Source organism: Diuraphis noxia, unplaced genomic scaffold, assembly GCF_037042655.1.
Source record: "Diuraphis noxia isolate RWA-SAM2 unplaced genomic scaffold, SU_Dnox_SAM2 contig0002, whole genome shotgun sequence".
NCBI lineage: Eukaryota > Metazoa > Arthropoda > Insecta > Hemiptera > Aphididae > Diuraphis > Diuraphis noxia.
The window spans coordinates 79,792,876-79,905,370 of record NW_028301712.1 but is presented as its reverse complement, the minus strand read 5'-3'; the positions used below and the strand labels follow the sequence as shown (position 1 = coordinate 79,905,370).

At 28.5% G+C, this 112,495-nt stretch overlaps 5 protein-coding genes, 1 long non-coding RNA gene and 1 other non-coding gene across 14 annotated transcripts; 3 read left to right on the top strand and 4 right to left on the bottom strand.

Annotated features, from left to right (window-relative positions):
- Positions 1–10,082: 10,082 nt before the first annotated feature.
- On the bottom strand, positions 10,083–15,404 carry LOC107167350 (DNA replication factor Cdt1-like). The gene is made up of 9 exons (XM_089220582.1): positions 14,764–15,404; positions 12,991–13,170; positions 12,135–12,682; positions 11,923–12,044; positions 11,758–11,858; positions 11,528–11,690; positions 11,270–11,433; positions 11,015–11,216; positions 10,083–10,931 (listed from the first exon to the last, which is right to left on the bottom strand). Exons 1-9 carry the CDS (start codon positions 14,929–14,931, stop codon positions 10,789–10,791), a joined length of 1,791 nt encoding a protein of 596 aa, XP_089076708.1. The 5' UTR covers positions 14,932–15,404; the 3' UTR covers positions 10,083–10,788.
- A 10,230-nt stretch (positions 15,405–25,634) lies between these two features.
- On the bottom strand, positions 25,635–31,743 carry Nup75 (nuclear pore complex protein Nup75). The gene is made up of 11 exons (XM_089218952.1): positions 31,569–31,743; positions 31,064–31,359; positions 30,565–30,710; positions 30,122–30,393; positions 29,096–29,218; positions 28,807–29,025; positions 27,297–27,409; positions 27,015–27,232; positions 26,703–26,921; positions 26,112–26,211; positions 25,635–26,033 (listed from the first exon to the last, which is right to left on the bottom strand). The coding sequence occupies exons 1-11, from the start codon at positions 31,596–31,598 to the stop codon at positions 25,799–25,801; spliced, it is 1,971 nt and encodes a 656-aa protein (XP_089075078.1). The 5' UTR covers positions 31,599–31,743; the 3' UTR covers positions 25,635–25,798.
- A 3,066-nt stretch (positions 31,744–34,809) lies between these two features.
- On the bottom strand, positions 34,810–41,006 carry Tsen54 (tRNA splicing endonuclease subunit 54). 3 transcript variants are annotated; one of them, XM_089218950.1, is made up of 6 exons: positions 40,988–41,006; positions 39,948–40,070; positions 39,111–39,258; positions 36,029–37,028; positions 35,309–35,474; positions 34,810–35,226 (listed from the first exon to the last, which is right to left on the bottom strand). In XM_089218950.1, coding segments are annotated over exons 1-6 (1,605 nt in total). In that variant the 5' UTR covers positions 40,990–41,006; the 3' UTR covers positions 34,810–35,060. The 3 variants fall into 3 exon arrangements, with proteins under 3 accessions (XP_089075076.1, XP_015371857.2, XP_015371856.2); XM_015516371.2 differs by lacking the exon at positions 40,988–41,006 and adding an exon at positions 40,801–40,931; XM_015516370.2 differs by lacking the exon at positions 40,988–41,006 and adding an exon at positions 40,331–40,792.
- A 394-nt stretch (positions 41,007–41,400) lies between these two features.
- Positions 41,401–45,178, top strand: STUB1 (STIP1 homology and U-box containing protein 1). The gene is made up of 8 exons (XM_015516361.2): positions 41,401–41,611; positions 41,788–41,944; positions 42,026–42,224; positions 42,303–42,430; positions 42,494–42,619; positions 42,678–42,734; positions 42,807–42,923; positions 43,526–45,178. The coding sequence occupies exons 2-8, from the start codon at positions 41,813–41,815 to the stop codon at positions 43,658–43,660; spliced, it is 894 nt and encodes a 297-aa protein (XP_015371847.1). The 5' UTR covers positions 41,401–41,611; positions 41,788–41,812; the 3' UTR covers positions 43,661–45,178.
- A 1,807-nt stretch (positions 45,179–46,985) lies between these two features.
- LOC149058973 (U6 spliceosomal RNA) lies at positions 46,986–47,092 on the top strand. Its single transcript, XR_016190643.1, has one exon. It is a non-coding gene; the product is annotated as a U6 spliceosomal RNA (small nuclear RNA).
- Positions 47,093–48,200: 1,108 nt separating this feature from the next.
- LOC107167351 (uncharacterized) lies at positions 48,201–111,140 on the bottom strand. 6 transcript variants are annotated; one of them, XM_089221569.1, is made up of 6 exons: positions 110,687–111,140; positions 102,079–102,246; positions 82,107–82,517; positions 66,543–66,677; positions 55,286–55,768; positions 48,201–49,995 (listed from the first exon to the last, which is right to left on the bottom strand). In XM_089221569.1, exons 3-6 carry the CDS (start codon positions 82,347–82,349, stop codon positions 49,708–49,710), a joined length of 1,149 nt encoding a protein of 382 aa, XP_089077695.1. In that variant the 5' UTR covers positions 82,350–82,517; positions 102,079–102,246; positions 110,687–111,140; the 3' UTR covers positions 48,201–49,707. The 6 variants fall into 6 exon arrangements, with proteins under 6 accessions (XP_089077695.1, XP_015371850.1, XP_015371853.1 ...); XM_015516364.2 differs by lacking the exon at positions 102,079–102,246; XM_015516367.2 differs by lacking the exons at positions 82,107–82,517; positions 102,079–102,246; positions 110,687–111,140 and adding exons at positions 74,488–74,910; positions 89,631–89,782.
- Positions 111,141–111,294: 154 nt separating this feature from the next.
- On the top strand, positions 111,295–111,810 carry LOC149058972 (uncharacterized). The gene is made up of 2 exons (XR_016190577.1): positions 111,295–111,405; positions 111,498–111,810. It is a non-coding gene; the product is annotated as an uncharacterized LOC149058972 (long non-coding RNA).
- The last annotated feature ends 685 nt before the right edge of the window (positions 111,811–112,495 follow it).

Here is a 112,495-nt window from a genome sequence, read left to right as displayed (position 1 = left end):
CTTAGTTATAACTGCAGCTTTCTCGGTTCTTTCCCGCGCGAAACAGTTTTTGCTATGTTACGCACTTGTAATACGGAGACAACACAAGTGGCGTCCTCTTAATCGTACCTTTATAAATTGTTTTGATGGAAACGTGGAATCTGTTAATATTTTAATTGGTGAGGACGAAACATATATTGGAATTTCAAAAAACAAAAACAAAATACTTTCAATATTTTTGGAATAAAATCATGATTGGCGATTTATTTCGTTAACTAACTGTTTATTAAATAAATAGTAAACATCCTGTATTGTTGTACAATGTAATTTAATTTTAGGAATCATGTGCCTAAATATTTTTTTTTATAACAGATAGCGTTATTGTTTTGTGTGTGCGCAGTCACACAGGTATGAACTGCTGCAGTCCGGCTTGTGACGTTACAAAAAGGGACGGACTTAACAGCCTCAAGTACCAGTTATTGCACTGAAGAAATTTCAAATATTTACGTGCTTACTGGTAGACTTATCTTAAAATCCCAGTTGAAGAATGATGAAGTTGTGACGCTAGTCAGCGAGCCTCTTTAAAAAAACTGTCTCTCTCTCTTCTCCCTATTCACATCCTCTCGTCTAGTCAGAATCTAGGTTCTAATTCGATGTCCCTTTTTTTCTATACATCGCTTTCTCTCCGAGATGATGATAGACACATAACGTAGTTTTATTTTTTTAATTGTTTAGGTACCTATTTACAATTTAAAAGTATACGCATATATGTTAACCGTATCATATTACCCATTATATACATTTTTTTTTATACAATTTACTTGCATCCAATTAATTATATCAAAGAATGATGATAAGTAATGCATTAATACTGCAAAATGATGTAGGACATTTTAAACGGTCAATGCGCAAACGATGTATAACCCAAAAACCGAACAATGTGCAAATGTCTTACAAAAAAGGTTAAAATTAACAATAGTGATGCGCAAATGATAACCAGCGACCTAACCTAACAGGTGCCCCGATTTGATAAACTATCCGAAAAAGTAGGTAAGTAGGTATTCGGTATTCATAGAGGGTGGTATAAACGGATTGGGCCGGTCGTTTATTGTTGTAGAATATATTGAGCCGTTTACCACCCAGTCCGTCCCTGCAGCGAAGAGTGATTAACATAAATCAGACGTCCTAGTTGTTAACGCCTATCCCTCGATTCGTGAGTAATCGATCGACGATTACAGATATGGTACTATAATATAATTATGACATAATGTAATAGTATATAGGTCGTATAACTGCTGCAGTGGCGTAGGCAGAATTTTGGAATAGTGAGGAAGGGCGGGAGTAAACTCAGTAAGGGCAGTCAAAAAATTCAAATTTTAAATTGGTATTTATTTTGACTAGTCTAATAAAAGAAGACGTCTGTGATATTTTGTACTAAAAATTTGAGTAACTTATTTAATTCAGTCACTTTTTAATATTTGATCTTTGATTTTTTCTTATACTAGTAATAAAAAACTTCACTGCATACGGATACGGTAGATACCTACCTGCTATAATATTATTTAATTATCATGTATTTTCATATTGGATATATTAATATATTATAAATGTATGATAAATATAACGAATGAATGTTGTAATGTGAAAAAAATACTGTTCCACCAAACAAACACAAACAGATGTACAGATGTTTGAATAAGTTCTACTTTTTTTTTTTTTGGTAAAAAAGTTTTTTTATTCAATCTGTTTCAAAAAAAAAGAACAATAAAAACAATTTATGGTAAAGCTAAAATAAATAAAAAAGATAGATTAGACAGACTGCAGAAGCCTCCCAGCGGAGGTACTATGACATAATAAAGAATTTTGTTAGGCTAGCAAGTCACGACACCACTGTCTTTTAAGTCTTTTAATCGAGTTGCCTGGGATAGAAGCAGATGGAAGTTTGGATAGTAGGGGATTAAGTTCTACTTAAGTTGTAAAATTTGTCATTACTAGTTATTTTACATTTTGCACACTGTAGTATTAGATACATATTTTACCATATTACACAGTATACCAGAATGCAATTAATATGGTATCTATGTGTATTTTTTTTACGCCATTTATTGAAATAGTTTACTTTTAATATTTTATTTTATTTATTTATTTTTTAAAATGTTTTATTCGATCTGTTACAAAAATATGAACAATAAGAACTATTGAGGAAGTAAATAGATAATAATAACAATTAAAAAATAATAATGATAATAAACAAATAGATAAAGTTGACCGATTTAACAGATAGTAGGAGCCTCCCCGTGGAGGTACTACGATAAAAAAAAACATGAGTATTCAAATTCAATATTAGTATGTCTGTAGGTTTCTACACCATTTGCGCTAGAGCCCTTTGGGACGATTTCCAGAGATAGTCAAGGAAGATATATTGCGCATGAGTGGGTTACTGTGATTTAAAAGGCTGTTATGAAATCTTCTGTAGTATGTATTAGCCATGTTTGCAACAAAGGGTATATGGAGAGGCCTTGATGGAGTGTGTGATTGGAAACGTAATATGGTGCTTTAGTGATTTGTCTTACATCCATTATAACTTAATTTGTTGCTGAAACAATAATTTTTTACAGCTAGTAAGTATTAAACTATCATTTCTATTAATGTATTTCAACTATACATTAATACAGATAGTATTGATGTAATAAAATACACAATACACTTGTTATAGTAGTTTAAATTATTTATGCAAAACGGCTGAAAAAAAAATTAAGTAATTAAGAATTGAATAATTAACAATAGTTTTAAATTTTGAATGCTAAAATTATAACTTAGAAATAAATAATCATTTATATAAGACTTTGATTAAAATGATTTCTATATCTAATTATTATATTTTGTTATGAATAATTAGTAATAAACTAATAACTATTGATATACAAATAATAGTATACTTTATGCAAAATATTTTAAAATTTTTAATATGAATAATATTATGATTTAAAAACTTCAAAAATGACTTGACTTCAAAATTAATGAACTATATAGATTAATTTATTATAATGATTACTGCGTATTAGCGTATTATTTTAGATTCTGAGCGGAGCGATGAATGTATCGATTTTACCATGTGTGTTTTTATTTTTTTATTTTTTTTGTGTCTGTCATCACGTTTTGGGGCAGTAAAAGTGCTTCGATTTTCGATTTCAGTACCTCGTTAGATCAGAAAGAGAATGCAGTTGGTACTTTGGGAGGGGGGGGGGTCAAAAGTAAAAAATTTCCAAAAATGTTTCTTAATAATTGGCATAAACAAACTAAAAATTAAAGAAAAATAATTGGGTAATATTTTTTTTACCTATTAGTATACTAAATTTCCATCAACATGAAGTAAATACGGACTGGGGATAATCCTCACCGATGTCCACAAAGGTACAGAACGTGACGCGAAGCGCACACCGACCTTGGTCATAACATGGGGAAAGGGTGTTTGGTAACGATGTTTGATATCGATATTGCGTTTACGTGCAACATTATTATTTATTGTTAATATGACACAATTTACGAGATTATAACTCCACTAAATTGTTCTGTAATAATAAAATATATTTTATAACTATAGTTTTTAAATTATCTTTTGTATTTCACTAATTTTTAATATATTATGTAGGGTTAGACGTTAGAATGTGAATATCTTTGAAAACTCTAAGAACTGTGTGCAAAGATGTCGGTATAACAACTTATATTTTACATTATTAAATGGTATACGAATGTTATAAGTTTTTCATTATTCATTAAAAATATACTCGATACACATTTTTAATAGATTATTGATGTAAAAGCTATACTCGTTTTATATTATTACTTTCGTGAGTTTTGTGACCCCAACAATAATATTTAATACTTCTAAATATTGCCTAAGGGCGTATGTCTTTAAAAGCATGTACGAGTATGGCACGCTTAAATGGATGATACCTATGTGGTAAATCTAATAATAAAAAATATTATTATAAATATTCTTTGAAATCTAGAATTTAAGATAAAAAAAGCGGGTAAGTAGGTATCGCTCTGCTGTACATTAGGGGGGGGGGGAGTGGACCTTCTGACTAGGATAGGTTAAATTTGAATGCAATGATAGGTATCACTGTATACATAGGCGTGCGCAGGCCTCTTTTTCAGGATATGCAGAAGGCTGACAACAGCGCGCCCTGAAAGTTATTTTAAGCTCATAAAATTCTGATAATATGTATACACAATTCACAAATATTGAAAAAACCTACTGTTTAATTAAAAAAATATTGTAATAAATACCATTACATAATACAAGAAGTATGTATTTCGCAAATACTTGGTAGTTGATAACTGATAACTGGATGTTTCAATTTTCCAGAGTCGATGTCCGCCCCTCACAGAACTTCAGTGTATGCAGCTGCATACCCTGCATACCCCCTGCGCACGCCTATGACTGTATACGAAAAACGATTCTGAACGGAGACGGTTTATCTGTCTAGGATATATTATAGATTATTAAAAAATTTCAAATCTTAGATTTAAAAATAAAATTTTTTATGAATTTCTAGCTTAAAATAATTTGCGAATTTTCGTGATTTTTACGTATGTTGTCAACATTTAAATTTAAATGCTTGTAAAAAAAACATGTGAATATGCATTTCTTTTATTTTTCAACTGCTATTGTAAAAATATTTTAGGAGCCTTGTATTAAATTTTCAAATCTTAGATATAAAATAACAATTTTTTATGAATTTCTAGGATAAAATAATTTACGAATTTTCGTGATTTTCGTGATTTTTTAAACTTTAATGAAGCTAGAAAACATTTCGACATCCCCGACAGCCTGTACGAAGCAATTGGTCCAAATTCCAACTGCCATAATTTAATCTTATATTTAAAAAATATTGATTTGTATAACAAAATGCAAATTGTAAATATGTGAAATTTTTGTAGAAAGCTAATAACCTTTGTAGCTGTTGCTTAACTAATAAAGAAAAAAAAAATTCTTAACAGGTTGAGCTAGTTTTGGAATTAATTAAGGTGTATATTTGACGTACGTCAAGGGCTCTGATTAGGTCGACATTTTTTTTTTAAATAGTCGTTGTATCGTCAGCGAAGGTAGCAATAACAGTGGTGTTCAGAATGTAGAATGCCGTATGTGAATATGTTGAAATGTTGAAGTTAATAAACTACGCTGAAGAATGCCTGCTTTAAGGTAGCGTACTACCAAAATTACAATATCATACTTAAGGTTTATTTTTGTTTGCCCGGTTATAATTTTCAAACTATTTTCGCTCTTTTTATGCTAAATAGCATCGCCCAGTAGTTCGAAATTCAATTAAGGTTCTACTAAGTTCAAATAAATAAAAGAAAATTAATTTCATCACCGAGTAAAAAAAAAAACATTTGTTCCTTTTCGTGCATTTTTTCACTTTACAAATTATTACATGGTACATTGATGATTTGAAAATTGAAATTATAGGTATAATAATATAAAATAAGATAAATTGAATGAAATCCCAGTTATAAAAACTATTCAAATATTCAATACCTAGAATAATATATTATGGAATTATGAATTATTAGTCGATTTTTGATCTTGTGTTTACGAACGAATCGACTTAACAGTGATAATATGTAACACAGCAGTTTAAACTATCAAACATCTAACCTCTATTCTAAAAATCAGTTCACGTATTTTTGAGAAAAATAAATTGTAAAAATAAATTTTAGCCATTTATATGTATATAGATAATTGTTTATTAAATTGTTGTTCTTTGTTAAATTATACAATTTCGTCAAAATTTAAGCTAAATATATACAGGGTGATTATTTTAAGTGGGTACACTAATTATCTCGAAAAGTATTTACTTTTTTCAAAATATTTTTTTACATGGTTTCAAGTTGTTAAAAACCTAACGTTTTTATTAAAAAATTATATTTTTAAATATTTTTTATCCTTATTATTTTTTAAGTTTTTTATTTTTTTTGAGTAGTTTATATGAGTTATATGTATTTAAAGTTTAGACAAGCGGAGTAGTGGACAAACATTTTGCTGGGTAACCCCGTACCACTCCACTCTGTCAATCTAAACTTTAATTACTTATAACTCAAAAACTACTAGCCCTAAATTCGATTTTTATGACTCAAAATACTTAGAAAAATATTCTGCTTTGAAATATGAAATTAAAACTCTATGTTGTCATTCAAAAAAGTAAAAAACTTAAAAAATGATAAGGATTAAAAATATTTTTAAAAAAAAGTTGGTTTTTTAACAACTTAAAACCATGTAAAAAAATATTTTGAAAAAAGTAAATACTTTTCGAGGTAATTAGTGTACCGGGTACACTGTACCCACAAGAATCACTCTATATATATATAAAAACTTTCTTTTTATTAAGAGTTCCGTTCAGAATCTAAAAATTCGTAATAAATTTCAAAAGGGTTGGGAGAAATTGAACAAAAAAATTTAGAAAATTTTATACAAATCCATCCAATTTTTGACAAAATCATTTCAGTTTTTTTGTGTAACTCAAAATCTAATAAATAATAAGCGTTGAAATTATATTGAAATATACAATATTTAAAATAGTTCTGTTTAATTAATTTTTATCAATATAGAAAAACTAAATTATTATAAAAGATACCGTCAATACTTAAAATATGTAAATTATTATATGAACCGGATATGATTTAGTTACTATTTGTACATTGTACTACGAAAATATAACTACCTATTGTATATTTAATTTTTTAATCATAACAAACATTTATTAAATTGAAAATTTGTTTTATAATTCATGTCACTTTATTCAATTTTGATATTTTGTAGACGTGACGGTAACAATAGTTGACACACATTTTAAAATTAAAATACATATAAACAAATTATAATATAGACGAATATTCAGAGAACTGTGCACACAATATTTACAAATTTTAACTTTTTGTTTTACTGACTATAATTAATATTCAATATACAAATATCATTTACTAATGTAGCAATGTGTATATAGTATTATACTATTATGTATTATATAGTTATATATTATGTAGTCATAAAGGTAATAATGTACCTATAATACTACAACGGCCATATAACAAATACCTATAATAATATGTAATATATACCTGATAAAATATTATAAATATTATCAACATTTTGAATTATAGGATCGTGTAATAGGATAAAAGTGTGAAATTTTGTTACAATTCTTACGACCACTTGTAACAAGTGGTATTATAGTACCTACAATAAGACATAAAATGAAACCTCCAGAATTAATGCAAAATATAATATATGGATATAATATTTATCTCTCTCATTGCATTGTAACATTTCACAAATACTTTAGGTGTGTAAAATTGTAAATACAATTGATTAAAATGATTAAATCATAAAATACAAAAAATGTTCTCATCATTGACCATCAATACACAAGAAAAAGTTTCTATCAACGGAATTACCTTGTCAACTTTTATATTAAGTTATAATATTTACAATTTATATATTAAAATATCAATATTATTTTGCGCCCATTTCATAAAATTTTTATTTATCTTGCATCAATATAAACTTGAATACATTTATTTAAACAAATTACAGACAAATATTTACAAAATGTAATGTTGATGAAAATTGCAGTTTTTGTTGGTAAGAAATCTTAATCTAACCTAACCTCATAAAGTCATAAGTAGTTCTTACAGAAATTAAAAAATATCATAAATATATACGTACCTACTCTACTTTATCTTAAAGTCATTTGAAGTTTAAATTTTACAGCAATTGGATATATTTAAAAAAAAATTACTAACACTATAAACTCGTGGTCAGGTGTCAGGCCCGTAGTCAGACCAAATTTTAAGGGGGCATTATGTAGGTATAAAAATATTATAACTTCTAATTTTTAATATTTTTAGAAAGGCCAACGTTTAGGTTTAGTGAGGGAAACGACTCCTAACCTCCCCCCCCCAAACATAGCTACGGGCCTGCTCGTGGTATAACGAAGTTCGATATAACGAATAAAACTGTTATTCGTTTGAAAATCTCATGATGTAAAGAAATATTAAATGTAAATTTATTCATTTATTCCCTCTAAATAACGAAGTTTTTTGGTCAAAGCTCTTGCTCTTGCGAATTTTTACAGTTTTGGAGATTAATATTACGAATTTTACGAGTTAGTTTTGGCTATTTTTATGCGATAAGATAATATTTATGTTGTTGTTTATGAGATACACGTCTGTTAAATATAGATAATCATCTCAACAATGACATGCAAAACCAACAAAGATATCGTTCGTTGATTATTGCACTGTCATAACTACAATAACATGTTATTGTCCATAACTTCCAAACTTCAACCTCTAAACCAAGGGATAATAATTTAAAAATATAAAGTTTTATATTCAAGGGAAATTGTTTCTGAATCTTTAGCTTACTTAGATAATAGACGACCGTGTGTTTTGTAATATTTTTAATTTGGACAAGACTATTTACCACGAAAGCGCAAATTGCTTGACACAAATAAAAAAACCACTGATTTAAAAAAAAATGAATATAGATATTATGTACGTAATAAACAAAAAACACTTTTTAATAAATAATAACTTATGTATGCATGCAATACCTATGTATGTATTTAATAAAATTGTAATAATACTTGGTATCTACGTATGTATGTATTTATAATAATCTAATGAAATCTAAATTTTGAATTTTATTTTAAGTCTCGTTTAAACGAATTTTGTTGATTTATGCTTTCGATGTAACGAACTTCCGAAGTATCGAACTTTTTGCTTGGTCCCTTGAAATTGTTTATATCGCGAGTCAACTGCAATAAATAAAATCTTAAATCGATGTAAAAAACATGCATCATATTTTTTTATGCTTCTATATGCTTTACTTACAACGTTTCCCAAATAGTGGGTCACGCATAGGCGCAAATAGGAGGGGATTAGGGAGTATAAACACCCCCAATTTTAAAATTAGCACCCTCAAATAAGGATCGTGCTTGTGTATCAAAAACGACAAAAACTTCTTCTTTCAAAAAAAAAAAAATGACAAAATGCATAGCATAAGCACCCTTAGTTTTTTTTATTGAAATTACGTCTGTGGGGCCACGAAAATATATTACTTAGTCGCAGAATTTAATAAAATTCTTATATTACATTTTGTCATTTATCATTTCATTTGATAATTTGAACTTTTTAATAAAAATAGAATTTTATTTATTTATTTATTTTAATTAATAAATCTCACTCATTAAAATGCTGTCTATTTTTTTTTTTTTTTTTTGGAGGGGAGAGGACTCGGACCCAATATTTCAACCAATAGAAAGATCTAGTTTGGTGTATACGCTAATGATTGATTACAGATTTAAGCAATTGCTAATAGTTCATGCTTGAGAGTTGAATCAGAATCATAAACTAAATACATAATGATTTTAATCATTATATTTTCTTAAACAATCTGATATATATATGTATATATTTAAAAACTTTCTTTTTATTAAGAGTTTCGTTCAGAATCTAAAAATTCGTAATAAATTTCAAAAAGGTTGGGAGAAATTGAACAAAAAGTTTAGAAAATTGCAATTTTTATACAAATCCATCCAATTTTCGACAAAATCATTTCAGTTTTTATGTGTAACTCAAAATCTAATAAATAATAAGCGTAAATAGGTATTTTCAATTTTTCTAAATGTTTATTGTTTATAAGACAATTTCCATACATGATGAAAATGTACAAACATTTTATTCTTTTTATGGTGTATGTAAAGATAAAAAATTCGATAGAAAATTTTAGACTAGGTCAGAATAGTTGAAAATTGAATACAAGATTCCTAATAAATTGTTATTAGAGTTAATAAGAAATAAGTTAGTTGTAAATCCAAAATATTATTTATAAGCATCTAAATTTGGAATAAAAGTATTCGAAATAACAAACATTTTCAAATTATTTTGATTTTAAATTTATATATTTATAATCTATTAATCTAATTTCTTATATGTATTAAATTTCATATAAAAACTAATTCAGTTTTGAATACATTTGGGAACTAGTTAAATGAGAATAATCATTATAGGTATATTAAACAAAACTCAGTATGTGTAATTGTAAAAGGTTATTTTATTACTTAGAATATTTGTATTATGATAGCTGAAACTTTAGTCATACAATTTTTAATATGTGATCATAATAATTAAAAATTTTCATATAACATTCTTAAAGTAAATTAACATAATAATAATATTTTATATAGTATGGAACATAGGTAAAATATGATATATTAAGTTAAAATATAAATAATGTTATTTATTAATTGAACAGTAAAGAAATTTAGATATTTTCTGCATAAATTAAATTATTATTTTTTAACCATATTCTTACTGTCTACTTTGTTGCAATTAATTAAAAATCTTCAAGAACTGTTATGTTTATTTATTTTAAAATATGTAGATTATTAAATACATAACCTATACAAATATTTATGTATTAACTTCAAAAAGACATGTCATGTTATTTTGATAAGCAGAGTGGTATTTATGTTATACATACAATATAAGTATAAATATATAAATACAAATTAAAACTGTTACTAAAAACAAGTATCAAATGGATTATTTCAAAAGTACAATACATTACTTTTCTATTACTTATGTTATTTGAACAAATAATTTTGAAAAGGCATTTAAAAATTTGGCAAACAGGTGGTTACATGATTTTAAAAAATATTTTAAGATTAATAACTGTAAATAAAAGCATAAATTATAAATCAATAAAATTAAAGAAATGTTAAGTTTGTTATATCAAAATCATTTTTGTAATGTTTTAATCACAGTTTCTTCAAATTTAACTTTTTTATCAATTCGAATGTGTTCAATTCCATCTAAACTTTTTAATACAATCCAATGAGGTACTTTTTCTTGGAGAAGATGTATATGAGCTTTCCATTCGTCTAAAATAATGATAAAAAAATTTAAAAAAAAAAAAAAAATTATAAATCAATAAATTAAATGAGGAACGCAGATATTTAATTACGGTCTGTCATAGCTTCAGGATAACTCTGCTTCAATTGACCAATGACTTTTTCAAATGGCATAACATTTCTTTGAAGTTGTACAAAATAGGTACGCATCCTTCTAGCAATATCTGGTAATCTGTTCATCATTCTATCTTCATCTAATTGATCTAGCGATTGGGTCATCAATTCTTTTGCTTTTTCCGCCTGCTTTTCCTGAATCTTTTAATAAATATTTAAGTATACATGTTAAACTATAAATATTTAAAAAAAACCTTTAGTAAAAATGATTTAGGAATCCCTTTAAGTGCTCCTTCTAAAGCATTTTTTGCGTCTGTTGTTGGAAATTTTTTTTCAGTTGAATTTTTATTTTCATTGTTCATTGTTGTGAGAGTCCGATTTAAACGATTATTGTAAACAAACAATGTATGAGATTTGTCTAGAAAAAAATTAAACAGTCATTAATGTATAACCATTTTCAAACAGTTAATTGACATAATTTAAATATTTTTATTGAGCTAATTATTAAATACCCAATAAATCTTTTGCCGTTACTATTTTTGGTTTGTTTATTTCAATTTTGGGCAATGTTGAAGGAATGATATCTTCCACAGTTTCAACATCAAACTCAGGATGCCATCTGGTTATTTTATCTTTGTCAATCACTATAGGTGGAATTAGATTTCTCAAATATTTCTAGAAAAAAATAAAAAATAATTATTTTAATAAAATAAAATTAGCTACAATTATTTTTTAACTATACTTCATGATGCTCCTTCAAAATGTCAAGTAGTGCATTAGAAAATGACTTTTTCCTCTGAGTTGTTAGTTCAATCAAGTTTATGTTATCTTCGTTCACTGAGCCTAATTATCATATCAAAATTCAATTTCCGTAAATATACAATGAATTACTATATCAAATATTTACCATAATTAGGAGTTATCACTAATTCAAAACTAGATTTCTCTTTTGTTGATTTTACTAATGCAAACTTAAAGAAATCTGGTACAACAGTTTTAATTTGTGCCAAATGCAATTCAGTAAAATTTCTAAAAAAGAAAATTAGTAAAATGTTGAAAAGTCAAACGTAATTTGCTCATAACATTATTAATTAAAATATAATTTAATATTTAATTTACTTTCTAGTCATTTGCTGAACACCACGTTTGAGTTTATTAAAAGTTATCTTTTCTTTTCTACCAAACATCATAGATGAAACAGTTTCCAAAGCTTTGAATAATTCATCCAAAATACGGTATTTCAAAGGCATAGGTAATGCTTTAGAATCAGCCAACGCAGCATATCGTTTTGATGGTGACATAGCCAAAAGAGATCCTACTTCATCTAATAACTTTCTAGGCGAAACATATTCTTTGGCCTGTGTCATCTGAGAGGTCATCATTCCTTTCCTTGGACTAACCATAGATTGGGCTGGAGTGAGAAATAAGGCTGTAGGTTTAAGTTGAGATCGTTTTATTGGACTTGATCCAACTTTTACTGGGCTGGTATCAACCATGAGATCAACTGATTTAAACGAAGATAAATAATGGCTTTTGGCAGCATCTACTTTAGATTTTGCAAAGTTAAGATCAATTTGTGATTGTTCAACTGAGTTGATCTTTTCTTGTAATTTCTTAAGGTTGTGTTTACGACGAACAATTTTACGAAATTCACCCAAATCCAATTCCTAAATTTATTCAATAAATGTGAGCTTATAATAATTGATTGGATAAAAAACAAATTTAATTATTTTTATTGTTTTATTAGATTTGTTTTTATCAGGCATGAAGAATAGTCAAAGTTAATAATAAGATTATCTTTGTATCTTCATTACACTTATATGTATCATAAAGATGAAAGAAACCCTTTTAACTTATTAGCAGTTATAGAAATAAATAATAATTGTTAGTTTTAAAACAAATACAATTAATGGGAATTTAATTGTTTATTTAGTTATTTTTCACACTCAGTTAACACAACTATTGATAAACATACTTTACGTAATTTGGCCTTAGTTGATGGTGATTGATCCGGGGTTGTTGCTCTCTCTGAACGGACATCATTTTTATCTTCAGTCTCTTTTCTCTCCAAAATGTTTTCAGCAACTTTAGTGTTTTTAACAATAGAAGAATTTAAATTATTTTGGCCAATTAGTTGTATTGTACCAGAATCAACCTAAAAATAATTTAAATAATAAATAATAATGTTAATTGATAGGTTGACAAATTATAAATGCTATGAGATACAAGTATATAGACAATTATTTTGGTAGGCCCAATGTCTTTTAAAATTTAAGCGTAGAAAATGTATTGGTTTTATCTTAGAATGGATAAAAGCTTGAACTTTGATGGCTAAGGTAGCTTAAACTACATAGGTTTTTACCATAATATTATAATACTTAATATATCACATGACAAAGGTACGTTTTGCTATGTGTACGTAATCTTGTATTATATAGAAGATAATTTATTTTTAGTGTATGATTCTAAGTCTCTAGAATTACAATAATTTCTATCAATTATTATTTCATGGCTAATGATTTGTTAGTAAGAAATAAAATCTTACTATCAAATAAGTAGTAAAAATATATTGCATTTTTGCACAATTTTATCATACATTATATTATTACAATGCCACATGCCTGTAACAGACAATCACAGGACCATAAAAAGTGTCCATTATAGAAAGAATTTAGTATTTTTACAGCCAAATTTATTTGTATATTAGTAATAAAAGTTTTGTAAATAAGTTATGAGTACCTATTTAAATTTATTTTTAACATAGGGAAATACTTGTAGTTTATCATATAAATTTTGATTAAATCAATTTTGAGATATAGGTGTATTGTTTGATAATTCATTTAAATAGAATATTCTTTCATCTATATTAAACATTATCGTTTGCAGGCGATATTAAAACAATTGGGTGGACATGTACAATATAATGGAGTAAAATATAGTTTTTTCAGTTTTACTGTGTAATTATAGTTCATTATTATGCCCCTAGTGTGAAACATTACTGTCTATGTCTGTTATAAGACAAATTAAAATATTTATTGTTTTGCCAGGACTTTATTATTTTGTCCATTATAACAGCTATTCGTTAAGTTAGGGATTACTAAAATTAAACCAGATTATAGTGTATAAGTAAATTATTCTATAATAGAAGAAATATTTTCTTAAATAAAAATAATTTATTTCAGTGTATTCAAATTCAATCAAACATAAATAAATGATACATTTACTATATAATACTTTGATTTTCAAAACATCACTATTCGTTTAATCACTGGTGCACCCTGGTTCGTTTCGAACGAGACCCTAAACTCTGACCTCAAATTACCTTCCATCGACAATACAGCTGCTATCTACTACAAATGCTTCCACGCCAAACTTCAAAATATTCCCAACCAACTAATCAAAGAGTTAGCTTCACTAACACTTTCAGGTAACCTAACCAGACGCCTCAAGAGGAAATGATGCCGTGATTTGAAAACTTAAGTGAAAACTTATAAATGTATAAGAGGTGTCACAAATGTGGGATTTCCTCCTCATGCGACTATTCATTGTCAACTGTTGTAAATTATTAATATTACTTATTGTACATACTGTATAGATTGTAATTCTTCAAATAAAGCCAATTATTTTCAAAAAAAATACTTTGATTAATTGCATGTCATATGTAAATAATACGATCTCCATTAAAATAAAGGAATATAATAATATAGGTATCAATATTACCATACTTATACTAATATAGTTGACTAACCTTTTGCTTTTTAGCAGTTTGCTGTAAGGTAGAATCAAATGACAATTTTCTAGTTGGTTTGTTTAATCCAAAAGTATTGTTCAATAGTTCCTTTTTATGCAAACCATCTTCGTTGGTTGGCCTTTTTCTACTTTTGATGAAACTATCCAATGTTTTCTGAGTATCCATATTTACTTCAACGTAGAGTTGCGATGGTCGCGAGTTCGCGACTGAATGAATCAAAATGAACGAATATAGTATATTATTAGTATCTATGAAAGTATGAAGCTGTCGAGTGACCGGATCGCGACCGAAATACCGAATGATGTACTAAAAATGTAAAAATACCTATTCCGTATTCGCCATTAGGTCAAATCAAATATCGATCTTTAGGTCTTTTGGCGGTTTTTATTTTTTTAATGAAACTTCTTTCGGTCCTGATACGACTAGTGATGGGTAATATCGAATTATTCGATAGTCCGGACCATTTGAACTATTCGATGGTTTTGATTTAATCGATAGTATTCGAATTATTGGAATTTGGAAATTTGGAATGGACACCAGAATATTGTCACCAGCTCGCCGTGCCGCCCGAAAACAGAATAGATTCGGACACGTGACACGGACTGGATAAACAGGACTGGAAACCACACAGATGTCTATATTATTATACTGTTCTATGATACTATAGGCATCTGTGATTATTGCAATAGATCTTGATATCGTATATCACCTTATCAGTAGTCGATGTGCAACCTGTATAATATCATAGAACAGTATAATATCTTCAATCGTGATGTAACGCATCTGGTTCAAGTGCGATTTTAACGCCATCTATGATCCATTCTAAGAAATATTAATACATCAGTCATCAGTGTCCACTACAACCACAGAACCTACAACTGACTGTCCAGTGATCATCGTTATTCGTTAGGTACTTTACTACTGTTTAAAAAATAAATATATCCTTGTAACTTGTAAGTTTTTATTAATTCTTTAATGATCTTTGCTTATCTAACTATGGCATAAGTCTAGTTTAGCGGCCACTCGAATTCTTCGATTTTTTTTTTTCGGAAACCTATGTATCTTAACGAGTATTAAACGATGGTGTAAAAATAAATTTGCGGAAACCATTAGTTTTGAAGTTATAGACTTACGAAGTTCACGATTTTCGGTTTTTTACTCAGGCGCGTGACGGGATATTTTCGATTTGCGGAGTTCACTTGTTAGGTTATTCGTCTGCCCGAAGGGCAGGGATGCTCTCCTTCCAGCGACCCAGAAGGGGTCTCCTTCCCCCCCTCCCCCAAGGTTGGCTATTTCCATTCCCGGGGGTTTGGGGCCCGAGCCTCCGGACCTCGAGTTTGGTTAGATTAACCTAACCTAACCAAACTTTGGTGACAGGAGCCGGCAGGCGTAGGGAGTGACTCTAATTGTAACTTGTCAGACTCAAACTTGCTGCCTATACTTTAAGTATAGCGTTATGGGTATGCGTAAAAATACAAAATTTCAAAAATTGACTATTTCGAAACTAAGTCCGACCAATGAATTCTGAAACCACCATCGTTCTTAACTCATTAATATACGCAAGTTTCATGAAAAAAAATTAAAAGAAGTGATAAACGCAGCGTTGCGCTCATGCGTAAAAAATGCAAATTGCCAACTTTTAATTCATCTTAATTAATTTTTATTCTTTTAAATTTTAATATTATATAATAAACATAACTTATTTCCACGTGCGACGTAGCGACCACTAACACAAGTTATAAATGTCTATCGTCTATGATACAGTAAATATTATTATATATAATATAATAAAGAATAATATTAATATAGAATATTAATATGTTGATATTATTAATAACTGTAAGGAAACCATTATGATTGTAGTGTTGGACTGGGATTTCGCATATTTTAGTATTTGCATATTTAATCGCTTACATGAACATTTTTTAGAGCATATTATTAAGCTTATAATAACTTTTTTTAGAGCTATAAGTTATTAGTCCTGATAATAATTATTAAACTATGAATTTACACATGATAAATAACTCGAAACTTACCTATATTCCATATGCTTTCCTCGTTAGAAACTTCAATAATGAAAGCTTCGTTATCGAACATTGTATATGAATTATGAATACGTGAATCATCAATGAAATGTAAAACACAAATGATGAATGAAATCGTAAAATATAAAATAAACGCGACGTTTCGGCGGGTAAAACGCCCAACGTGAATAATAACATTGGAAATACATGGTTTAATTTTAGAGCGTTCGTGCGATCAGACGCCCAAAATTAAACCGGCGCGTTTCAACGCGATCGAACGCGGCAGAACGCGCGCGTATTTTATCAGTGTGAATATAACCATACTAAAACGGCTGTTTTATTTTAAGCAATCAAATCGCGTCGTTCGAAACGCGCGGACGCGCGCGTTCGAATCGCCTAGTGTGTAATGCACTTAAGTCTGACCGACAAATTCTGATTGCACCATCATTCTTAAATAGTTAATATAAGTATGTTCGATGTTCCAAAAAAAAAAAATTGAAAATTTTGAGGGGGATAGTAAAGTGTATTTGTTCCCGTTGATTTACATTAGGTTTCAAAAAAAAAGTAAAAATTTCGTGTGGCCACTAAACTAGATTAAACTAGTGTATAATTTCAAAACTAATGATTTGCGCAAATTTATTTTTACACCATCGTTTAATACTCGTTAAAATATATAGGTTTCCGAAAAAAAAATCGAAAAATTCGAGTGGCCGCTAAACTAGACTTGTTCCCTAACTAAAATTAATTCTTTTTTTAAAAGTACTTAATATACAGTATACACTGTATTGATTAAATTTAAAAAAATTGTTGAAAATAATTGTAAATTAAAAGCTATTAAGACTTAAGTAATAACTAATTTAGCATACTTATTTTTCTTTGAAATTATTTTTTGTTGGTTTTTATTTTCCATATTGGAATATTGTCGCATTCTTGTTGTGATATAATACTTGAGGATAAACATTAAAATTTCATTAAAGTAGTATGCATCAAATGCTAAAATGCTAATACCTAAGAGCAAAAAGGCACGTATAAATGTATTAAACTATTGTAATTATAAATAGAAATAATATGCAAATAAATATATGTGTAACAAAATGCTAAATATTATCAATCGATATAGCCACATGCAATGCAAGCGTTAGTGCGTTACACTATGGTTCCGGGCGTTCTGGCTAACCGCACTCGGCGCACTCTGACTAATCGCAGAATCACTTCGCCATCTTCTACCCAGTCACGACAACGGCAGACGACGACGTATATATACAGCCACGAACAACGACAATGTCCTCACGGACCGAATCGGACATCAGTAGACTGATTCGATTCAAATGATTCGGGTCGTTCAAATGACCGGAAATTCCCACCTCTACTTCAATGACAATTCAGTGATCCACAATACAAATTGAAATATGTCGATCAGTGATCACTACAGTTAAGGTTTTAAGTTGAACAGTGATTGAGTACGCTACACTTCCATTTTAAATGTAACAAAAAACACGTTTACACTTGTTATTATATAAATAATAACATAAACGTATTATATAGACATTTATTGTTGACAGTATAAATCGTAATGACGTACAATATATTTCTACTCGCTAATAACCGATGGACAGTCCCCACCGATCGTAATATGATACTTATGATTATTGTTAGTATAAACAGTATAGGTGTAATATCATATAATATAAATGCTGAATATGCAACATCTTTTTCCTTAAAAAAAAAAAAAATATATATATATATAAGTAGTATTTTGTGTATTGCTTAATCGCTATGTTAGTGTGTTAGTAAGTTTAATTACATTAATTATAATCACTTGGAGAATATCGCTGAGGTGGTTTTCTAGATCTAATTGGTCTGGGTGTTTTATTTATTATTATAGTATCAGGATTTTGTTTTGCACCTACGGTTTCGATATTTTCAGTATTTTCATTTATTTGTCTAGAGGGTGTAAGTGAAATTGAATTATTCGCTGGTGTCAGCGATTTATCAATGAGTAATTGATCATTGTGTCTCTTCCAAATAGTTCCGTCATCGAGCTCTACATCGTGTGTATTACAACTAATGGATTTGATAATTTTACCCTTTTGCCATTTATTGTTATTATTCCTATAATCTCTAGCTAAAACATTATCACCTGTATTGAATGATACTATCCTATTACCACCATTGTTTATTTGTGATATTTGTCGTTCAATAACCACTTCACTTGTATTCGGCATTAACGCGTCAAATTGTAAACGTGTTGATCGACCTAACATTAGTTTAGCTGGCGTTTCTCGTGTTGTTGAATGAGGTGTATTACGATACATCAAAAGAAATTTATTTAATTGGGATTGTGCAGTCGAGCATTTTTTAAAAAAATTTTTTATTGTTTTGACTGCTGATTCCGCACAGCCGTTTGATTCTGGGTGAAATGGAGCACCTGTCATATGCCTTATACCTAGGTTTTTGCAATATGCTTGAAATTCGAAACCAGTGAAACATTTTGCACCATCTGATGTAATTGTTTTTGGAATTCCAAATCGTGCTATCGTTTCTGAAAATTTTTGAATAACAATTTCTGCTGTCATAGAATTTATTTGAAATACTTCTAACCATTTTGTGGTTGCGTCAACAATGACAAAAAAATATTTATTTTGAAATGGACCAAGAAAATCGCAATGCACTCTAGTCCACGGTTTTTCTGGCCATTTCCAAGGTGATGTTACAGATTTTGGCGGATTTTGCCTGACATTAATACAATTGTCGCAACTTTGTGTGATATTTTCGATTTCTTTGTCCATTCCTGGCCACCAAAAGTATGATCTCGCTAAACTTTTCATACTGGAAGAACCCATATGACACGAATGAAGTTCCTTGAGTATATTATTTCGAAATTTAGCTGGTATAATAACACGGTAACCCCATAATAGACATCCCTGTTCCACTGCAATTTGAGTTTTTCGTAAATTATATGAATTAAGTTCTAAATTTTTAGAAAAATCACTATTCCATTCTCCTGTTTTGACTGCGTTTAATACTTTGGCGAGAATTGTGTCTCTACTTGTTTCAATTTTTATTTTAGACCAGTCTAATGTGAAAGGTGATTGTTCGTGAATAAAATTAAGACTAATACATTCTTCATTATGATTTTCAATTTTTAATTTTGAACTTTTTATTCGTGATAAAAAATCGGCTGTATTATCTTCGGATTTTACATATTTTATGTCGAAATCGAATGATGATAAAACATAGGCCCATCGTTGTAATCTATTAGCCGCGTAAATTGGGATACCTTTCTTATCACCGAAAATATATATTAACGGTTTATGGTCGGTTTCTAATAGAAAATGCCTACCATATAAATAGTCATAAAATTTCGTAACCCCGTAAATAATTGCTAAAGCTTCTTTTTCAATTTGTGGAAATTTACATTCTGACTCAGATAGAACTCTTGATGCATATGCTATAGGTTTTTCAGTACGATCTAGGTACACACGGGAAAGAACTGCGCCTAGTGCATAAGATGATGAGTCTACAACGAGTTTAATCGGAATATTATGATCATAATGTGCCAATACGGGTTTCGAAATTAAAATTTGTTTGACTTTATTGAATGCTTGGTCACATTTTGGTGTCCAATTCCATTCACTGCCGTTACGTAAAAGAGTGTACAATGGTTTTAAAATATTTGCAGCGTTTGGAATAAATTTTATATAATACGTAACTAAACCTAAAAATGATTTTAGCAATGTTTTATTTTCTGGGACAATGGCATCGTTTATAACATCTGTGTGTTTTGTTAGTGTGTGTAAACCATTTTCATCTAACCTGTGACCCAAATATTCAATTGACTTTTGCATAAATTTGCATTTATTCAACTTAACTCTTAAACCTGCATTTGACAATACATTTAGTAATTTGTCTAAACGAGCATTGTGCTCTGTGATAGTGGAACCTGCAACAATAATGTCGTCTTGGAATATACCTATGCCCTCAAGACCTGCTGTTGAAGTTTCCATAGCTTTTTGAAACTCCCCTGCTGACGACTTTATTCCAAAAGGGTTGCGTGTATAGCTAAATAAACCTTTATGTGTGTTAATAGTGGTATATTTGCGATCAGATTCTTTAATAACCATTTGTTGGTATGCGTCTTTTAAATCTATTTTCGAAAAATATTTTGAACCACTAATATTTGCATATAAATGTTCTATTTTTGGAAGAGGGTATTCAGTCCCTTCTAATACCGGATTTATTGTTATTTTAAAATCACCGCAAATTCTAACCGTGCCGTCTGGTTTTAATATTGGTACTATTGGAGTTGCCCATTCGCTGTGGTCGACGGAAACTAAAATGTTGCTTTTGATTAAACGCTCAATTTCGGTTTCAACTTTTCCCTTTAATGCTAATGGAATAGACCTATGTTTGTAAAATTTAGGTACTGCCCCCGCTTTGATATTTAATGAAATTTCGTATTTGTTAAAAGTGCCTATTTCATCTTTAAAAACATTGTTATATTTTTTTATAATACTATCGACACTTACGTCATTTTCAATACTAAACAAGGTAAAACATTTTATGTTTTTTATATCATTTCGACCTATTAATGGAGGACCACCATTGTCGATAACATAAAGGCACATTGTAAATTTTTTATTTTGGTACACCGAATCGACAAATATTTTTCCTATCGGTTTAATGTCGTTGCCGACGTAATCAGATAGCGAAATGTCATTTTTTTTTAATTTGATATGACTAAACAGTTGATGATATAATCTTTTTGAAATTACGCTATGTTGTGAACCGGTATCAATTTCGAAGCTTACATTATTGTTTTGTACAATTAAATTAACTGTAAACGGTTTTACCGCTTTATTTTGAAAATTTTGATCAATTATGGAAAAAAAAGTATTCGAAAGATCATAATTAACTGTTTCGTCATCATCATTATTATCATACAAAAATTTATTTTGTGTTTTTATATTTTTCTTTTCTTTCGTACCCTTTTTACATACGGTGGACAAATGACCTTTTTCACCACAATTGTTGCACTCGAAGTCCTTGTATCTGCAGTCTTTTTGAAAATGATTGGAACGGCCACAAATCCCGCATTTGATTTTTGACTCCTTGTATGTGTTGAACCCCTTCTTGGCAGTATGTCCATTATTTTTTTGTTGGTACTTCAAGTCTGCGTATTCTTCTTTTTTTCCAGCCACTCTTGTCATTTATTGCAGCTTCTTTGGCTGTCGCGATTTCCATTAGATTTGAATATGTAACTCCAATTTTTGAGGCATCCTCTTCTAACAGACGATCTTGGATTGGTCCTGAACCCATTCCGACAACAAATATGTCTCTAATGACTGTTGTTAGTTCCGACGAAAACCCGCATTTTGAAGCAAGATTTTTGACACGTGCACCCCATTGGCACACCGATTCATCTTGTCTTTGTTTAGCTTGATAAAATGTATACCTAGCCGCGAAGTACGATTTTATTGGTTTGAAATATTTGTTCAAACTTTTCATTAGAGTTTCATACTCAACCTCGTTTGGCGTGCTAGGAACACATAAACTAAAAAGTACTTTGTGAATTTCCTCACTGACTGATGATAATAGAATGGCTCTTTTTTGAATATTATTTTCGATGGCATTTGCCAAAAAAAAATTTGTCAATTTTGACTCAAAAATTGTGATATCCATACCTGTTTCAAAGTTTCCAGGTGACCCAATAACTTGATTGAAGTTCGTTATGGATTCTGTCTTAGGAGTTGCCATTTTGTATTAGTATGAATACAATACTTGAAACTTCTAATGCACTAGTGATTACGATTAAATTATTATTTTCTTCGTCGCCAATTTGTTATGTATTATAAATATAAATAATAACATAAACGTATTATATAGACATTTATTGTTGACAGTATAAATCGTAATGACGTACAATATATTTCTACTCGCTAATAACCGATGGACAGTCCCCACCGATCGTAATATGATACTTATGATTATTGTTAGTATAAACAGTATAGGTGTAATATCATATAATATAAATGCTGAATATGCAACAACACTCTATGCTTACAGATTCCTTTGTATTAATAGTAGAAACAAAATTTTTGTGGATTACGAAAGAAGAAAATATTTGAAAGGTCCGAACGTTGAGATTTTGTTTTTAAAATTTTTAAAAATTTTTTTTTTATACCAAGATTTTGAAAATGTAGTTTTTAACCCCATATTTTTAAATAGTTATAATATAGGTATCAAAAAAAACTCCGCGCTCGGCTAAAGATAAAATTCTCATACTTCAGATGGTAGAATACAATTTTATTTATATTATGTATTTATTACTCAAATTGTGGCTATAGAGCGGAAAGTAGTTTGAAATTTTGAATGAATAAAATGTGCAAAACTTGCAAAACTTGCTAGGCCCTACGCCTCTCGTGGTATGTACTGCTACAGAACGGCGGATAGTACCTATATTATTATTATTATACACGATGACTGACGACGACGACCTGAACAGTGAACGTCACTATTCTGTGAATTCGGCAATGCGGGCGTACGCCCAGTCTTGGTGTTATCTAAGTATCTAATATTTTAAATAATAATAATAATTATGGTCTGCGTCTGGCAAAATAATAATAATATTATTTTCTGGGTATAATAAAATAAGACCTGACGTTATTACTTATTATACGTTTATACGCATCGTTTTCAGTATCAAAAATAATTTAGTCCCTATTTTGGAATGATCTAATTTAGACGTCGAAAGTCAACAAGAATATAATATTTTGAATCTAGAAAAAAAAAGCCCCATACCAACTTATAAATACATAACACATTTTTTATTATAGTGTACATTTTATAATTTGAAATTTTTAAACTATATGTTAAAATACCTATATTTAAACATTATACTACTTTAATAGGTATTAAACTACCTATATTTCAACATTATTATGTAAAAATTTTTAAAAATTTTTTTAACTTTTTGAATTTATACATACTTTTATATAATAATAATAATATTTATCTATATGTGACTATGGAACACTTCTCTAACATATACTTGTATCTATAACGACTATAACCACAAACCACGATTAATATTATATTATAAAATACTAGTTTAATATTTTTATATACTTTTAGGTCATAAAAATATTTAATAAACTGTTAAAATATTAATATTAACAATTATTTTTTATTAATTATTATTCTAAGTATTTATTAAACTATATATATAAATATACATTTGAAATATAAGAAATTAAAGTATATAAGTAGGTAATAAAAGTAATTGACATTTCAACATTTGACTTGATCTTAAAAATTTTGAAGGAATTACGAGTATATTTTATTGTAGACTCTACCTATCTGAAAACTGGTCTTGGTATCTTAGTCTCTACAATATTTTATTATTACAAATGTGGTTGGTTTTTCGTTCATATAATATAAAATATAATATTCATATTTAAAAAAGCGGGTAGGTAAGTGGGTATCGCTCTGCTGTACATTAAGGGGTGGGGTGGACCTCTGACTAGGGTAGGTTAAATTTGAATACAATGATAGGTATCATTATTGTATACAAAAAACGATTCTGAACGGAGACGGTTTATGTGTCTAGGATATATTTCTAGCATAAAATAATTTATGAATTTTCAAGATTTTTACGTATGTTGTCAAAATTCAAACTTTGAATGCTTATTAAAAAAAAATCAGGCCTATGTATTTTTAATATTTTTCAACTGCTATTGTAACAATGAGTTAGAAGCCTTGTATTTAATTTTCAAGCTTTTCTACCCAACAAATACATTTTTATCGATATTTATAGAAAAAAAAACTAAAATAGTTGAAAAATTAAAATGTCAATAAACAGTTCAAAACAAATCTAAATATTTTGAAATTGTATCAAATATATAAAATGCCTATATAAACATTCAGTGAAAATTTCAAGTATCTGCGGTCTTTTTTTTTAGAGTTACACCAAAATAAGAAAATTTCTCGTTTTTCCCTTAAATTTTCTTTGTTTTTCTCGATTATTTAGAAAAGTATTAAGAATTTTTTTACTTTTGACCCCCCAAAGTACCAACTAGATTCACTTTCTGATCGAACGAGGTACTGAAGTCAAAAATCGAAGCATTTTTACTTCCCCAAAACGTGATGACAGACACAAAAAAAAAAAACACACATCATGGTAAAATCAATAAATTCATCGCTCCGCTCAGAATCTAAAACGTTCAACCTCCGTGAGCAAGCTTATATCCAATTAACATTGAATTAAGCTGTCTTTATAAGCATCAAACCGCTTCCATTATTTTCAATAACTTCTTTAAAAGCATACTAGATAACTAAAAAGTCTTCCAGGAAGTGTACACTGATGGATCAAAATCTGAGGAAGGTGTCAGATTCTTTATAATTTTCTCAAGTAAAAATATACTACGTAAATTACACAATATTTGCTCCATATTCACAGCCAAAGCATTAGCTATCCTCATGGCAATCGAGATTATAATCCATGAAGCTCATACTAATTTCATAATCCTGAGTGATTATCTAAGTATGGTAAAAATTCTACTAAATCATTTCTATCCCGGCGACATTGCTCTTAAAATTCAGAACGTGCTCAACAAAACTTTTCTTTTGGGTATACATATCATGTAAGTGCTGACTGTTAGAGAAGTTCTGTTTCTCTGTATTTACTGCTGCTAAAATGATTAAACTTGTGACACAATATTAAATATTCTATTCCAAGCATACATAATAATAATGTTAATAATGTTTGATTGTATACAATTATTATACAAGTCATTAATGTCAATTTTTCTTTCATTATGAGTGAATACAATAAATGTGTTAAAATTAAAAACAATACATTTCATATATTTTGAAAATTGAATAAACAAAACTTTTATTTTTACATTTCTTACATATTTTTATTAAAAATGTAATCATCATTTTCATTATTGTTGTAATTAAAAACATAGTAAATACTTAAATAAAAATCTTAATACAAAAGTATATTGTTAAGCAATCATTTTTTTTCTTATTAAACTTATAGATACAAGTTTAACAATACCTTGACGAATATTAGACACTTGGTTCAATAAAAACTGATCAGTAGATTCATTATCTTCATTACTTTCCGTAATGGTATCATCCAAGCGCATTTTTATTAGAGATATGTCACCAATATTAAAGTAACATTTATTACTGTCGTCAATGAACATCAGAACATCCATTAATAATGTTAGTCTAAAACTAAAAAACATACACAGTAATTAAAAAAACTGCATATTAATTTAAAGTAAATAATGCGTAATAGAAAAAAAATCTTACTATTTTGGACAAATATTAGATCTTAAAAGTTCTATGTATAATGATGCGGCCTCGCTGAGTTTATTACCAATAGCAAGCTTAAGAAATTGTATATACTTTCCTAAAAAAATATAAATATTGTTAGGTAAGACATACAAAAAATACATTTAATTCAATATAAGTTTTATTTCGTTCAAATGTTTAAAGACCCTCCTATACCTAAGGGGTTTTAAATTGTTTTGATTATTGAAGAAAATATTAGCAGCCTGGTGAATCACCCCAAATACTATAATTATTTATTATTATTTCCATTGTAATTTTACCATCAATTTTTTTTTCTAAACATTTTGAAGCGGTTTCATTTTAAATAGTTAAAATTGAACTTTTACATTTGTTTATATAATTGCATTAATGTTATTTTTTTTTCACAACATAGTCAATTTTTAATGATGAATCAATATCAATTATTTCTGATTTGTTAATCCATATTTTGTAAATTGGAGTTTACTTCATATAAGATCAAATAAAAATATCAAGATAAGACAGAAAAGAAATAATAAGAATAAAATAATGTATTAAAAGATCTAAATAATAATAAAATTTAGTAATTACCAATAAACATAAAACGATCACAAGTGACAACAATTGATCCTAAATTGTCCAGTATATCTGGACAAGCAAAGGATCCACTCTTAACATATTCTTTCAAGTAGAGATCACCTAAATATGTGGCAAAACCACTGTCTTGGCCTCTTATTGCCCAACACAGAGCTTCACCAATTCTTAATTTTTGTAAGCTTAACATTCCTTTCACTTTACAAACACTAGAAACTAATAATAACAATAATTTTAGTTGAAAATATATTTTATTAATTAGCAATGTACATTTTAATTAAGTAAAATAGTTTTCATATATTTACTCACCAACATTATGTAAACGCTTGGCCGTAGCATAATGTAAAATTTTTGACACTCTCAAATCTGATGTTATTCCCAACTTTGACAACAACATTGATAGATGTTCTTTACCAACAGTTGAACAGTAATCTAAGTAAGTGACACCAGCTTGCCATAATGAGTGATGAGTCATGAGAAATGTTCCATAATCAAGGAGGTATTGTTCATTTGGATTTGTATTTTCTCTGAAAATATATAACTTGTATAATTAATATATACATATTAATATTGAGTTATTTTTTATCTTACACAATTTCAGATATGCCAAGTTCTGGTTCAATTTTGTCACACAGATGTAACAAATTAGTCAAATGAGTTGAAGACCATCCAGAATCAGGATAGGTTTTTAATTTTTTAACAAACTGAAATAAAAAATAAAAATAAATTAATGATTAAAATGAGATTATGCCATTCTAGAAATTTATTATATTGTATACATAAAGAGTTTTTTTTTTATATATAAAATGTTTTAATATTGTAGCTATATTCAACATTTTTGGCTGTTAATTAAGATTACAATGTAGAAAAATGTTGAATATGAGTATGCATTGGGTAAAACTAAATTGTTATTGATAGTTTTAGGCTTGTGCCCTATAAATTTCAAAAGAAGCACTTGAAAATTTGAAGTATAGCAACACTTAGTGCCTAATGAACACCAAATATCAAAAATATATTTAAATTAAATCATTAAAAGTATTTTTAATTGCTTCTAATTCTAATTTTTAAGAACAATATTGGAAGTATAGTACTGGAAACTATTCATTAATAAAGTAAATTTTCTGCTCTTAAACATGAAACAACATACATCATTGCTATACGTGTACCAATACCTTCATTACTCCGCTCTGAATCTAACAAATTACAGAAATATTTTATAATTTGATTGTGATGGTATTAAGTTTTAACTTAAAAATTAAGAAATAAAATAAATATTGACCTTTCACATAATTCAAATATACCTTAATTTAGAACTTAAGAACATATATTGTAAAAAAGTAATTTTAAACCTAAACAGCAAGGTAAAATGTTATGTATTTACTATTTTCTTTACATAGTAATAACAAATAATTATCAGAAATTACTTTATATTTGACAGACAGCAAAAAAACAAATTCCCACAGAATTTGAATACTATTCATTAATTTAACATTTTTTCTTTATACTAGAGCAGCGTTTCCCAAACCATGGGTCGCTACTCGCGGTTACGATTACAGTTATTTTAGTCGTAAATTGATAAATAGTATAAATAACTAGTATTGTAGATTAAATAACGTAAAGTTATTATGATTATGGAATTTTTTTTATCTTATCGGTAAATGTGCTAATGACTAGTGACTAGTCGATATTCACACTAAATTTTCTATTATACTAATTTTTTGTATTTTTTATAATTTATTTTATTTATTTATTAATTAAGTTATTATTATTTAGTTATTCAGTATATTGTATTCGTATTGTATTTTATAAAAAAACTCAATGATAAAATGGATTATAGTAAAAATCTTATTTATTTAAGGCATACTTTTTTTAAGGGGGGGGGCGGGCGCGTGCCTAATAAAGATTAAATGTATTGGTCGCCATTGCAAAAAGGTTGGGAAACGCTGTACTAGAGTATTATAGATGTGCTCCTCATACTCACTCTAGCACAACTTTAACAAGTATCAAAATTACGAACAATTTTAGATATCCAATAGATTTGATTGTTAATATCTAAAATTATTAATGCTTTTTTAATAAATGTAGTAGTTTAAATTCATACCCCTTCTAGATCTCCGTCAAACAAATCTAAAGCAAGTGTATCCAAATGGTTATACTCTGATTCTTTGTAATATTTAGCAACGCTACGATGAGCATATAAACTTAAACTATGTTTTTTTACAGTTGGATCTGTATATATAAGTTGAGCAACTAGAAATTGAAACCATGTTGAACAGTGACTGCGGATCAAACTTATAGAATCTGGGTCTCCGCAGATAATCTGAAAATTAATTTTAACAGATGTACTATTAAAATAAACATATTTACATGTATAACATTGAACTAAATACCTTCATAACATCGTTGAGATTTGAATCGGATAAGAATATACCACATTCTAATTTGGATTTTGCACTTGATTGCCAGCCCTTGAATCTTGATGTATATTCTGCTATTGGCAGACCACCGTATACCTAAAAATTAATGTTTGATTATTAATATAGTTCTGATAGACTAAATTGTTGACTTACAACTTAAAGGCTGGATTATAAGAGGACACCATACTCTTATGTATTGTCTTCATCAAAATATATGTCCAGCAATTTAATTTTTTGCTATAAGCTGAAATATCAGAGTGAAATGACTAATTAAATAATCTTACCTTTAAAATTTGTAATAGATCTATTCACTCTAATATATAAAGCTAACAACACAAAATTGGAACTTCTGAACATATTTTTTGATAAATTATGTGTTAGTATGATGGAGACAACACATACGTGTATGACGTAATCTTAAGAGTAAAAAATAAATATTATTTAGTCTAACCAGTGAGCAGTAAAATCCTGCAATCCCAACTTCTAAATCTATTAAGAGTACGTAACAGTGGTATTTGTTGTCTCCGTCTTACCAGTGCGTAATATAGCAAATTTATGCTCAGCCAAAGAATCATGTATAAAAATATTATACAGTACACTATTATCTGAGTAACCCTGTTAAACCATTGAAGATCACAGGAATAGCAGAATACAAGTTGAAACAATTGATTTATTATGATTTATGTATGAGGTAGGTTATTATACCAATAGTAAATCCAAATATTAATGTTATTTAAAAATGTAGAGATGACTGTTGTACAATACTCTCTACATCACAATTTAGACTTAACTGACTGGCTATTACAACAATATTTATATATATATGCTCATACTTTACATTCCTGTGCTCTGTTAACAAATTCACTGAGTGTGATATAAATGACGAATCAGTAATCTGTAAATCTTACACCGTCCAAATTAATTACCCAAATACTCAACTAATAAAAATGCTTACTTTAGAATAGAATAAGGTTGTAACGTAAACAATGTAAAACTTACACTATAGGTAGGCATAGATTTAAATATTTTTATTGCATGAATAAATGGTTCAGTGTCACTTTGAGAGTGGTTGGACAATAACTTTCTGGCCAAGTCAATGTTTCCTTGTAAAACTACTCCAATAACAGTATCCCAATAAAAAGTAAACTTTTCTTCTACGCGTTCATCAGTTAAGTAAGTAATTGTATTTTCTATAATCACTGATGCTTGGTTTTCAGCATTTTCATAATGAATCTTAATCCAATCTAAGAGATTGTTCAAAATAGTATCCCCTAAAAACAAAATAATAACATATTAAAGATTTTTATATAATATACACAAACACAATACAAAATATTACAATACTAATAGTTAATTAGAAGTATATAATGCAATAAAGATATAAAACTATTTGATAAAGGAATTAAATGTTAAAAATTAAAAATTAAATGCAAATATAATACCAGGAACAATCACAAGGTAAAGCACTTCACACAGATGCCAAATGAGTTGAAGATTGTGCAGCAACATTTTGTATTGATTGTATGTCTCATTTGATTTGTCCAAGTTGTTTCGATCAATTGCTAAGATACAAGTTGACAAGATTGCCCTATTATAAGTATTTAAAAGAATTACAAATTATTTAATACAAGTATTAATAAACTAACTCTCAATTAAATGTTCTATAAATCCAAATAGTTTAATAGTTAGTAACCAGTGACAATATGAAGATGATTGAATTACCAATTAACTAGCAACATTCATAGTTGTATCATGAAGGATTAAAATTAATAGTATAACATGATTATTCATTTGATTTAAAAAATGTATGCATTATTTAATTTTGATGTTCATTTGGTAACGATAACATTACATACATTATTGTTGACAATAAATAATTAGTAAAGATTAAACTAAGTTGATAGCAATATTTAACGAATAAGTAGGACTTGATTAAATCACCTGTATTTTCTACTATAGTACAAAGCATCAGTTGGCTTGGTTGGGTCATTCACGTTGATTTGTAAATCTTGGAACACTCCACTTGACTCATTTACCAGCTGTCTTACTTTAGGATCAAATAGCATTGTTTTATGTTTCAGGTGTATAATGTTCCTTTCAGTTTTATCATCGCCAGATGAATTTTGATTGCCGGATGGTCCAGACATTTTGGTTGGAAATATACAAATATTACTCATTCCAAACCATGAACCAAACATCCTAACTTCATCATCAATAAATGATGGATCAGGAATGGACTGTAAAAATACAAACATTTAAATTGTTCAGAATAAAGAATAAGAACCTATAAAGTAGACTTTCTAGTTCAAAACTAGAAAACCAAGTTCAAAAAAAAATAATTGTATTAATTTTCTATCAGTTGAGATATGTTTGAAACATAACTAAGATCTCCATTATAATGCATGAGTTTTGAGTACATACTAAAATAAGTCCTATAGGTAATTACCAAAGTGTCATAAACTATAGTTTTGCTCATTTTTAGTTTTCTGAATGTACACGGGAAAGAATTTAATATATATTCTATGATAGGTATAACCGTAAAAGACTTCAAGACTTAATAATAATAATAATAATGAGTAGAAATAAAATACAATAAAAAAAAAACGATATATTATATTATAATTTAATTTAATTTAAAAATATGAAATCCGTTATCAATTTATCATATACAATTCTTCGGCAGTTCGGCGGTACTGCGGTCTCTGTATCGGGTATCCCGGTATCCGGCATCCGCCGTCCAGACGTCCGGCAGGTTAGGTTATTTATGTTCATGGACTAAGCAATAAATGATTCCACTGAATATTCCATGGACATTTATTTTCCCGGTAACGGTTTTTATTTGAATAATAAATTCCTAACGTTTTTACCAGGATATCTGATTATTAGTTATTACCTATGTGGAGTGTGGACTATAGTACTATATCTAAATTTATATTTTATTTTGAAAAAAAAATCTATTTATTTTAACATAATTTAAATTTTAAAAGGACGATACACACGCATTTTCGTCTCCGTCTTACAATGCATATCATACCAAATTCATGCTCAGCAAATCACGTTTAATTTAATTTAATAAATATGTCAGATTTATCTCCATGGATGTAGAAATGAGTATTTCAGTGACTGAGAGACTTGTCATTATAATATTTAAAGTATCTGGACATGAGTTCTTCTGTAGTAGGTAAATATGATCTGGGGTCTTTAAAAGGACTTAGTGATTTTCTTGAATAACGTAATTTGCAGAAGGTGTTCGAATTACAATTTCTAATTATTAACCTTACAAGTTTTTTGAAAAACCAAAATCAAAAAGTATTATCCATATAGTTGGTAACTGTTAATGTTATCGTAAATCTGCTTAAAGTCGATAAATAATAAAAATACATTAATACATTTAAAACTGCAGTCTGTAATCTCCAGGCTCATAAGTTCTAAACATTTTTCACAATTAATAATTATTAGAAATTTATTAACGATCAAAGGTTTCCTGAAAGATCTTGTCACCAACTGCTGTGCTAGTCAACTGCAAGTATAAATTAGTGACAAAGTTTATGTTCTTATATGAGTTTAATTTATATACTAAAAATCATTTTCTATTTTTTACAATTTAAGTAAAGGAAGTTTTGACTACTTGAAGAAAAACTTATTGAAAACTTAGTGTTGTATTTCTAATCCTTAGTTATGAACACAAATTTTTTTATGATTTTCAACTTCAAAATAATTTGCAAATATTCATGGTTTTGATAAATTTTTGTCAATATTTGAACTTCAAATGCTAATAAAAAATTGCGCCTATGTATGCTTATAAATTTTTAATCACTATAAGAATAACTTATGAGAAACTTTGTATTAAATTTTCAAGTATTTTGATTGGGTCAAACAAATTTTATCGACACTTCAAAAAAAAAATATCCAAAAAATAGAAAATTTCAGTTGTCTATAAATATCTCGAAAAAAGTCAAAATATTTTGAAAATTAAATCATGTAAAGAAAATGCCAATCTAAATAACTGGTAAAATTTTCAAGTATCTAGGACTCATACTTTTTGAATAATAACAAATATTTAAAATCGTTTCAGGATAAATCGTTATCGTTACGCTATTTCGTAAAAATTTAAAATTCAAACGCAATTAAAATCTTTCCTATAATGACGCTTCGAGTTTTCTCTATAGCTACTTGAAGTAAAACTTATGGAAAACTTAGTGATGTATTCTTAATCTTTAGTTATAAACACAAAAATTTTTATGATTTTTCAGCTTCAAAATTACTTGCAAATTTTCACATTTTCGACAGATTTCGTAAAAATTTGAACTATAAACGCTTATAAAAAAAAATTGTGCCTATGTATTCTTATAATTTTTTAATCACTTTAAGAATAACTTATGAGGAACTTTGTATTAAATTTTCAAGTATTTTGATAGGGCCAAAAAAATTTTATCGACACTTCAAAAAAAAATTTTCAGACAAATTGAAAATTTCAGTCGTCTATAAATATCTCAAAAAAAGTCAAAATATTTTGAAAATTTAATCATGTAAAGAAAATACCAATCCTAATAACTGCTAAAATTTTCAAGTATCTAGGACTTATACTTTTTGAATAATAACAAATATTTAAAATCGTTTCAGGATAAATCGTTATCGTTACGCTATTTCGTAAAAATTTAAAATTCAAACGCACTTAAAATTTTTTTTATAATGATACTTCGAGTTTTCTCTATAGCTACTTGAAGGAAAACTTATGGAGAACTTAGTGTTGTATTTTAAATCCTTAGTTATAAACGCAAAAAATTTTATGATTTTTCAACTTCAAAATTACTTGCAAATTTTCGCGTTTTCGACAGATTTCGTAAAATTTTGAACTATAAAAGCTTATTAAAAAAAATTGTGACTTACGATTTTTAATTTTTTTTAGCTACAATAAGACAAACTCATAAGGAACCTTGTATTAAATTTTCAAGTTTTTTTGGTCGTCCAACATTTTTTTACCGACACTTCAAATAAAAAATTCTCAAAAAAAGTGTAAATTACAGTGGTCTATAAATAATTCAAAAAAAGTCAAAAATTTTTGAAAATTAAACTGTATATAGAGAACACTAACATAAACATTTGGTGAAAATTTCAAGTATTTCAAGTGATTATTTTTTGAATTACAACCATATAAAAAAATCGATTTGGTCGAAAACTGATTTTGCGTAAAAATTCCCGTTTTTCTGTCATTTTTTTTTTGTTTTTCTCGATTTTTTTGAAAACTGTTGGAAAATGTTTACTTTTGACCTCTATAATGCACCAAGGATCTTCAATTTTACATCGGAAACCACCCCCAAAGTTTGAAATCGAAGCATTATTTCGACTAGTTATGCTGTACACAAACACAAAAAAAAAAAACAAAAAAAAAAAAAAAACACATCATTGTAAAATCAATACATTCATCACTTCGTTCAGAATCTAAAAGGCCATACCCTACCACACACAACCAAATCTACATTCATAATCATATGGCTGTATGAGAAAATTAACCTAACCTACCATATTCTCATTTTTCTCGATAAAATTATTAAATATGGATTAATGATGTAAAATTTCAGAAATTTAATAGCTTAAATGGAACTTCTTAAAAACTATTTGCTATAGATCTCCTTTTTATATATAAAACATAATGAATGTTAAACTAGAAAATAATAAATAAAAAATAATTTTGTACCATATATTATTATATTATACATAAAAAATATTTCTTAGTTTTAAGTACAATGACAAAATAAGAAATAAGTAATATTAAATATCAAAACACAGCCTTAGAACTTAAATTACCAACTCATTTATATATAAAAAAAATGGTACAGTTACATAATTTATGGGTACGAAATAATATTTCATATGATAAACATTAAACATATGTTAGTAACATAATAAAACAAATCAGAAAACAATGGAATTCAAATCAATCACCTTTTTTATCCCAGTCTGTAGTTTTTGGCAGAATTATACTATCTACACTGAAAAATGAAACAGAACTAGAATTTACAATGGCCCATAATGTAGGAATATTGTCATTAGGATTTGAAATATTGATGTCGTATATATTTGGAAAGCGTTCCAAATCATCTCTAAAATAAAATATAAATATGAACATGTTTTAAATAATATTATAAGCATAAAATGTTGTTAAGAAAAAATTTACTATCATACTCGAAAACAATGACTCTAAAGTCTGGTGGAGGTCTTAATGTTTTTGGAACATCATTATCTGGATAGTAAACATCATAATGTATGGAGTGTTTACTATTGGTATATTTTGTTGACTTGTTATGAAGAGTTGATGGTTTTATTGCCAATAGTTTATGCCTAATGTTACCTAAATTGAAACACAAGACATATTTTTAAAACAATATATATTATATAATACTTAAACAGTAGTTAAGGTACCTTATTATAAATGTTGTGCATGCATTGTATCTGTTTTATAAACATACAATATAGCTAATTCCAATTTAGCAAAATTCATTTTATGTTGTTAATTTAAATATTAGAGTAAAAATTTACATGCAATCTAATTTAAAGGTTAGGTAAATCTAAGAATATCATCTGTGAACTCTCATTGGTATTTTATTTTTATTTTAAGTTAAGGCCATTTTTAAATTTATAATAATTGACATACTTATAAATCACTTAAAAAATAAACATAAAAAAACTGACAAGAGATAACAGATAACATTCTTATTTTTAAATTTAATTTTAAGTCAATTTACAGTAATATTAAATTTAAGCACACAAAATGGACTTTGTTTAATTGCAATTTGTTATATAGTAGGTTCAATAGAGAAACATGTAGGCATTTTGCTCTATTAACATTTCAACACTTTCTAAATATATCAGAATTTTATTAATTTAATAATTAAATAGTATTACTTGGTAGATTTAAATGCATATTTAGCAGTTTTTCTTCAGGAATAGTATCAGATAGTGTAGATTCTGGTACTTTGCTGTCAGATTCATTTTTTTCTGTTTTACTAAAATTTGAATTTTGTATTTCAAATTCATCATTAATATTTTGATTTTTTTCATTGTTTTCAACATCAAGAAATTTATTAGTAAAACTAATTTCGTTATTAGATGTAGAAAAGTTATTTCCAGTACTCAAGCTGAATGAAGAATTAATTCCCATAATTTTGTTATTTTTGGAATCTTCACATTTATTCTCTTGAATTTTGGTCAAATTAGTAGTACCACTTAACACGCTCATGTTTTTATCATAAATTGAAGTGGAAGCTGTCATATTCAACGTATCAAGTGAGTGAATATTTTTAATTTCTGTAAATTTCAATTTTTTAACTCTAGGCTCATAAATATTTTTTTCAACAGACTTTATAGTTGGAGGAATATTTTTCTCATAGACAGGATATATTCTAATAGGTTGTAATTTGGGCACTAAGCTTTCTTTTTTCAGATTTTCTAAGCTGGTTTGTTTTTCAAAACTTTTTAAATCAATTAATTTAACACTCCCAGAAATCACAGCAAGATTGTATGAGTAAACATCATAAAAAGGTTGTACATTTTGTGGCACATATTGCGATTGTGGAGCATATATAATCTCACAATGAGTTTTGAGTTTAGGAGAGAGTATTTTATTGAAAACTTTAGAAGATTCTTCAGTCTGCATAGACCTATAATTTGCATTCCTTTTTTTTTTTTTTTTAATTGATAGATCTGGATGTTTTAATACATCTTTAGAATCATACGCATTATTTTTTAGCTTGTCGTCATGTTTAAATACTCGAAATCCTAATTTAACCAAATAACCATAGGTTCTACATAATTCAAACGTACAACCACTTCCTGCAGCCAACAATAAGGAAAACGCATTTTTAATTGACAGTTTTCTTCCATTCCATTTTAATAACAAACATTTCTGAAAAGAAAATTTTAATTGAAAAATGTAATACACAGCAACATTGTGTGATATTGTTAACCATTGAGATATTTACTAATTTTAATTTAAATTAAAATAACAAATTACTACAGTACCTATACTTTATTCATGTTAAGAAGGAACCTTGATGGCTGACTTATGCACAATACATGGTTTTGTTAAATGACAAGTATATAAATAGTTGACAAAAATTGGTGGCCTATATGAGGTTCCATCTTAAACTGGATAGAGTGTATTTAGAAAATGTTTCAGAATTATCAAATCAAATTAATTGTTTATTTCCAAGTATAGATCAAGGTGTTAAAATCTGATAAAAAATATGCCAAATTTTAAAAGATTTTTTTAATAAAAATATAATTATGGTAATAAATAAGTGAATTTAATTTATATCTTGAAAATATTAATACAAATAACAGAATAGTTCACCCAGTCAAGTAAAATATTTTTGGTAAATTATTTAAACATGAATTAAATTTTGATGCTTCTAAATTCGTATAGTGTACCTCAGTGGCGTGGCAAACTTCATTAAGTTATGAGGCACAGTTATATTATTTTTTAGGTAAATTATAGTAATTTATAGTTTATACATCACATATTATTAAAAGGTACTTTCCTGTTATACCAGACTATGGCTATAATCGCAACTACCACCCAAGACTACCTCCGTTATCGCAACTACCGCTGTTTTTTTACGAAACATCACAATCCTGTTATCTAAGACTACCTTATTTTTATTTTTATTAAGAGAATGTCCTACATGCGGGGGCGATCTTAATTAATTTTTTTGTATGTAGGTATTGCGGAGATGGCCACATTCGAATTGTATTTATTATATATAAAGAAAAAGAAAATATCGAAATCATTTGTTATATATTTTTCACAGCGCACACCAGAGGTGCTATAGCCAGACTAGTCAGACTTGGCGTAAATGTAAAAATTATAAATACAAAAATTATGGCCATACACACAAATTATGTAATATAAATAAAAAAAAAAAGAAATAATTTTAATGTTGTCACCAAACACTATCAAAAATGGTAAAATGATATTATATAATATTAAATATTAAATGAAAAAATAATAAATCCACAAATAAAATAGTGAAGAATGATGGACACACATACAAATTAATAAATCAAATTATTAAATTAATAAATTTCAATAAAAAATCTCATTATTTCATATTTATATAGTGTATTTGTGACGCTAAAACGCAGCCTACGGATATCATTCAGCTAATTGTGATAGTCGCATTAACAGAGGTAGTCTTGGGTGGTAGTTGCGAAAATAGCCATAGTCTTGTATAACAGGAAAGTACCATTTTGGTAATCTTAGATAACAGGATTGTGATGTTGTCAAAAAATAAGGTAGTCTCACATAACAGGAAAGTACCTATTAAAATAAATACTATAAAAAAAATAGTTAGATTTTAACATGCACTTATTTAAAAATGTTCTTATAAAATATTTTTAAAAAACTTTATTATTATTTGAAATTAAAATGTTTCTAACATAAACTAGATCATAATTTACTTCACGAAAATATTGATATTTAAAAAAATTGTAAAAAATTAGCCATTTGACTTAAATAAGTGTTTTTACCATATAAATTTTTCTAAAAATCAGATTTACAAATTGGCTATATTGAGTATTTCGAAAAAAATTTTTATCAATTTTTAAGTTTTTTATTTTCAGTATTAAAAAATAAAAAATGTATTCTAAAAATGTAGCGCAAGTGTCTATGATTAAAAGAAATTTTTTTTAAATATTGATTAGAACAAGTTATTTCATTTGTCGGAATGTCAGATCTCTGTGGGACACCCTGTATGATAAATTGAATAAAATGTTGATTTGTATTTATTTTTATTTGTTGCTATTTTTGATTTTTTAGGGCATATTTTACGGTTTTTTTTGGTCATATTATAGCATATATTTTAGGGTTTTTGATGCTATAAAATCCGAACCCTGCATATAATATATAAAAATAGATGTAGCAATAAAACATTATTTAATTAAAATAATTAAAATCTAATTATTAAATAAACATAAAATAAACAATTACCATTTCTAACAAGCATAAGCATTCTTCTGGGTATAAATACAATGACTTATTCAATGAATGTGAAAAATTTTTGGTAAGATTTTTTGTAATTTTTGTTAGTTTTGCTAATTTTAAATCGTCATTCCATTCAGCTTCAGCTAAAGATGCACTATAAATAGTATAAAATATTAACACAAAAATAGGGATAGATAATTTTTCACATCAATACAATTTGGCATAAAATAATGTACAAAGTTCATTAGTGTTCTGGTATGAATCTAGTGGAATATGATAATTTTACCTGACACCTCTTTTGTATATTGTATGTATCATCGATGTATTATGTAGGTATATCATAAATACATGATAATTATAAATTTAAAATATAATTATTATAAATATTTAGATATAAAATTTTTCAATATAGTGAAAAATTAAATATTAAGATGTCAGCATATATTTGTACTCTCTGACTTACAATACATACTTGATTTTATGGTTCACAATAATGATTATTAACATAATTATCACTAAAATTCTGCTGTAACCTGTAGGCTAGAGAGATAAAAAATGCTATCATTCTCTTAAAGCAACAATGAAATTATAAAAAAAATTTTAACTAAATTTTACTAAGAGAAAAAATGTTATCATGTAATTCTATAGAACTGTAGTGAAATTTAAAGAATTGTTTTTGATCATGATACAACTAGAATGAAAAAAAATTATAATATAAGATCAATATTAACTGAAGAATAATATTATAATTTTTTTAAATAATTCTTTGATTATTCTCGTCTCCTTATTCCCAAGAAATTGGGATAATTAACACTAATGTATTTAAATTTTGTTCAAAGGTACCATTTTTCAATACGTGGCTGTTCTAATAAATGTTTTTTGATGGACAGTAGTTGATTGACATCTTCTACGTTACACTTTAAGCTGCTCTCACTGATCAGTTTGTGTGGTGAACCTATAAATATCCTATTGAAATAAAAAAGCAATAAGGAATTAATTATAAATTAATATAGATCATCAATAAAGTGTTTTATTTATTAAAAATAAATAAGTAAGAACATTTTACAATCAGTAAAATAAAAAATAATAAGTAAATTTGTTGCGAGATACTGGGATTACCATGGTAAAAAACTGAATGATGTTATGGGGTGTACAGGGACATAAAATGTTTGGAATTTTAAATGATTTCGGTAAACTACATTTAGGTACTTTGGGTTTTGATTTACTTGTCAGCATCCATTGTAATGTAAATAGTAGTTTGTAACCAACATGTACTGGTACTGCATACCACAATTTGATAGTTAAATATAATTTATTTTTTAGTGGTTTTTAATATAATAAAGATTGAGCAAAATTTGAATTTAAAGCGTTAAATTGTTTGTGACTTAGCGAGCTTAACATCTTAAATCATAAATACTGAACTATTAAATGTTTAAGTAGCTATAATATACTAATATTACTCATTACTACTATCACAGAATAATATAACTATATTATGATCCAAGCCAGTAGCCACATGGCACAGACCACAAATTGAGATAGTATGCCGTATGGCGTATGAATGTATGATGGTTTCAGGTTTATGCCGAAATTAGCCGAATTGCTGACTACGGAAATGAGGAATGAGGAATCAAGGTTCAAGGATATCAAACGAGTCATTTTAACGTGAAAGTCGTGAAGCATAATCCTACTCTACCTTATCATATCAGGACAGAAGTGTGCTAGCCATAGAAAAATAAGATATAATATTGTATCTATAATCGTCAGTGGCGTTAAGAGCGGAATTTTTTTAGTAATGACGGGATTTATATTATAAATATTGAAGTCTCCGTTATTAATGTTATTATGGACAAAACAATTTTGTGAAATTAATTAGTAATTACATAATAAATCAGGGGCCAGGGGAGGCTCAGTAGTTGCTGTCAGCATCCCATCAAGTTTTTTTGTAGTAATTATTCCACATATCTGTGGACTGTGGTACCAACTTTCAGGCCACAATTGTCCGATTGGGCCAATCACGAAATTTCGTAGGCCTGATATTATTCTGTGATATTACCTTGTGTTCTTCTGTCATCCCACATTACATTGTACGTGTGACGTCACATTAAGTTCATTGTTGGTTGCGTATTACCACAGAACCTATTAGGTCAAAGGTATTACCGTATTACCTATATAAATTATTGTACATTTGCCTCTTGAAATAACAACCGCGGGCTTATCAATTAGCATACTTCTTATTCCTTTTTCATATAATCCGTGCTTTTATTATGGGTGCAAGTGGATAATAGATAAGAATATTATTATACAATTCTATTTCATGGATTATGGAACCTATGAGTAGTATGAGTTATAAATTACATTGTAATTAATGTCTAGCAATCATTTTTACTTGGTTTAATGAAATTATAATTTTTGTTTGCACAATGATTTTAGTCTTATGACGTTATATAACCAAATTATACCATCTATAAATCATCACTGAAGCCTACTTATTGTTTAAACATCACGTAAGTAACCCATGATTCTGTACATTTTTAATTCCAGTTGGTTAGTTTGTGATATTAGGTCGATACTTATTGTTTCTATGTCCACATATTATGATAAAAATTATTATGATTTATTAGCTACTTTATGCTTAAACTTAAATTATGTAATAATAAGGAATAACTAAAATTATTTTCAGATGTTATTGTAGTTTCATTTCTAAAATGTTTAAATTTAGTATGTCTAATAAACATACTACTAACATCCAAACTGATAAGGATCTTAAAGAAGAAGGTAATCGCTTATTCAGTTACAAACAATATGAAAAGGCTATTGAATGCTACAATAAAGCAATTGTAAGTAAAATCAATACTTTGAAATTGTTGTTGTATTGATTAATATTGATTGTATACTAATTACATATTTTCCCCTTACAGATAAAAAACCCTGTTATTCCTATATACTTTACCAATAGAGCTTTATGTTTCTTGAAATTAAAACAATGGGACAAGGCATGTACAGATTGTCGACGTGCTTTGGAAATGGACTTCAGTTTTATAAAAGGTTGTTTTTTTTTGGGTATTGCACTTATTGAGTTAGGAAGCTATGATGAAGCCATAAAACAATTACAAAGAGGTAAAAAAGTTATATGTTAATTTCTTCAAATTATAATATTAGGTATTAATTTTAATAACTTGTACACTATTTTTTTAGCACATAATTTAACAAAAGAAAAAAAAGTTAACTATGGTGATGACATTACAAGCCAACTTAGAAGAGCTCGTAGACTAAAATGGGAGAAACAAGAAGAAGTGAGACAGAATCAAGAAATAGAACTTCTGGTAAATAAAATCGTCTTTTAAATGTATTATTTAACATAAATTAATTGTATTTAATTAAATTAGTCATACCTGACAAGACTTATGAATGAAGATATGGCTCGTAAAGTCAGTGAAATTAAAAAACCATCTGATAATGAAAATGAAATTGAAGATTACGATAATGATGTTATGGAAATTAAAAACCAAAGTGTAAGTTGGTCTTATAAATAAATTGCTTATATGTATTATACTGCATTTTTATTTTTAGGAGAAATATGCTGCTGAACTACATACCATATTTTCTAAGAATGACGACAGACGGAAGGTAATATAGTAGTTTATATAAATTAAACATAATATAATATAATTTCTTTGAATTAAATATTTTTTTTATTAGAAACGTGAAGTACCAGACTATTTGTGTGGGAACATAAGTTATGATATTTTACGAGATCCTGTTATTACTCCAAGTGGCATAACTTATGATCGCAAGGATCTAGAAGAACACTTAATGGTAAATTAAAATATTTTAATAACTTAATTCATAATAATGATATAGAACATTTTATAGAAAACTTTTTTATAAATGCCTACTCTCATTTTGATAGTGCGTGATTAATTATTTAGTTTATGGATCTGATAAGGTAACGAAATATTATCTTTTCAATTTTGCTACTTTATGATTTAAGATATTATTTAAAAAATATGACCTGTTAAATATGTATACATTTCACATCCACTTTACGGATTTTTTTTCACGAATAATTTATTTTTACACAATATGGATTATAATTTTTACCCATTTCCCTAAACAGAATATTCATTTTGTACATTTTAGAGAACATAACACTGGTATTCTTTGTCTCCATCTTATAAGTGTGTAACAATATACCAAGTTTATGCTCAGTTGGTCACTTTTAGCTTCATTAGTTGTAAAACAATGTGGATTTCCATTTTTTTGTAAAGTGTAGAAAATTTCTATTGATTTTGTGAAATTGATCCAAATTATCATCCACTTATATTATGAAAATGTGTATTTTTTACAACTATGGATAATTTTATTTTTTTATTTAATCAACTAATAAGTAACAATATTTTCAATTTTATTATCACCAGAAAGTTGGTCATTTCGATCCCGTTTCACGTCAGCATTTAACTGTTGATCAACTCATTCCAAACTTAGCTTTAAAAGAAGCCGTTGAAGCATTTGTAATGGAAAATGAATGGGTAAATTATTATTGCACTTTGTAAGCTTAGTTTTTTAAAGATTTTACTAAATAAATATATATACTTAATCTTAATATCTTTTTAATCTTTCAAATAGTTGTCAATATTAACTTCCTATATTATAATATGTGTACCATTTGTGTTATTATTAATCTAGTTACATTTCAAACTATATAAAAAAAAAAATTAAAAATGATTATTCAATCTATTTTTAGCTATTTAATAATTCAGAATGTGGTGTTATATCTTAAACTATTTAATGCACATTAATTAAAATAATTTAACTCTATACTACAATTTATTTATATAAAGAAATCATTTGTTAAGTTTTAAATAAAATTGTATAATATGGACATGAATTATATGAGGTCATAATTGGTACTACATATTTGAATTTGACTTTTTTCTTACAATATAAGTTAAAAGTTATGATGGAAATTAAAAGTTATAAATCTGAATGTGGTTTGTATCATGATACAAAAAGTTATAGATAATAAGATATATTATTTAAATGTTTAAATTATTATTTTTAAATACCTGCAAATTGTATAGCATTGATAGGTATAAGAATTTAGAAATGTTTAATATTTTTACACTAATCAGATTTATTATATTTTTACCCATTTTTTTTTTTTTTTTTTTTTTTGTAAGTCAGTATTTTAATATTAAAATATTAACTAATATTAAATTTTTTATTCGACTGTATAATATTCATTTTATGTATTTATATTATTATTTTGTTTTTTAATACTTAAACTGTAAGTTAAACTTGTATGTGTTTATAATAAAGTAAACTATTTAGATCTTAATAAAAGTTATGCTTAAAATATCTACCTATGTATCTACTTATATTATAATGAGCATGAACAAACAGTATGTTTAATATTTCAAAGGTCTAACTTCTTACATTTTTTATTATACTCTAGTTAAAAATGTTATTTTTATTATTATTATATTGAACTATATAGATAATAGTATTGCTTATATATTATTTCTTTCGCGCCTTGTTTATAGATTTAATTAAGAGCATGGATTAAAAGTTATTGTGATAATATGAAATGTGTAAGAAACATTTGTTTACTTTTATTTTTTAATATATTATTTACAGTTCACTTTATCTGTATAGTTATTTAAAAATATTTATTATGTTACAAATACAAACAACTTAAAACATGTTAAATGCTCAAAATGTATATTATGTAGTATGATATTATATATTTATATCTATTTTGTGATTAAATTATAGCAAAATTAATTTTTAATAGTAGTGGGCAACATACAAACATCTTCAGGTTTTGTGAACAAATTAGTTCATAGTTGGAGCTTTGTGATAAGTTAGATGAAAGTATGAGACACAACGTTTGAATATAAAGTTGTGAATGTTTGTTGGCACAGGTATTACATTTAGGTGCCTGGTTAATAAGAAATACATTTCATAAGAACAGTTTTCTATTATTATCTAAGAAATGCACTGAATGTAATATGAACACTGATTTGTAATTATTTTACTATTTGAAAAAATTATAGTTTATACCAATTTTAGATTTATTCTTAGTTTCAACATATTGAGATATAACTGAGTAATTTAGATGATGAGTAAGTAGAGTGATAAGTGTATCGATAAACATTATTAATAGGAAAAAGTGACTGAAGATTCATTTTTGTAGACCGCTCATGATAGTAAATTGTATCTGTTTGGTTCTTTTGAATGTTCAAAATACAAAATTCCCAATACTGCTAAAAATTATCAGGATAAATTGTTAAATTAAGAAAAACAGGAATATATATATTGACAAAATTAACTTTGTATTTTTGTTGTTATTCAAAATTAAATAACTATATGGACTTGAAATATGTCAAATGTTCATATTTTTCTGGGCTTGATATAATTTTCTATTTTTATACTTTTTTTTATGCTATTTAAAGGTATTTTAAAATATCTTCTTTATTTAAGTACCTATGATAATCTGTTATTTATGAATATTATCTTACGGAGACTTGGAACTTGTATGTATATTCTTATATTTTACTAGGTGTACCTACATTATCGCATAAAAATATTTAGATTAATTTTAGAATATTGCATAATATTTATTATTTATCTAGGTATTACAAACCTTTTCATTATTGATGACCATACTCAATTACGACTTATAAGCAATACTCAACACTTATAGGTACAGTAGGGTGATGCTGATTAACCTGTCCATTTTTTTTTTAAATTATTTTTTTTATTAGAAAGTTCTTTGCTTCAAATATTATCAACTATATTAAAGGATTATCACTGTAGGATAATGTTAATGTTAATGATAAATGGCTATGTTTTAAAAAATATTTTATCATCTTATAAGTAGGCATTTAAAAACTTCAACAGTTTGTGCTCACCATGTAACAGGAAGAGATAAATTAGATAAATCTAACATCCCAAAATTGATCTCTACTAACTAGTGACAATTCTATCTTAACCTTTTTTTTTGTTAAATGTATACTACTGTTAAGATTTTTTTTTTAATTTAAGAAACCATTTACTCCTTACTACTTTTCCCAATCATTAAAAAAGTACTGAGAAATTGAAAACCTACAATACAATATATATCATTCATCTACATAAAAAATATAAATTAATAAACACCTTCACAATAGATTAAAATAGTAGTCAAGTATTGAATAATATTTAATTTTAAGATTACATAATAATTGTTTAAATTAAAAACAAATTGTGTAGATAGGGGTTACCAATATTTTAATTGATATAGCTGCTGCAGAGGTTTATATATTATTTTGTTGGGAAATAATTGGTCAGGATATTTATTCCCAACTACATAATATATTGAACTAATTTAGTGGTATATGTAATACCGTTACCCAAATACTCGATGACAATAATATACAATATACATTTTCAACGAAATATTTTCCATTAAAAAATGCTGATCAAAAGAAGATTCCAATGAGGCAACAAAATATTGTTCAATTTATTATTATTTTAGTATACCATAATAGGTATTATTGGTAGCATAAACATTTTTTTCCAATTAACATTTTGAATTTTCCATAAAATTACGTTACTGACCAGTGGCCACATTTATTTTAGACTTGCCTAATAAATTATTTAAAAGGAATCAAAAATAACAAAAGATTCGATTAAAAAATAAATAAAACTGGAAAATAATTATTTCCAACTTGATATTGTTTGTTATTGTTATTCCAGATGTAGCTCACCCCATCTGTTGGTGATCGCTGCAACTATGTTCTAGCGTTATAATCAGACCAAAAATTACCTGCTCTCACGTATTACGCACATATGACATTGTGCTATATAAATACAGTATTTGACAAGCTATCAAATGTACTTGCTTCGGCAGTACATATACTAAAATTGGAACGATACAGAGAAGATTAGCATGGCCCCTGCGCAAGGATGACACGCAAAATCGTGAAGCGTTCCACATTTTTTTGTCCGACAGTTCTTTGGTTCCCCTGTTATTTTAATATTATTTCATATTTGATTACTTTTGAAAGTATAATATTATGTAATGATATTAATATTGTTATTGTATGACTAAAATAATTTTATTTTCACGCGTATTAATACTAAAATTTGATTTTATATAAAATATTGAATAAATATTCCAGTTTTTTAGTTTTTCTCAATAATAAAAAATATACTATTTATTATTTCTGATCAAACTGTCATCCAAGTACTTAATAGATAAATTTAGTCCCAAAAACCACTCTCCCCCCCCCCAAAAAAAAACCATAATTTTTAAAGTTCATTTTTTTTTTATTCGAGACGTGATTAAAAATTAACAAAATCGTTGGGATAAAAATTTGAAAATCGAATCATATCATGTCTTTTGAGTTTACAATGTACAATGTAGTACAATGTCTCAAATATTTTTTTAAGTAATAGCTGTACAGTCAGTGGCGGGTATAAGGTGGGGAAATAAGTGTATAACCCCCCCCCCCCCCCCCCGGGATCTTCCGTGATCATATTTTACGTATTAACCACAGACAGTACCTATGTTAGTCTGTGTCTCCGTGATTTTTTCTGTCGTCTATGAACTGTGATTAGAATATGCGATAAACACACAAATTAACTTAGTACAGAAATCAGTGGGTACACCATAGACATAATATATAATGTAAAACAATAAAACATTATATTATACGCCTATGGGCTATGATATACGTGTTGGTTTGGTGGAGCGATCAGAGCTATCTTCAACAATAAGTATGTATAGGTATATTCTTTAAGTAAAATTTTTACATGGGAATTGGAGGATGTTATCTATCGTTGTTAAAGGATCATGTAAAATGAGTAAGTATGGATGCTTTGTTTCTATAATGTGTTTTTCCCTAGTTCAACGTTCATAATATATATAACTTGCACGAAACATTTCGCAATGAGCAACATTATATTATTATTGTTGAACATACATATTACACATGCAAATTATATAAGTTATATATTTGTACGAAACATATAAAATTAGGTTATCGAAGTATTGCTGCGTATTATATGTCCACGGGTAAAAGCTTTAAAAAAATATATGATACTACATTGCGCAACAGATTTTTATTAAGTCTAAAATAAAACAAAATTATGTATTCTTACGTACTTACATTTCTTCAAAAATATTTGTATATTTTAGAAATTGTCAATAAGACAATAACACATTATACACACTTATGCACACTTGTATAATTTATACATAAACAGTTTTCAAATTGTTTTCATCCGATAATATAAACGAAAATGTATATAATATACCTATATAGGTACCTAATAATATATATAACAATTAAACAATAATAATTGCCGTGTCCGATTTATTGTTAGTACCTACGAGCTACGTAGTCCTACACCATAGGTATAATAATAATTGTATATTATATAACATATGATTTAGTACTAACAAGTGTTATTTAGGTATATTATACACAATATGCACATAAATAATTATAATATAATGTATAGGTATATAAATTGGCAGTTTTATTTAAAAAGTGAAATGTATAATGCGATATTCTAGCCAAATGTATTTACACCAAGCGCATTAGGTAGGTTCATATTTTATAGTAGTATAATCTACATCGTATATAATACACATAATATGATGGTGTATATAATATATATAATTATATAGATATGATATATTATCATAGAATATAGGGCATTAGTACATTGTGGGTATTGTAAATATTTACACTGAATACACTGTATACATATCTTCTATAAACTGACACGAATCTATAATATAATATTATATTGGTATATTTTTTTCGTTATCATCAAAACGTTGGTGGTAGAACCTTTGTTTATTATACAATACTAATATTATAACTATCTGCATCTCCATAATACAACTGATAAGCTGTACATCTAGGTATATACATTATACACGGATTACGACAGTCGATAAAAACTAAAATTGCTTCCATTATCTTGTTTTTAGGTATATTACTTATGTACCTATATACGCTTCGTATAGTCGAGTTTCTTAAATTAAATTAATAATTAATTCATAATATAAAATAATATATAAAAATCAATCTATCTGCGTTCCCTAGTATACTACCACTACCTGTAGGCGGTACTAGAGAAATATACCGAAGGATGCAGGAATAAAATATTTTATTAATAGGATTATATACCTATAATAGGAATGCAAATTGAAAAAACCGAATTGATTAAACAAAATTGCATAGGCCATTACACTCAAGAACTATTAATTTTTCTCTTGTCATCTCACACCCTGTTTTCTGGCGTCGGGAGAGGGGGAAAGTCATTGTATTTCCCCCTCGAATCAGACTATATTTAGGGGCAATCGTATCCCTATGCCACCATGCAATCACAATGCCGTCGTCTATATATGATTCTGCTACCCTAATAAATATCTTTTTAATTTACACACACAATATGTATATAATATAAGTATATGTATAGGATTATTCGTCACAGCCAAATTCGTTTGAATATACAACAATAATTGTTTATATTAGGTATATACTATAACGGCATGTGTGGTATATTATGGGTATTATACTGTGCGGGTCGTCGCGCAAATCTACTTTGTCAGGTCCACGGCGCTCAGCACCAGCTCCTGTCGGTGTTGATCGGTGCAGGAATCTCCGCCGGGCATGGAAGACGTGTTGTTCAGTTCCTCGAACGATTTGACCATCATTTTGGTGGCCACGTTTAACGAGTCCTCGAATGTCAACGTTGACTTGAGGCTGGAGAGATTTTTGTTCGAGCTCACCTCGTCTTTCGTGTACAGATGGTCGTCCTGTTCGATCAGGTGTTCCATGCTGCTGTCCAGACTGGCTTCTGGAGTGGCCTTAGGCATCCTTTTCGCCTAAAACAGTACAGTGTTATCAACTATTGTGTATTATGCAATGAGCTACAGAGATATATTGACGGTTGCCAACGATGGAATATTATTATAATTCATTGTACAGGCATATTTTAATAATTCATTTAATATTATAAAAATAACATGAGTAAATGGGCACCACTTATTTACTGTACAGTATTTGGCATTGAGTTAATCGCTTTTATGGATATGTTAAATTTGAATTCATTGCTAACTAAATGTATTATTTTATGATATTAGTTATTGTATTTTACTATTAGATATTAGTATCACAGTTGGTTGAATACATTTTTGTGAACAAATTGAATTTAAATATATATATATATATATATATTATATATTTGTATATATAATATTATACTTTTTCAGTGTCAAGTTTTAAGTACTAACCAATACGTATCACTTTGTATTTAATTTTATAACTATTTATTTGGTCCAACGAAAACATTTTAATCTACAATAATTAAACAAAAAAGTATTTTGAAAATTTTATGGTGTACCTATTAAATAAATTCAAATATAAACATTTGGTCAAAAATCATGTATTAATGGGTATCTTTTAGTAACACTAGAATTTTTTTATTAATTGCTTTAATGGCAATATCAAAAAAACTTATCATGAAAATACTTGATATAGCCATTAGCCACTAACGCTGCAGACTATACCTTTTCAGAATTTTTTTCGTATACGATGATAAATAATTGAATTAAAATTTAATACACTTATTACAGCGATACCCACTTGTCCACGTTTTTATATTTTGATTTGATCATTTAGTATTAATTAACTTATCTTTATTATAAATTTTCAAATATAATATTGATTCACATTTATTTCATAAAACGATGACCAGAATAACAATGTAGTTAGTGAACAATGGCCTACATAGCCACAAAGGTAACCTATATGAAAATAACAATAATAACATTGGTGTTGCTATTCGTAATTACTGTAGCTAGTGTTGAACGTTGTTGACAAGATACATTTTTAATAGGTATATAAATACCATATAACAGCGTTTCCCAACCTTTTTGCAATGGCGACCAATACATTTAATCTTTATTAGGCACGCGTCCCCCCCCCCCTTAAAAAAAGTATGCCTTAAATAAATAAGATTTTTACTATAATCCATTTTATCATTGAGTTTTTTTATAAAATACAATACGAATACAATATACTGAATAACTGAATAATAATAACTTAATTAATAAATAAATAAAATAAATTATAAAAAAATACAAAAAATTAGTATAATAGAAAATTTAGTGTGAATATCGACTAGTCACTAGTCATTAGCACATTTACCGATAAGATAAAAAAAATTCCATAATCATAAAAACTTTACGTCATTTATTCTACAATACTAGTTATTTATACTATTTATCAATTTACGACTAAAATAACTGTAATCGTAACCGCGAGTCCGCGACCCATCAAAAAAATTTCGCGACCCATGGTTTGGGAAACGCTGCTCTAGTATAAAGAAAAAATGTTAAATTAATGAATAGTATTCAAATACTGTGGGAATTTGTTTTTTTGCTGTCTATCAAATATAAAGTAATTTCTGATAATTATTTGTTATTACTATGTAAAGAAAATAGTAAATACATAATATTTTACCTTGCTGTTTAGGTTTAAAATTACTTTTTTACAATATATGTTCTTAAGTTCTAAATTAAGGTATATTTGAATTATGTGAAAGGTCAATATTTATTTTATTTCTTAATTTTTAAGTTAAAACTTAATACCATCACAATCAAATTATAAAATATTTCTGTAATTTATTAGATTCAGAGCGGAGTAATGATACCTTCATGTTTCATGTTTAAGAGCAGAAAATTTACTTTATTAATGAATAGTTTCCAGTACTATACTTCCAATATTGTTCTTAAAAATAAGAATTAGAAGCAATTAAAAATACTTTTAATGATTTAATTTAAATATATTTTTGATATTTGGTGTTCATTAGGCACTAAGTGTTGCTATACTTCAAATTTTCAAGTATTTCTTTTGAAATTTATAGGGCACAAGCCTAAAACTATTAATAACAATTTAGTTTTACCCAATGCATACTCATATTCAACATTTTTCTACATTGTAATCTTAATTGACAGCCAAAAATGTTGAATATAGCTACAATATTAAAACATTTTATATATAAAAAAAAAAAACTCTTTATGTATACAATATAATAAATTTCTAGAATGGCATAATCTCATTTTAATCATTAATTTATTTTTATTTTTTATTTCAGTTTGTTAAAAAATTAAAAACCTATCCTGATTCTGGACGGTCTTCAACTCATTTTGACTAATTTGTTACATCTGTGTGACAAAATTGAACCAGAGCTTGGCATATCTGAAATTGTGCAGTAAGATAAAAAATAACCCAGTAATGGGTCGCGATCCATGGTTTGGGAAACGCTGCAAAAACCAATTATTTCTATTAACGCAAAATAACGAAATGTAGAAAAATTTCGGTCTTTGTATAAGAAACCCAAACTGATCCCTCAACCCAGTACCCATATTATAGCGGAGACATTTTATAACATAATGACAAAATTAATTTCTTTAACTTTTAACGAACCGTTATCTTAGATTGAAAATATTGTTAACAGCCCCGTTTAAATGTTTATTCCACCGGCCGGACATTTTATGACCTGGGTATAACATTTATAAAATATTCTATGTACCTTTATATTATACCAAGTAATTACTTACCTTTAGTACACACTACACACCCAATAATCCTTTCCGCCACAAATTCGTTAGTTTATAAGACCATAGTTATAATAGGTTAAGGGTATGTACAAACAACGAATAAATATATTAATTCATTACGTGGCCGGTGGTTTAAAATTAAAATTAATGTTGTATGAAATTATGATTTATTTTTGTTTATAAAATATATTAGCTAATAGCGCGTCTAAATATTAAAAAACCACCGTTTTCTTCAGAACGATATATGACGATTAATTCCGGAACAGGGGAGGATCGGGGTACAAAAAACCGCACCCTGCAGCATTTATACACCAGATATATTTTCAAAATTAAAAATATTCTCGAGAATATCTATAAAATTTGTATTAGGAAGAATAACTCCAATACATGAAATTAAAATCAGTGTGGTTTGTGAAATTAATTTGACACGTGTTGATTTCGCATGAGTTGGTTCCACTGCCCGACCATCCACGTCATATACATACACATACTTTTACATTTTGAAAGTCATATTTCCCGGGAAAGGGAAGGGAGGTGTCCCGTCCTTAAGACTTGGTTAATTTCTTTTAATATGTGAACATTAAAAATAATAGTTCATGGTAATCATACATCATCAATAGTAATAAAAAATTATAAAAGTTTTAAAATATGATAAGCATATTATAACACAGTACGACAATCTATGGCAAGTGAATGAAAATAATTTTTTGCATATTTTTGTGCCCAGTTACAAAAAATCATTGGTGTTTCGTAAAGACTGTTATTGAAGTGACGGCTTTTAATATTAACTTTTGAATTTTCTATTCAAGAATGTTAATAATTATAATACTACTATACTGGACAGTCTTGTAAAGTAGGTACTCGAATAAAATTATTTCAATAACAGTGTAAGAGTATTCAAAATACTTTTAAAAATTACTTGAACAAAGTATTTTAAATACTTTCTCAAAGTAAATGTATCTAAAATGTAATCAAGATAAACATAATTTAATAGGTACACGCACATAGGTAAGGTATTATAAGATCTAAAGGTTGAAACTAACGAGATTATAGTCTTTTTGATTTCATTCCAACCGGACATTTTTTTACTTTGTTTAGAGGATAATATTATTGCACTCAATAGTAGTGGCAGGTTTTATCACTCACCAAGGAGGGAGGAGAAGGCTATTGAGGCTCAACAATTTACGTAGTTGTATTTTAAATCTTTATAAAATTTTAATTAACATAATATGTTTTTACCGATATTCAAATCATTTTTTTTTTAAATGTATTTGTTTCACAATAATAACATATTTTAAATAGTTATATGGCTATAAATTTTCATCTGAGATCATTTATAAAAGAAATTATACTAAAGTAATAACAAGAATGAATGGTTTATTTAAAAAGATATTTATATTACATTATTAATATTCCAAGTTTCATTTTTAAACTTTTGACAATCGTTCAATACTATTATCTGTTGTCTGTTGAGACTATATTCTTCAATAAAGATGTTTTATCATAATTATTGAAAATTGTATCATAATACTTGTCTTAGAAAAATAAATTGCTTATTCCCAAGAGGGCTCCCTGCTCACTGGCTGATGTCCCCATATGGCCATATACCCTCCCTTAAACCCGCCACTGTCCAATAGTGTATGTTTGTTATACATAAATATTTTCCTTTAAACATCTTCCAAGAACTTACCTATTATTATATTTTAATGTCAATGCAATATCAGTGGTTATTACCTATGGTTTCCGCTGAACGAACAATACGAATAATAATGACCGCTTCTTTTTGGTACATGTTTATCAATATAGAAGGATAAAAATACGTCAATACTTTTCATGTTTAATAAAAACTTCCGTGCTAAATAAATTTAATATTGATGTTTTAGATTTGATGAAAGTCTATCACGGACGTGGAGGTTTTAGTAAATTAGTTTTTATGTGCTTCCTTCATTCTTCAATAAAAGTATTGAAGTAAAAATAAATTCGAAAAGACACAATCAATACAGTATCCTTTGGTGAAGTGTTGTAGAGAAATTTTTCAATTATTATGGGGAGGATTTTTTAAATTTGTTCAGGTGTAGTATAGCTTATAGTATAATGATGCAGGACTGGAATTTTTCAATTTTATGTTTATTTAAATGCTCGTTTTATTATGAAAATCCGCTTCATGTATAGATATTATTGACTTGAATTTGAATTTGTTGACATTTCATAGGCTTTTTAAGAATTTAAAAACTTTACAATTATTTTTTTTTTATGAGGTTGTGTGGTTTAAATCAAAATAGGAAGTCTGAATCATTGACGTCTCCAGACTTCTAAATTGGCGCGTTACAGATAATGCTCTGAGAAAATTTTTAAAATTCTAGAGGGGGGACAAGTGCCACCTCTTGCCACCACCCTGTGGACGCCAATAATTTGCATCAAGCCCATAATGTATCCTCCTACGAGGTTGATCCTAGACGTTCAGTGTTTAATTCATCATATTTTATTCATATACCTATTATATGTACATATTCTGTACCTAGTTTAACAATACGAAAATCGGGTGACTCACTTGTTGACAGACGATTTGCGGTTGCTGGTCGGCGGCCATGGACACGCGTTTTAGCGCCGGTTTTAAAACCGTCATCGGCACGGACTCGACGACGACTCCGGTGAGCGGTTCGGCAGCGGCCGCGTTGGCGGCAATCGGATGGTTCCGGAACGGCATGTACTTGTAGAACTCGGCCATTTTGTCGGAAGTACCGCCGCCCTTGTGCCGGCGACGCTTGAAGCAGAACGTCGGCGGACAGAAGCACAGCATAATGCGGACGGCGCAACAGCACACGCCGATGGCGATCATGCCGGGCCCGATGAACCGGAGCTGAACCGTCTTGAAGCCCTTCTCGCCGGTGCCCACGAACGCGATGATCAGACCAAGCGCCACGGAGCACAGACCCACGTACAGTAGCGTGTTGGCCGCCGCGCCCTGCTGCAGCTCGTATAGCCTCCGGTCGTCGCCATCGTCACCACCTCCGAACGACAGGGCGTCGTGGATCTGTTTGGAGTGGTGGTGGTGGTGGTGGTTTTGGGGGGGGGGATCCACAAAAAACACGGGTTACATCATTATTGTTTAAATATTTACTGGTATATTATATCAAGCCTAACTGGTCAAAGCGATTTCGATTTGATACATATTGGCGGTGAAACAACATATTAAACTATATTATATAACGACGAACCGCCGAAAACAACGACATAATGGTTAGTGGTTACGGACAAATGTTGCCAAATGCACTTGAGAATATACTAATAATCGTATACTTTGAAAATGTGGGAATTCTATTAAACGACAACTTAAAGTACTTTACAATTAATTTCAGTTAAATACATCAGTTATAGTAAATGCGTTAAGTTGTGATATAAGTAACTACTTAAATTAATATTTTTTAGTGTTTTTAAATTTCGGAAAATTAAATTCTAATAATAACACAACAAAAAGTCTGAAAGTGGGTCAACACAAATACTTATCGGTCTAGACAGCTGGAAAATACGTTAATAAATAAACACTGCTGCAGTGCTAATATTATTATAACGATATCTGAAAAAAAAAATCTGCCACGAATCTTTCTGGTGTGCATATCTGTGTAAATAATTCTGTACAATCCACGCAATTAAAATAAGGTTCTTAAAACTAAAAATAAAAATAAATATTAACCCTTAATTATTATCATTTTACCTATATACCTTTGAGTCGACTAAAAGTGTGAATGAGTTTAAAAAAAATATCAAACAAATTGCATTTAATGGTTTTTTGGTGTCGGATTTTTTTTTTCTTACTCATATATATGTTATAATAATTATCATTGGCACCTTTTTATGCCCAATAGGTACATCTTATAAATAAATTAAATTGTAAAAAATTCTATTTTAAATTTAAAACACGTCCGTTGACGATGATTATTATAAAGGAAATATAAGTAGTATTTTACATATCTGATTGGTACGATGTTACTTTAGGAGTAAGAGTATTTCTTTTAGTAGATAATAGAGTTATTTTAAGAGAACACTCGCTTTAATTATATGTGCACGATTAATAATATTTATACAATAATACGTATATTTTTCAAATAAGGAAACATGTTAGATATAAGCACATGTGGTTCTTTTGCGTATGAGTTTGCCTTAAATATAGATATGAATTATAATAGGTAAGTGATTGCAGGTTGTTGTACTTTGAAAAAGTTTCGCGAAAGCACTGATTTAGTACAATTTAATACACGTTTAAAGGAACACAATTAAGTGCATGTTTTTTTCCAGGAATATATTCAAAAGTTTTTTAATTAACAGTAACGTATTAATTATACCGACTAATAAATTATAACGTGTAATAAATAATACATATATATGAGTACAAAATCCGGACTGCCAGAAATTTTAGTAGTGTAATTTTTTTAATTAATTTTATAGAAATCAAATTTAAAAATAATTCTAAAGGAAATTTAATTTTATGTTTTTCATAAAAACAAAATGCGATCAAGTTGTTTCAAAAATTATTTCTTTCTATATAAGTATATAATATTTAATAGTGTAATATTATATAATGTTATCAAATTATAAGTTAAAGTCTCTATAGAGTCATTCATTTAAAAAAATAATTAAAATCATCGATTTTTTTAAGGTTATAATGTAAGCTATACTGTAATAGATAGTCATTATTTTTTTCAATTTTCAATAGATCCTTCTAATGATCAGATAAAATATTGAGTAAATAAAAAAATAATATATTTAAAAAAGGTACGGTTTTGGATCCAAAAAGTGTAGGCCATTATAGTAATAAAAGTTATAGTGGTTTTGCAGAATAATCCCAAAAATTATTTGCTGAATACGGCCATGAACTCCTTTTAAGATAAATTCAATAGACGACTGGCCAAAAGTTTTGAATTCAAAAAGGATATAATCGGAGATAAATGCGGGCAAACGCGTGAGGACGACTACTCGTGATAGCGTACGTATAGGTACTTATATAAACATATTATGTGTAGGTATGTAGTATTATGTGTCTTAGGGGAATACCTTCGAGATGAAGAATAAACACATAAACACATATATAAATAATATTATATAATATATACATAATATATCTGTAGGACGCAGGTAATATAATAATACAAGAAATCTTGTACGAAATCGCTACTATTTTTTTAATTTCTTTTATTACTTCTGGTACACACACGTGTACCTATACATCATAAACATTATATATATAATATACATATAGAGGAATTCACAAGAAAATTATGTGATACTGCGTTAAAAAAAAATACAAAGTGAGGTACATATTTCTATACGTTTTGTATAGGTTATATTTGGCTATATAATACGCTTGAACAAATTCGTATTTTATGTTCACATTTAGTCAAATTGTGATATACCTATTGGTATTACTTGGATACGGTTGGGGCGCTGGGCATCCTTATTTTGTGTCTTATTTGCCAACCAGTGAATATATATAAATGCACAGATGGCTGATAAATAAAATTGTTATTTTTAGAATGTGAGTTATTTTTTTTAGAACTTACTTGGTAGAAATACGATGAGCTTATGATCATTTTTGTTCCTCATTAAAAATAAATTTAGCCTCTTATACGTCACATGGTATCAATTACTCGAAATGTTTCCTTAAGCAGCCCTTTAATTGGGAGGGAGGGACTTTATATGACGACAATGGTTCGTGTACCACCACAATCATTAAATCATTGACCCCTTCATATGTATATTATTTATTAAAGCGTAGTCCTTTCTTTTATTTAAGTCTAAAGGCACTAATAACTTTTTCAGAGTTTGTATTTGATTCATCTAGTCATGTGAAAATACGATTTACATACGTTAACCGAAGTATACGAAATTTGTACACTGTTTTGTGTAATATTTTTTTTGACTTTCATGTTGATTTTTGGTTTTTATTACTTTTGATTTTTTTTTTTTTATAAAATGTATTATATATATTTAAGCGAGTATCTGAAATGCCAATATTTATTTTTGTATCATCTATATTTTAGTATGTTTACTAATGAGCAATGGCTTAATCATTATTAAATACACATCACAATTTTTGATTTACGTATACTATAGGTAGGTATACCTACAACTTATAATTGTTAGCTAGCTGTAATATATTTTAGTTATAGATGCGATAGGTATGTACATATTAGTTAAAAATTTTTTTTTTAAATTCATAAAGCTATAAAATTCTATCTCTGTTAATCAGTTACAATTAAAAGTCATAAGAAATAAGAATGTATAGAGGTATGGAGTTGAGAGACAAATAACTAAAATAACGTGATGAAAAATACTATAAATATTATCTAAAATATTTGTAAACAAGTGGTGAACAGTGCGCATAACGTTTTTCTATACCAAACTATTATGTAGTATGTACGTATTGTATATAATATATATATATATATATGTACAATGCACCGCACAATTGAAATATTCAACAACGCCGTTCGTATGGGTTTTTATTAAATATTTGATCGCATTCTAATACCATGGGGGAATATGATGATTCTACGATTAGATAATTTTTAATGAAATTTTTTAACCGACAATACTGTAATAAGTAATAACCATGATGAAATGAAAATCGCTTATTAATATATTATACTGTTGACTAAGCTTTTTTATGAATATTTAATTAAAATTATACTATTTAATGTTAAACATTTGATTATATTATCAGATGACACCTTAGTACCTAAGTAGATATTATACTACAATAATAATTGTCCATGTATTTCACATATCACATGTACTTAGGTATACATATACATATTGCATACAGTACACACACACATAGTTATCATGCGATAGTTTAAGATTTCTGTTTATAGTTGAAAGTAACAAAGTTAAAAAAGTTTTTTTGAACAAAATTGATAATTAGCAGAAAGTTATAAAATATAAAATTTATATTCTATATTAATACGTATTCACGTCTTACAATTTAATTGGTCAAAGTTTTTTTATAAGCATTCCAAGTTTTTAATTTGATGGTAGGTATATTATAATATTTATATAGTAGAATACTACTTAGGTTGTAGGTATAAAAAATATAAATTAAATATATACTGACACGTTTCACGTAACGACCTCCTACTATAATAATGCGATATTGCACAAGTTGATAATATTATCCTAGTTAACTGTTATTTTGATTATCAGCTATATTCTATACATTTATTTGAAATGCATGAATATAATATAAGGGTATGTGAAAAAAGCAAGAAGTTCTCTAAGTAAACATTTCATTTTAAAACTGATGCATATTTCATTATAATAGGCTGAAGGTAGAAGGCATATAGGTATACTTAGAATATGATTATAATATATCTATAGAACGCGTACATGCACAACACGATATACCGTTATAAGTATACCTATATAGAATTTTATTATTACAACAATTTAATATTACGAAGTTTATGGTAAGCTTATATTAACCGACTTCACGCATAATAACATAACTATTTTGAATATTTTTCTTTCCATTATTTGTTATAGAAATTATTGATGTTTTATATAGGGTCAAATGGGGTAATTGTAAATAAATTTTGTTACTTTTTAATATTTTTTTATTTTCTAAATTATAATTAACAATACATTTTCTTTCTCATCAAAACCATTCATAAACATATCCTAGGCTTATAAAATTTCCTACACAAGACCAGAATATTAAATCACTTAAGAAAAAAAAAATAATTTACATATGCCCCATTCATTTACATTTGCCCCATTTATTTGGGGTAAATGTAAACAATGATTTCACGTTATAACAGTGAAATAGAATCTGGATCTGGGGAATATGTAAACAACTTGTATTACCTTTTATTTAACGTTTTGATAGACCCAATACACACAAATTTACATTAGCCCCAAATATTATACTTTGACGTTCATACCTTCATGTTATTAATATGAAATACATTAAAAATGATTGGTTAATTTCTTATGATTATTATTTACAAATGCCCCGATTTACAATTACCCCATTTGACCCTAGTCTAATGACCATTAATATGATAGGCGCTTATGGGCGACTGCAGTAAACTCTCCCGATGGTAAATTATCCCGGGTTTAGTCCTGTACTACCTAACTGAAATATGTAAACTCTCCCGGGTCTATTCCTGTACTACCTGATGGAAACATGCAAACTCTCCCGGGTCTAGTAAAAATCATAAAATAAATTTAATATACATTTAAGTTGCGTTTAAAAATAGTCAATCATATATAATAACAATAATAATAATAACGATATAAATTAATGTCTTTAGCTGCTATGAGCTGTAATATTATAGTCAAAATACAATAAAAAATAAAATTTAAAAAAATGTAATATGCATTTAAGTTTATTTTAAAAATAGTCAATAATAATAATAATAATAATAATGATATAAGATACAAATACAAAATATACGTAAAAATGTTAAAATTATTGTTTTTGATAATAAGAACATACAGATTTAAAAAAAGTTAGGGAATCTATTTTTTTTTTCTAAAAAAATGTTTTAACTTTTAAAACAACTCAGGAGAGTTTAGTTTACATACTTCCTACAGGTAACTATAAAGTTAACTCGGGAGAGTTTACACATTTACTTTAGGTAAACATAATTTTGACCCGGGAGAGTTTACCATCGGGTGAGTTTACTATTTTTAAAAATCGGGAGAGTTTACCACCGCCCGCGTTTATATGACTATATGAGTAGCCAGGGCTGTATTACCGCTTAGGCTGTGTAGGCTAAATTTTTTTTGGTGCGACCCAAAAACTACGTTGAGATATTATTTTTAAATATAAATTATAAAAACATACAATAATATAATATATGAAATAATATTATTAGTTATAAAGTATAAGAAAATATATGTGTAGGTTCTAAAATGGTATGCAGGGTGTAACAGAAATATATGACAAATAACAATATATATATATTACAATAGTCGACCGGGCAGAAATTCGTTGCGGTGACGGCACGGCGGATAGGCCGTAAAAAAATTAAATCAATTTTTTATGATGAAACTCGACATAATGATTTAATTACTTTTGGAGGAGAAAAATTTAAAATTGATACCTTTTTAGTAATTTTAGATCATTTATTGAATGAACTTAACAAGAGAAGAGCTGCGTATCAAAATTTTTTTTTTTTCCATTTGCTTTTATTGTCATGCTCGAACGTCTATCACATGATGATATTATTAAAGGAGCTACACAACTTAATGAAATATACTATGATGATATGGATTTAAATATTTTAAATGAATTAATCAATGAATGTTTACATTTATAAGCACACATAATACAACTGGCTGACGATAAGCAAAAAAATGTTCCCAAACATATACATACATCTTCTGTGGTGACTAACTGTTCAGCTGATGAACGTTCTTTTTCTTGTTTGAAAAGAATAAAAAAATATCTATGATCTACGATGTCACAGGATCGATTAAATGCACTTGCTATACTAAGTATTGAACATGAATTAACTAATCAGTTATCATATGACGACATCATTGGAGACTTTGCGAAAAAAAAATCAAGACGTAAGACTATAATCTGAAGAATATGAAAAATAATTATTTGTTCGTATTTTTTTTTTTTTGTAATATGCTTAAGGAGTTTTCATTCATTAATAATAGTGTACCTAATATGTATTGATTTTATGTTTTTATTTTATCAATGATCATTTTTTACATGGGGTGTGGAGGGTTTTAACGTATCACTTACAGAAGTAAAATATCAATACCTATGAAAATTAGGCGGCAAATTTATTTCAGCCTATGGGCGGCAAAAACCTTAATCCGGCCCTGTGAGTAGCTACAAATTAAATATGATGTTTGAAAAGTTGTATTCAACGAAATAGAGCAATTTTAGTTTTTATATTATATGACTAATTATTATTTAAAATTAATACTGATATTTGTTATTTTTTAAGAAAAAGGTAGATTTATCGGTTCTTGTGTATAATAAAATAATAATAAAAACCAAAAAGTAACATCCGTTGTGAATACCACGCAAACCTACGATTCAGTAACATTATTAGACATAATTTATTATAATATGTCTTAAGTCACAGACTTACAAAGTTACAAATATTCTTAAACAAATATACATGTACCTAAACATGTGCACGACCTTCACAGCCGATAACAAATCTAAAACCGGGAATTTATTTATTTTGTAATTTATTCATGACATCAAAGAAGTTTAAAGAAACAAAACGAAAAATACAAAATAAAATAAATGGAAATTCAATAGTTGTCGAGCGTGAAAAAAAATCTTAAAACCATAATATTATCACGGATAACAATGGCACCGGTGCAAAAGCGTAGGTTCGTTTATATATACAATAACATTTTTGTTTGTTCTCGTGCTCGGATATAATGGCCATTATAATACATAAGACATAACATTGTATTATTGTTCTTGTACCTTACAGATATTGTTTTAAGGGCTACGAAAATAGTGGTTGAACGTTTATTTTACGATTTCGATCTCTTATGTAGGTAGGTATACGATATATTGCGTACCAATACTAACATTCGTTGGAATGGACGAAATTTTATTTTGAAGTTGAAAAATTTACAAATAATTTTCAAATCCTTTTTGCTTAATAACTGGAAAATATTCTAAGTGTTTTATGAAATTCAATTTGATATCGGTCAACGGGAATAGGTGCAGTTTATACAAACTGTAAATTTTTGTATGGTATTATTGTCGTTTTAATTCCTATTCATTTGGTTCAGTCTTGGAGATAATTAAAAAGTTTAAATTATTGCATCTTTAAATTTTAACAAATTTTATATGAATTTGCTATTTTGGGAATCGATTCATTTTTTAGTAACACGCCGCATATCATCAAAAATAAATTTCAAAAACAGTTTCATGTTTCTAAACATAAGGTTAGAACTTAGAACACCTTATAGTTTATAATACTCCAGCTGTGTGCATCTGAGAATAATTAGACTTATTTAGTGTACTAAATATTATATACATTATTTTTGATTGTTGGTATTAAGATATTTATTTATTTCACATAAATAATTAAAGGAGATGTGGCTTAATACTTTAAATATACTGTTGAAAATGTTGAAATATGTTTGGAATTCGAGAATTTATCACGATCATAGAGTTCTAACATGTTTTTTTTTATACATAAATTAATATATATGATTCAATAACTGTGTGTTAAATCTGTTTTATGGTAATATTATTTTTTTTAGTAGAATTATTGTACTTTGAGTATGACTATATTGACGGCATACACGTATAGGTAATATATGTTTCTTATCTGGTTTTGCTCATTATCCTCTGTGAAATTCAGATTATGTACAGATATATATATATATATACAGAAGGCGTTTTGATAATATATACTTATAGGCTATATAATACCATTAATACACGTAAATTAAACGAGTTCAAAAACACTCCCTTCAAATTCGTAGCGTTAAATTGAATCTCCCTTTGGAACCCCATAACTACAATCCAATTCGCATACCCTCTCAACTTGTCGGCTTTGGCCACAAGAAATGAAGCGGTGGATTTATCATTCATATACAATCTTATCAATGGCCAAATTAATTATCTGTATGTACTCGTATTAGAACATATTCAGTTTAAAGTCCATCTTCATCATCATAATTTTCTACATCTCATGTCATAGTACTAATTTAATTATAATACTCACCCGACTGGGTGACTATATAGGTGACTACTTATATTAAATCTATGTCTCTATATATGCAATATAATTATTAGGATAATTCTTGGCTTTGGTTGTTTCTCAGACCCATTAAATATGAAAACTAGTAAAGTTTTACGCTGTATTTTATATTTTTTCAAAAATCTATATAATTAAATCGTGATTCGTGGGTAATTATAATATACTAATATAGTAATATTAGACATCTGTTATTATTAATTAGTAATTACCTTTTTCATTTAAATTACATTACTCTATCGTAAAAATAAAAATATCATTTGTACTCTGTTTTATTTGACCTGAAGTTATACTTAATTTAAGTACTTATCTGTTCAATTGGGATTGCGACCGTTTTGTATAAATTAATAAATATTATTATTTATTATAACTTTTCAATTTGTCATAATCTCTCAAATGGGGTCGGTGGGGTAATGGGGAGAAACAATATTCGCGATGATGCCGACGATTTGGGAGTAATCGAGATTAATACAATTATCATCGATGCCAATACGTATTATTAACTGGAGACACCGTTTTGTATTCGAGTTATGACGACTCCGCAGTGTAGTATAGTAAATTAATATAAAATGTACCTGTACGGGTTTCCTGCACGCGTGGCGTCATAATTATACACGTGCCTATAATTGCGTGACTCGCGGTGATGTAATGTCACTAGTAATGAAATTGACCAACGCATTACCCTACGGGTGGGTTGTAGTACGAAGGTATCGATTTTTTAGGTTGCAGTGATCGTGTACAGTACACGACATAACTTTGTAAATGACGTAATATGCGCAAAAAACACTCATTTATAATACAATACAATATAAAATCTATAGATTATAGGTGTATACTATACGAATGTTCAGGATTTAGACTAGTACAGGATCGCAAAGGTTAGGTTAGGCATTTTGAACGTTCGATACGTGTAAACTTAAATAATTCTTATTACTTTTAATTTCATTATGTCTTCGCGACCGACAGAGTAGGAGGGTCTCTGAGTTCATTAGTACTTCTAATATTTAAATTATAGTACCTACACGATATTATTAATTTAATTAGTATGGAAATTTCTCACTTTTTTTTAAATCTATACTGCCATTCGTTCATACATAATTTAAGCAGCCGTGCTTAATTTTTGTACAACAAAATATAAATATTTAATTATAATTTAAAAAAAAAATGTTTTTGAAACAGAATAATTTAAAAAAATATATAACTACCTAATAGCATGGATTACATATAAATAGACAGTATAAAACTCAATAAAAGGCATACTAGGCAACATCAATACAATCATTTGTTGCTTATTATTTAGATTTAACTCACTAATGGCGAATTTTCGGCAGGAGGCGAGTAGGTACTTATTTCTTACTTCCACCAGCCTCAATGTGACACTTTAGTGAGTCAAATTCAAATTAGTATAAAAATCAAATAATGAACGAAAAATGATTGCATCGTCTTAATTAATTATTATTTAGTCTAAGCTAATAAGAAATATTCATTATTTGTATTACCTTTAGGACGTATATTAAATATATTAATTTTATACACCTATACGCAAAATATAGCAAAACAAAATGTAATACATTTAATAAAACAAAACATGTTTCTATCATCATATTAAATATAATAAAAAATATATAATATGCGCATGCATAGCCCATGTTACGTTTTGTCTTTTGGCCATCATACATTTTATATTTTGTATTAGTTTATGTGTGTTAAATGACCCCCCCCTCCCCCTTATAAGGCATTACGAGAATTTAGTTGTACATCATTATCTTGTGAACTGATGCATTCTAGGTATACTGAAAATAATAATAAATAAGACTGATTCATAGATTGTCGGGAAATCGGAGCAACGATTTGTGTTATTAAAATAAAAAGATATAAGTAACAGAATATTTTCGTCAAACCGGGCACGTCCTGTTAAACTTTATTTTTATTGTTCAATAGAAACGCGATTTTATTTATTAATTTTACTTGTGACGTGTTATAGTCTATACTGTACACACGTTATGTATTTTATATAGATAATAATAAATTACGAATATTTCAACAGATACTTGCCTTATTTTTTTTCGTCCATTTTCTATGTGGGTCAGCCGGCAGGTGTATGAGTATTGAACCATCCTGTGCCGTGCCATCGCTGTCTGGAGAAGGACCGACTGGTCCAGGCCAAGCCACCGATGCAGCTGTCTTATTCTGAAACATTTATAATATACCCAAATGACAAGAATATCGTTGTATTTGTGTGCATGTGGTTTGTAGATGGACTTAGGAAACAATTCATACGCACGAAACACGAAAAATGTTTAAATTAAATACGGTCTCGAACTCTAGCTTTTGAATCGCGTATATATTATAGAATAATATTTAAGCAATTTTCATAAAACTATTTATCTGATATCTCCAAAATTCAATTTCGTTTTGTAATACTTTGAGGTTTGGTTATCGAAATCTCCAGTATTAGGGTATACAATTTTAGTCCATTAAATACGATATAAACAAATATTTTGAAATTAATATAAGAAAAAGTATGAAATTGTCATTATAATCGTAGTCGTAGATTTATGATATTCAAGTATTAACTGTTAAAAATAATAGACATATATCTAAAAATATATTTTACTCTTTATTATTAATTATTAAATAAAGTTTTTGTAAATTTAATTTTGATTTTTGTGATAATTACATTTGTAGAAGTATTAAAATTAAACATGTGCCTATTAAAAATAACTGCTTCAGTGCTTATTAGTTATTGTTGAGTAATAGATTTAATAAAATTAATTTATGTACTTTTTGATTCTCCTATTATATTTTATTGATAACATGCCTTGTAAATACTAAAATATATTTGATTCTATTTTGGTTTAGCCTATTAAAAATAATAATTTAAAAATATGTATTACAAATACCTTATACAAATATAATATAGATAATCCGTATAAAAGATATCTTATAATGATTATAATATAATAATATATTTTAATATCTTTTAATTTGAATAAATAAACATTTTATCTTCTGTAAGGATAATTATACTGAATGACCAATTTCTTGAACATTGTTATAGGATTTTCTTAATTTTGAAGCGTTTGTGAAGTAGTTTTTGTAAGGTTGACATGAAATGTCGCGGGAGTTAAATACTATTAAAATAAATCCAAATTCGTGTTTCTTAACAATCTACATTTTATGCGACATTCGTGATTTAAACAAAGGACTATGGTAATTTTGAGATAAGCATAACGTTGCTCCAGGGTACTCCTTTATAAATTAGGTACCTACTTTTACAACGACTACAAAAACACAGTGTACTTAAAATATAACTCACAAAGTGAATTGGTGTCAGATTCAGCAATTTATTTTACACTGCTATTCTAACAAAATTAATGAAATTTAAATTGTTTCTCGCATTCAGTATATAATAAAAATCCATTAAATCAATACCGATTTTTAAAAATGTTCCTATATTATTTATAATGTATAGGTGAATTTCGGTCCTACAGAATATTATAATGACATTAAAATATTCAATTTACTCTTCTTCATATAATTCATAAATAAGGTCTCTTTTGTCGCAATTGCAGTAATTAAATATGTGATGACTGATGATATTATAATTAAATCCTAAAAAGTAGATTGTACCTTTTGTATGTTTATCAAAAAGAATCTGAAATGAAAAAAAAATTATAATATAAAGGTAACATATTATGTTTTTTTGAAGTATTCCTCTATTAACTAATTGCTTACTTAATGATTAATTTTGAGATAACTGTAAGTATAAAATGTAAAAAAAATGTATTAAATTGTATTGTAATTTTAAATAACTGACAAATTAATAAAATATAAATAAATATAAAATTAAAAAAGTGGGTAAGTGGCAGTGGCGTCATTTGGGGGGGGGGCAACTTGGGCAATTGCCCTAGTCTAACATTTACAACAACTTTAAGTCGGCACATAAAAAAATTATAAGAAGTTTTATATTTAGCTCGTTAAGGCTATTGTAATGAATCATTCAATCATATAATATTGATATTTTGATTAATAAATAAATTTATAATTATTTTATCAATTATAATATTACTCATAACAGAACAGCCACCGTGTCCGAGTGGGACAGTTGGTACTTGGCGCTCACGCATTTAGATTTTAGACACTAGACTCTGACAGTTGGCGCTCTGCAAAGTACGTACCTATTTCGTTCAAGCAAGAATTATTATATTTTAAACATTTGGTGAAAATTTCAAGTATTTACAGTGATTAGTTTTTGAATTACAACCATATAAAAAAATCGATTTGGTCAAAAACTGGTTTTGCGTAAAAATTCCCGTTTTCTGTCACTTTTTTTTGTTTTTCTCGATTTTTTTGAAAACTGTTGGAAAATGTTTACTTTTGACCTCTATAATGCACCAAGGATATTCACTTTTCCATCGGAAACCACCCCCCAAAGTTTGAAATTGAAGCATTATTTTGGCTATAGTTATAGTTATGCTTCACACAGAAAAAAACATACATCATTGTAAAATCAATACATTCATCATCACTCCGTTCAGAATCTAAAAATAAACTGTTTTTTTTTTTGTATTTTTTAATGAAATTTATTATTATATTATTAATGTTGAGAATGCCAAAATAGGTGTATTTTATCATGGTGTTGAGTATTTAGGTATGACTGTAAATATTTTTAACCTATAACGATTTATCATAGAATAAATTATTAAAAAATGTATTAGTATTATTTTAATTTTATTATAATCAATGCTATAACCTATTTATTATTTATTTTCACATTTCTCAATAATTGTACTATTCGTCATTCTATTAAATATGCCACAAAAATGTTTATATTTATACTTTAAAATCTGGTATGTGATGTTCAAATACCTGAAAATTTACCCCCCCCCCCTCTCACGTACTATGGATTTTATTCTATGTGAATCTGTGTGAAAAAAATTTTGATTCGGCAAATCAGTGAGTGGATGCCTTAGTCTAATAAAAACTGAAATGACGCCACTGGTAAGTGGATGTCGCTTTGCAGTACAGTATAGTTTACAAGTGGACTACTGTAATGGATGGTATTGCATTTGAATTCAATGATATAAATATATGATATCATTGTAAACGAAAAATGGTTCTGAGTGGAGACGATTTGTCAGTCTAGGATATGTTATACGATATTAATTATATTGTTATTATTTTTTTTAAAAAAATGTAGGTATCTACCTATAAAATAAATTCGAAGTTAATCAAATCAGATTCATTGTGTTCCCGATTCACTCAGTCATGCATAGTGTATACATTTATTATAAAGTATTAATAAAAGTCATTAACCAGAATAATTATTACAATTACAATATAAAGTATACTCTTGAAATTTTAAGTACCTACCCACGAATAATATTTTTAAATTACAATTATATAACTAAAATTGTTATTCTTGGTTATTTAATATGTAATTTCATCTATATTTGAACATAAAATGACTATAAAAATTAAAAAACTGTGTTTGTGTAGGTTTTTGATTTGTTTTTGCCAAAGAATTATATATTTACGTGGAACCTTGTTTTAAATTTTCATTTCTTATCTATAAAAATTGATCGTTTTATAAATTTTTAACAACTAAAGAATTTGTAAATTTTCAATTAAACAAATTTTGAAGTTTAAATAATTATAATAAATAATTATAAAAAAAAACATGCCTACGTATTTTAAATATTTTCTAATTGCTATATTATATTCACTTATAGGGAACCTTGTATTACATTTTTAAGTTTTATGACCCAATGAATAACATTTTATTCACATGTATAGAAGAAAAAAATTAAAAGATGGAAAATTTCAAATGTCTATAAATAACTTAAAAATATTTGTATTACTTTGAAAATTTTATCATGTATAGAAAATAGTATAATTATTCAGCGAAAATTGAATGTGTATACGGTAATTTGTTACAGAGTTACACCAATTTTAAAATTCGATTTTCTCAATAATTGATTTTGCGTGAAAAATCCCGTTTTTTCTTATTTTTTTTCCTGGTGCTTTTGAAAACCATTGAGAATTTCAATATTTGTCCATCCAAATGCACCAACTAGATTCATTTTCCAACCGGAAAAGCTATTGAAGAAAATCAAAGCATTTTTTCGACAATTTATCACGTAAACAGATTTAAAAAAAAAAACACAACATTGTAAAATCAATACATTCATCGCTCCGCTCAGTATTTAAAATGAAATAAAGAATATAATAGGTATCGTATTATCGTAATATATTATATTATATTTTATTAGCTATTAGTAATTTATTGTACCTATTCTCTTTTACATTTCACAGGTTTGCAGCAAATATAATAATATAACAAATAAGGTGATTCAAATTAACTTCCTAGTTTAATCCGTAATCAAGGTTTTTCCAAATATCATATACTTGAGCATAAAATTAAAATGAAAACTCACTGGTTATATCTGTAGGTATATTATAAAGCGTAAGCGTGGAATCTCTTAGACCGCAAGGGAATCACGTTTACGTGCGTAATGTGAAATTATTTAGGAAAAACTTGGTGGAAAGTTTTCACTTTCAATAAAACTGCAGCACACCTCACGGGAGTGATGCACGTATATACGGTTTGAGACCAATGAACTTTTTGAATATGAAATGGAATAAATCAAAACGTTTGACACTCCTACGCGTAGGTATAGTGTTATCCGATATCTTCTTATCATCTACCAACTACACATTACAATTGTATAATATTTTACAATAACGTCGTAGCGCGGTACACGAAGTTACAACAACTGTTGTGCGCTTAAACTTACATTCGAAACTTTTACAGCAAAAACGACACGAATTAGCCACTGTCGCCTACTCAACGAAACGGATTGCAGACGGCAAACCGAATCGCACACGTATTATTATTATACTACCTATCTATATATTAGTGTATAGTGCAGTGGCGTCGTGTCTTAATCGAATTTAATTCTCACGTGGGTAGAGTAGGAGGTGCGGGTTTGTCCGACCCGGTAGACCGCACAAAGTGTGTGTGGAGGTGTGGCGTGAGTGCATAATGTTTGTCCCAGTCAATTTATTGTAAAAACCATTAAAACGGTGCTAGCTAGCATTTTCGGTCTCTTTTTGAGTGTGTGTGTGTGTGTGTTTTCTATAGAGTGATATAAAAGCGGTCGTTTGATTTGTGTCAGAGCGAACGGAAGCGTCGTCAACGCCTCGCGGCAATTGACTATTTCCCTCTTTGAATTGGATACATAATTTATATAAGAAAATAAGAAAAACCAACACTACCTTACCGGACGTTCGTGTAAACGGAGTGTGTGGCGTACATAACGTCATCAATCGTCGCTTCCACTCATGATATATATTATAGACGTTAGTTTACGACATTATAATTATTACTCTGAGACAATATTAATGTATAATATACGACAATTTTTAGTATAATTACACGGGTTATTAAATGTATGGTTTTCTGGATACCGATGATGAGTAGACACTTTAGACAGTATATAGCAGACGAGTGACAACTGTAATAAGTACTTTGAGTGAAAACTATGTTTCAACTATAACGTTATAATAATGTTATGACGAACTCGTGGATTTTTAATTTCCTCTCCGTGTTTTAAGCTATTTGCAAAATGTGCATTAAACATTTTGAATTTTCAGTTATCATAAGTATCATATCATTCATATCGCTTATCGAATATCTACCGTACAGATGAACACTGCATTAGTAACATAATATATGATTATGTTTACTCCCGAATTCATTCTTCACTCGGGCATTAAAATAATCAATATTGTGGACAAAATGTTCATAAAATCAAAATTAAACTCAAGTTTGTTTTGAATTGTAAAAAATACAGTATAATATTAAAAAGACGTGGTACCTGGCGTACCTGCACGTCTTGTCCCCGTCTTAAAAAATATGTTAACGTAGAACACAGTGGCGTAGCCAGGGGAGGGTTTTGGGTGTTATAACCCTCCCCCTCAGCCGTATTTATATCAAAAATATAATGTTTATAATATAGGAATACAATCATTTGGTCGTGGTAAAATGTATTCTGTTATTAAAACCCCCCCCTAAAAAAAATCCTAGCTACGCCACTGGTAGAACATAACAAAAACAGTTTTGCGCGGGACAAATTTATTATAGTTCTGTCTGTATTAATAATAGAATTTCCAAAAATCCACAACGCATAAGGAAGAACTTTATCTGTGACTTGGCGTTTTTATTATTTTGATAATATAAATACAATTAAAGCTTTCAGTTAAAGAACATTAGGTTTCTTTTGTTTTTGTTTTTTTTCATTAAATTATTAAAAACTATAGATAAGTGCTATCAAAAAAAACTAAGACGTTACATCACTGATAATGTTCTTCCCTACTATAAGTTTCGGAATTTTGTTAACTCAGGCTATAAATAAAGAGATAGTAAAGTTGTCCTACGTAAATCAATTTTCACTAAGATGTGCATTTGTAGACCCACGGGTATCACGTCCTCTTGAAAGAAAAAAATATATTTCCAACTCCCACCCTTAGCATCCAAGCACGGGTGTTCCAACCTAACCTATGATCCCTCTTGGGGGGAAAAAAGTATCCCAAAAGTTTATTCTACATTCAAGTGTTAGAATAATAATTATTGTTCAATACTAAAGAAGTCCGTCCTTATTTTGTTTTTCAAATTCAACCATTAACTGTATTTTTAGCAAAATTGTTCTAAATATATATACACGTGATATACACTCTACACTGTCTACTCGTTTTCATATTTTATTCTTCTATCACCATCATTAATATTTTTTGATAAATATTATGTATTTTATGTGCTTTTGGTGACTGAGAACTCGATTGTAGCAAAAATTGGACCGCAACCAATTATTATTGTGCGTATATAAAAATATGATGGGGGACATTACATTGTCTGTGTTTGGAATTTTTTTCCCAAAAACCAATCGGCTACAGCCCATTTGTGATCGGGAGACGTAGGTCGTAGATAGATGCGCTTGAAAGATAAGGTACTACCTACTGATCTATAACCCATATATGCCCTCATTTCGCATACGATTTTGCCGTTATGATTCATAAAATGGATTATATATATCTTTATAGAATCCATAATATAGGTACTTAGATTAAGTGATTAGTAGATTGTAGTACTTTAATATTGTCTTGTTTGTAATTTTGTCAACATTTTTAATTTAAATCTTCAATATTATTTGATTCATGATTATGCTGTCTTTAATATCGATTAATGTTGATTTTGAAAAATTCATTTTTAGATACGCACTAAAATTTTTTTAACGCAACGTAAACTTATATTTCCCTAAACCAAATTTCTACTAAAGTGGATTTTAAAATTAATTGTAGTAAAATATATTATTAGTGTTTATTGTTTTAAAATACACGCACATTAACTCAAGTATAACACTATATAGTCAACGATTTGTAGTTTATGTATGGTTGCACAAGGCATACACAGAGAAAAATGAGAGCAGTCGTCATGATGCACTACAATCAACAAAAAAGTACAAAATGTTCCTATATTGGCTATATTCAATAATATATATAACAGTGTAATGTACAAATGAAAAAAAAATTAAATTGATAGATAATAATATGTAGGTACAATAGTTACAACTTATAAAGGTAATAATAAGTCGTATTGCATTGTATTTCAGAATACAGTTCGGAAACGTTGCATACGTCCCTTTATTGTTATTTCATTATTATTTATATAAAACTATTATTTCTAGTCGTAGTGTAATTCCAACTATACTATGTACCACTGGGCCCAGGCCCGTTTTGTTCAATTATTTAATTATTTGAATAAACATTATTATTATTATTATTATTATACGGTTTTAACGCAGTTTCATTAAAAATATTTCGGGTGAAAATGGGTTATAAAAAAGGTGTGTTGGGTGCAAATGGGCTGTATCGGATCAATCGACCTAAATCTGTACGGCTGCACTTGCATAAAATAATTCGTCATGCGTATACATACCCACGTGGTAGGTGGGAACTCCGGGAACGGGGCGATGTTCTTGGTGGCCACGTGACTGGGCAATTGGAACCTATCCCTACGGATCCTCTTCACACGGATCTTTTGCCTCTCTCGTATGTACAGTGCGGCGTGCATGCCTGAGCTGGCCATCACTGGTGCTCACCGCGGCTCGGGAACTCTTTCGGTCGCGACCGGTACGTCATCATCGTTTCCGGTGTGGTCGCCGCCGCCGCCACGGCATCCGGTCCGACGTCCATCCGTTTATCGTGCACTTCCGTGTGACTGTTGTCCTCGGTACGCCAGGTGTACAACACCGCGGAGACGGTCGTCCGCCACGGTTTGGACGCTCCCACGACGGAACTGGGAGAGCGGCGACGGCGACCAAAACGACTCTAAAACAGTCGCGACGAAGGACCTCCGCACCTGTTAGTATAAAGTGTTTTGTTTTTCGTCTCTATCGTGTTTATTTATTTTTTTTTTATCCGGGACGCGAAAAACGTCATTACACCGACACCAACGTTTTGCCGACCAATAACGCGCGTGCGCTGTATATTATGAAGACAATCATCGACCAGGAAGTCGTTACGATAATCTACCTATATACATAATATATATATGTACGTACGTGTTTAAACTTCAAATTATAAATATAGAGAATAAATGGCAGATTTACAGTGGGGTGAGGGTGGTCCAGTCAGTGTTTATAATATATTTAAAATTATGTACGATCTTTTTTAATTTTTATATTCTTATAAATGCACAAACTATATTATTATACTGTCTTTTATTATCGAGTCCGTAAATGAAGGAGTACACCCTATACAAGTTTCAGTAAATTATAGTTAACCTATTTCAGTTCCCCACTCATCGCTTACGTTAAACTACGGTTCTAAAAATGTAAGGAATAACGTTAAAACATTCTGTACAGTACCTGGAATAGGTGGCATGGGGAGTAGGAATGAGAAAGAGACAGTATTTTGAGTGTGTCATGGTGCAGGGTGGAGAGTGAAAAAGAGTGCGGTAATCTAGTGGCGCACTGCAAAATCAAAAGGTTAATTCGATGTCACGGTTTAACGTCGAATAAATGACTACTATAATATAAACATAATACCTAAATATATACATACGACGAACAAAAAAAAAAAAAAAATGGATACGCTATAGGTTATAATAACTTATAGGTATAATAATATACTGTATTGCGTCGATGGACGTGTGATTGATCGAATTCGATCGATTTGTTTTTTTCTGTTTCGAAAGTAATTATAACCTTTTGGTTAATTGACCATCGGAGCTCGTGTAATATTATATATATATATATATATATATTACATATTATACGCGCACCTACACCATCACGAGCACACTTTTTTTTCCACTACGCTGGGTGGAACCCATGGGGCTTACAATAACGATTTTAATTAATTATTTCGTCTCTGTGTACACATCTATATTATGTACCTACATAATAGTATAAAGTGTATGTATTATTAAGTCCTCGTTCTAATTTGTAATTCGACACTTCCAGCCCTATCCCAGAGGATGCCTGGGTGTATTGTTAATATATTTTGACAACCACGATATTATAAATAACACTAGAAAACATACAAACTATAAATTATTATTATAATAATTATATTAAATAGACTACAAATTACTATAATTATATCTGAACCACGTATAGTGTATAATATTGTAAGTTAATCCCCACGGAAATCGAGCATATGTTTATAGTGTTTATACTACGTTTCAACACGTCGTTGTTCGCATATTAATTATTATGTTGAGAAATATGTTATTACTTCAATATTTTTATTATTATTATCTCTAACAATATTGATCACCAAAATAAGAAAATCACGTAACACGCCGATCGTACATTTTTGCTTCTATTTTTGCAAACTACATTTTTATCAATAAAATATGATTTTAGCAATAAGATAAAGATAACACTTGTTCTAGACAATCCATTTCCCCAAACTATGTGTGACATAAGGCACAATGACGACGATTGTCTATTAAAGTATTATTGTACAATATCGATAGCTGATAAATTTCTACGTTCAATCTGTAAACGAAATACTCGTGAAATAATTCATTTAATAACTTGAATGTTTGAATTTTTATCTTAAACATCGTGCCTAACTTAACTATATTTATACTATACATATACGTCTTTAAAATTAATTAAAATACGTACATTTTTAAATCCTAAAATGCTAAACCGAGAAATCGTTAAAAAAAAAATTACAAATCGATGATTAAATTTTTTTCTTCTAACGATATACGATAAAAAAAAAAAACTTTGAAAAAAAAGATTACCACTAATACAACGGAAGTTTGCAAACAACTTTTCGATTTGTAGATTATGACGTTAATATTTTTGTCATTAAATATTTGATGACATTTCATATTTTCTACTACCATCGTGTAATTTTAATAACAAGTGACAACGCGTTAATATAACATAAAATGTTAAACCACTCGGTGGGACATATCAAATTTTGAAGAAAATTGTCAAACAAATTACTTTGAAAATTATAAAATTATACTAACGTCAAAAAATATAAAACACAAAACAATTTAGTCCGCTGTATATGTATAGTGATGACAAGCGATGTGCATTAACCACGTGTGTTATTATTTTCATGACAACCCAGCTCGAAACAGATTTCTTGGCTTTTTAATGACAGTCTTCTAAAAATGCGGCGGAATTTTGACATGATAATCCATACCACAGCTTATATACTTCTTGAAAATGTAATATTTCACTACAGGTGATGTATATGTATAACATACATATTTACCTATATTATTATATACGCAGACATAATGCATATTTAATGACGTGTGTATGCTCACGTGTTTGAGGTCTAGTAAAAAGACTGTTTATTATGTTATTGCCGATTTACATAATGTAGATTTTTATAATATCCGTTATTATTTGACAAGATAAAAAAATATCTTCAACGTGAATAAAAACAGTCTTTTTATTGCAATTTTAAAAACGAATCTACTGTCAATTTTTTTTTTACTCAATAGCAATCACAATCGACTGTAGTCGTGCAAGTATACAATATTACGTTTCAAAATCATTTTGACATAATATTTATTTAATGAATCAAATACTACTTTTAAAATGAAAAATATTTCCAGCAAGTATTCAGTAAGAGTGATTTCAAGGAACAGTCACATACATCTTGTACATAATATATATAAATATAAAAGTAGAATAGTGCAATACCAATAAACTGCAGGGAATAAATATTATTTAAGACTTAAATATACATTTTATAGGCTTATAAGGAAAAATATCAATTATTATTTTCTTCGAAATTCACTAATTTTAAATAGATATATAATGTGTTTGCATAAATTAATCAATATTATTATATAGAATTTCCGTAAATGTCTTCGTGCATAATGGTTTTCTTACATTATATTCATCGAATATTTAAGAACTAAACGTGATAAAGTGAACAAAATTTAATATTATAAAATTAAGAATATTATTTCTTGGACATAAAAAGTGAAGATTTCCATAACAATAACTTAATGTTAATGGAACGGAAATTTGGATTTTTACGCTTTAGAGGTAGAATAAAACACAATTTTCAAGAATTCATTTCGACACCTTGCTTGTTCGACACCTCTTCCTATACCACACTACCCACATCCTAGGATTATACGATGATAAAAATACAGCACATCGTAGTGAAAACATAATATTTTTTTGAGTTACTTGGCAAATGCATTAACGTTGACTTACCTCATTTTTATTACATATGGAAAGATACGAAAAAAACTTGTCACCCCCTTTATAAACTCAAAATGGATTGCTTTTTTTTTGACAAAAATAGAAACTTGTATACAACTAAAATAGATTCAATGTTATGTACATTTTTAATCGATTTGGACTTTTGCATCTTAATTGTTTCTAAAGTTTTATTTTTTTAATGGTTTTAAATTTAAAAACTGATTTTATTGTTTTATCAAACAAAATTAACTTCGTATAAAATATTATATTAACAGTGTTTTTTTTTTTATTTTGTAGTCTGCATTTCATTTAAATAAAACAATGTATCAAAATATAATAATCATACAATATATTGTGAGCTGTGTCGAACATCATATTCAATTGTATCGATTCAATCGTATTAAGTAAATAATTAAATAGTTGTTTAAAGTTTGAAGGATTGATGAGAGACGATTTCATAAAATGATATATCCCCTCTTCTGTTATCTATACAGTACATACAATAAACAATATAAACAACTTTACAATAAGTTTAGTTAAGTAAACTAAACTAAGATAAACTATATTGTATATTATGTTTTTAACATTTTAACGTTACGCTTAAATTCTTATAGAGAATTTGATATGATTTCTAAATCATAAAACGAAGGTTATCTTGTACAGTCAAAGTGAATCGAAAAATAACCACTTTAGTGGAACTGTGAGCGGAACAGTATTCGATTTATTCGTATAATATGCAAAGTGATCTACCAAGCATGCTCATTCCGTTTCTAATCTTTAATTATATATTTACCAATAAACTATAAATCAAATTCTGATGTTAGGTATTTTTAAGCACTTTTTAAATGCCTAGATTTGTATACCATTTAAGCGTTTAATTATTTTAATCCAATTCACATTCATTTTTTTCAAATTAGTAAGATCATTTTTTTATATAAATTGTCAAGCAGATAATTATTTTTGAAAATTAAGTAGGAATTTAAATCAATTTTCGTGTGCTGATAGGAAAACTAATTTTATTTAATTTTTTTTTTACCTAAATATTAAAGGCGTATTAAGTTAAAAATAATTATACGTTCATTGTCAATTATCTTTACAAAATATTTAAAATGCAGAATTCAAATTCTGAAACGAAAAAATTATATTCTAACGCACGAAAAAATCACAATATTTATACTGTCTTATGCACATATTGGATGTTATACGTGTATTTTAACCAATTATAATAATTCTCAGAGATTTAATAATATAAATACATAATAATACATTGTTTCTCATATAGAAATGTATGGATTAAAAAAATTCAACTCGTAGTCATGGTATATGACCATAAAATTTAAATATTTTACGTATAATCTATATAACGTATATATATATATATATATGTTAGAGTTAATGTATTAAATTCAGTTATTCTACAGAGTTATATGTACTTTCAGTTAATGTATTGAATAAATCTATAAATACATACTTCAACTATTTATTCTACATACTAACTATATAGATATTTTATAAACTAACAATAATGGTTTAATTAATGCATTTAAAACCATTATTTAATCAACCTATAGCGTGTGTCTCAAAAAACAGGATGCACTTTATCACTCATTAGTCATTACCCTATAAATATCTTTCAATTATGTTTGCGTTAGGGTATAATATAAAAATCTTATTAAATTTGTATATTTATTTAAATGTTTTTTTCTGTTCATATCCTTTTAAACACCTTTGATACAATCAAAATTATTATTAAGTAATAAATTATTATTACAATTTTTTTGTTACACATTATGAAATAACATAATGTAAGCAAGCATTTTCAAAAAATGAAACTAAATTCTAAATTTCTATTTTATTTTTTTTAACAATACTATAGATTTTTATTTGCAATTTAATTTACATAAATTATGAATATAAACTTACCATGTTTCACAACGAAAGGACTTATATCTAATCCAGTCCCGGTCATCTACCTAACGATATAAATTTCATACATTCGCGAACACCCATCTGGTATTCTATATATTAACTAGGTTAATAAAACAGAGTAGTTTAAATATGAATGAGCATAATTAGGAATTTTATAAAATATATTTTTATATACGTATATATGCAATAATATAATGTCATGTAGCATTCATTTCATAAAATCGTTTTATTCATGAAAGAGACTTTTATTTCTCAAACTTTGATAATATCGAGTTGTTTAGTCACATAAGATAGATATTTTGGCCATCAGATGAAACGGAAAAATATTTTTTACGCATCGTGTAAAAAAATAAATATTTTGTAATATTATTTTGTGAATAATGTTTCACGAAACGAGTTCCCAGTAAACAAGCGTGTAATCATTTTCCCCCTTTTAAAAATCTTTACCATTTTAAGTGAAACAAACGACCAATACAATATTTGATAGCATCGGCAACAAGCATTACAATAAAAGAGTTCAAAATTAACTTGTGCCATACATTATTATCAATATCTAAAGTTTTTTATGTGTTCTACACAGTTATGTACCTATATTGCCGATACGTTGCGCCGTCTATTAACCGACACATTATGATAATATTATGTTACTATATTGCATTATTATTCTGACGTTGAGTATAAAAAAGGTCAATATTTTCCGTCAACCTTATCGTCCTGCACAATAATATTAAAATAAATATTTGGTAATGCAAAATAGTGTATTATTGTAATAAATATTACAATAGATCGTTTTACTATCAGAATCAGGGAAAACAATGATATTATTAATTAGTATTTGCAGTACGCAAAACATTTTTTCCTCCTAAATCACCACTGTTAGGACTCGGTTTCGAAAACCAAAAAATAGCAAACACGCGATAGCTTAATAAATTAATGAATAGGAGTATACGATATTAACTTCAATTTTTTTTTTTTTTTAGTTATTGGAACTTAATGGTGGCGAGTTATCGTGGTATTAAGTTTTTCTGACTGATCAGAGCAGGAGAGAGAGTGGATAGTCAAATGAAACACATCGTGCGTATACTATATGGTGAAAAAACAAGACTGGATTTTTAACTGCAGTTGACTCTGTATGGCATGTATTTAAAATTGACGAGTAATAAGCCGAACCACCGTGGTATTCTAAAAATCTAATCTCAATGCACTCCTTTTTTGGTCGATGAAAGCGTTAGTAGTGCAGCCATGTCTAATGTCTATGTGGTAAGTCCATAGCTGCAGTTACATTTATAATTCGTCTCATTCGTCTTCAATCACAGAGCCTCCTCACTTGCATTAATAGCACACAATTTTCATGCGTTATATATATGCGTTCTTTATTTGATATGAATGAGATTATATGCATCAGTATGGGTTTTTTTTAGACATGGTTAAAAAAATTGGTTAGTAATGTTTACGAATCACTGATCACGAAGGTTATTTATACGTCTTATTAGTTATTACTTAAGGGGCACATATCGCTACGTTTTTTTTTACCTACGTACTTTCTTCGTTAATTTTTTTTTTTTTTTTAAATAGGTATCGTGAAACATTTTTACTTGGATGAACGAATATAATATAGTTGTAGACTTATAGTTTTAAAACCAATTTTCCCATTTTGGTCTGAACGCGATGCCCCGAATTCGAGTAAACCTAACCGAGACTCAGGGCTCGGGCCTCAATCGCTCCAACCACTGGACGGTCCAGTTGCAGGATACGATAGTGCCCATATATTTTATGGTATAAACCATATACCTAAAAGACGTATATCACATAACAGGCATCGTCGGAAAACACAATAATATTTCGCGCGATATAACATCGCTGACGATGGAACGGGTAGGTCAGAGGGCCGTGCGACGCGGGGTGGGTGTGGATGAGGCGCTCTGCTATGTACCTCGGCCGGATCAAACGGGCCCGACAACCGGACTTGTCCGAACGGCGACATCGGCGTGGACGGCGTCAGCGACGACGAGGCGCGCAGCTGGTGTTCCACGGACGCGGGCGCGTACTGCTGTTGGTGCTGCTGGAACCGGCGCTGAAACTGTTGGTGGATTAGCGCGTCCGCGTCCGCCGTGTTCCGGTGCTTGGGCTTGTGCCGCCTGCTGGCCAGCGACGCGCCACCGGCCGCCGCGTACATGTTGGCGGCCTCGTCGTCGGCGGCGGCGCGCGATACCGACTGCGGTGACGGGGACGGTGATCAGGCCGTCCGCGCGCGAGATCCGCTGCAGCGTGAACGCCGCCGCCGCCGCCGCCACCACCGCCAACTCTGCTTCCGTTTTCCGACGCGAAACCTCCCGTCACACGCCTGTGAAAATAATTTCAAATACAATTTAATGATAAGCACGTCAGATACCGGTATAGAATTCGACGGTTTGAAATAAGTTTAAACACAACACTAAATTCCACACTACGTCTCCAGTAATAATATGGTAACCTTACGCGTGGCCCCCATCGCTAATATAATATTTTAAATAAATGACACTAATAGATGTTAGTTGCACGCCTTCTTGATAGGGATTATGTATTATCAATTATATATGCCTAGGGTTATGAGCATGAAATATTTAACATGAAATGTTCACTTTGAAATATTGAAAAATATAATTTTTTTTTTTTTGGTATATTTGAAAAATCATCATGGTCACACTGATTCCATAGCTGATTAGTGATTATCGTTTCACGATTATGTAGAGAAAGAAAATATTATAATATTTATAATATAAAATATTATATAATGTGTTTATCATTATCTTATCATTCTTATCTACATTGAATAAATCATATCAATAATTATTAATTGTTATTCATTAATTTATTATTAATTATTAAATATTGATTCTCCACTAATTAGTAATTAGTAATTATAAAATATTAAATAAACATGAATTAGGAAATGTATATAGGTAATTCATATGTTTTGAAACTTTTTTAGGTATGTTGATATGAATTTTATGTAATTTGTATAATATACTAGGTATGTCAGAAATATTTATCACATTTCTACTCTAGATTTAAATAAAAATTATTTTTTATTATTATTCACAAAAATGAAATATTTCAAAAAAATAAATTTCATGAAATTTTAGAACCCTATATACGTATGCCTATATAGGGACGTAGGGTGCAGGGGATGTGGAGAAAGCTCGTTAAATATTCTTCATGAGCTCCAGCAGTATAAATCGATGTCACTTAGGAATAGTGAATATTAATAACATTTCCATTAAATTAAGTTGATATAAACAGTTATTGACCAAATTAGTTCCTATAAGAACGGTTAAATTTTTCAAAGATTTGACTAAAAAAATGTACATGGAGGTCCTCTACATTCACAACGCAATCAAGCTTTGCCATTAATATAAAAATTTTACCGTGGTATTTCATATAAACAGTATTATATACATGGAAAAACTACAGAACAAAATATTGACACATAGGAGGGTTCACCACACTACATTGTGACGAGTCGTGTTTTTAATGATAGTGTGCCTTTGTTCCATGTGCTATACATAATTATACCAATATCCTTATCAATTATATGAATATATTATGTCTGATGATAACATTTTATCACTCTTCCTCACGTACTCATAAAATATATAACCATACGTTCAAAAGTCCAGAATAATATTCAACTATGCGGCAGCGTTTGGTCACTGTGGTAATAAAAATAATATCGATAAATCATACAGTATACCCTAATGGAACCATCACGTAGTTCAGCCAATCAAACAAATTTATTTTACACGGCACGACAGAGGTGAGTTAAGAGTTACTGAACGGCCTTTTTAGCTCTATATAGGTTTATTATACATATACAAGAAGTTCGTCATCAATCATAATTATTGCAGATAAGATTGGTTTTGTAATAGACTAATAATAAAATACACAGGTGCATGTTAATTTCACCGATTTTATAGTACCTAGTCGATTTAAGGGTCGGATTTATGACATGCAAATTCCACCGGTATTGAATTATTGCACATTTTTCTAATATTGAAGAAAAAAATCAAATTCAAATTTGTATACACGTTTGTATAATTCATACAAAAAAAAATTAATTAAATTAAATTAAAATTACCAACTATGATTTTGTATTATTAGGAAAATGCAGTTTATTGAAACAGGACGTCAACATTACAAAAAAATATATTATTAATACATAATCTACATGATAATAATCAAAAATTAAACATTTAACCCTAGATTATAATATTGGTACTACTGTAATATATATATACTATAAACTAAAATAAAAAAAAAATAACTATATAGGTACTAAAAAACTGCTTCAATTTGTGGAAAATCAAGATAAATCAAAATAAATCTACCCACATACCTTTACTCTACGTCCAGATCATAGGCCCCCCATGATCCTCAACAACGATACGATTCCCAAAACACAACCCACCCGTTACCTCGGAGTCCACCTCGACAGTAAACTCACTTGGGCGTATCACATAAAAACAAAAAGGAAATCATTCAATTTAAAACTCCACAAAATGAAACGCCTTCTTAAATCAAATCTACCTCTCAACACGAAACTCTTAATCTATAAACAAATTCTCCACCCTTCAATGAATTACGAAATACAGCTATGGGGTACGTTCGAAAAATCCAACATTCAAAAATTCCAATCCTTCCAATCAATTTGCCTTCGCCTCCTCACCAACGCACCCTGGTACGTCAGCAACCTCGGACTCAACTCTGACCTCAAAACCCAAACGTAAATACCCTATCCAGTATCCACCCACTACTATAAATTTTTTTACAATAACACAGTCAACCACCCCAATCCACTCATTTTCAATCTCTCCTCCCTCACTCTCCCCAATAACTCACCACATCGTCTAAAGCGAAGACCTCCCCCCCCCAAAAAAAAAAAAAATATATATATAATATTGAAAGTCTAGATTTAATTTGTGTTATTTGGACACCCCCTTCTATCAAGCCGTCCAGTTTTGTAAATTATTAACTATAGGTATTACTTATTGTATAGCATAATACAGATTGTATATATTTTTTCTTTTTAATAAAAAATAAAATTGATCAAAAATATCAAATTATAATAGTAGAATTGTTTATTTTACAATTCAAAAGTTAGTTCTATAGTGGAATTTATATGTAAAAAAGGTTCAATCCGTGGAATTTACAATATTCCATAATATACATTATTATACATAACAAATAAAATGTACCTACCTACGTCAAAAACATATAAACAGAATATATTGGCTAAAATAAGAATTCTAAAACTATAATATATGCGTTTGTAACGATAATTATACGTTGAATGGGGCCGATATGTGTCACCGATAAGTCTTCCTATTTGAAATGAATAAAACAATATTACGAAATGGTATTCCATCGTTGTATAAATTTATTTTGTTTCATTTACTGAACAAAATAATCTAAATAAGTACCTATATAATATTATGTTAACAATGTATTGTTTTATTGCATTTTAGATGGTAATTTACAAAAAATATACAAACAGCTGGTGTCTCTTGGTTCATTAACTAACTATATAATTTTATTATTTACATTAACTATAATATTATATTATTCCTCATATCCGTGAATGTACGCGTGTTATTGGATATGATACAAATGATGACAACAAATTAATTTTGTTTAAAACGTTGTACGAATCCCTTATATACTTTTCTAAATTTCGAATTATTTAACTATCTTACCGGCGAGTCTACAGCGCAGCAATAAAACATTTCAATTTTCCCAACTCATTAATATAATAAAACCACTGCATTCAGTTATTGTATCTACACACGTTATGTTCATTATAAATGATGAATGAATACACGGCACCTTTTTAACTGTCCAAAGTTTGGATATATGTAGGGTTGTATGATAATAATAATTGTTATACAAAATTTATAATTAATTGGATTTTATTTTGTATATAACATATCATTTTTACGTCAAAATAGTCTATATAAATATAAAATAAATCAGACCTTCAATTAAATCAATAAGGTGTATTTGTTGTTATTTGAAATAACATTTTTGAAAAAATATACATGATTTCAACTATTTAGTCAAATTATAGAGTGAATTATAAATTATAATGTATGTTAAATAAAATATGTGTACTTTCAACGCATTAATAATATCATTACTAGTTGCATTATTATGCTATCGATTAGTAAATTAAATATTTCGTATAAACTCTCTTCAAAATGTATCTATATATACAAGCTACATGGCCATTGAGTTATATAATAAATATTTATAATTTATAGCATATACTTTGTGTAAATGAAAATAATACATTTACAGAATACCTCAGATAAAATTAAATCGAAGTGTTTCATTTAAGTGATTTAACAAATACACTTATGCATACAGAAAAATTCTAAGTAGACATGCTTCATTAAAAAATATATAATCAAATAAAATTATAATTGAATACAACCAATAAAGTAAATTCAATCAACTTCAAATCATTAATAAAAAGAAAATCAATTACATCTGACACTGTATGGAACTTAATTTCTGGATTAATAAATAAATGTTTAAATTATTTTAAGAAATGCTCAAATACATTTACACAATTTTATTTAACAAAACATAATATTATAATAATTGGGTATTAGGGACTTAGGGTATTATCAGAGAGTAAAAGAAAAAAAATAGATCAGCTATAATATTTTTAGCCTCTGTTTAAAAATAATTTTGATTTTTAATATTTATTAATTGCCCCTATAAGGTATACGAAACGTTGGTTATCACTTATCAGAAACATTCCAAACCTGGAGTCAAGAACTTTATCATGTAAATGAGTAATTACAAAAAAAATTCAGTATTTTCAAAGAGCCACAATGGTTAAGATAAAATAATACACATCATAGCCCGAAATACGAATAATATATTTTATTCTTCCAATTCATTGAGAATTGATAAGCAATAAGCATTAAAAATATAATGGTACGTTTAAAATTAAGAAAAACTGTATTTCATTAATTCATTATTATTATTATTGTTTATACAAATATGATAAATTATTTAATTTGACACAAGAATAAAACAAATTAACTGCTTAATTGACAGTGAATTTCCACGCACAGTTTATTTAAATTTAGAGAGTAATATGAAGTTTTAATTTTAAACACATACATCAAGGCTGATATCATTCAGTTGCCTTTTTCATTAATTTTTTAGTAAAATTCATATTCGAAAATTTTTTTGAAAGTAAAAACAAAATGCATGTAATAATAGAAATGTAGTATTGCGTCCGACGGTCATAGCTACCGCAGGCTGTTTCTTCCTTGAAATAAAAAAAAAAAAAAAATGCGCATAAAATAAATTATACTGTAAAATAATAAAAAAAAATATACCTAATAAAATTTTAATTTATATTTTATGGGTCCGTGTCTATGAATTGATGCATTTTCCAAAAAGCCGTAGATTGCAAGCTAGCAAGACACCCCTGTCATCTTTCACACTGTCACGATTCGTGACCTATTTGCAAATGTCACGATAAAGGTTCATTATGTAATCGATTCGGTCATCGATTGTGTAACTATTCAAAAAAAATCATTTCGATTTGTAATAATAATTTGCATACATCGATTATATTCAATGTTCGTTTTATATCCTTGCTCGCACATATAATAGTATAAGATAAGACTATATTATATCAGGCGCCGCGTATACACGCAGTCATAAAATTGTCGGCGCCGTCAGTTTATGTTTCGGTGCGTTTCGCACTAAAAATAATTCCGTATATTTAATTCAATAGCGTAAAATTATCGGGTATTAAAAATTATACATTTATAATATAGATACGCATAGTTTTATCATATAAGTATTCGCGTGGTAATGGTGTAGTGTTGATGAACCGATAATATTATACCGATCAATCAGTGTAAGTACGTGTGGCGAATGCGTGAGAATAGTGCAGTTTATACGGTTCAAATTTGTATAAGTCAAGAACCTTATTTCTGCAGGGATCAACAAATTGCGGGTCACTGAAAACTTTATCAATTTTTCGTTTTTCAATCATTATTATTTTCATTAAACGAGGATTTTATTCGTTTACATTCGATTCTTTTTATATTTTATCTTTACTTTCTTTAGACAGATAAACACGTGCCTACGTTACATTTTGATGGCCATCAAAAATTTCCGTATTTCTTGAAGAGGCCTTCGAAAATACTAAATTTGACAATCCCTTGGCCATTGCATATATAATTTATATCTACTGAGTGTACGCAATAATGCAAATATACCAACTACATAATGACGTTCGTACCATATACAAAATACCGTACGATACGAACGACTATATTATTTTGAGTTATGAGTTTATGACGTATAGACAACCTATCAAATATTCGAAGTTGCCCCGTTTTCCGTCGAGTGTTTTGTTAATATTTATTTTCTGTAAGTATACGTTTAAAATATTACTCACTTGACTATAGTGACGTATTTCCTGGAGCTGGTCGGTTAAATATATCGGCGGCAGACGTCGTTCGCATGCCTTTTGTTCGAACGCGCGACAATAATACATGGCGACAAAGGCAATGGCAATATAATAATACATTAATACGTATATCGATGCGAACACACACACTATTACTACCTACTACTACCATACGGTCTAAACGTTTTCCCGTCAAAAACACAACCGGACGTAACGAATGTGGTATATAATATACGTGTACCTAACATACACTGCAGTGTGTCAGGAGCAGATAAACCGTACATAGAATATAATATATACGAGTTTATAGGTACAAAAGACGTGTGCTGGTGCGGAGAACGTTTCCAGCGGCGATTGCGACAGACCAAGACGATGGTATTATAATGACATTGCGTGTTTTTGTTGTTGTTGGTTTTTTGAATTTCGTCCAACCGGGTTCACACTACTACGCTTTATATGTTTTTTCACACGATCAATGATCATATATATATATATATATATATATATAATATATTTATATACCGAGCACGTACGTACATATATAATATAGTGTAAGTGTAATTTAATATTATGATGATAATATACAACTTGACATGTACATCATGCGCGCGTCGGCAAAACGTTAGACTGCAACAGAGCTTTTTATCGGACCAAAAACAACAACGAAAAACCCTGCAAACCCAAACACGACGATTTCTTTGAAAAATGTCTTTGGGCTGAGGAGGGGTTGGAAAATGAAAATTCCGTAACTCTATCTTGTCAAGACACGTTACGCCATTACAATAATATAATATTATGTAAATAATATTACTGCAGCTGCAGTACACACACACATAATATTTATTATGATAATATAATATTATTGTAAATAATATGCACTGCAACGCCGATGCAGTGTGCAACTACTATTATAATATGATCACGTCATAATAGTACCATAATAATATTATAGTGTAGGTATACTACGGTAATACGTACGGCCGACGGCGGCGTGAACGACCGGAAATCGGTGTACGCGTCATCGGGATCGGCGATTTACATAATACGAAAATTATACGAATCGCGCAGGAAACCGGCGGAGGACGGAAGCGGCATCCACGTACGTATGTCCAACAGGTAGTTGTTTCGAGCGCCGAGCAACAGTTAACGCCGACAACGAAAACGATTTACTCGCATCGCAAAGCAGGCCTTTAAAAATACAATAACTTATTGTGTGCGTGTGATACAATATTTTTATAATACGATTGTAAACATCGCGAGTGTGTTGCAATATTATGTCTCACGAGTGGACGGACGGATGACCGTGGCGACGGTTTTTGCGTGTATACACCGCGGACGCCGAGCAGAAGCTAACCGAACCTGCAGAACGCGCGTGTTGTACACGGTGCGGTACGCGAAGACGAGTGAGGCCCGAGGGTTATTTCTACCACTGGCGGTGGGCACAGACTGCGCGTGTGGTGGATACGTCGGCGTATCGCTGTCGCCGCCGCCGCCGCCGAGGTGTGGTGATCCGAGCACGCGCCTTACGTTCGGCACTATATACCACGGTTGCAGTGCAGTACACAATTATTATAGGTACGAGTACGAGTGATGGTCCGTTCGTATCACCACCACACGGCCCCGATTCGATGACTTTTAGTTCGTTTTTTTTTTTTTTTGTAGTTCATTCGACCGACGACGGTGACGCAATGATATTACGTATCGTCATAACCATAAGCCTCGTCATGCTGTTCGACAGTCGTATGCAGAATAGGATTTTTACGGTACATATTATACTCCTCCGCCCAACGACGATAATATTGCAGCAACAGGTCAACATCGCCACGCGTGATTAGGCAGCGACGATGTTAGTGATGAATCCGAAAACACCAGAGTGACAAATGTAGAAAATAAACAGCGAGTATGGTCATCGGCCCAAACTAAAATGATTATTATAAATTACATTGCATCCCATCTATATATAAGTATCCCCGTCGTCCACTCAACCTTTGACAAATATCCATCGCGAGTGACGAATATATACTCGAAATAGTTGGGGTGGCGATCATTTTTTGGGTCTAGTGCCAAATTTTTGCAATTTTTGATCATTTTTCCCGTGCACGAAGTTTGTAAACACTAAATAAAAAATATAAAATATTGTGATAATATAATAACATAATCAATTTTACATAATATAGGAATATTGTAACTTTTAAAATGTTTATAATTTATTTCTTTGAATTTTTTAAAATAAAATTTAAAAAATAGCATAATTTTTCGCATGCCCTTGAAATTTGAGAAAACGTGCCACTTCGGCACGCTTGTCGTGGGTTTGCCACCCCTGATATATATTGTATACTGATCAACATCAATGCCCCTCTCCGATACCAGAGATTTCGTATTCTCGCTTAGTCGTGTGTTTATATGTGCGTGCGTTTTATGTATGATGTATACCTATGCTCTGTACGTGGACCATCGTAGGTTTGAGGTGACAACTCTTGGAGTTTCATGCTGCACGTGTAATTTGTTCGTTCCCTTCCGCCACTTCCGGTTTACGTTTCCGCTTTTCGCATTCGGTTGATTTCATCACGCCGACACCGCGCAAACAATGCTCACTAATATTGTTATTAGTATAGCACCAGTACACGTTCGTATGAAAATTATAGATGGTAATTGAAATATATTATGTACCGTATATTATATGGTAGGTTCATTATTGGTCGGTATGTGTATATGAACACTACTGTATTTGTGCTGTGTGTAGGTGGTCGATAATAATTATAAAAAATTTACGTACTTTTTATTGATATTTGTACATGCAGTATTATACAGAGCACGTAGTACGCTAGTACATATTGTGTACTATATATGTATGGATATCATACTGTGGGATAATACTCAGCTATTACTAAAATAACTTCTATCGTACAAAAATAACCTATCCCTTTTTGCCCAAATGTGATAAAACCATTTCCTGATAATAATTGCATTTTTTTTTTACCGCAGTTTTATTTTCAATATTTTGTGAAACGTAATATCTCAAAATAATTTTTTTTGGTAATTTCTTATTTCTTATTGCACTACACGAAGGTATTTTTTTTACTATATAGCAAATAAGTTTAATAAATCCATTAATAATTACCCAGAAAGCAGGGATTTCCGTGAAAAGGTGGTTAGTTTGGTTAATAGTCCTTTTACTCTCCAAAATGTTTGTATTCATCATAATAAATAATAATACTATAGATAGGTATTTGCTATTTATCAAGAGGTCATTAAAAAAATGTAATTAAACATGTGTGGTTAAATTCCATACGTATGTAGCTCATGCTTAGTTAATTCTTCTCCATTTTATTGTTGGATTATATTGTCGGTTTTAATTGACGTCCTTTTATTTTCTTATCTTAAGGAAAGTGATATAAATGGATCCTATTTAATTAAATATAAAAATCAATTTAGACTTCTTGTTTTACAGCAAACATACATATATATGTAGAGAGAGAGAATTACAATAAAAACTTTAATTAATGAATGTTTTAAATGACCTAAAAGGCCACAAGCATTTATTGTCACTATAATATATATACAGATAATATTGTTAGATACAGCCTATAAAAAAAACCTGTTACTCGTACAGTCGTATTAGTTATAATTTATAAGTTATAATTTTTAAGTCTTTTAGTTAAAAATGTTATAAGTTATAACAAATTAATTTATGATTAATAAACCTAAAATTATACTTAGGAGTTTTTGGACAAATATATCTAAGCAATAATAACTATAAATAAACCATTTCAAACATAAATTATTTTGAGTCATGCTTCCACCAAATCGTTAACCGTAAAATCATAGGTAAAAAGAATGCTAATATTACATATCAAAAATAGGAAAATAATTTAATATGATTGGTAAAACAGAGGAATGTAAAATAAGTAAATAAGTAGGTAAAAAAGATTACAATAACAACATCATATTATATATTTCACTTTTTATCATATGACTTTTTCGTGTTATTTGATGTATCTGAATGTTGCACTTCGAAGGCGGTTGCCGTCATTAGCTCGGTTCTATTTGATTTCGACGACTTAATATTTGAAATTGAGTAATTTACTTCAACTGATTTACTAACTATTAGATTTTTTTTGTCACTTCTATTTAATATATAATTATACTCACCCAAGACTTTAAGTTCTTTTAAACCATCAATGTTAGTTAATATACAGGTGTAACAATTTTAATTTATGTACAATTTAAAACCATTTATTTTCCCTCTTTTCACTGGTTTATAAAACGATAGTAAATTACTTAACTAATTTCAGAACTTTGCCCCGTTCTGACCTGTACCGACGTAATTTATTTTATTGGATTTTTCATATTTTATATAATATTATACTTATACACGAAACACGAAACGAAAATATATTGTTGGCCATGCGTAACCGAATGGTCTAATAATTTCTAATAAAATTTACAAACTATGAGTAACGGTGATAAGTAGTGAGACCTTATATTATATACAATAATAATTTTCTAACATTTCCAGTTTCGTCTATACCTACTCCATACGCCTAAGTATTATGCACTAGTATATTATTCAATCGTGATTTTCCAGCATGGCAACATTGCACGAAATAACAGTAGGAAATAGTTTTATATAAAATGGTAATATCACCTATATAAGCACCGTACGCAATCGTACGCAATGACACCCATTAAATTGGTCTCGAATCGGGGAAACGAATTTAGTTTCACCAGATCATAGAATTAATGTAAGTTTATGTCATTATTATAAAGTTATGAATTATAAATATAAATTTTATCACCATGGTGTAAGCTATTCATGGTACTCTTATAATACAAGAAATAATAATATAAGACCTCGTGCAAGAATCGTCACCGACATAGATATTATAAGAATGGATAGGACACGCGTATACTGGCTCCACAAGAGGTTGCGGTCTTTTTTGAGGAAGAGAGAAAGTTCAATATCTATGAGAGGGATAGACCATAAGAGTTCTTTTTTGAGGTTAGGTCACTAAAATTAATAATTTAAGATACTAATGTTATCTTTGATAAAAATTTGAAATAACAATATATTTTACATTTACACTATATTATAGATTTATATTGCTTTAAAATTGTATAATTCTTATTAGTTTATAATATTAAGTATCTGATTGCTAACTGTTTGCTACATTTATAAAAAAAAAATGAAATCTTTATAACCTTAAAAATGTTATCACTTTATTCTCAGTTAAAAAACTCGATGTCCTATCCATTCTTATATAATCTATGTTCGCCGATCGTACGTAACGGAAAATTGGTCGAAATATTTAATGGACGCCTTCGAGAGATTAATTTCGAAGAAAAATAATAAATAATATAACATCATACAACGGCCGTAGCCATTTTCTTCCATAAACAAGATACCATTTTCCTCTACTGTCTAAAAAAAAAAAAAAATGATAAATAAATAGACTACCTATAATATTATATTTTTTTTATAATTATAGTATAGAATATAGATAGTACAGTGCATTTCAACAAAAGATGAATACCTGTTTAAATAAAATAAAAATTAAACATAATATATGAATAATTATTTTACTTTTTGTGATTGCTGAAACTAGCGATTTTCAACAGTCGATACAAGAATGTAATCAATAATCATCAACCAATAAGCGCTAACTGTGACCAGCGATTCTCAAACTTTTATGAACACTGTACCACTTTTTACTAATACATTTTTTGGGTTCCCTTTCTTAGTTACTAAACTAAAATATATATTATTTATTACTATCATCTATTTTAATCTAAAAGTTTGTTGGTCAGTCTCGTACCACTCAAAATATTTTGAGTACCCCCAAGGCCCAAGGGGTACGCGTAACACAGTTTGAGAATCTCTGCTATAGACTTACTCTATCTTTTTAATACTTTATACTACGAAGTGTAATACTATAACACTGGCTAAAATATTGGAGGAAAATAGTCATAACTTTAGTCGAAAATAATGTGGTAGAAAATGGACAGTGGAGGAAAACAGTATCTCGTTTTTGGAGGAAAATGGAATCACCCTATACAACCGTGGTATTACAACGGCTGCTTCGGCGCCGCCGAAAATTCAGGGAAAGTTCGTACGCACGTGTGATGTGCGAAAGTCAAACGACGATTTCGGACGCACCAGTTGCACATGTATAGTTACCACAAGTACCTATGACCAGATAACATAATATATACTAACACGGGTAACGCGTATTATAAAGCCAGATTCCCTGCTACGTCGTGCGTCGTGTCGCGCGAAGACGTGTTATAACTATGGTTACAATTGGTAACCCTATTGGGTCAAAAGTTTTCAAGTATTCAATTCTTGGTATCCTCGTTTTAAACTTGATTATACCACCATACAAAAAGTGAGACCAGAATGTGTTTTGACCGACACGACGTAGCTGCAGTGAATCCGGCTTTATTGTTATTAGAGGAGAGCGGTTTCGGGGCGTAGTCCATGGCGGTCGTTTTATTTTATTTTTTTCGTTGTATTTTTTTTCTACTTTCGGAAAACGCCACCCCGTCGTCGTCGCGTAACAATGCGCACGCTCGATTATACTTTATAGCGTGCCCGATTCATTTTTTACTCGAAACGCGAAAGAAAATTGATGAACCGCAGTCGTCTATCCATCTAGAACTGATTTTATAATATATTACAAAGCCACATACGTACTCACAGCGGACAATCGCGTGAACACTATGCATGAGTAATGCATACATTAGATGTGCATAATAGCATCACTGCATGAAGTATGAACCGCACGGAAACGTCGAAACCGACATGTACTGGGGGAACGCGACGAATTAAAGATATTTGGATGGCTTTAAAAAAAAAATAATAATAATTTTAAAGAAAACCCCAGCAGTTACGAATCGATTGTATTTTTCGCTACATATAATATAACGGAAAACTCGTTTCCGCTTAATCCGCGTACGGCGACGATGAGTAAAGCCTGTTCACGTGACATAATAACACACACACGCTCGTGTTGATATAATACGTATATACATATTATTTTATTAAATTTATGTATACAAATTACAAAGACCGTCGTCGTTCTTTCACGAGCAAAACGTGTGTGATCGCATAATGTATAGCGGTGTATACCGACTATTATAATATAATGTTTAATATATATTATTTTATTATATATATATGAGCGCGCTAAGCTTGTCGTGAAAACGAAAACGTTTTCAAAGGACACGTCGAATTCGACTATATATTGGGCGCGCTTTAGTATAATATAATACAGTATTATATACGTGTGGGCGCGGGTGTGTGTATTGCTAATACGACGACGACGTCGACGGCGCTTTCTAATCGAATTAATGGACAGCTAGTCCTACATTGAACGCGCGTCGCGCCAGTCCATTAACGTCGGGGGATTAAGTGATTCCATAAATTATGGAGGTGAAACGATCCAGCTGCCGAGATCTGTAGTGTGTCGTGTATCGGTTTTTCTCGAGTCACACGGTAGTCAACGAGCGCAGACGACGATGTTTTCTCGCATCTGCAGTGTCGTATGTATATGTGTAAACGTAACGTACCTATATTGTATGTAAGCTTGTAAATTATACGGAATATCTAAAATACTTAAAATACCCGACGTTTTTCTCACATGGTTTATTTGCTGCAGGAGTCCGCAGGCGAACCGAGCAATTATGAATCGGATTGACACGAATAGACGTGATGACGTGCTATTGTACTATTGATGGTGCCTTGGTACTTATCGGATCCATCACAAACTTATATACCTACAAGATGAGGTACTCATCGCGATATAAAATAAATATATTGTTTCACCATTCGATCGGCTGGCAAATTCAAATGAATATAATATATATATATTATATATCGCCATATTTCAATACTTCACACAAGTACCTATAATAAATATAGGTGGCTTATAGTTTTTACATTTTTCCGGTCCGAGAAATGATGGTGGACTGCAAGCTTCAGTTATTTTGTGTTCGTTTTAAGAGGACGTGATGCCCGCTTGTGTTGTCTCCGTCTTACAAGTGCGTAACACAGTAAATTTTACGTTCAGCAGATCACGTTTAGAGCTCCGTTAGTTTATAAATTAGAGTGAATTGACCTCTTATAAAATTTAAAGATAAAAATATTATGTAGACGACCTCGTGGGCTTTTAACTTTATTTTAATTTTGAAACGATTTAAAAGTATTTTAAAATTGTAAATATTTTGCACATCTTATAATACTTATAACAGTTATAAATCTATAGTAAAAAGCCCATGAGATCGTCTATATAATATTCTTAACTTTAAATTTTACTCTTCTTCAATTCACTTTCATTTTTAAACTAACGGAGCTCTAAACGTGATCTGATGAACGTAAAATTTGTTATGTTACGCACTTGTACGACGGAGACAACACATGCAGGTATAACATCCTCTTAATCAGGATACCTTATCTCGTATGATACCTATACCATAGGGAATATATTATAGAAATGGGCAAGTGGCCTTTCACAACATTCGTTTAGCGACCTAATTTTAGGTGGAAAATTTCGCTTAAATCACATTTGTATAACAAGATTCATTCTTTATTATTATTTTGAGCTAACACTGTTTCCCCGGGTTAAACCTAATTATTTTTGGTACTCAAACATTCGACTCTTTCACACTGTTGACAGTATTATTATATAAATATAAGTAACTTATATATCTATAAGCTATTGTAGATTCAATTGTTTTTAAAATAAATTTATCAATGTTTTGATTTATATAGAATTTAAAGTATTTAATTTTGTACGAAAATATTCATGTAAATGTTATTTTTTATTAATTTTGAACATAGTTTTTTCTATAATGCATCGTTATATAATGTTTAAATTATCATATTAAAGTACAGCACATATTATAAATGATAATAATGCCACTTACAATCCTAACAGAACATTTTTTTACACTCCTCATTCAACGTAGTTCTAATCATGCAATATCAAACATTCAAATATTAAATTCGAATGACCATTACAAATTCTAAGAACTTTCATCACTAACTTCACTAGAGCCGTTTTTGTCGTTTCACTTGTTTTTTCTGAGTTCTGTTCCATACATTTTCTAAATTAATTGGTTGCCGCATTCGTTATGCTTAATTTTATTCCTGTTTCACAATTCAAGGTGGTATTTATTTAGTTTCGTGTTACGCCCGCGTATAATTTATAATCCACAATTATATTGTATAAATTAATATAATATATTATGTAGATGCGTACACGTACAATACTATGATAATATACAACCTTTTATATACCACAGTTCTGTATATGTGTGTGGAATTGGAGATTTTTATTAGTATTCTTTTTTTAGGACTTTAAATGATGATTACCGAAAATACCAGTCGCTCATTCCTAAATATAGTTGTCCAGTTTAAACATGATATAAACAATATAGGTACTATAGCTGTTTATAGTGCTTTAAAATATATGATAGGTAACTACGGCTTACGAAAAAATGTTATAAGAAATTGGCGGAAATGGGGTCCATCTCATAGATGCCTCCAACAAAAAAGTCCACACTAGCGACTAGCCCCTTGAAATAAATTGAAAAATAGTTTTAATATTTTTAATTTTATTTACGAACTTGTCCATATAAAAAGGTTGAGGTAGGTGTATATTAAAAATAATATCACCGACTTTTTAATATTTTGACTAAAAAATTCCTTATTTTAAATGAACGATTTGTGTAAAACAAAGAATAATACGTAGGAAATCCGACCTCTAATCGCCACGGTGGTTACAACTTTACAAGTATTTAAACATTTTGGGTATCCAATGTATAGATCAATATTACTTAAACATAAATGCTGTATTTAATTTGAATTTTTTGTGAATTTTTTAGTACAAAATAATTTCCAAATTCTCGTAACTCATAATCTTTGAATACCGGATGAATTGTTGTGGACGTGCCCGTAAAAGTTATTTAATCAATTTAAATACTTTGGTCAAGAATCGGTTATTGTGAATTCATAATAATAAATATAACATACTGTAGCTCAGCGTAACGTGGTTGCCCGCGCAACGTAATTGAGTGTACGGCGTACGCACCACCCGCTTCCTAATGAAAATAAAATTTTGAAACGTCAATATTTTCAGAAAAATAAAATTTACAAAATGGCTAACAGTAATTTTTTTGGAAATAATTAAATAAAAAAATATATTTGTTACATTTTTTACCAAAACGTTACCTAAAATAAATTAAAAATGAAGTAATTGTAGTTCTTATCTTAGTGAGTATTATTATAAAACCAGAATTTTGACATCTCCATTATTTTGGGAGATATCGCAATGGGTAAGTCGTCGCGGGACAACCTGTATATAGAGTATATATATATATGACATATTATAGGTTATATAGTAGCTACTATATACTACCCTTTATATATTTTTTATTCAGTATAATATTTAATAACAGTATACCTTTATTTAGGCACGTTCAAAAAATACAATTCTGGGTTTCGTGAACAGGTGTTCGTTTCACACGATCCCCATCCCCACTGTATTACAGACAAGACATTTCTAAACTAAAACAATAATTCATGTCGAACATAAAGTTTTGATAAAAAAAAGAGAGAGAAATAGTGTCCAATTAAAAACTTTGAATATTCAAGAATAAATTATGAAGAATATCTATATTTTAACATTTCTATACATATACTTTTCATAAAATCAATAATATGGTTTAACTATTAAATGTCTCGTATCTGTCGGTTATGGTTGCAAAGATGAGAATCGTTGATCATTTTAATAGTGTTTGCACAACTCGTTCGTGCTCCACGAACGGAAATAATAATAATTTACATTTTATTTTCATCTTTTTAAAGTTTAATGTTTATTGACCGCAAATTCTTATTTTAAATGACTTTCTCATAAAACGACTTGATGATGAAATATGATGGAGAAGTGACAACCGTGTTATATCCTCGTTAGAATAAAATATTATATTTTTTATGTACCTACTGTAGTGTGCTGTGCATTTGCAGAATGTTTAGTGCCCAATATTATAGTTTTACATAATATTATATTACATTTAATCAATTTTTTCTCCTATCGGCTAAAATAATGATGATAATAATAATAATAATGTCAAAACAAAGTTTCTTTTAAAACCTTATTCATGGATATAGATGAAAATATTACATGCATAATGCATATCATTTTTGCAAAACATGGGCAGTTCAAACGAGTTGGGCCATCAAACAGATTTTTTTATACATATTTATACGACGAAACAGGTTGTTGAGCCATCTATCACTATCCAATAATGTCACATTATTCGTTTTTCTGTTTTTCGTTTTGGTATCTCAAAAAAAATTGTTTTTGATTTACTGTATTCGCACATAAAAAAAAAAATTCTATAACACTATTAATATAATTAATAATAATTATACAATAAATTATTACTTTGACATACTTCAATAATGCAAATATTATTACATGGTAGATGAAGGGCAGTGTAGGCAATCTATTCATATTATTACTCTATAATCTATGAGTATGACAATAATATGTTTTTATAACAATGTAAATGTATTTCAATACAATAATTCTAATATATTGATTATACGGCGTTATGGGTAGGCTTTTTAAATACAACACTGTCTCCTGTCATTATGTTTTAGGGGTATTACTGTATTAATAATCTATTTATAAAAATTCATCAAACTATGATATAAATGAGTAAATATATATGTATAGAGTAAAATTAGTTAGACAATATTTAGTCTAATACGATCTAATTTTAGATTCTTGAGATTGTAAGACTTGAAAATCAAAAACTGTAGTCAATATTATTTGATATATCGTTAAATCGTATATATAGTAAACATACATATATAATATTACTGTAATAATAATACTATTTTAATTGTTTTTATTATTTTCTTAATATAATTAACACTTTTCTTAAAGTCTGGTACATTAGTATTTGCCTTGAGACAAATTTATAAATTATAAATAGTATGTTTAATAAAATACAGAAAGAACTCCAAATATGATAACAGATCACAGTTGTTTTATTGTATAATCAGTAAACAATATAACGTACATAATTGTTTGTATAATAAACAGAAATGCATGGGTCAACATTAAAAAAAAAAAAAATGATCATAATTTGTATTAAATATCTATAGTTTTCAGAAAACGCAAAAATAATTTTTTTTTTTAAATATTCATTTTTTTAGAGAGTGTGAAAAAATACATAGAGTCTTCTGTAAGTTTAATTGAGATGTTATACTCTCATTTCGATTTTTTTTTTCTCTAAAAAATTAAGTACTTCAGTTTTTTATTTCTACTATTCGAGGATTTAGAGAAGTAAAATCAAAAAAGTGCGTCCATCTCAAGTATACATGACAATAAATTTAAATCTGTTTCAGAAATCTTATAACTTCACTAGATCAATCAGTACAATGGATATATCACATCTAAATATTCCAACTTAACTCACGTGTTCGACTAAAACAGAAAATCATTGTTTACAATCCCGTTAAAGAAAATTATGAATCAATTATCGGTGTTATACGTTACACTTTATGCTTTCACGGAAATAGAAATGGTGTACAGAAAACATAATGTAATACTGAGTGTACGATATTGGAACGCACACACTACACGTGATATTTGAGGAAAAACCTTGAAGTGAATGTTCATAAAAAATATATCCACACCTATTCTATACTCGTGTCTTAAATTACAAATAAATATTTATTGTTTTGCACTTTATGAAATAAAATTAAAAACAATAAAAATAAAATATTGTACCATAATATTATTATGATTTATGATCGTCAAATATTTACATTTAGTAAATTACATTCATAAAGTGTGGTGAATAGGTACAAAAACATTAATACAATTTTAGGAGCAAAATGAACGATTATTTATTCTAGTAATTTTTTACTCAGCAGGATGTAGCATGTAAACCTAAAATAAAATAGAAAATTAGTTAAACAGTAACTGAAAATACTAATAGTCTGAATAACTTATTACATAGGAAACTGTCATAAAAACTGTCGAAGAACGAAAAAAAGATTTTTTTGTCATGGCTACGTTAACGGTCAACCGAAAAGACTATTCCACTCTTTTATCCTGTACTACACTTTCTCTGTATTTCTCTAACTCTTTATTCATGATGAAAGATTGGAACAGAACAAATAGACTGTTTACAGTATTCGCGTCTGCTATTGATATAACCGCCAATTGGAAATCGATAATATGTATGCAATCGAGCGGATTAGATCAGGCAATCAACATAGACCACTGGCGACTACTATCCCTCAGGGATATTATATTATTACTTTAACGGAGGCTAATATTGTTCTGAATTTGCGTGTTGCACGATATTTGTTGACTAAGGTTTTTATAATTTTTTTTTTCATACATACGGGGTGATTCACCGATCATGCTCATTCCTGTATGCTTTTCTTTAAATCCTGGTTCTCGGAAATTTTAAAAATACATAAAAACAGTATTTTTAAATACTTCTTTTAGATGATTTTTTCACCACTGAAAGAGTGCCCTGTGGTGGAAAAAACTTCATTTTTCTAATGCATCTATAAATCAAAATTTGAACAAGTAATTTTAGTTATTTATCTTTATTTAATATTTACCTACCTACTACGAGATAAGTGGGTAAAATTCGTTACTAATGGTTTTATAATTTTACATATAATAAAAAATATATAATATTATAAAATTAATTCTAATACCTATTTATTATAATTGGGACATTTTTATAAATTAAAAAATCTTGTTATAAATTAATAAATAAATGAACATCATTTTCTAATTATCATAATCCCCACATCATTTAAGTTTATTTTCATGGACTATTATCCTTATCACACTAATAATAATAATTCGCAACTATTCTTTCAAATTTCAATTTATATATGAATTTTTAGAACAATCATTTTATGCAAAATTACGAAAAAAATCATCTGCTGAACAATTTATATACCTATATAATGTAAGGTTGGTTTTCATTTGAAAAAAAGTTTGCATCATCACAAAACACTTTTTAATGATAAAAAAATTATAAGTATACATTTAAATTATAGTCCTTACACATAATTAGAATTCTAAAACTTTTGAATTAGATAGCAGCACACTATTTGTTTTTTCTTTCTGGCCTATATGCAACATAACAACTTTAAATTCAGCAGAACTAATCTTGTGTTGGTAGCTAAAAGTATTAGAGTGAAATAATCTACTGTCAAACTTAAATTTAGGAACATTATTCGTGTTTGTAGGTTGGCTTTTTAGGATACTCCAATTTTATATTTTACAAATTCATACTATGGGGTGCTTTTACTTTATGAATCACTCTGTATATATAATATGTACACGCGTTAGCAAATCGCATTTGAAAATAGTGATTATAATAGGATGATAAGGATGAGTAGGAAAAAAGAGGCGGTGGATGGTTCCCTGAGAAACATCGAGTAGATCCCTTGGGAACGCTAAAACTGTTTTCATTTATATATAGGTCAAGTTTTAAGGCGTACACACATACACCACGTACACAGCGGACACGGACGCGTCCGAACCCATATTCTATAGTCATTTTACTATCGTGCGATGTCAACACGTTTTCAAAAAAAAAAAAAATTGTAAAAATGTTGGTTATTTTTACAGATAGGGTGCTGTGAAGAAAGGCGATACGAAATAATGCCATAAACTCGTCGTTTTTATATAAGCAAACTGGAACGACGATGATGGTCTTTATAAGTACCGGTACGTGTGCAACGAATACTGCCAAGTATTAGTGATTTTTCATTTTTCTTTCCAACTGTTTATTAAGGTCGTCTGCTAAAATAGTATAGCCTAGGTTATAGTATGACCTGTATGGTTAATTAAGAATAATATAATTTTTTCTGAACAACTAAAATATTATATTTGTTCACCTCCATATGGCAACAATAGACATTTAAATCGATAAATATGCATTTTTTTAAATATTTAATCAATATTCGTAGACTGTTTATAATTTATATTACAAATTTAATTACATTTGAGATTCTGAACTAGGCATAGTATTAATATTGGTTATACAATAAGAGTCAATAATATATTGCTTATTAAATATTTTAATATAGTTAATTTTTTTTATGCGATTATTAAACAGCTAGATGATTATTATGTACAATTAAAATACGAAAATTGAACATTAGATACTTATAAATAGACCATAAAAAAATTAAATGCTTGAAATTAAAACAGAAAAAATATTCAAATAATTGGGTTATAACTTTATTTTGATGGTTTGCTGTTCGGACACATTTTTATTCGAATAATTAACCAGATAAAATTTTTAGAATATTTCATCAACTATAATAACTATGTGTACAATCTATTTAATATTAATAGTTTAGATATTTAATACAAATGGAACTAAACGCAATGTTAGAATTTTTTAATCAAAATCGTATGGAAAATCCCAAACTAACTAAAATCTACAATAAAGAATAAAACCGTTTTTAACAACAAAATCTTACTGTATAATTAATTCAGAAAATATACTATAAATGCTGATAAACCTTTTTGAATAAAGTTGGATGAGATAAAATTTTTACCATTTTTAAACATAAATAAAATACTAATAATTACTAACTAATTGTTGATCATTTTAATATTTATAACCTAAAAATGAATCTAATAAAAAAAAATTAATTAATTAATTAATTAAAAATAAAATAATAAAATAAATTTCAAAGCCCGAACTCAAATTTTCTGAGGTTCTGTCACTGGACAGTCTCCACTTAATGTGTGACATGTCTTCTTTAAATCACTCATCATTGTTACTTATTGTTTTTGTGTAAACAGATTGTAATATATTTTTAATAAAAAAAAAAAAAACCTAAAAATGAAACATCAAAATAATGTGACGTTGATTAAATAATAAGATCTAAGGTCATGGGTGAAACCTAATAAACGCATTTTAAGATCATTTACTCATAAATATATTTTATAAGCACTTTAAATATTTTAAATGTCTTATATCTAAAAGCTAGGTACCTATAACTGAGCTCTGATCACAATTGTTTTCCGACTGCATTGATTACATTATTAACAAATTTAAAGAAATCCACTTATTACAGTGACCCAAGTTCTGTGAGGTACAACATAGCTGCCATAACTTTTACTTATCCAGTAATATCAAGTAATGAGATTTTATACACAATTAAGTTTCTTGCACTTAACATTTGTTTTATTTTAAAACAATACAATTAACAACATGGTATATAATGGAGTTCTTTATTTCGTTCTTCTTAGTGTAAGACAATATTATACTATTATTTTAAATATAAAAAAATCAAAATCATCATTAAAATAAATTATTTTGAGGCGAACTCGGCTCCCTTATTTTTTTTTACACATTAAGAGGGTAGAATTCTAGTAGGATTATTCTACTCTAAATATGATCACAATAATGATAAATTTAACGAATCATCTTAAAAATATTTCATATATATTTTTTAAATACTTTAATAAATAAAGTAAAATACTAGATGGTCTGTATTAGAGAGGCTTTACCGTAGATTTAGTAGCAATTTTATAAATATATATGAAAACTAGTATGTGAACCTTGTGAACAAATATAATTTGATAAATATTTATATAATATACCAACCAAATGTACATAATAAGATGAGTATAGGTACTTTATCTGTGAATGATATGGTGATTTTATCTACTTGATTCCCAATAAAAAAATTTACAGAATTAACAAATGTTATTTTATAAAAATGTACTGCTCACGTGGAATCTTACACATATGATATTATTTGAAAAATAAATGAAAAATGTATGAACGTAATAATCGTATTAAGTATTAATTTGTGTTAATAAAATACATTAAGGAGGTTAGAATAGAATACAGATACATTCGAATAAAAAAATATAACCATAAAAATGTTTGATAATAATTCTATGGTAACTTCTCAATGAATCGATTATACAATTAGACTTGAGTATTTATTATGAGAAATAAGCTACGTGCCTTGACAAAATAAAGACAAATTTAGACAGAAAAGAATTCGTCACGGAATTCGTGTCTGTAATTAAAAATTCCTTTAGTTTCGTAAAAATTAATCAATTGTTCAATACATTTGAAAATATATTAAAGAATTGCTATACCATTATATATAATTAATACAAGAGCCTGAAAGTCAATATTAATAAACCGTATGGAACCTATTAAGAAAATTACATTTGAATTACAAACAAGTTAATATTTTTTCGATTTATGGGTTTTTATAAATTACATAAAAATGTTTTATTTTCCTCCTTCGTAAAACCCAATTTTTGGTTGATCGAGGTATAGTGTATAATGTATATACCATACATGGTACATAGTATATACATTACACACAGTATTCACGTAATGTATAAATATATGTACATACATATAATATCATAATACCTAAAGCAATAAAATATATATATTGGTTTGGATTTACTTTTAGGTAACATAAATGATCAACTAAAATATACCATTTTTATCCAGCATATTTCCCCGTTTTTAGCCATCAAATCTTCCTCATTTTATATCGATTTAACTATTCATAACTCTTTATTTCATAAATTCCCTCTACCGAAGAACTTAATATTTTTATTATTTACTAGCTGATCCCCGTGCACTTCGTTGTCCGTTAAAAATACCAACTTTATATGATTAAAATGCTGTCTTTAATTCGCCGTTCAATGACCATTGATGTGATTCATGTAACATGTAAACTTCCCGTAACAAATTCCCGTGAATTTACCATATCTTAATCTTACAGGACTAAAATTATATTCAATCATAATATTTTCTCGAATTTTTAGCTTTGTAAAGGTGAAACAATTTTTAAAATTGGTACCTCATAACAAATTGGTCATATCTTATTCGTCCATATTAAATCGTATAACCAATAGCAACCCCACATAATAAACAAAAATATATTTATATTTATTATATTTTAAGTACGCGTATATTATACTTACACGTCTTACACCAAAATTAATTTCTAACGGAACATTCTCGGCCTGGGCTTAATTTTTAACGCATCGAATATTATTACATTATATAAAGCTTCCCAGACACCCAGTGAACTATTATAACATATTTTACATTAAAACCTTCCGTAATAATTTTACGTATTTTTAAATAACAGATTCATAAATGTCTTATAAATTCTTAAGTTCCGACTTAACCAATGGACTTTTAAAAAATGTTTAAAGCCTTTTACGATAAATGAACAATTCAACAAAAAAATAATTTTTAAATTCGAACCGGTAGTTCCTGAGATTAGTGCGTCCAAACTTTTATAACTCTTCAGCTTTATAATATTATTTGTATAGATTATTATATTTTGTAAATAACATTTAAAAATTAATATTTATTTCTGGTATATATACCTAAAATATGTTATTCTTTATAATATAAAAATCATAAAAACATTACTTCATATGCCTATGAAATAAAAGTGTTTCCAATAGATAAGTTAACATTTCATAGCGCCGTAAAACTAATGTTGTTTTTCAGTAAATCTTGATATTAGATAAAAATTAACGTGAATTAAATTGAACAAGAACATGTGTTTTGAGAAATATTTCCCAAAATGCCTTCAAAAGGCTAATGATGTTGGCTGTTTAAAATGGATAATTGGGAAATGAAAATTATCTTTACATGTCCGCATAAATAATTTTATAATAATTGTAATTTCTTCCTAAATGTGTAAAAATACTATATTATGATGGATACCTTTTTTTTGTTGATAGAAACCTGTCTCCTATAGGCTATACGAAACTATAATATTTAATAATAATATAAGTAAGTTAAATGTTTACATATATACTAAATTACTAAAGTAATAATAAATAAACAAATAGTCTCATTAAATGGAGTCATGAATACATTCAAGAGTACTTTTTTAATATTTAAAAAAATGTAATAAAAAGCTAATCTAGTGCATACGTTATAAGATAGCTATCAGTGGTCGATAAAATATGTTTGCATAATATAGTTGAAACTTGAAATAGAAATGTTAAAATTTTAAATCAGTAATATTGCATTCTAAAAACAATTAGGTATTCAAATTTCAAAGTTGCTTAAATAGTAAGACAAGTATATTTTTATTCATAGAAACAAATATTTTGTTTTGAGCTGAAAATTATAAAAATAATAAAATGAAATAAAACAAGTTAAAATTATTTTAATTAAATTTTAAGGCTCTACTATCATAATTTTATTAATCGTAGTAAAAATATATGATATGGGCATACATTTGTATACTTATTGTTTGTAAAATAATAATTTAAAAAAGCATTTATGAATATGGTGAATTCTACTAACAATTTTGAATAAAATGGACGCATATTGTAACATGGACATTTCTGAGCTCTTTGACCCCATGGAAAAACATTTTATTTTTTTAACTATACATTTTTATAGGTATAATTAATAATATTATTAAAATGTTTGAAAATCTTACATATCTACGACATACAATATACGAGGATACAATTTGTAAGACCTTGTGGATAAATATGTTTAAACATGATAATGAATAAACCTATTATATTTAAAATATCGTTGAATCATAGTATTTACTCTAATCTATTTGTAATAAATCTATTTTTTCTAAACATAATTCTTTGATTAAGAAATAATTATAATATAATGTATAATTATTTTTATTATTATCATGTTATTAGACATTTTTATACTGTAACACAAAATTGTGATACATCATAATCTGTACATGTCAAATACAATAACACTTATTATAAGTATTATTCAGAAATAAATTAATTTTGAATGACTAAGATATTTTAATGCTATGCAATATATTATGAATTAAATGAGTTGCTTAAAAAAATTTTATCATTTTTTAGAGTTAAAATTACAATGAAGAAATATAATGCCAAAAAAATGAAATTATTTAATTAGACATTACATAATAAACTTGATATAATTAAATGAGTCAATCCATTTTTTATTCATTCCTGTTTTGGTGTTAATTTTTTTTTAGTGTCAATTAAAAAAAAATATTATTACATGATTAATAAATAAATGTCAGTTTTCCAATTAAAATTAAAATTGATCACATAATTTCATGTCCTTTGAGAATTTAGTAAGTTTCATCTTTTATTTTTTAATTGAAAAATGATTCTTTTTAAAGGAATTTCTTATATACACTCAAAACTTAATAATATCATTAACATCAACCTGTTTTAAAAACCGTAATTCTATTGAAGTAAAACAAACATTTGTAGATCCTTATTTATAATCTATTATATATTTTATTGTATTTTTTCATTATTTCGGAAGTGTCATATTACATTATTTAACCTTAAGGCCTTCAATTATATTATGCACTGATTTCTAAATTATAAATTACTATTGTACAGTCAATGTGTAGTAATGCAAATATTAATCAATAACCCAAAACATCAAAAAATATATTATTATTTATTGTGTTAAAAGTTAAATATATATATTGCATGATGCAAATTATGTGTGTTATACTTATACATATCAATTTAAAAATAATACAGATCCTGTACCTATTCATTTCATATGCCTATGTTTAGGTATAATATAATATAAGTATCCGATATGGCGATACTAATATTTGATTTGAACGTTTACTTTACTCAATATAACCTGTACCTATCAACTATTTTACATGTATACATAAATCAATCCAATAGCTTGACTAAGTACTAGAGGATATTATTATTTTTTAATAGAATGCTATTGTGTATTATTGGTCTATCACAAACTGTGTACTAGGTACTCTATAACAAAATATCCTTGTAAGCTTTTAAGAATCATCTCAATTGACTCAATTTATCAATTTATCGTAATATAATATAATATAATATAATATAATTTCAAATATAAAATTAATATTGTTGTCTAATTGTATAATATAATTTATAAAAAAAGAGAGGATCCCGTCTCTCTGTATTCTGTCATTAATCTTAAATTTTTGGTTATTGGCTTAATGAAAATCTGAAAATATCGTTCAAGACTATTGTAATATTTTGTAATATTATATAGTTTCCACGGGAAGGAAATTCTACGTAATACCAACGCACTCTAGTAATGTATTCGTGAATACAATTTTCCAATACACCAAACAACCAAAGTAAACACACTTGCTGTTTTAGAGATAAAGAAAACAGACCATCAGAGATGATATCAAATTATCATTTTTACGTAAGTAATCAACAAATAATTAAAAAAATTATTTTCCTTTTGGATTATATTGATGATAAACAATTGTAACGTTAGGTAAGTACTCACAACAATTATAAATGAAAATCTAGTTTTCACTCTAATATTTTTTAATAATTTTTAAATGCAGTACTACATAAGATTATATGTCGATATCAACTTAAAAGTTGATGTAAAGACGTTTACAAGTAAAATATATTTATGTGGATGTAGATTTCATGCATTATTGAAATCGATTTACAAATTTATTCAGGTAGAAATTGATATGAATGGATTAGTAAAAATAAAATGGAAAATATGTTTTTTTAAATTGTAAAATTTACTACTTGTATGAATGACCCGATTTAACCTATTGACCTAATAACAAAATGTTAGTATGCAATTGTATTACAATGGTAAATAATAAATTGTGGTTTTTATGGTCTAGTTTGTAAGCTAATCATACATGATATGATTTACTATGGAAAATTGTATATTTTATGTTTGGATTAAATAGTCGACCACGTACGCGGAAGTTTCAGATTTTGTATACACACGTGAAGGGCGAGATGAAAATACCCATCCGAAGGTCTACACTAACGAATGACCTACTACTATAACACTAATACTACCACTACTATATTGATACATAGTTAGATTATATTTTAATCGCAAAGTTATCGTCATCTAAGACTTCTATATACGTATGCCTCGATAGATTCTAAATCTACCAAAACAACAGCTACGATACTCTAAGTTTTTTGTTAGTAGGTCATTCGACTCACCTTCCATTGACAAAGTTCAGTTCACGAGTGTATGTATGTGTGTATAATAAAATAAATTATGTTAATAGACCGCGAGGTTCGTAAAATGGCTACGTTACTCGAACGGGTAGTTGTCACGTGAATTAAAAGTGATAAAAAAAAAAAAAATGAAACAATAATACGTTCTCAACGTAAATGTAAACAATGAATAATAGAGTGAAATATATAAAACGTTAGAATTTCGGAAGCACCGCGCAATTTAATGTAAAACGTAAAACTTATCGTACAGAACAACAACTAATCAATATAACGAATAAAATTATAATATTGTATTATAATATTCGTTGATGAAAAAATTATCAAAACATGATAAATCCTCAATCCTTATACACGCGTTTTACTACGATAATCGTAAACGATTTTTACTCCTTCTCTTTGGAGTTGTCTCGGCGTTTTTTTTTTTTTTTTTGCGTGTAGCGGTTCATAATTCGACGCATTCCTGCGCAATGTCCCTAGTCGAGATTTGCCCCCACCAGTCGTCCGACCAAAAAGGGGTTTTGTCAGCGCGCACGTGCGGGAGCTTCCCTTGCGCACAATAGGTGTCAGTGTGCCAGTGTGCGTGTGTGTGTGTGTGTACAACACGCGATGTATAACATTATACGTACAAACACGAGAGCAAACGGTGCACACACGACACCCCCGCGACGTCCGCGGAGCATTATATTCACTTGGACGATGGCGTGAGTCAATTAGATCAAAATTTTCTTTTCCGTCTACTCACATTTTTTTTTTTTTTTGCCCACCCCGCTATGACTCCTAATTCCGGATAAAGCGTGGGCGATACGGTGCAGTTCGTTTTCTGTCATCCGAACATGCGCCTTAACTCCTGCACACCGCCGACGAATATACGGAACACGTCGATATTGACGCTTATATTCACCCCACCGTATTTTTGGGAAAACGGCGAGCGGTGTCCTGCAGCGAACAGGTCATCGTGACAGCTGAGTATATCGATACAGTGTGACCGAGCACAACAGAATTGTTGATCTAATACGATATTATAAAGATTAACGGTTCTAAACCTAAAAATATTCAGGATTTATAAAAATCTGAATCCCAAATAAACATTTTTTTTAACACGACAATCGGTTTAATAACGGTTCATTTTGTTTATTAAAAATGTATGGTGCTTTTTATGAGAACTATAATTATAATTATAATGAACTATAAACATTTAATGATACACAAAAATATATTATGTGCCCACTGTAATTACTTTTATTAGCTACCAATTATAATTATTGTGTTTTAAATATCTTCTCTAATGAGACGATCGCTGATGTTTTGAATGGACGAAGACGTCAATATCACACTCCATGTTGGTAACTTTAAGTCTAAAATAGATTTCTACGTTCAATTCATTTATACACTCATTCGTTTTTTGTATAAATACCTATATATAATAGGTAATTAATAAGTGTGAAAATGTATTTTTTGCACAGATATAATATGTTTCAACATTAGAACTTAGAAACTACTGTACTGCTAGTCTGGACAACGCCTATATTTATTTTTAATAATAATTCAAATTTCTTTGGCTTACCAATTATGAGCTTTCTGCTAACGACAGGTTGAGAAACGCAGCAAGACGTTTAATGTGCGTCTGTTAGGTTTGCGTTTATCACACAACGGCACTATAGTATAAAATGAACGTAAGAGTTTGAAGTTTAAGTTATTTACCCTACTGTTCTAAGCTAAGGGGACGAGTGAATCCAGAAGTCTTTGTTACATAATTTGTATATTTTCCTAATCTGGTAGCAACTAATTTTA

Bases quoted from the DNA above. Each gene is read 5' to 3' on its own strand.
- LOC107167350 (XM_089220582.1), bottom strand. From the start codon at position 14,931: ATGGATACTCAGAAAACATTGGATAGTTTCATCAAAAGTAGAAAAAGG. The intron at 11,859-11,922 runs GTAAATATTTGA...TATGATAATTAG, and splicing joins AGTGATAACTCCTAATTATG to GCTCAGTGAACGAAGATAAC. The intron at 11,217-11,269 runs GTTTTTTTTAAA...ATTTATTAAAAG, and splicing joins CTAAATCATTTTTACTAAAG to ATTCAGGAAAAGCAGGCGGA.
- Nup75 (XM_089218952.1), bottom strand. From the start codon at position 31,598: ATGAGCAAAACTATAGTTTATGACACTTTG. The intron at 29,219-30,121 runs GTAAGTTTTACA...ATTAATTTTTAG, and splicing joins AATCTATGCCTACCTATAGT to GTATACGGTGGTCTGCCAAT. The intron at 26,034-26,111 runs GTAAGATTTTTT...TATGTTTTTTAG, and splicing joins TCTAATATTTGTCCAAAATA to TTTTAGACTAACATTATTAA.
- Tsen54 (XM_015516370.2), bottom strand. The intron at 35,475-36,028 runs GTAATACTATTT...GTTTCAATTTAG, and splicing joins TATGCATTTAAATCTACCAA to GTAACATTAGGCATAAACTA. The intron at 35,227-35,308 runs GTATGATAGTAA...ATTTTATTTTAG, and splicing joins TTTAGAGTCATTGTTTTCGA to AGATGATTTGGAACGCTTTC.
- STUB1 (XM_015516361.2), top strand. From the start codon at position 41,813: ATGTTTAAATTTAGTATGTCTAATAAACATACTACTAACATCCAAACT. The intron at 42,431-42,493 runs GTAAATAAAATC...TAATTAAATTAG, and splicing joins ATCAAGAAATAGAACTTCTG to TCATACCTGACAAGACTTAT. The intron at 42,735-42,806 runs GTAATATAGTAG...TTTTTTTATTAG, and splicing joins AGAATGACGACAGACGGAAG to AAACGTGAAGTACCAGACTA.
- LOC107167351 (XM_089221569.1), bottom strand. From the start codon at position 82,349: ATGTACGCGGCGGCCGGTGGCGCGTCGCTGGCCAGCAGGCGGCACAAG. The intron at 66,678-82,106 runs GTACATAGCAGA...TAAATGTTTCAG, and splicing joins GCCCGTTTGATCCGGCCGAG to AATAAGACAGCTGCATCGGT. The intron at 55,769-66,542 runs GCAAGTATCTGT...CACTCCAAACAG, and splicing joins AATGGACGAAAAAAAATAAG to ATCCACGACGCCCTGTCGTT.